The 144,179-nt window shown below is 37.1% G+C and overlaps 3 protein-coding genes across 32 annotated transcripts; 1 reads left to right on the top strand and 2 right to left on the bottom strand.

Annotated features, from left to right (window-relative positions):
* Window positions 1-5,432: 5,432 nt before the first annotated feature.
* LOC108678476 (myosin heavy chain, muscle) lies at window positions 5,433-42,861 on the bottom strand. Of its 29 annotated transcripts, none has more exons than XM_047883385.1 (23): window positions 42,244-42,861; window positions 41,264-41,291; window positions 40,493-40,595; window positions 40,025-40,114; window positions 39,357-39,519; window positions 36,895-36,998; window positions 35,611-35,748; window positions 34,917-35,186; window positions 31,927-32,097; window positions 30,651-30,825; window positions 29,803-29,961; window positions 27,855-27,907; window positions 24,472-24,559; window positions 22,834-22,951; window positions 17,652-17,769; window positions 15,226-15,699; window positions 13,275-14,161; window positions 11,259-11,337; window positions 9,577-10,610; window positions 8,923-9,376; window positions 8,193-8,783; window positions 7,161-7,192; window positions 5,433-6,513 (listed from the first exon to the last, which is right to left on the bottom strand). In XM_047883385.1, exons 1-22 carry the CDS (start codon window positions 42,755-42,757, stop codon window positions 7,184-7,186), a joined length of 5,820 nt encoding a protein of 1,939 aa, XP_047739341.1. In that variant the 5' UTR covers window positions 42,758-42,861; the 3' UTR covers window positions 5,433-6,513; window positions 7,161-7,183. The 29 variants fall into 29 exon arrangements, with proteins under 29 accessions (XP_047739341.1, XP_018022392.1, XP_018022389.1 ...); XM_018166903.2 differs by lacking the exons at window positions 11,259-11,337; window positions 17,652-17,769; window positions 31,927-32,097 and adding exons at window positions 12,069-12,147; window positions 19,140-19,257; window positions 33,137-33,307; XM_018166900.2 differs by lacking the exons at window positions 11,259-11,337; window positions 17,652-17,769; window positions 31,927-32,097 and adding exons at window positions 12,069-12,147; window positions 19,140-19,257; window positions 33,634-33,804.
* A 19,317-nt stretch (window positions 42,862-62,178) lies between these two features.
* On the top strand, window positions 62,179-88,873 carry LOC108678470. The gene is made up of 14 exons (XM_018166894.2): window positions 62,179-62,288; window positions 73,232-73,294; window positions 75,196-76,918; window positions 77,899-78,005; window positions 78,328-78,544; window positions 79,001-79,083; window positions 79,701-79,795; window positions 80,390-80,528; window positions 81,110-81,284; window positions 83,111-83,330; window positions 85,057-85,195; window positions 85,947-86,071; window positions 87,596-87,695; window positions 88,051-88,873. Exons 1-14 carry the CDS (start codon window positions 62,256-62,258, stop codon window positions 88,804-88,806), a joined length of 3,975 nt encoding a protein of 1,324 aa, XP_018022383.2. The 5' UTR covers window positions 62,179-62,255; the 3' UTR covers window positions 88,807-88,873.
* A 1,451-nt stretch (window positions 88,874-90,324) lies between these two features.
* Window positions 90,325-102,845, bottom strand: LOC108678475. Of its 2 annotated transcripts, none has more exons than XM_047883397.1 (12): window positions 102,803-102,845; window positions 101,576-101,733; window positions 100,661-100,805; window positions 99,412-99,542; window positions 98,204-98,357; window positions 96,857-96,993; window positions 96,081-96,300; window positions 95,221-95,570; window positions 94,583-94,757; window positions 93,184-93,324; window positions 91,443-91,822; window positions 90,325-91,143 (listed from the first exon to the last, which is right to left on the bottom strand). In XM_047883397.1, exons 1-12 carry the CDS (start codon window positions 102,831-102,833, stop codon window positions 90,778-90,780), a joined length of 2,388 nt encoding a protein of 795 aa, XP_047739353.1. In that variant the 5' UTR covers window positions 102,834-102,845; the 3' UTR covers window positions 90,325-90,777. The 2 variants fall into 2 exon arrangements, with proteins under 2 accessions (XP_047739353.1, XP_047739352.1); XM_047883396.1 differs by lacking the exon at window positions 102,803-102,845 and adding an exon at window positions 102,725-102,773.
* Window positions 102,846-144,179: the final 41,334 nt, after the last annotated feature.

The following is a 144,179-nucleotide window of genomic DNA, read 5'->3' on the forward strand; positions in this document are numbered from 1 at the left end:
ATTCAGACTGTGATGAGTGTGTTCATCAATGCAACAGGATTCACACAAAGATGCAAAACCAACACAATTACGAGTAGTTTTGCCAATTATGAGTATAGACACACATAATCTTTCAAAGATTTGCCTTATGAATACTAACTTGCTCAATTGAAGACAGTGAATACCAGTAATAAAAAACTCTATTGCGGTAGATGAAGAATGCATTAAGGGAGAAAAAAATTTATTTAAGTAAGAAAATATCTGAAGAGAATCAATACACACAGAAAAATATACATTTAACTGTAATAAATGATTTACCAAATTGTGATTTTGGGAGGTCAAAATAGAAAGAGGATTTTAATTTTACCAATTAAATGTGTGAACTACTTACTCGCTTTAATTGAGATTGATTTCTTTTTCAACTCCAGGATGCTGATTTTCTCCTGCTATTAAAATGCTAATGTTTAATGTTGATTGATGAACATTTGCCACACAGTTTAATAATGGATCGGATTAGCTTCTTTGCCTATAAAAACTTGGGCAATTTTCGTATGATATAAATTTTAATGTTAGATGATCTGAAGTTAATCTTCTGTTCAAGTGGTTGCTTTACTGATGACATTGCAAAATGAATTAATTAATATCATTTCAAATAACGCTTATTAGCTTATTACATTAAAAAAATTAAATCATTACTAATTAAATAGATACTTTGAAAAGTGCTGTGCTCATTCGTTCTGATGTCGATTATTTTGTGAGAATATAATGCGCATGGTTTGACATACAGATTTCAGCACATATTTCTTGGCTTAAAAATGGGAAAGAATGGTTTATGGGATAGAAATATCCTCCAAGCATTGCCGTATTTTTGTTTCTAAATAATTCATTTATAAAATGTTTGATAAGTTTTTCGAAAATTATCATTTCTACTGTTTCGATTATAACCTTTTTACATTTTGATATACAACAGTGCCTACTAGAGAATGTTCTCCGTTTCAAAGTTATTATTTAATTATTAATGCATGAATAAAATTATATCAGGAGCGAATCTATCCTGACTAACTCAAACCATAAAGCTGGGCGTGCATTTTAATCCTTGTAAGACTTCATAATATGACAACGTAATTATCGTGGGTATATACCTTGTGTTGACATAGTTGAACACATGCAGAATTAAATTAGTAAACAAAAAAAATATTTCATTAAGATATTATAACAATATAGGTACTCATAATATAATAAAATAATATAGGTAACACATGACTGCGTAGGAAGCGAGAGACCACCGACCTGAGCAGCGCTGCATGATTGAGTTTCGAAAATAGAAGTAGAACCGTCGTCAGCGTCGAGAAAAAAAGTCAGCCAAATGAGGCTCAAGAAAATTATTATTACCCATTGGAAGGGCGAGGAGGAAGAAAAGTCTATGGGGTAACATGAAAAATATTTCTAGAGAATCTGTACAGACGATGTGAAACTTGAGAGGAATTTATTGAGTAGGTGTGTAATCTGTCATTTGTATAATATGATGAATACGATATAATGACGAAGAAAGTTGCTGAGATATGATTTATTTTGTGTACTAGCAGAAAATTTCAAGAAGTTGATGATCATAGAGTTCATACTCTGAATAATTAAATAGCGTGATTCATGATTTTTTTAACGAACTACGATGATTCAAGCCAAAGCAAGCAACTGCGCGGGCGGCCGAGCTGAGTTTGGCGTGGCGAGGGGGGGCCGCGACACGGTCGGCAGATGACGTCGGCCGGCGCAGCTGCGGCGCTGACTCATGCGGTTGAGGCGGGGAAGACTAGCACAGATGTTTGGCAGGGTCACTTTAGGGTAGAAAAATATGCTAATATGTGGGCAAGTGGGAGTGCGCTCAGCGACAGATAATCTTTGCTTGGATTAGGTAGCGAGCTCGAGTAGATTGCTGTAGGATAGCTTACATGGTGATCGATAATGTTCCGATGACGAAAAAAATGTAATTTTTTATCCGATCAAGAGAGTGAGTGATCGAAGAGAAATCAAGGAGGAGGTTTAACTGAAAAATGAGCTGCTAAGTTTTAATTTCTAATGGAGTATGTTAGACTTAGTAAGAAGTGAAGTCAGAATGAAAGAATGTGTCGTCTTATACGATATTCGTCGCAAAATATGCTTAAAAAATGTCATCCCCTATTTGATCTAACTTTAACGCAAAGAACTATAATTTTAAGCAAAAATTTTACGATAGCTGCAGTGGAGACCTAATAATCCTCTGTAGTATCGGTTAATTTAGATAGGGAGATAGGGAGATTTAATTAGGGGAGATAGGGAGCCATTTAATGGGAGAGTGAAGCCATTTAATGATGTTTAATTGTACTGAGTGAGTATTAAGGAGCTGAAGTAGGATTTAAAATATTGATCGATCATTCTAAGCCAGCCAGTGGTGACTATGCAGCAGGTTAATGAGTTTATTAACTTTTTAAATTTGAGATGCGACTTGCTGAAATTCACTTAAATGCTCTAACGATTACTTAGAAAGTTTTTAAACAGTATTTTTTCTAGTCAGCCTATCTCCCAAAAATTGTAAACTATGGCCAGAAGCCAAAAAAAAGATGAAATCTAACCTAAAACTAAAGGCTTGTGAGTCGGTAAAAAATTTGCGAATGATTAGACTTTGGTCGAACAGAAAGTTTACCGTCTTCTATAACACTTGTTTATTCACCTGATGAAGCAAGTAAACAGAAAAGGTTCGGGGGGAAGGGTCCACCGGACACTTTTTGTTTTACGGTGCAGTATCGAACATTAATTTTTAAAAAGGTTAATTATTATTCATGTAATTGTCATACACCGTGATCGATCCAAAATTTAGTTCCCATCCGATTTTTTCAAAAATGATCAGACATTTTTTCGATCACAAATTTAACCACGTTATAATTCCTAACCCGCGACACCTTTGCTGTTCTGAATTTTTGCACAAACGCCTTACTTTTCTCACATGCCACTCATATAGATAAAATTTAATAATATAGTGACTGCTGCCCTGATATGTTTATTAAAGCAAACATTGTACAAACTTGTTAAAACAAAGACAGCTCGTTATACTCGGCAAGGTCACAAATACAAAAATTTTCAACAGCTTTAAAATCAAGTTTCGTTATAAGTCGTAAAATCCGTCAGCCCCATGCAAATTTTTGAAAACTAAAAGTTTAATGTGGTAATATTGTATGCATTGTATGCATTCATATTCTAGTTAAAATATTGTATTCATTCACTATTGTCAATTCAAATCTGCTTCTGCCAGCATATTCAAATGTTATTTATTTTTTCTTATTTTATTTGCTATCCTGGGGTTACCTATCACTGCCATGAGTAATTTAGAGCAAATAATAGGAGAATGAAATTCATTAACCGAAATTCGATCTAAAACTTATTCATGAAAATTAATGTTGTTTTCTGATCCGTTCACGTTAGACTTTCTTTGAATATTATTTATAATGCATTGTTGAAATTAGATTTATTTTATTTTATGGATATGTCTGCTGAAACTGCACGATACATAAAGATTAGAAATCATCTACAATATTTATTTATTTGAATTTGTCTCTTCGCACCACGTCTGAAGCTTGGGTTGCTCAGAGTTATTACCATCCATATTAGGTAACCTTCAGTCAAAATCTGAACTGGGCTTTTTGAAGTTGAAACACAGAAAAGTTGATTACATTTTTAGTTACCTCTTTGAATAGGAAAACGTGTCGAACCGACTGTTATTTTTGCACATTTTTATTCAAAATCTTGACTCCGTAGGAGTGAGTTTTATTATATGACGTACTTTATCGAAACTCTGACGAAACTCTGATAATACGTTGTTCGTATTTCCAAATGCCTAGGTTTAATAATTTATTAAAATTCCAGAACGCTCTGAAAAAATATTGATCTTTCACGATCAATCTAGAATTAGATGGCAGGATTTGCCTGTGTATGCACGTGCGATTAATGATCAGAAAATTAAATGATTTTAAATTATCAGGGAGTCGAACATTTCTTCAGATGATGCAGTCAAATTTATCAATTAAAAGTAGAAGTAAAAGGAAGACGACGGTAAAGATAATGTAGTTTCTGATAGAAAAAATAGTTCTGCGCCAATATTTTAGTAAAGATAATGCAATAGAGAATGTTCCATTATTCATTTTGCTTTCGATCATGGAAATAGTTTCAAACTATTTTCATTTCAGATAATGCAATTACAAACGTTTCTTCATTTATTTTGATTTTGATCAGGGAAATAATTTCTAATTAATTTTTCATATATATCAAATAATACAAAATATAAATTGGGCTATATTGTATCTGATCGATTGAATTTTTCCTAACTGTAGCCGCTGTTCATTAGATTGTATTATTGAGATTAATTGGACTAGTTTATTGAGATTATATATTTCTAATCATTTCCCTCTGGCAACATCTACTATAGTCACTATTCATGCGCCAGCGGCCAGTGCCGGTGATCCACTCGCTTTACCTGTTGCAGTTACTATGTTGTAGTTAAATGTTTATTTATTTCTATGTTAAATTTTACTATAATCTGTTCATTGCTCTTAGTTCGTTGTTTACTAGCCTGTGCGTTCCAGTGTATTGGTATATTCAATTGATTTATTTTTATTTATTTTCTATAACATTACAGTACGTCTAACGAGGATTCATTTTCTATGTATATTGTGCAAACTTCCTGAATAATAGCAACTTGCTTGAATTTAAATGAAGTGAACAAAGTAACAAACTATTTAACCTCGTCGTTTACTTAATGCTCAGCATTATATATATAAGAGATACCAATGCTGAACCGCTCGCAGCGTAGCGTCTTTCGAGCTAGCCGCTCTAGTAATTATGTTTGAACAAAGATAATACAATTTAGAAGGTTTCTCTGTTTATCTTCAATGTCATTTTATTGATTGTCAGGGTCTCATCCAAGAGCTGGCGATTGATTTTTATTATTTCTTCGGATTTAAGCAGATTAGGCTTGCAAATTCTTAGTGAAAAAAAATTTCATACTCATGTATGGTTTAACATTTTTATGGATTTCGATTGCATTTGATAATATCGAATTTCTTTTGCAATTTCAGCGTAAAATCCGGCAGGTCTAAATGATCGAACTTCCTTTCTTGATTTCGATGTTTCCGTTTATAACATTAAACTATTTCCAAGTCGCAGAAAGTGGTAAATAGTGTGATAAATATAATTGATCCTGTCGTAGTAAAGTTGTATTTTGATTTAAATTCATCGAAACTTGGTAGAAACATTTTTCATGGTGTATGCTTTAGAAGTTCCAGGAATTTTCCGAGTCCGTTCTCAATGAAATGTAATTGAATAGCAAAGCTAAATGCTATTTTCTAAGGTTTTTTCTCTTTCATTTAACTTCAACATTTGAAGCAGGAAAATTCGCCTTTTGAAATGAGGGGCAATAAAAATAAAGGTTCCAGCCTCGTGTTTTCTTTATTGATAACACTTATTCTCATATCAGATGACACTTTCTCAACACAAGAATACAATTGCCGGGCACAAGGATACTTTTACATTTACTAAAACTAATCAATGAATAACATCAAGTTGGTGCGATCATCAACCGAATCAGAAATGCATCATTCTCGTAGAACTACACTTATTCAGAGACAAATTCCGACACATATTTGTTTATAACCCGTGCAGCCTAGTGTCGCGTCCAGCCAAAATGCTTTATCTGTTTGGGGTCCCATTTGATCCGCATGAGGAAATGAGATATAAGGTTTCGGTACTGAAACACAAGCCATTTGAAAACTACCGGCAAAAGGCTGGATTGATAAATATGCATTTATAAAAGAAATAAATTTAAAGCGGATGAAACAAGAGTATTCGTGCATAGGATTCTACAGGTTTTCATTGCACTCGTGGAGTGGATACCATTCACAGCTTTTGTATGGAAGCCCTTGGACTGTTCTTCTTAATAGTTAAGTTTCTGATGGCATAGAAACGGCGCGTGTGTCTGATCTATATTAATAAAGAACATTCGTGACGGCGGTTACAACAGAAGCCGTGAGCTGTGAGTGCCATCCACTTGAAAGGCAAAAATAACCTCCTTGTTTTCCCAGCAATTGGACGTTGTTTAATTTTAGGCATCTACATTGAGCTCCAAAAAGAGCGAGCGGCTATAACATCTCAGCAGGAGAACTTACATTGATGGGAAAAGAGAGCATAGTTAAAAGAATAGTATGTTTGAAGTAGAGATAAGATTCAATAGGGAAGAATCACAGAGAAGTGAATTAGATTCAATGCAAAATAATCCAGCTTTGACTATAGCCTATTGATCTTGCGCTCACATCACCGTGTTGGAGCTCAAAGACGAAATCTACTGATCTTGAGAGCGACTGTAACAAAGACATATTACAGCGACAAGAGTCTCGGATATAACAAATAATCGCTATGGGACTTCCCGACGTAAACTTAAATCTAGTTGATGAGTCGTGCGGTGGTCGGTTACTCTAGCATCTGGCGGCTTAGGTTGAAAGGTCGGCTGACGGGCTGTTGATGGGAGAAAATAATTCCGATTAATTCATGTAGGAATAATAATTATTGGTTATTCCTATTATTTTCCATTTAAAAGCTGAAAGTTTATACTATGGATTAATTTCAGAGAATGCAGTCATAAATTTTAGCCAAAATTCTAATTAATTAAACTCATGATTTTGGACTCCATAATAAATCTTGGATAAACAGATTTATCACGATTATTCATGTCGACTTCAAATCCCTAATCACGCCTGTTTGTAATTTGTGCGATGTTGTGAACGTTGTTGTTAATAGGTAATTCGTGGGAATGTTGGTGCAAGGTGTATATTTGAATTAAATGAATGATTTAACCGAAGAGCAGTATGAATGTAAACGTCTTTGTTGAAGCAAAAGCATTCAGCTATTAGTATATTGTAATATAGTTTCGATGAAATTAAGTTTTTGTTTGAAAACATTGGTTCATATTTAAGTGTGGTGCCCGTTTTTTGGTCAATAAACATTTCAATAGAATTTATCAGTTTAAGCGTCTATAATTTTCACGCACAAAATAACAAGCTACAACACTAAGATGAACAGATTATAAACCTGAATGTTGAAGTATTTGCAGTTTAAAGTCAGGAAATAATTTAAAGTGTCGAAAGGAAATTCAAAATACTTACTTTTCTAAAGTTTGTAGACCAGCTTAAGACCTCTGCATTGAAGAACAGAAACGACAGAGAAAGATTAACACAAGTTACGAAAAGATTGAAGAGAGAATATTACTTGAACATGAAAGAGTATAAGGACTAGAGTGAGATATTCAAAATAGCTAAATGTTTTGACAATACTGAACGCAATAAGAATGGCTACAAGAAATGAAAATTTAATTAAGAGTTTTTGCTACACAGAGCTGCTCTAGAACAAAGGAAAAGTGAAACCAAGAAATTTATGATCAAAATTAAACTATTAAGAGTAAACTTAGCATCTAAAAATTGGAGCTAGCATACAGGAAGGAAAATACCGTGTTAGGAAATAAAGGAAAGTTAGTAATAAAGTATGCTGAGATATTTCTAAATATGTCTTGAAACTTTGAACACTATTATTTGTGTGTATTGAAAAATATCGTTTGCTCGAAATATTTGATATTGGAATATCGAAGAGATGTTTATAAGTTATCCAATTCGTGGATAGTGTTAGGGAATTCTCAAGTGAGTGATGTTGAGCGTATTCATTTACTGTGGAATTGCAGTAAAAATGGCAATGTAACTTTTATTTGTATGGATTTGGTGATATATAATGGATATGCTGGGCACCGGGATGGGTATACATACTTCAGGAAGGTACACCACCACCATTAAGCCCCGTAGAGAAACTAAAGGATAGATTATTGTTTGAATGAGAACCAAAAATTATCAAATTAAATTTTCATAAAAAAATGGAAATGGAAAATTAATATACTTTAAATTAATATCAAAGAAAGAAATGAAAAATTAAAACATGGAATCAAAAATTGATCATTTAAAGCTATGAATAAAGCTGTAATAATGGAATTTGTAAAGAATTGTTCAGCATTACAACTGTCATTATTTGACATATGTGAAGTATAATTTTCGATATTCATTACAAATTACTGCATTAGATATTTGAATTACAATTTTGTCTCATTCCAAGTACTAATTTATTAATTGATCGGGTCTTATTGGTGGTATCACCTGTGGGGACATGCGGGCCAAGCTCTGCGCTCGCCCCTTCACCTTGGCCTTGCTGGCGGACGTCTCGGCATGGTCGGCGCGCTCCTCAGCCTCTTCGAGCTCCTGCTGGGCCTTGCGGAACTTGGCCAAGTTGAGGGCGGCAATCTCCTCAGCCTCCTCGATCTGGCGCTTGTAAGTCTTGATCTTCTGCTGGAGCTTGTCGACGAGGTCCTGCATGCGCTCGTGGTTCTTCTTGTCCTCATCGGACTGGAAGGTGAGCTCCTTGATGCGGCGTTCGCACTTCCTCAGGTTCTTCTGGGCATCAGCGTGGCGGCGGGCTTCGTCGTCAAGAAGGCTTTCGAGTTCGCGGACGCGGCCTTCGAGCTTGGCAATCTGTTTCTTGCTGGCCTTCAGGGCGTTGCCTTCAGCCTCCTCAAGGCGGACCTGGAGCTCCTTAACCTGGACTTCAAGACCCTTGCGCATCTTCTCCTGGGCCTGGGCGTGCTCTTGTTCGGCGCGGAGCTCGTCAGCAAGGCGAGCGGCATCAACCATGGCCTTCTTGGCCTTCTCTTCGGAGTTCTTGGCTTCGTTGAGCATCTCATCAAGATCAGCCTGCGCAAAAGTGAGTGCGAAAAAGATTATTGCGGGGAAAAATGGAATATTAAGTGCATTATGTAACAAATTTAAAGGTATTCAATATAATTTTTTAAAAATGTTATGACCACAGGGAGATATTGCACGATCAACTTACGTGGAGGGTCTGGAGTTCTCCCTCGAGCTTCCTCTTGGCAAGACCCAAGGCATTGTTCTGGGCGGTGAGGTCATTGAGGTGCTCGTTGGCCTCGGCGAGCTCAGCCTCAGCCTGGCGACGGCCGCGGTCGGACTGTTCGAGGAGAGTGCGGGACTCTTCGAGCTCGCCGTGCAGGGCGTTGGCGCGGCGTTCGGCAATGCCGTACTGTTCGCGGTACTCGGAGGCGAGGCGCTGCTCCTCTTCAACACGGGCCTGCATGTCCTTGATCTCACCCTGAAGCTTCTTGATGTGCTTCTGGAGGTCGGCGTTGGCCTTGTTAGAGTGGTCAAGAGCGATCTCAAGCTCGTTGATGTCGGACTCAAGCTTCTTCTTCATGCGAAGAGCCTCAGCCTTGCCCTTAGCTTCAGCCTCAAGGGAAGCCTGCATGGAATCAATGGCGCGCTGGTGGCACTTGCTGGAAATGAAGAAGACAATATGTTGTTAATAGAGATCATGGACGCTATACATTCCAGTAAATGTAAATATTGCAGGGTTTTCATCGAATACTTTCCCGGATTGAATTCTAGGGTTAACTATTCACTCGTTTACATGTATATTTGTTTTTATTGATTTATAAAATATTATGTATGGATTATGGAAAATATAAATACTCACCGAGTGTTGTCGAACTCTTCTTCCTTCTCCTGGATGCGCCTGTCGATCTCCTGCCTGACTTGGCTGAGCTCAAGCTGTCCTCGGAGCACCTTGTTCTCCTCCTGCTCAAGAGCGGCCTCAGCCTCCTCAAGAGCTGCCTGCAGTTCTTCCTTCTCGATCTCGAGACGCTTGCGGTTCTTTTCGGTCTCGTGGAGGGATCGGCCACCCTCACCAATCTGGTCCATGAGGTCCTTGATCTCATCAGCGAGGTTCTTGTTCTCACGGCGCACAGAGTCGAGCTGCTCAAGGTTCTCTTCGTAGGCGGCCTTGACACGGAACAGTTCAGTGGAGTAGTTCCTGCATTCCTTCTGGGAGGCATCGAGTTCAGCGGCGAGGTCGTCAACCTTCATCTTCCATTCGGCAATGATCTTGTCGAAGTTCTTCTGCCTCTTCTCGGCGGCGTTGGCGAGGGTCTGGGCACGCTCGACTTCAATCTGCATGTCCTCGAGCTCAGCGCTGACGCGAGCCTTGGTCTTTTCGAGGTTCATGTTCTTGACGTTGAGCTGCTCGATCTGCTGCTCAGCCTCTTCGAGGCGAGCGGCGAGCTTCAGGCGGGCAGCTTCGAGCTCCTCGGCGCGAGCAACACCCTCAGACTCGTACTTGGCGCGCCACATCTGGGACTCGGCGTTAGCCTTGGACAGCTGGCGCTGAAGGTCGGCCTTAGCCTCGCCTTCCTCGTCGAGCTGCTCACGGAGACCATCGATGTCGTGCTCCAGGTTGCGGAATTTGCCGAGGATGGTAGCGCGTTCGCGGCTCTCATCGTCAGCGAGTTTCCTGGTGTCGTCAAGCTGGTTGGTGAGGGACAGCTTCAGCTTGGACAGCTGACCAACCTGGCTCTCGGCTTCCTCGAGCTGGCGGAGAAGGTCGGCGTTTTCAACGGCAAGCTTCTTCTTGGTGGCGTCGAAGTCGTTGAGGGTGCGGTTGGCTTCGTCAAGCTTGGCCTGAATCTCGTTGATGGTGTTCATGAGCTGCTTGTTCATCTTCTCAGCAGAGGCCTGTTGATTTTACCGTGCAGGATGCCCCAGACAAGAGGAAAAATCAACGATGATGAAAAATTTATTACAACGCACCTCCAATTATTCTATCTTGTAACCACTAAATATAGGTCATTTTTTCATATATATCTCAGGTATTGGGGTATTTTTACACGAATGCATTTCCAAAATGGGATATAACACAGCAATAGTAGGATTTGGAAAAGAGTTTGCCGGAACATAGGACAGGAGCTACGAAAAGAGGAATATCATGAGATTGAAGCATAAAATTCAGTAATCTGAATTTATTCTTCCATTACTAAGATCGGAGCTTCTGGCGTTGAAGTAGTACAACAATAATTTGTACGCAATGGCGCTAAGATACCAAAATTATTTAATATAAAATAAATATTCGAGCGATCGCAACTTTTGTTGAAGCTTCGACAACTTCGAAGTTCAAAAACATTGTCACGCAATGCAAAAATGCTAATTACAATCTATAAATCTCCTAAATTCAAAACAATTTCTATCGAGCACTGCTAAGTATTTCCGAAATTATAACCAGAATGGATTATATTGGTCACTATTTCGGGATAGTATTTCGGGTCCGCAATTATTATTGCGAATTAATTCATCCGCGTTAATTCGTGTATTCAAGAGAAATTTTACCTTATCATTGCTGAGCATATCGGCGGCGGACTTGGCATCGTTCAATTCCGAAGTTATTCCTTGCTTGTCGCGTTCAGCCCTGAGTGTTTTATTGTGGGTATTTCAATAATTTGACGATCATTGAGAAGAAACAGCTTCAGTTGAGTGAAATTGAATATGTATATAGTAAATTAAACGCTGAACGAAAAAAAGACGGCGATTGCTACAGAATTAGTTTGAACGAAAGCAAAATTTAAATATTATGAACTGAAGCGAAGTAATTTGAACAGAAATTGCTTGAAACGAACTGAATCTGTGATCGCATGTTTGTTAAGGAGAAACGGAACTTTCATAAAGCGAAATGAGAGTTTTTAATTGCGAAATTAAGTAAAAATGAGCGAACATAAACGCTGATAGTGACCGAGGTTTTATGCTTTCCTTCTAGAAAATAGCTTAACGCCAGGATAATTTTTTCCACGTTTTTTCTTTCATCTCGGAAAATGTAATTCTTGGAGACCACGGACAATTAGTATAGATTCTATTAATAAATACGGTGGAGGTGAGGATTAAATTAGAGGTTAGACGAGACAAAGGAAGCCCCATTTTCGGCAGCGGTAGGAAACATAAAATTGATACATTTGGTTCAGGTCGTACTAGTCAGGAGCTGGTAGGAAGTCGAAACATTTGTGGAAGGTTTTGATTATAAATGGAACGAGACTTCATTAGGTTTTAAAAAACCTCCAGGACTCGCTGTTAGGTTTTATTCTTATCGGGCTCATAATTGACACATTTTTTACTAATAATTGCGTAATTATTGACGTATTTTTTTACCTTGTCCCGAGCAAGACCGTCGGTGGCAGAACGGGCATCGTCAGAGTCGCGCTTGATGCTCTCCTTGTCCTTCTCAATCCTATGAGTTCAAATTAAACGAGTCCTTAGCGTAGATCCTTAATTTTCATTGTAATCTTTCCTTGTGTTACCCCGTGGAATTGTTAAGAAATAATTGTTCCAATTAAGGATAATTAGATCTCTAAATGAGAGTAACGTGGCCAAATCAATCAAACCCTTGAGATTTTTTTGCGGTAGTGTAATTAATTTTGGAAGCCTTGAAGTTTTTAGTCTGCAATTCGAATTTTCAAAATTGATTTTTAAGGAGTATTAAGAATTAAAATCCATGGCTGTGCAGATTCACGGTCTTATCAGAATTCTGGAAATTTGTAAACTCGATATTTTTGGGAGTTCGAGATACCGAGATAAATGGATTTATCTTGAAATTCTGATGTTAATCAAATAAAAGGATCTTGGAATTCAATCAATAATAAATTTAAGAAAATTATGTATAAATGTGAATTAAACAGAAGGCGCAATTGAATTATAAGGCCGTTAAAAATGACTCGTATTATAAATGACTCGGTAAAATGACTCGTATTAGTATTAGGCCCACTCAATAAAATATTATCCGAAGAAAACTAATAAAATATTGCGTTATATTGGAAGCTAAATAAATAAAGAAGCATAAAATATAGCAAAGGTAAGCATTGATTAAAATAATAAGCATGGACAAGAAAAATGTGAAGATTGATGATACTAAAAATTAACACTCCTATGATATATTTTGAATGGAATTGTATACTACACTGGTCGACTGAGAAGTACAAATATATAGTACAAATATTCAAAATGCCACAATCATATAATAAATTCACGTCAGTTTTATTTGTTCAGAAGCTGATTTATTGCAACCTGAATTCAAAAAATTGTTTTAATTACTGTCCTATTTTGAACTGCATAATTTGTTTCGCTTGGTTATCGCAGAAATAACTTGAACAAAAACTCATTTATAAATTACATACCAACCTACTTCGTAACTACGACCATTAATGCGTAAAGTAAGCCTGAATACTTTCATACCTATTACCATTAATAAAAGTAAAGCAAGCCTGAATACTTTTATAATAACGACCAATAATAAGTAAAGTAAGTCTGGAACTTTCATAACTAAGACCTTTTGTACGGAAATTAAGCCTGACGACCCACCTGGCCTTCATCTTGTTGAGATGGTCGATCTGCTCGGACATCTCAGCGACGGCATCGTTGTGCTTCTTGCGGAGAGAAGCGAGGGCGGCTTCGTGCTGGATGTTGGACTCCTCGAGGTCACGGCGGAGTTTTCCGAGCTCAGCCTCACGCTTCTTGTTGAGCTCAATCTGAGCAGAGGTGGCACCACCAGCCTCATCGAGGCGCTCGCTGAGCTCTTCGAGCTCCTTGGCGAAGTGGGACTTGCCCTTCTCGGCCTTGGCGCGAGCCTGGCGCTCGTGCTCGAGTTCCTCCTCAAGCTCCTCAACGCGGGCCTGGAGCTCCTTGATCTGCTTCTGGAGCTTGGACACAAGACCCTGCTCGTCCTCAAGCTTGGCAGCGAGGGAAGAGACTTCCTTGTCCTTGCGCTGGATGGTGCCCTCGAGCTCCTTCTTGTTGCGCTCGAGATCAGCGACAGCCTCCTGAGTAAGCTTGAGGTCACCCTCAACCTTCCTCTTGGACTTGTCGACCTCAGCGCGCAGCTTCTTCTCGCGCTCAAGAGAGTCCTCGAGCTCATCAAGAGTCTGCTCAAGCTTCACCTTCACCTTGTTGAGGTGGTTGCACTTGTCCTCAACGGCCTGGAGATCTTCAGCAGTCTTCTGGTTGCACTCCTGGAGGTGCTTCTTCTCCTTGTTGATCTTGTTGATGAGTTCATCCTGGTGGGCGATCTCATCGTTGAGGCTGCGGATCTGGTGGTCCTTGGTGGCCTTGTCCTGCTCAGATTTCTGGAGGCTCAGCTCCATGTCCTCAATATCCTTCTTGAAGGTGGCCATCTCCTGATCAGCCTTCTTCTTGCCCTGGAAGAGCTTGTTGCGGGCCTCTTCCTCACTCTGGAGCCTGTCGGTGAGCTCCTACAGGAGGGAAATTCCATTGCGATCACTTTCAATGCTGAGAAAACTTCAGGAATAAACTGATTACTTACACGACTAAAAAAAAAACGGATTTCGTACATCCCAATTTCACCGGCCGATAACGACTGAGAGAGTAACCAAGAATTATAAAAAGGTAAAATATTCACTAATATAAATTTTATTTGATCGTTTTCGTTGAGGAGCTGAAATCTTGATTTTAAGAACTCATAGGGCTTGTTTTCAATCATCGGTGAATAAAAACCAAGAGCCAGGTGAGAGGAAATACAATTTGAATATCATACCTCAATTGTAGCTTCTAAACTAGCAGAAGCCATTGTATCAATTCTCAGAATGAGGAGGAATGCGTTTCAAAAGCTTATAATCCTATTAAAAGTGAAGGCGTATCACTAGAGAGAACTAAGCACTAAGCACAGCCAGCGAGAACGGCCGCAAGGCCCGGTTGAGGCAGTTGAGTGTTGGTAAGCCTGAGCGAGACTGACGAGGGGAACTAGTTTGGCTGGCGGTACGGTAAGCCGCCGAACACCTGGGCACCTTACATCAACATGGGTGGGTAACGCCTGGCTTACTAAATTTAGCCACATACATTTGGATCAATACATAGTGCGTGCCAAATATGTCTAACGAGGAAGAGGCACTCGATGAAATGCGGCTGACACCTGTGATCGGGTCGGCAACTAAATATAACGCATTTGTGGCAGCTTCTAAATTTGACTAACATTAGGGTGCGCTTTTCATTATTGGGGAAAATATCTATCGGGAGGTAATAGCGTCAGCATTATTTTATAAGCACAGGAGAACCCCCACAAAATATATATAACGAATAAGAAGAGTTTAAATCTAAGCATATGTAATATATTGAATGTTCGATTAATCGGAATATAAACTATATTAAGATCGAACAATTAATGAAATAAACACCAATGATAAGCTTCAATTGGTGAATCAAAGCGTTATTTAAGATTAATTCTGCCGATAAATATCATCGAAATTCAACATTAAGAACCAAAAAAATATGTTTTTACATCAATCTAGTGAACACTTACATTGAGCTGGGCTTCGAGGTCGGCCTTCTGGGCAGCAAGCTTGGCCTGCTTGTCCATGAACTCGGAGGCGCTACCCTTGGTGGACTCGAGAACCAGTAAGAGGTCGTTCTTCTCCTGGAGAAGAGTAACATTCTGGCCTTCAAGCTTCTTACGGAGCTCGCTCTCCTTCTCGAGCTCAGCAAGAGCCTTCTCAGCCTTCTCCTCGAGGGCGCGAATCTCATCCTCGACGCGGGTGACGTTGAGGAGAGGCTTGACCTTCTGCCAGAGGCGATACCAGGGCCAGGTGCGGAGCTGGAGGTATTTCCTCAGGTTACGCTGGACCACAATCAAGGCAACACGTTGTTCCTGGAGCTTCTTGTAGTTCTTGCGGGAGATGTAGCCACGGATCCAGGCCTGCAGCCATGAGATGATCTTGGCCAGACGGTCGTCACGGATTTCCTCGAGCTGACCAAGGACACCGGCGCGGAAGAATACCTACGCGGTCGACCAGATAGGGGTACAAGTTAAAGTGAGAAATTGAGGTGACAGAAACGCGGGCGCTAAAGATGATCCAAAGATTTGTGATGGAAGAGTCGGACTGACAGTCTTTGGAACTCTGAGGCCGTTGAAAGATGTAACTAACTACATTGTCAGAGGGACTTTTTACTAAATTTCAACTTCATATTACTATAAATTTAGAGTTAAATTATCTCTTCCCTTCATTGAAGCAGAAAAAAGTCCAGACAGTCAGATTTATTTAATGATTGAATGCTAATTGAACTTGATGAGCAAATCGGGAGATGAATTGAAACAAAATGTATCTCATCTACGAATATATTAATGGTAAAGCTTACCTCTTCTTTGACGATGAGAAGACTTAACAAAAGCGGGCAGGAGATACGTGAATTAGTGGAAATATTATAGCTTTATTCAAGTTATAATTCCTTTTATTTTTTATTTGCGGTTTGTTTTGTTCAGTTAGTTGGAGCAATAAATTATTTAGGGTAGAATTAGTATGAAAATACCTTGGTAACTCCAAATCTGTACTTAGACGCGTCAAGTTTTACTGTATCGAGGATCATTTCGGTAGCTGCTTTCGGTTCTACAGGCTCCTTTCTCTCCATGTGGAGCAGAGAAGTGCTCAGTAGGGCGTATCTGAGAGGCGAAACTCTCTAATATATAAAACGGACAATAACTCTCTGAACCACTGAAATTTTAAATAAAAACACAAACTTTTCTAAATAAAACAAGTGTGATTCAACACGCAGAGGTAGGGTAAATATTCTAAAGGATAAAATAGGTTTTCTAAACAATTCAAACGCATTGGGTGACAGGAACACTAACGGGTAAACGGGGATGCTACTGAGTTGCTGGGAACATAAAGAGGAAGGTATAGGATGAAGGATTTGCAACTGGTCCTGGAATTGTTGCAATCGCCGAAGAGAAGGATCAGGATCTGAAGAAGGATGCCGTTAATGGTGCAAACGGACTCTTTCACGTACGGTACAGTAAGTTAACTAAACAATCACTAGGCACCTCGAAAACTCTGCCGAAATAAAGAAAATAAATATAGAAAATAATTCAAGATTCAAATAAAACAAGATCTTGAACGGGCAACTGAATAAAATGTTTCGATAAAATAATATTTGTGTTAAATAAATAACGAATAGGCAAGTGCCGTCACATGCCTTCGTATGGCCCATTCTGTACTTTTCAGGCTCCAAAGAAATTTTGTCTAGGATGAGTTCGGTGGCCTTTTTCTCGCTCTCAGCAGAGTTAGCTATCTGGGTGGAAAGGATGGAGTATCTGTGGGGGCAAAGAACCACCGGACGAAAGGTCATTTTCCGTTTTGCACTGAAATTGTGGATAGAAATACAAAAGACAATTCTAGCTAATTACACAGAAAAACGGGGCATGCATTTCCGGTCTTGGCTCAAGATTTTCTAACGGACGAGAGCATGAATCCGGTGAGTTGCTTTTCTTCTGTTGAGAGTGGGACTCAGCTGGGGAACATTTCACTCAATGGGGGAACTCATCACTCATTTGGGAAACACTTGGGGAACAGCCCCGCTAATGCTAGTTTGCCATGACACCGATTCTAGGAAACAGTTGTTGATATTCGGTTGATTGTTACGAAGTCGGTCTTGATACGTGATTTATGATCAAAAACCGTTTCTGTGAATCGGTGACAAAAGCTTTTCTGAAGTCAGAGTTCAGATTGACAGAAGAGGGAACAATCGCGTGGTACATGCAGAATCTCATTGCTAAGGGTAGGGTTTAAGAGCAATCACAAAAATCTGTCTTTAAAACCCGCAGAATTCTAATGACTGCAATGAAAAATCGATTCAATAGCATTCTCAGGCACGAAGGACTATAGGGAAAGGTTTCTAGATTGACTAATATTGCTACTGGTGATATAAAAGAAAGCGGGAATTCGAGATACATGCCTTCGTGTGGCCAATTTTGTACTTTTCTGATCCTAGTTCAATTTTCTCAAGAATGACTTCTGCCGCTTTCTTCTCAGTCTCGGTCGCAGCAGCTTCTTTGGATGCTAGAATGCAGTATCTGCATCGAGCCGTCATATTAAACATTTATTTAATTTGGGAACTTGGGAAGCTAAATACTTCAAATAGGGACATAATTTTTCTCGAAATCATTGGGAGCATATTGCGTAAACAAACTTGGTACTACTAGGAGTGCAAAGTTTACCGTGCGCATGAAATTTTTAGGGTAAAGACACATTCCAAAGAACGATGAGAACGTGGACTTATTTGCGGACATTTTCTGTTCTGCAAGAAAATTGGGGCCCGAACAAAATACCCAGGGAAACAATTTTTGGGAAGGAGGGCTTCGAAGTTAGAAAGGAGAACGCTTTCATATACTACAATAGTTCAAGCATATAATTTAAATTCAAGTGGAGTGCTAAGAGGGAGGGAGGGAGTAAGAGAGATGGGGAGGGGCAATCATTGGAGTGCAGCCAACATACCTTTTGGGGGGTGCAGTCAGAGGGGTTGAACAGATCATGGGTCCTTAGCGTAATAAATTACATATGTATGCAAAATAAATATATATAGAGAGAAATAATCAGGAAAGGGAAAATTAATTAAAACTATAATTCAGTGTGCAATGCGACACATGCATGAAAACACTTTGAAATGGGATTTACTGAATCAAGAAACAACAAAATAAGACATAAATAAGGGAATGTAAAACAACAAATTAGTAGCAATCAAGCGAGCGAATATAGAAAGTATAAGAAATATTATGAAGAGGGTGCCTCGTGGCATGTCTTGAATTGAAAACATGCAAGAGCAGTTTTCAGTATCCTGCTTTCAGCAACGAAATTTCGTAAAAGACGATTAAATTCATACACTGGCAAAATCATTGTGCATGAATTCCATTATTCACAGGCAGCCAAATCATGACATCAGGGGAACATTAAACAGTATTCCTAAAAAGTTGTACTGTCATGTCTTTGGTATTGTTCTACAATTTGTTTCAGTAGGCATGGATAATTTCTGAATAGGTTCAGGTAAAAATGCGGGGCAGATCAAGTGCCCTTCCAAACTGGGCTTGAAGGGGTGGGTGGGATAACAAGGGACTGATGTCACCGAGAGATTCTTTCATAGTTCTTTCCTGAAAGTCCTTCAAAGGAAATCGGGGCAGGAGATCCAGAGGGACGTTTTGGTTTTCATGATACAGAACAACTACTAACATAACAGGTTTATAGAAACCCTGTTTTCAACAAAACATCAAGTCTCGGGCAACTGGAGGGTGTTTGAGTTTACGGAATTTTCACAAGATTCAACTGCAAACGGGTTGAGTACATACGTAGATAAGTTTTCAAGTATACTGAAGGGAATATAAGTGTTCTTTGGGGGATAATTCGTAGGGATAAGTGCACGCGGGTCGAAAATTTGTAACGAATATTATACCTTGGTGTTACCAGTACGGAATTTGTCACTCTCGAGACCGACAGACTCGAGGACTTGGGCAGCGGCCTTCTTGTCGTCAGAGACTTCAGCCAAGATCTTGGCTCCGAGGATTTTGTAGCTATTTTAGGTAAGTGGAGCGGCGGTGTATATATATTGTTTAGGTAAGTGGGGTGGCGGTGTATATATATTATTTAGGTAAGTGGAGCGGCGGTGTATATATATTATTTAGGTAAGTGGAGCGGCGGTGTATATATACGGGCCAATCGCGACAGAAATGTGAAACGCAGGGGTTCCGAAGTGATTGGTTTCAGAGCAACATTCTCAAAGTGGTATGTTGTGCAAGGCAGATCAAATATTTGGAAACAGTGTAGCGCCGTAGTATAGTTTAAATTTTGATATAAATCGCATGAAAATTAATCAAACATTGTTTAGTTAGCAATAATTTGTATATAAAAAATACAGTAATGGTTGCAGTATAAAAGTCGACAAACCGATGTTCGAAGGCATATTTGAGTTGCAATGCAAGTAATAAGTGTGAATATTGTGTAATATTTTTTGGTGTAGATGAGCATTGAGAAAGCGAAGCGTTGCAGACGTTAAAGTTGAAGAAGCAGTGAAGACATCGCGCCGAGAAGCAGACAATAAAATAACCAAGTTAGAAATAAATTATAATAAACTAATAAAGAAACCTGAAGTTCCTGTCACGAGAGAACATCGATGAAAATAAGTGTCTAACTATGATGAAGTAGTGGTCTAAAATTTGAACTAAGATGAGAATGAGAGTGTTAGGGCACCCTTGCAGGAATTTTGTTTGATGCCAAACTTATTGACAAAACAAAGGGCTAAGCTTAATAGGAATGGAGAGAAATGGAAGTGTTATTTTAGTTTTTGGGATGGGATGTGGGCATGGCTATGAGAACGGATTGATAGACCAAAGTGAGGCGAGTGCAAAACTAAACGAGTTATTTAGAGCGCAATCATGTATACAACTTAAAAGAGCGTGTTGAAATCGTATGAATCAGTAAGGCTTATATGGCCAACCGAATCTACTTTCGAAGACTGTACGAATGAAGCATTATATACTGTAAAATAACCAAGCTAAAAGGCATCAGAAAATTTAAGTACTCCGACCAGTATCACGCCGGATACGAAAAGACGAACGAAATAAAACGGTATGATAGTAAAATGCAATGCGAATACGGCGTAAGTTAGAAATTGAACTTATACGAGAAGTAACTAGCATGTGAGCTATTAACGCGTCTTATCAATGTTACATAGAAATCGGAAATAAATATAAAATAGCCGTAAGTTAAAAGCTGCAAGTTATTCGAGTAGAATGAAAATACAAAAGAAACAATCAAGTTGGAAAACGATAATATTATAATAGGAGAAAAGTTCATTAAAAATCGAAAATATACCGGAAATTAGATGAAAATGAGCATAAGAAGCCTTATACGAATATAGATCGCTCTCGGTCCGATTAAAATGAAAAGATATTAATGGACGATCTCGCTGCAACATGCCTTGGTGTTGCCAAGTCGGAAGCTTTCAGGGGGCAAGGCGATATGAGTGAGGCAAACGTCGGCCGCCTTTTTGGGATCTTCTTGCGCTTGCATCAATAGAGGGGCAAGGATCATGTAGCTGCAGTGTCGGGGAAACACGAAAACATCCTTGAAATGTTGAAAATGCAAGAAAATCGAATATTGGCTCAAAATGACGCAGTAACTGAAGACATTACGCAGATTTCAATAATGATTTCGGTGAGATACAAATGTATTTTCGTTTATGTATCTTTCGAGGGTGTAGAATAAAATATTTTTGCGGGTATGAAATTTGAAAAGAATGAACTCTAATGCTTGAAAATTTATTCTCGCTTTTGATAAGGTGATAAACTGGGAGGAAAAGGAAATATCATGGAGGGAAAATCTCGCTGTATTGTTCATGCAGTCTACTCACTATTAAGCAAGAATGCCGACTAATTCAGCCAATGTCATGCACAAGGAGGCAAAATTTGTTCCTCCTCATGTCGGCGTAAAAACTTTCTATGCAATAGTATGGAATAGCGCTGAATTGCCAAAAATGTCTCAAGCGATTCCACTCGGAGACTGCAGATGCTGCTGGGTTTAATATGAGGATGCAAACACTAATGCAACAGCCTTTGTCTGAAGTTTAGCTGGTCTCGAGATCTATAATGTATTAATTTAAATTCAGATCACTCTGTCTAAGCACCTTGGTGTTACCAAGACGGTAGCTCTCAGTGGGCAATTGAATAGCTTCAAGACAGACACCAGCTGCTTTCTTCTCAGTATCCTGCTCTTCCATAGCTTTCGTGGCCAGAATTTTGTAGCTAAAAAGGAAGGGAAATATTGCAAAGACTGGCCATTTCAACTGTTTAAGTCCCGGAACGACCGCTTGCAATATTTGCATGCATTGGTTGGAGTTTTTTAGCATTGAAAGTCTCATGGCCAAATTTGATGATGTTGATTTCACTGAACAGTGTAAGAGTTATGCATTTCACGTGACAGTTTTCATGACAGTGACGGAAAAAGGTATATTTTAGAAATGTAATTAAAATATTCGGTAATAATGCGCATTGTAACTGCACTGTGGGGGCGAAACATGCTTATAGAAATACATTTTAGCCTGAAATGTTGAGAAACGTTGGGAAGGGAGACAATCATAAATCGGGAACTCATTGGGAAGACAGTAATACGGGAGGGAAATCCATGAGGGGTCACGTTCAAAAACAATGTGGAATTCAAAATATAAATTCATTGAGGAAAAACTTGGAAAAATTGGAGGGACGACCGCTGGGGTACGATTGGGGATTCACGGTAACGAATGGGGAATAAATAAAGAGGTTTCGGAAGGGTGCTATGAGTTTCTGATACAACGTTGATAATATTGATAATAATGAATACATGAACAAAGTTGATAAACTTTGGATCACATAATTGAAAGTATTTGCAATATATTCCTAATACTGGATGAAAAATTAGAATTTGATTGCAGTTATTTGATTGCCAACAAAAATGTATATAATAAATTTATTCAAATAGGTAGCACTTATCATTCAACGACAAACTCCCATCAGGGTTAGCTAATCTATATTACGATCATTAAAGCTTGATAATCTTGTGGCGATATAATTGGTTCTAAATATTTTAGTTCAATATTACACTAATTTGTCACTGACAATTTATGTAGTGATTAAAAATTATTGAATTTAAATAAATAATGGAATTATTAAATTGAATATTAAAATTCAAATTTGTTGAATTGCATGTTGTAATTAAAATTATTTAATTTAATATTGAAATTAAATTATAGAACAGAATGTTGATATTAAAGTTACTGAATTGATAATTGAAATTCAAATTTATTGAATTGAATACTGAAATTCAAATGATTGAACTGAAAGTTAAAATTCAAATTACTGAATTGATTATTGAAATTCAAATTTATTAAATTGAATATTGAAATTCAAATTACTGAACTGAATTATAAAATTTAATTTATTGAATTGACTATTGAAATTCAAATTATTAAATTGATTATCGAAGTTTAAATTTATTGAATTAAATATTGAAATTAAAATTTATTGAATTCAATATTGAAGTTCAAATTATTAAATTGAATATTGAAGTTTAAATTTATTGAATTGAATATTGGAATTATTGCGCTTCTGACGTACCGGTGCTTGAAGTCGGGGTAGAGCATGCGGTTGGGGAAGCCCTTGCGACAGATGCGGATGCCCTCAAGCACACCGTTACAGGTGAGCTGATGCATGACGAGAGCCGCATCAATGACACCTGAGGGTAGTGGTGACCAGGGGCGGGGTTAGACATAACTAAACAAAGGTTAAAAAATATAACTCAGTACTCACTGCAGTGAGTGACAGAGAGCGCATTTTCTCGTCGACGAAAACTTGAGGTCACGGACAGACGGACAGACAGACGGACATGGGGAGCACAATAGTGCATTTTTTCCATAAATGAGAATGCGCTAATAAGGTTACTAAAGTTACTATATAGAAAGGTTACGATATAAACAAAGGTTACTATATAAACAAAGAAGGGAACGCAACTGCGGATTGCATACCTAATACTACAAAATAATTGTAGAAAATTATTCAAGAATTATCTGTTAAGGAGTACGAAAATATTTTGACTCTACTCGTTGGCTACGGGACAAGAGATAATTGAGTAATGCGTACTAAGCGAATTCATTTGCTCCGAAAATTGTGTGATCATGGAAAACATTTCTAGTTCTAATTTCGTAAACTGCAATAAAAATATACCCATCAATAGATATTCGCAAAGAAAATATATAATAATTTATATTCAAGCACAAAGTTTACATTAAAATTTTCCGTCAGATTAACTAATGACAAACCCACCTTAAAATTGGATGGAACCTAAACATTTACTGCCAAAGAAATCATCATTTCTGAAAAATTTTAATCCAATTTGAACTTTATTATTATTTTGATCTGCGACGAAAAATCAGATGTTCAAGAAAACCTTACCAGCCGCCTTCTCTTCGTTAGGGATGATGCATCGTACAAAGTGAGGTGCGGTAGACCTGAGTACTGTCATCAGGTTGTTAAGCTGTTCCTGAGGAACAAACACACACCATCGAGGTTAATACAAAACTAGGAAGGAATTCCACCGACGGGGAAGGTAAGGCGAGTTTTCACTACATAGGAATTTCTATGGAAAATTTAAGGAAATTCAACGGGAGCCGGACACATTTTCCTCAAATGGTGGCTGGAAAGAAACGAGGCACAGGAAATTTCAATGAAAGCCTGTGCGGGATGCAATTCATAAATCAACGCTGCATTGGAGAGAAGGTATAAGGGTAGAATCGTCACCGTTGTATTGGCGCTTAACATTTTGGAATGTAAAAATCGGGTAGGTAGTAAGGACGACATGGAAGGGTAATAAAGTTAGTTCTATCTAGAATCCCAAAACTATTTGGAGATATTCCAGGTGCTCAAAACCTCTAATTTCAAAGCTGCACCGGTTTTCTACGATAGTAATTACATAACGGAGTGGAGCCTTTGATCGTGATTTAAAGATAAAGCTGAAAAAACTTCACATCCGCCGATCTCGTTCGACGAGTGAAACGGAACAAGAAGATTTCCGTGTCTAAAAACGTACAGAAAACCAGGAATAAGTTAAAAGATCAACAGATTAATCGCAAGGTATAGGAAATATTGAGAACTCGTGATCTAACGAGGGTCGAGCTGTGATTCTGATCACCTTTCAGGGATAAAATTTCAGGTTTTTTATGGTAGGGGCGATGAAACAGGCAAGGTAAATTGCCTTACCAGGCGACTTGGTCTCATTGGGGATAATACAACGGATGAAGTGAGGGGAGGTGCTCATCAAGACAGCCATCAAGTTGTTCAGTTGCTCCTGAGGGCACCGTAATTATTCATTAATTACTGTATTGATTGTCTTTTGTGGGCCAAAGTCATCCATATGGATTGGGGGAGGGGTGTCGAAATCGCGCGATCAATGGGAATGGGGGAAAAAGTGGAAACTGGGGGAGGGCATACACACATTATAGGGAAGTATACAGGGTTTGTCAACAATGTAAACAAGCATGGAGGGGATATAAATAAAGGAAGTTGTGCCTCGCACAATTCTTGGACACCGCCATCACCAGGTGCATCAAGTTCGGAAATAAAGAGGGAACGAGGGAAAGTAAAACTGTGTGGAATGGGTTATCATTATTAAAAAATTAACGTAAATATTCCATTTGGCTAAATGGAATAACATTCCATTCCATTTGGCTAAATGGAGTAACTAATAACGAATGTCAGTTGATGTAAAGAATTATTGACACTATCAACTCCAATGGGTAAATGTTTTCTGAATGAAACAGGTTTTCCAGTGATAAGATTTTTGACAATAAAATATTTATTTTCCAGATTTATTTTCGGTGTAACAAACTGCACGATAAACGAGGCATAAATATAGGCATTCCTCCCTAATATCACTTAGGGAGAGTTGACATTTAAAAATTTCAGAAATAAATCAATAGGGACCAATAAAGGGGAGAGGGGGGACGGCATGCGAGGGTAACATCGTACCTGCGGGCCACGGCGGCCGCTGCATGGAGTTCTCACATATTGGGCAGCTAATTTCTTATATATTATAATATATGTATATATATTATATATTATAGTATATATTATATAACAAATACATATTTATAAGAGATAATTGGGAGATAAGGGAGATCATTTCGTACCAGGAGACTTGGTCTCGTTGGGGACAATACAACGGATGAAGTGGGGGCTGGTCGAGTGCAGGGTCTTCATGAGGTTGTCACATATTGGGCAGCTAATTTCTTATATATTATACCAAAGAAAAATGTGCCCAGATTTGCGATGTGTTATATATAAAAGTGGATCACGTGACGGGCGAGAAAAATTTGAGTAAAAAAAATATTTATTTATAATATATTAATTTGAATATAAAAGAGTCATGAAAACAAAAGTTTCATCACAGAAATGAATGTGGGTTCGGAAAAACGTGGTATTGGAATTTTGATCCAAGTAAGAAGAATTCAATACGAGAAAAATATTAGCATTGAGCATGCGAGTTCATGATTTGAATGAGATTGTTTTAGTGTCCATAATATGTGTATGAAATAATAACATCAAAATGTGTGTTGATGTGATGCAAATATCCAGCGTGCCATCACAGTGATGTGATGGATGCATGGGACATAGGGGAGGGGAGGGTAAGAAGGGGGGAATAAAGTAGCGACTTAGAATTTATCATCTCAAAAATTGTAGAAGAAAAACAACATAAACGGAAATGCATTCAATATATCAGTCTTAAAAATGTGTATAGCATAAGACACAGTTTTTCATATACATAATATCGCAAATATTCATGGTATAAATAATGTTTTAAAATCTAGACACACAGTATTAGGTGAAATAACACACAAGCAAAGCTCCTTAAATAACGTTAACATGCCAGTTAGTATAATTAAACACTGTACAACATACAATGTATGACATTACAGTTGCAGGAACCTACCAGACCGACGTAACAATACATAAATATTTATCATAATTCAACAATACAGGGTACAGCGATAAATTTAATACAGAAACTCGTAGGTTTAAAAGAGTGATCTGAAAGTTTAGAAAAAACTCGTAGCATCTCGTGAAAAATTTCGTAAAAAGTACAATTTACAAATGCAATTTTTCCGATTACAGGGAAGTACAACTTGAGTGTAATACAACATGGGGGTAGTATAACTTGCAGGTAATAAAACTTGAAGGTAATTCAACTTGAGAGTAATGCCAGTTGAGGGTAATGTTTCCTAAAATTGCCGGTATCATTTAGGGGAAAAAATTCCCCTAAATAACGGTTGAGGCGAAAAATTTATATCAATTCCCGAGCTCCTTTGCGGGGATGATTACACATTTCTTTAAGAATATAGTTTAGGTATTTTGATCGAGCTGAGTTCTTAACAATTGGGGATTTATTTAAAAGAAAACGATATAAAGAGGGCACAGTTATCCGTCTACGTTTAAGAGATATGAAAGGTCATGGTTTAAATCCGGTAATATTGGGGGCAGGGGAAATAGAAAGGAATACCAATGGTATGCCAATGGGGGAAATAGAAAGGAATACCCTCTAATACTGGGGGCTTGGGGAACACATCGAGAAGTATCGGGTGCCAAAATACTTTCGGGTGGAATCGGAAAAGTATTTTTGTGCAAGTTATTTTCAACGATCGGGAGAGGGCATAACAAGGGATGGATTGATTTTATACCCTGTATCCCGAAGAGACAGTGGAGAAACCACCAGACTTCTTGCCACGGCCTATGAGGAGAAAAATATCATCAATGATCTTTAAAGTAAGAAGTTTGGGACCGAACAAACCGCCCGACTGCGCATACAGAAAATAATTGGAACGAAAGCTTTTTACTCGGATATATATTTCTAGTGATAATATTTTCATCTGGCAGATTTTTATTCTTTATGTGAATTTCAGGTTAATCGATATGAGTTTGCAGAAACTTTCTCGGTGAAAAGTGTATTTAAATAATGGATGGAGATAAGGTAAAAATCGCAATCGTTTCCAAAGATTTTCTGAAACAGCCAGGGAGTCCCACTACCGAGATGCAGCTTGAGAACGTATTATCGAATGTAGCTGCTTCCATCGCCGCTGAAACAGAAATTCAAATGAAAGGCACGCTCACTTTGCCGTTAAATGGTTAGCAAAGCAATGAACATTTTGATTCTCCCGCTTCGAGTTACGCCGTAATATGAGCTGCGTACAGAACCAGCAACGAGTTCACATAACGGCGCGAAAAGAACAATCAAAGAACCAAAATGTACATCTTTATTTTCTTTCTCTATCTATGACAAGTCATGATTCAGATTAGCTCGTTAATTAATATCTTAACTTTTCTAAACCTCAAAGTCTGCTTCTCTATGAACATGACTTGTCAGAACTCTGAGTCTCAATGAATGCATCCAAGTTTTAATACATAAAATTTTGGAAGTTAAATTTTCTGAAGACACAAGTTGATTTGAATTGGAGTAAACTTCATCCATATTTTATATAGATGATTTATTTTTTATATTCTTATTGAGACCGAGAGTAAACACTTCTCACAACAATTTAGTGAGCGCGTTATGGAAGCGAAAGATGCACTGTGAATTAGCAGATAATTACCCTGTACATGCCGGACACGGTCTGGAAAGCAGAACCCTTGGCACGTTTGCCACCTGTAAGAGGGAACACAAACATACTCCAGCTTTAGCTTGGTTCTTAATACATACAAAAACAGGAGCGTCATCGTTCATTGCCTCAGTATCAGTTATTGCAGGCGAGGTAACGTCAATGGTGTTAACACAAAACGCAGGTGAACTTTGAAGCAAAACTCGTTAATCCCACACATCTCAGCACATCATTGTTACAGAAAAGCTAAACAAGTGAGAACTTTCACAGTAAACTGCAATGTAAATTGGGCAATTTTTTGAGTAATCTGCGTAGCATGACCTCCGCCAAAAGCGAGTTGGAGTCATTTGTAAATGGTTGAAAAAGCTAGAAATACCAGAAGATAGAATTCAGTCAAACTCAAATTCGTCTGCTAATCGATGCAAGCAAATTAAGTTAATTGAGCGGCAGTGTAGATCAACTTAACATATTGTTAAGTCGAGTAGATTAGCTTGGCTATTTTAAAAGCAATGAGTTTGGTTAGAAATCACACAGCTTTTTAATTTATGATAAAAAACGAGCGGCAACGGTCAATAGTTACCCTGTATAGTAGAGATACGGTCTGAAAACCAGACCCTTTGGCTCTTTTGCCGCCTGGGTTGCGTGCCAAGGTTGAAGGGGATTCAGAAATGAAAGGAGAAGGAAAGGAAAAAAGGGAATAATTACTACGGGTAGAATGGTAACGCTATTATTATCCTTTATCAATGCAATTGTTCACCGCCCATGTTGGTGGGTTTCGGTAACTTTTCTAGCGGGAAACAAGCGTTCGGTAGTTTTAGAATCGAACGTGGTAGGGGAAAATTGTGGTAATATAACAGGGTGAACTCGACTTGATCATTGATCGAGTTTTAATCATGATAGAGACTTGCTAAACTCGGTTTGACTAGTAGGGAGAACACACAAGTTCGATGGTTCTGAGATCGAACTGGGCAGAAGTTGTTAGTGGGAGTCGAAGGCATCACTCAATTTGAACGTGTCGGGGTCATCAGTCCTTTGTAAACTACACAAGGGATAAACTATGTTTTTAAGTTCAAGACACAATTTGATAATTTGAGGTCATGAAACAAGAAATGCATTGAAAAATTCCTATGTCTCTTTAAGAATTAAAATTAATCAATTTAATATAAGTATAACAATCGAAAACTGAACGGAAATGATCCGTTCATTTTAATATCATACCTGCTGCTTAATTTCCAAGTTGGGTATTAAGTGGATTAATGTCGACTTAAAATATCAAAATTTATAATTCACCTGAACATTATCACTGACTAGTAGGATGGAGATCTACCAATAATAGGAAAATAGCTGGAAGCAATATTTTCTGGGGTGAAAGGTACTTCTGGTAGATATCTATTGTAAAGTATGTTAATTATACGGATGAAATGAAGCCCATATTTGTCATTTTTGCTACACTTTAGTATGATATTAATTGTATTTCCATTGTAGTGTCAAGTGGTAACGATGTGGTAGTTTTGCCCAGCCAGGAGAAGACACTCTGTGGGAAGAAGAAAAATTCTTAATATTTAAACTATATTTTATCTAATATCTTGAAGAAAATTTAATGGACAAAAAAAAAAACATAATCTCATTCTCAAAAACCGCAAAGAAAATAAATGTTGATGACAGCAGAAGTAAAACTTCATAGTATGAGCTATAATGAAATATTATACGAAGCTTTGCTCATAATGTGATCAATGATTGTTGTTCCATGGAGCGTTATAAGTATTTTATTCTACTTTCTGAATCTGCATTGCATTCAAATGACAATTTTCACACTGACCTAAGGAATGATTTAGAAATGAGTTAATGATTCGGTAGCGTAACCTTTTTTTACAGCACTAACCATCTTTTGATTCTACTTTAAAAGCATATTTCTCGCACATGTTCCCTATTAACTTACCACCCTTGCCACCAGCATCACCGCCACCAGACTGGCCGGGGTGGTCAGCGAAGATGGTCTGGATGAGTTCGCTGGTACCCTTCTTGAACTGGTCGACGACCGTGTCGTTCAGGGGATCCTTGTTCTTCTCGAGCCATCCAGTAAGGTTGTAGGGGACGGTACCTGAAGGATACGGAACTTGTCACAACAGATACATGCAGGTAGCGATGAAATAAAATGTCTTCTTATACATATTTCTACAATTTACCAAATGTGTAGTGTAGAAACCTGTGGGGAGTGAGAATGTGGTAAGGGTACATAGCCTGAAGGACGGCACGCAACTTGTCAAAAGTAACAGATGCAAGTAGCTATGAAATAGAATTTCTTCTCGTTCGTTTTTCAATTTCGTAGAGCCTTTGAGTGAAGTGCATAAAAAGTTTACCCGTTCATATCCTATCGAAGTTTTTTTTTATTTTTTTGCTCGCTATATATATATATACCAAACTAATGATTAACGTGCCCTCGAAGTTCGGTTAAACCAAACGTAACGACAATCGTTTCGTAGAATAGTAATAAAAGTCAATGTAATAATGAATACATTCGTAAATTGAAATTACTCCACTAGGAAGTATTGGTACATTGAAAAAAGAAATGACCGTGTTCAAAGAATTAACACAAAATGTTATTCTCATTTGTTGTCCCAATAATACTCCATTTGATTGATACTTAAAGAGGAAAGGAAATCAGATGTATAATTGTCAAAAATAATGCTAATTTTAAATACCTCTCCAGGTTAAATGGAGAGTTTGTGTCCTACCATGGCCTATATTATGTATTAGAAGTATATTGACAATATTTAAAGTGTATCTCACCGGCGTAATGCACAATGGCGAAGTGAGCCTCAGCTTGGCCGGGCTTGGGGGGCTTGGGCTTGATGAAGTTGGGGGACTTGCCGAGATGGTTAGCGTTCAACTTCTCAGTGAAGGACTTGTCAGTGGCCTTGGGGAACATAGACTCTTCCTCCAGGATGGAGAGAAGACCCAGGGGCTGAGGAAATATACAAGTAGAATCTTGACAACTCATCAAATATTAACAGCGTTCATAATCTATATGACTCAAGAAGTAGGAGACAATATTGTGAACAATATAATTTCATATAATTCATGTAGATCATTTAAAACGAGAATTATTCCTGTCTTATAATATAGGAACTCACCGTGTATTCTAAAGACATTCATTACAGTACACTAGATGCAACACTTCCCGACTAAAACAACTTTGAAAAGCAGCATTTTGACGAGCGTTGATGGTTAATTAGCGAGGAGACAATATCAGGAGTAAAGTAGGAAGGGAAAGGCATGGGTGTCAAAACAACAGAGTTAAGCTCAGTAAAGTGGCTAAAAAATGTGTAGATACTCCATTTAAGCAAATTTATTAGTGAGAAATAAAATTTGAGCAACAAGATTTATTTTTGTACGGCGGAACGATGCGAAAAGCCGTTGTTGGCGTTAAGTTTTAAAAGCTACCTTCTCGATCAACTCTATGCAGGCTTGGAGATCCAAACCAAAATCGATAAAGGTCCATTCAATTCCTTCTCTTTTGTACTCCTCTTGTTCAAGTACAAACATGTGGTGGTTGAAGAATTGCTGCAACTTCTCATTGGTGAAATTGATACACAGCTGTTCGAAACTGTTGAACTGAATCGAGAGAAGAAAAGCCCACATGAGTTTGTGGCTGCGATCAAGATAAAAGTGAACTTCATAGGCGAGAGATATACGAACATAGGTCGGGGAAAGTTCTTTGTCTTAGCAAGAACTTTAAATGGGAAAGACACGCAGACATAGACACACGAAACGAGCGCACCGTTTCCCAATGACGGTTACTCAAAGGTCAGGGACTTTTAAAGATCCTGTGGAGAAGGAAGGACTTATGTGCTCAGTCTGCTTGAACACATGCGACAAAAAGGGTTGTTAGTGGATCATTGTCAGGTTAAGATGAACGGGGAACCGATTCCAATTACGTAATCGATAAAGGAACAAGCGTTCTATATTAAAGCAAATCTAAAATTTTTCCCTCTCAGTCTCAGACGGGAGAGGATTCTTGAAGATTGAATGAGCACTGAAGACTCTCATAGTCTCAGTGTTTTACCTTCTCAATGAGTTCAATACAAGCTTGCAGATCAAGACCAAAGTCAATAAAGACCCAGTCAATGCCCTCTCGCTTATATTCTTCTTGCTCCAGTACAAACATGTGATGGTTGAAGAATTGCTGGAGTTTTTCATTTGTGAAATTGATACACAGCTGTTCGAAGCCATTGAACTGCACGATAACAATGAAAATGGGCCGAATGAATAAATGTTTTCCATTCTTTTTGAAGTTCTTGGAAATTTTAGCCGAGCGGGACAAAAAACTGGGGCAATAAACATTTACGGACCCAAACATCGTTGGTGAACTTTACTGGAACAGAAGTTATTCTAGTGAGGAGAAATATTCCGTTAATTAGGAGGATTGGGAGGGAGTTTACATCTGCTCTGGGAACGTTGGGGGAGGGAATGGAATGAAGCATTGAATTACAATTGGGACTGGAAATAGCCAACGGGGACAGTACAAAATGCTGCTTTGCTTTCGTTGTTTGAAATTCATATATTATTACCAGGCACCAGCTTTGAGATTGGAATTAGTAACAACTCAATCATCTTATAAATAATATTAAGGGCTTCAACGCGGCTACAAGAACATGGAATATAGAATAAGTGTATTATAATGGGAAACATTTTCAAGGGGAATTCCAGCATGCATCTGTTATTCGGGAGGCGATTCGAAAATCGGGAGAATACATAACAACATATTGGAGGGAGAGCGAGGGAGACTGAGTTGGGTGGTGGGACACTGTAGGTTGAAAGGAAATACGTCTAGTAAGAAAAAAGTTTCCAAGTAAATGAGTTCTAGATAAGAAGTATGTGTCTTGAGTTATTCCTTGAGCTCGATGTTGAATGATTTCCCGATCTAGCCTAGTGGGGTCACTAGGCATGAGACTAAAACATGCTACTACGAGGAGGTGAAGTGCTGAAAAAACACTTATGAAAATGCGCTCACTTTGCCAGGGTCCACAAACATTTTGTGCCCAGTTGATGGAGTGCAAAATTCATTCAATATAGGGAAACTCGGATTCTAATTTTTACTATTGTTCTCATCGATGCAGGGGCTACTAATTCTCTAATATGACCTTCAAAGTGCATTTAAGGTAGATTCAATGCAAGAATAATAAATCGATTACGGGGAGCTAACTATGTCGCTAACGATAATTAAATCTTGGGAATGTACATCATAGAGCCTGCTAATTCGGGATTTAAGTTACCTTCTCGAAAAGTTCAATGCAAGCTTGTAGATCCATACCAAAATCAACGAAAGCCCAATCAATTCCCTCCTTCTTGTACTCTTCTTGTTCAAGAACGAACATGTGGTGGTTGAAGAACTGTTGCAACTTCTCGTTACAGAAGTTGATGCAAATTTGTTCGAAACCATTGTACTGTGGAAAATTTTTTGACAAGAATACAAAGAAGTGAGCGATAAGTAGAATAGGGTGAGGAAAATAAGAAGCATGAGGAAATAATTATCCAATACAAACGCCGCGTAAATGTCCACTCGAAACTCTCGGGCGAAGATTATTTAGAAGTCTTCGTTAGGTCTCGAGTAGCAGCAATTTTTTGTGAGCTTGAATGTAAGCATTTAGTTTGGCTTCAACGTGACATTTGTTATAGAATCCAATTCGGTCAAGAGAATTGGAATATTCTTTTTGAGTAAAGCTGTCGGACTCTAGGCATGGAAATATGCTGTCGAAGACATCATTTGTACCTTCTCGAAGAGCTCAATGCAAGCCTGCAGGTCCATACCAAAGTCTACAAAGACCCAATCAATTCCTTCGCGCTTGTACTCCTCTTGTTCAAGAACGAACATGTGGTGGTTGAAGAATTGCTGCAACTTCTCGTTACAGAAGTTGATGCAAATTTGCTCGAAGCCATTGAACTGTTAGATTTAAACAAACACTTTTGAGTCTTGCGTTCGCTAGTTCTTATTCCCTTTAGATGCCCAACGAAAGTTGGGTGATACATTTCCTCTTAGATAAAGTGAAATAAACTGTTGGAATATAAAGTTTTGGGGTTCGTACCGCTGCGCGAGATGGTCGAGCTGGGATTTAAGTATCCGCCTTATTTTGGCTTTTCGCACGTCGGTTAAAAAACTGGGGTGAATATTTTTTGGAGGAGGGACATATCCAAATTTTGGTTCGCACTCATAAAAAGGGACAAGTTGAAGAGCAATGTCAGAGATCTGATACATGGGGGACATGAAAAAACTGAAGAAGTCAGTATAACGAAACCGTAGTCAGTAAATGGAAGCTCCGGAAGATTGTTGAAAAAGGGAGACGCTTGAAATGAAATATAAAAGTGGGGACATACAAAGATACTTGGGGAAAATGGAGGGCTTAGATAAGTTTTCCAGAAAATATTAGACGACCACTTGCTGGTTTCTCGTATAAAAGGGGGGCGGGGGGTAAATATTGGGATTCCGCACGTGATGGAAACTTTGGACACTTATTACCTTCTCAAAAAGCTCAATGCAAGCCTGCAGGTCCATACCAAAGTCTACAAAGACCCAATCAATTCCCTCCTTCTTGTACTCTTCTTGTTCAAGAACGAACATGTGGTGGTTGAAGAATTGCTGCAACTTCTCGTTACAGAAGTTGATGCAAATTTGCTCGAAGCCATTGTACTGTCGACATTTTCAAGCAAAATATCTGAAATTGCATTCTCGGGCCACGCCTCAAATTTCTGTATAATAATTTGTAAGGATTGGATTGATTGGGTACATTTCTGGGGGTACATTTCTTGGAGGGGAGCCTAGAGAAATGGGGTCTGATCGTTCATCGCTGAATAACTTATCTAGGTAACGATAATCATCGCTAGGAATCAAATGGAAAAATAACTTGAACGAAGAATTTGGAAAAAATGAAGTGTAAGATTTAATGAAGACTATAATAATAATAATTATAACGTACATTTATATCAATATATTTCAGTATTTCAATATTTCAGCTATAATTACCGAGTGATATTAATATTCTTTTAGTGGAAACTTACGTCGAAGATCTCGAAGCCAGCAATGTCCAAGACACCGATGAAGTGGACACGCTTGAGGCCAGTCTCAAGAGTAACGTTACACTTCCTCACAAGCCACTTGAAGACGCGGTCAAACATGGCCTTAGCCATGGCACCGACGGAGTAGGATACTTGCTGCACGTTCCTACCCTGGGTCACGAACTCGTTACCGACCTTGATCTTGGGCTTGGTCAAGTTCTTGTACAGATCAGCGCCGTCAACGCCGAGCAGCTTGCCGACGATATCACCGACCTAAGGGAGAGAAAAGTTTCTCGCGTTGACGAAAAATGCTGAATGAAAGAACGGTTTGCAGGTAAATACATTAGGGGTAGGATACTGGTTTTCTACAATCGGAGTAAGAAAGAAATCAGTGAATGAAGATTCGGCTTATCCTGATGATTTAAGATAGTGAACTACCAATGACGGTTGATTGCAGTCGAATTAATTTGCTTTTAGATGCCTATCTTCACAGAATAATATATTCAGCCAATATTCTTCACTCGTTAAAAATATTTGAAATGAATACATATAAAAAGAACGATGATGAATTGCAATCAAACTAACTTGCTTTTCGATGCCTGTCTTCACGAAATAATATCTTCAGCCAGTATTCTTCACTCGTTAAAAATACTTGAAATGCATACATATATGTAAAAAGAACATCCTACTTAATCACCTCAGTGCCGTCGGGTTCAGCCTGCTCCTCTCGACCTCTCTGCTTGAACTTCATCTCACCGAAGTGCATGACGCTGGCAGTCACCTTGTAGCAGTCATCCTTCTCAGTCTGAGTGAAGCCCAACACATCGAAGGCAACCTGTGTGATGCAACGGGGAAATATGAGACGCTCTGCCCGTGAATATACAGAGTTTTTAGTTGCATGTGTTTCATTCAGCATCTATCCAAATAAAGATTATTTAGGTTAGATATTTTCAGATTATTTGGGATTGAAGTTGAAGTATTTAGGAATGTCGTGGTACTTTAGCGAAACATGTGACTGGAAATGCACCGCGAAATATTCCAAATTTCCTAAAAAGTGATTTTTTTTCAATAATTTTTGCTGTGAGAACAGTTTGATGTTGTTTTTTTCAGTGAACTAAAATGTGGTTGTCATAAAAAAAATTGTTTTGCATTACGGCTTCTATCTTCATTAAATTTAATATTTTCATAAGGTTTGAAGCAAAAATTATAATTCGCGTTAAAAATTACTACGAAATAAAAAAACATGCAATTACGTTATTGATAATTTAATTTGAGCATTAAAGTATCCTTAAGCAGCTGAAGAGAAACTATGAAATGAAATGCACAAATACGAACAGCTAAACATTATTCTAAGGAAATATGAACAACGGAACATTTAATCTGAAGAAATCTTAACAGCGGAACATTTACTTCGAGGAAATACGAACAGCGGAACATTTACTTCGAGGCAATACGAACAGCGGAACATTTACTTCGAAGAAATACGAACAGCGGAACATTTACTCCGAGGATATACGAACAGCGGAACATTTACGTCGAGGAAATACGAACAGCGGAACATTTACTCCGAGGATATACGAACAGCGGAACATTTACTCCGAGGATATACGAACATCGGAACATTTACGTCGACGAAATACGAACAGCGGAACATTCAATCCAAGAGGCTGGTATGTCAGCGGATAGTTCCAGAAAATGACTGGTATAGTTTCCAATAACGGAAAATTACAGCTGAATTCCAAACATGAATATAAAGATTTTTAGAAGTAAGTTTAAGAGGAATGAATCTGAGCAATTTATTGCCTTTTGATAAGTGGAAGGTATTTTTTGTTTGAATATATAATACAAGGCAATTAAACTGATGCAATTCAAGTGTTCAGGGTAGGGGACGATTGCTTTACATTTCCGTAATGTAGGTGGAAATTCTGGTTTATACGTCAAAAAGGGGACACGAGGAGGGACCTAATGTTGGTTAACTTACATCAGTGAACTCCATCTCTTCAGCATCATCGATGGATGCGACAGTAATTTTACCCTGGGACACATAGTGATAATCGTAGATGTCGTTGCTGAGGCAGCAGATGGCTGCACGTGCGAAAGGACAAGAAAAAAAATTTAAATTAACCTCCGTCTCTGTGAGGGCTATAACGTCACAATTATTGATTAAAATGCTAGCGCTTCGAAATCATCGTGAAATTTATGAGTTTGTGATGGTGAACTTTGTACAGGACGTGGTGATCAAGATGACAGGACATTAAAAAGCTTGTTGCTGCTACAACAGAAAACAATCAAATGCGAAAAGAAGTCTTAGTGATTACAGTATAGATAATGTTAATAACATGCTGGAAAAAGGCTAAAGTTTATGTTGAGAGGTCAAGTGAAACTCGTAAGTAAAAAGCCACTGAGTAACATCGTTGGTCACGGTGGATCAGAAGTGCAAATAAGGCGTTATTGATGGTAATGATTACTCCTATGGTTGCGACCAAAATTTGTAGGAAAAGGCGCATGCAAATTTTTTACTTTAAGCGATGACACCAAACTAGTTGGCGGATTACGACGCTAGACGATTCAACTGGTGAGGACAGACTTACGTCAGTGTATTCCATCTCCTCAGCGTCGTCAATGGAGGCAACAGTGACTTTGCCTTGGCTTACAAAATGGTAGTCGTAGATATCGTTTGAGAGGAAGCAAATTGCTGTAGGTTGTCGTCCACAACAAAGTGTCAGGGAAAGAGACAAGTAGAAGTCTTATTAATTTAACGCCTTCCAGTTGGAGACCGGGCAATTGGGGAACCATTTTGAAAAAGTAGCATTCAAGGAAAGGGTGACAATACTAAGGACAATAGGGAGTTTTATTGAGTCCATCAAGGGAATACAGGAACTTTCATGTAGCACAGCAGAAGTATTCGTGCCAACCATTATTAAAAGGGAACATTTTTCTCACATTTATTTGGTTGAAGATTATAAAACCACATACGATATAATTTATTTCTCAGAAACATGACTGGGGTTCCATAGACATGTTCATTTGAAAATAAATGCCGTCAGATATTTTGACGGGAATCAAAAGGAAGGGGGAACACAATGCATATTAAAAGTAATTGAAACTTTCTGTTGATAATACAGAAGTTAAGGGGCGGGGGGATTGCTGTCCGACGCTAGACGTCGACGACTTGAAGTTCCTGCACTATCATTGTTGATATTTTGCCAAACTTTTGAGAAAAGAAGTATACAACGCAATCAGCAATGAATTTGCTCATGCAAGTGAATTTTCACTGAAGGTCAACTACAATCAACGATGATAGCGAGCAGATTTCAATCAAATACATGAACGACGAAAGGATTTACTTTTACCAGTACTGAACAAATGTTTATACCTTGATCACCTGTTATTAAAGTAGACAACAGTTGGGTTCAAAAACTGATTGGGGCAGTTATTCGAAGAGTTAAAAGTTAAAAGATATGGGACAAAATTCTTATTTTGGGTGGGTGGGGTTTCCAGAAAAATAATAACTATCATTGACCTATCGACGGCCAATGTTTGGGGTGGACTTTATCTTAATCAAAGGGAATGATATTTTTATGGACGACAAATTAATTAAATTTAATAATTAATTAAATTACCGATAGGGAGGATGCCGATGGATGAAAAAATGAATATCATAATGCAACATGAAAATTCAATGTGGATCATTTCACTTACTGGGAAACATTCTGGGTATACCTCATAACACAGATCCAATAAATTTTACTCAATTGGTGATATCTTAACTTCCGATTATTCTCAAAAATACAAGATATTCTATGTATTCCAAAGGAAAAATAATGAGAATATGATAGTAATGTATAATCAGATTAATTGATGTCAATTTTTTTACGGAAAGGTTGTTCTGAAATAAGTTAAAATTAAAACTGATTTCTGCTTGTAGTTTTAAGCAAGTGTCTCGAAGCTTGACACTATTACTCTTAATCTTTGATACTGTTGTTGGGGATATATTTATATGTGTTTGTGAGGTGGTGAGACAGGAAGTGGTACACGTCGAAGTAGTATTATTATGTGAGTAGGACTAGTAGTAGATGGTGGTATGGCTGGTAATATGTGAGTATTGGCGATGTAAAGTACACATGCCATCATAGCCATTGCAGTAAACTGGAAACTACAAAGATATAGTTTATAGGTTGAATCGTTGATGAAAATTTTTCTGTTGTTGGTGTTGTAAATATGATGGTAAGTATAGTAGTTGCTGCTGGTGTAGCATTCAATAGTTTCAGTAGCCAAGAATTACTGTTGCATAGTTATTGTCATGAAAATGATAGTAATTAGTAGTTGCTGCTGGTGTACTATTTAATTGTTTATGTAGCCAATAATTACTGTTCCATAGTTTGTGTCATGAAAATGATAGTAATTAGTAGTTGCTGCTGGTGTGGTGAAAGGGAAACTTACGCTTGATGGTGGGGACCTTGTCGGACATCATCTGGTAGAAGATATGGTAGGAGCGCTCCAGAGGCTGCTGGGAGATGACACGGGCCTTCTCCAGCAGGTAGGTCTCAATATCAGCGCCCGACAGCTTGCCGGAGGAGCCGAAGTGGATACGGATGAACTTACCCTGGGGACAAACGGGATTTGTTTCTTAACGGGAAATAGAAATTCAAGACGATGTGCGCTGAATATATTCATTAGATATTTATCTATACATGTTAAGTGTTTAGCCGAAGTGGATACGGATGAACTTACCCTGGGGACAAACGGGATTTGTTTCTTAACGGGAAATGGAAATTCAAGACATTATCACAGTGCGCTGGATATATCCATTAGATATTTATCTATGCATGTTAAGGGTTTGGTTTAGGAACGAGTTTCCGAATCAGCGTCTACAGAAATTAGGAATAACATGATTGGATGGAATCAAAACGGAGGAAATTCGATAGAATTTAAGAAAAAGAATTGTTTGAATTGAAAGCTTAATTTTTTGACTGCGAACGTTTTTTTCTACCCTGAATGACCAAAAAATCGGAGTTGACGTTTATAGAATAAAGGTGAATAATTATAAAATTTGTTCGTTCAACGATGTGTTATAAGGTGAATTTGATGAAAGTTAAATTTCCACTTACGAAACGAGAAGAGTTGTCGTTACGGACGGTCTTGGCATTACCGAAGGCTTCCAGTACAGGGTTGGTCTGGACGATCTGGTCCTCCAAGCTCTGTACGCAAGGGTTTAATTGAGTCAGTTGGGTTTAATAATCTAGAACATTGGATTGATATATCAGAAAAATGGACGTTATTACGGACTTTTTAAGCCCTTCCATGATAATTGAAGGAACTATTTAACGAAAATTAGGGTCCTATTGACTTTATCCTTGCCCATTGTTTAGACCCAAAAGTAAATCTTGGAACTTTCAATTTTTACGAATCACCTATATTTTCACGAATCACCTCTATTTTTACGAATCACCTCTAGTTATGCACAAGGCAAGGAGTAAAGTTGGTAGTTATCAAGATTGAATTTGCGCTCATAAGTTCTACTGAAATATGTTCATGTTATATCCTAGAAACATAATCTTTTTATATTTCTTCCTAACCTGCTTCTGCTCGGCATCCTTCTTCTTGGGGTTGACGGCAACGTTGGCGAAGTAGGCAATTACCTTCTTGGTGTTCTCGGTCTTACCAGCGCCAGACTCACCACTGTTGGGCACAGGAACTTTTTGAGTGAATTTTGTATGCAAAATAAGAATAAATACGTACAGAAAATCGAGGAAAAAAAAGTTTATTTCCGAGACTCACCACTGTTGGGCACAGGCATTTTTTGAGTCAATTTTGTATGCAAAATAAGAATAAATACGTACAAAATCGGGAAAAAAGTCTTTTTCCAAGTAAAGCACTTTTTGAGGGAATTTTGTATGCAAAATAAGAATAAGTACGTATAAAAATCGGGAAAAGTCTTTTTCCAAGTAAATCACTTTTTGAGTGAATTTTGTATGCAAACTGAGAATGAATACGTATAAAAATCGGGAAAAAAGTCTTTTTCCAAGTAAAGCACTTTTTGATGAATTTTGTATGCAAACTTAGAATGAATACGTATAAAAATCGAGGAAAAAAGTCTTTTTCCTAATAAAGTTGCTGAATGACGAATGCAAAATTTGATGGTGATATTGAATTGCAAAGTGAAAATTTGATTAAATTCAACATGTACTAATATTTAACGCTGCATGAAAGAAAGGGTGCTTGGTATATATGTCATTCGCTTTTTTTTTCATTATCTACATTTTTGAATTAACAATACCGATGGATTCCATATTTATTGTCATATGTTCACAAAATTAATAACGTTAGTATTAAGAAAAGAAACTTACGTGATAAGCATAGACTGGTTGTCGTGGTCTGTGTAGAAGAGAAGGAGGGAAAATTTATTAGAAAATTATTATCAAGCTTAATTTATTAGAAAAATTATTCCTAGGCAAAAGACGGGAAACCTAACCGTGAAAAACTATGCACGAGTCTAATATTGTAATCTGACGTTTTCAACATAGTGTGAAGGAACTCGCATCGTATGATAATTCCATTTTACCATTTATATGCAAATAAATTTACGGTTTTAACTTCCGAATGTCCGTTCAACCATCATCATTGGTTGAGAATATAAGTATTCAATCTTTACTTGTTGGAGCTTGAATTGAGAATATAAGCATTTTCTTGGAGCTTGAATAAAAATGTTGGAGCTTGAATAAAAATCTCATAGTTAAAAAATGTCAGGTTCTCGCCCCTGTTTACTCATGCTCTGTAGGGTGGAGATTATAAACATAACCAAAATAGACTGGGTGGCTGGTAGGGTCTCTGACGGCCGAGAAGAAGTATTGGACCAGAGCCAAAGTTGAGCCCCAAATTGAAGTTTAGAGGTGAAAATATAAAGACCCGTTGATCAGGTAACTTTTTCAAATGTTGTTTCATGCACTCAGTTTGTATATAAATTTTGATTTGAATCGTATATGTACTGAAAGATAGTTGAAGAAATGAATTTGAACTGAATAAAATAATTTAGCTAGTGGTTTACTCGAAATTGTCCTATCATCGTCAAACAATCGAAGTTCATTAAAATACCGAAGGTAACTTTGATTTTTCGTTTGGTGTTAGAAATTATTTGGAAAGTAATGTGACACCAGTTAACCCAAAAGTGATATGAACGAAAAAATCATCAATCTGATTTCACATGAGGCATGCCGCTTGAGCTTTTTGATGTTTCAACTCATTCATAAAGTTCGTAAAATGCCTGACATGTTGCCAATTGATATGCAAATTTCCAATTCAACTAATTTTATTAAATGAAGCCACTTACTCTGCAACATGTCCATGTAGGCACCATCGGAGATGGCAAAGATGTGGGGAGGCACCTCATTACGGCGCTTGCCAATGTAGATCTTGGTGGTGCGGGCGGTGTAGATGGGGTAGCGCTTGTATGGGTTGATGGCAACGCAGAAAAGCCCAGAATAGGTGTAGATCAGCTTGGTGATGTAACGCTGCTTCAAGTTGTACAAGACGGAAGCGTCGTTGAGGTAAGTCAAGTTGGACATGTCCTCGCACTTCTCGAACTTGGGAGGGTTCACCTGTCCTACCAGGTCCTTCTTGAAGTTCTTGGTCTCGCCACCGGGTACGACAACAGTGACCAAGTCACCCTTAGTACCCTGGATCTCACCCTGGACGAAACCTTCCTTCTCGTCGGGTACCCAGCAAGCCTTCTTGCCATCGTAGGGCTTGCTAGAGTCAATTCTCTTCTGTTCCAGAGAGACGTACAAGTACTCCGTGGGATCGGGATCAGGTCCCGTGCTCTTAAGGCTGATGTGGCCAGGCATGTTGGTGGCACAGAAGCGGTTGGTCGGAAGATTCTTTCAAGTCAGACACACGGTATCGCCAGAACAGCCCTGGGCTTTCCTGTAAACAGTGGAAACGCACACGTTAGTGACAGGTAATTATTGCTGAAATATTATGTAAATGATAATTACACTAAATGTACAAAATTTGGTGGGGGAACTATCGTTGCTTGTTTTAACAGAGGAAGGTGGGTTAATTAACTGTCTACATTTTCGTATTTAAACTTGGCTAAACCTCGCGTTCCGCTTTGTTCCTAAATATAATAAAAAATTAGACGAGATTGGCTCCGCTCACTCGAAGGATAGACCTACAGGGTTATATACGTGTGATCTGCGAATGATTTTAATAATTGCCTTGAAAAATACGAGTTTGAGGCATCAAGAATAAACGTTTTACCTAAGAAGAATCTTAGATCTGCTCCGACTGAGAAGCCAGCGACTCTGTAACTGAGGCACTTGCCTCTTATAGACTAAAGGCGCCTTGGCCTCAAAATAAACCTTAGTCATGCTTCTTGAGCCTCAACGCAGCCACCCTTTGCCAAGAACCTATGGCAGAATATGTTTTTTTTTCGTTTATAAGAGATAAACTACAGAGAAAGTTTTCCTCTACAAGCTAATAATTTAGATTCAAGCATCAGCCCATAAATTTAACAACGTCTAGGTTAGAAATTTCATGACAAAATTTCAGAGTTGAAAATAAAATTTGATGTTATTGTGTTATTGGTGAAAGTCATGAGTTTTAGTATGTAATTAAAATTAGATAAGTTTTTGTTCGTTTATCAAATTCTACGTTCAATTCATTAGGTCCATAATCGTTATTAAACCCCATGGAATTTGAAACAAATTTTACTCTGAGTGGAAATGAAATTGTTTTTACTTTTAATTTAACGTGTAGGCCAATAATAATTCACGATCTAGATCAAGTCGCTGATCTAGAGCACAAACCATCATGACTTAATTAAATGCAAATATCTAATTTGGAAGAACATTGAAATTTACAACTTTTATTGATATAATTAGGAAATTTTGGTCGGAAGATTAACTCTTTAAAGTAAAATGCTTTAAAGTTTAATCAAATGGAATGTTATTTACTTAAGAAGTGGAGGCGACAACTTGAAAGTGTAATTCTATTGTAAGGTTTCAGAAAAAACAATTCTTAAATAAAAAAGTTAGAGCTCTGAAAATAACTGCCGCTCATAAGTATCGCGCAACACCAAATATAAGCTCAGAGCCCCAATAAAATATAGTATAACATAAACATTTAGTGGCTAGGTAATAATTTAAAAGCCAAAATGATGTAAAGTGATTGATATTTGAGCTATTTTATTTAAAGGGGCAAGTCCACGATAACGCGCCTAAATTTAGCGAATACATTTACTATTAAAAAATGTATTAAATACTATTAAATGTATTAAATACTAAAAAATACTATTAAATTTTTTTTCAAAAAGTGAAATGTAATTTTAGCAAAAGGGTGGTTTTAGGATTAAGGAATTAGGCAGGTTTGGTATGAAGTCTAGAGAGGATAAAATTATGATGGAGATGCTTCCAGGAATTCGTTTCCGGTAAAATTTGTTATTCATAAGTTATTTTAAATAGGTTATTGTAACGTATAATTAAAATAAGTTATTTTATAACGACGAACTAGCACGTTTTTAACAGCTTCGAATATAAAAAGACTGATTGAGTGCTGTGAGGCACTTCCATTGAAGCATTTCTTGGTGGATGAATTTATTCTTTATTTATTCTTAATTTGTGAATTTATTCAACGACTATTGATATGATGAAGAGTTATTTGATTATTGATTAAATTATCTTCAATACAGTGAACTAATTATGTAGCTATTGGGTTTGTATAATCATCATGAAGACTATCTTATTTCAGTATTCAAATTAAATATTTTGTCTTAACTCTGAAATAATTAGATCTGCTGGCAATCTTTTTAATTTTTATTCACAACTTTTTTCATTAAATTTTGAAACTATAATATTTAAATGGAAAAGTTCGTATGAACCCAGAAATTGTTTAACTTAATAGATACTCGGACATGAATACTATGAATCACTCGAAAAGAAAACAATTCGATGATCGTGATGTTAATTGAACGGAAGTTAATACACAGAAACCAGGCGCGATATCTTCACGTAGAGGGATGCCAACACTGGATAACCATAGGAAATAATCGAAGGAGACAGCATCCTGTCTCTAGCAACTGGAATATTTCCATATTTAATGAAATTAAGTAATTTATTAAAGAATTAATACTTTCTTGAAGTTTTTATTGCAATAAGTTAAAATGGAATATATTATTATGAAGGTAAAATATAATCGATAAATGAATTAATACTATCTTGAAATTTTAATTGCAATAAGATGAATCGGAATATATTATGAAGGTAAAATAATAAGGTCCACATCACATAGTTGCGTTGCCACTCCTTCGATCATTTCCAGTAATTTTGGAAATGTAATTTCCCTCTACACAAAATCGGCATCACCACAAACAAGCACTCCTCTGCAACTCCGTCTTGTCCACTTACAATCGAAAGCTGTTCTGTCACGGGCTGCGGGCTACCCGCGCTTTTAAACCCCCAATGCAATGTGATCTCCCGAAGTGGAATCTCTTCTCTACGGCCGTTGAAACAAGCCACGTGATTGGTTGTTCGTGAGAGGGTTACGGCTTTAGTACGCTTCTCCGACCAATCAGAAGGTGTCCTGGTCTCGGAGTTCACTTGGATGTAGTTGATGACGTAGCTCGAGCTACCTTTTTAGGGCGGTCGGGTTCTTCACGAGCCAAGATTCCTATCGTCTAAAGCTTTCGGCCGAGGGGTTTTCTTCCTGCGGTATTTATTGGCACCAGAGGCGGTGTGTCATGTAGGTCGCAGCGCTCTGTGTCTCTTCCGACCACCGTCTCGGTCTGTACGGCCGTTATGCACCGTCTGTACGGCCGTTATGCACCGTCTGTACGACCGTTATGCGCCGTCTGTACGGCCGTTATGCACCGTCTGTACGGCCGTTATGCACCGTCTGTACGGCCGTTATGCACCGTCTGTACGGCCGTTATGCACCATCTGTACGGCCGTTATGCACCGTCTGTACGGCTGTTATGCACCGTCTGTACGGCTGTTATGCACCGTCTGTACGGCTGTTATGTACCGTCTGTACGGCCGTTATGCACCGTCTGTACGGCCGTTATGCACCGTATTTAGAGCCGTTCTTAACAGTCTCCACACTACATTATTTTATTACAATCTACACTCTACGCTATATCATATTGAAGGAAACATTTGTAATGAACCCATCAGTGATTAAACAAGCATCTCGTACAGTAGAAGCTATTATAAAAAGGAATATAGAAAGTGAGTTTTTTGAGGGTGTGAAATTGAATCCGTGAATCAGGCCTGATATTAAGAGACTACCTTCCTCTCAAAGTGGGCTTTCAAAGTTGTCTCTAATAGTGGGCTCTCAAAAAGGACTTCGAAGAGAGCTCTATAAGAGAGACGTAAAGAGCTCTAAAAAATGTAAAAAGGGCTCTCAATGAGAGCTTCCAAAGTGGGTTCTCAAAAAAGCTCTCGAAGAGGGTCTCAGAGATGCTGTTTGAAAGGGCTCTCAAATAAAGCTCTCTAAGAGGGCACTCTCAAGACTTGGTGGATGACAGTTACAAATTTTTTGTCGCTCAAGCAAGAAATGAGGCTAATTTCCACCCACGCAGGCCATGAGTCACCCCATCTCATATAATCGTGCCCATTTAATTATAAAACACATTACCATGTTGTTGTTAACCGGCTTAATGCGAACAAGTAAGTTCGATTTTCACGTGGATTCCAATTTATTTATTCTCCTATAGCTAAAATATATGAGAAAGGTTTTTTTTCAGTACAATACGATGGTTTGACCCTAAACTATGAAGTGATATTCAATTGATAAAAATTATGAAATGCCCAAAAAGCTTAAAAAGTTTAAAATCCGTTCAATGAAAACAAATTTTTGGTAGTCCAGTATTATTATATGACAATGTCTAATGTGATTATTAAGTGAGTTGATAATTATTTGAATCAAACGCAACCATCTAGATTTCTACATACGGCAAAAAAAAATTATGAACGGGTTCACGAGTAATGTATTCGAAAACCATGAAGTCAAACTAAAGCATATAATTTCAATGAATTAAAAATAAAAAGTAAGAATATTATTAGGTAATTACGTAATAAAAATAATCTTTAATTAACAAATTTTCGCGTTAATAATTGAAGGGGTCGTTAGGTAAGATTCTATTAAAAAAGGACTTCTGAATTAAACACACCATTGATGAAAATCGGCAGGTTCTACCATTAAACCAAAGAAATTGTTTCATAAATCAAACAGAGCTACAGATTATTCGACCAACATATAATAAATAGCTATGGCCAATTGCCCATGAAGCGAGCTGAAGTCGCTGATTCTAGAGCACACACGGTGGCTTTGATAGGTAAACTTTCTCGCCATTTCTGATGACTTATATCTACTTCAGAAGCAAAGTTTACGTGACAATTCATATATAAACTTGAGTTATGAAGGGCGGGCGAAAGGAGTTTATTAAGATGAAATTTACAGTATTGGTTCACGCTCAAGACATGAAAAGATGAGTACAAACAAATTGATGTTATCAATAGATCGTACACTTCACAATAAATTGATTAATCATAGTGAACTGCGCGCCAATATTATAGCTATGAATCGTGAATGATGTAATTGCAAATAAGAAGGGGAAAATTAACGATTAAAGTATTGAAAATGTTACTCAAATCAATATTCTATATATTGATGTCTGACACAATTTCAGATGGTTTAATTTGCGTGCATCATCCTAAAGCAGCATTTGCATTAAGCAGTAAGTATAAATTAACTTGCTGTTTCTCAAGATTTCAAGCCCCAATAACAGCAACCCATAGTTAGTTGTTTATGGTAAACATCTCTAAGTAATTTTCCATAGGTTATTCTTGTGATACATTTATGTCATTTTACTGGAATTTATTAATACTTTTATACGCGAAATTTTTCTTTCACTTCACCGGCGTTGGTACTGCAAATTTGACATGCCAAAATATTTTTGCAATTTCAGCAATTTTTGTACAACAGAAGCATGTGAAACTTATCATGAAATTTCAAAGCATTCTATAAGCATATGAGATATTTCGGGAATAGAGATATCCAATGAATAGGAATAACCTAATGGTAGGTACACTCCAAGATAAAGTATACCGAAGGATTAGGAATAGCTTAAGAGGAATAATATACAATTAGAAGTTAAATCCTTAGTAATGTCCTACTTAGAACAGAGTATTTCCTAAAGGGAGTGATATCCTAAGGGAAGGTATAACTTGAGAGAAAGGATACACTAGAGAAGAGATATCCTAAGATAACGGTTGCCCTGGCAGAAGGATCCTTAAAGAAAATGGATGCTCTGAAAGAGTCAATACCAAGTCTCAAAATCTCCTCATCATTCCTGAGAATTAGAGTAGTAAGGATACCCCAATTAGTGGCATTAACCGGCAGTGGCGCCTACGAGTGTCTGTGGCTCTATTGTGGCACCAAATTGGCACCTTCAACAACAGCAGAAAATCAGGGAAACCCGGCACGGTCTGGGCATCAGCTACAGCGCGCATTCTTGCGTGCCTGCAACTTGCCAACATCGCCGCCTCACTTCGCTCTTAACCGTATTGTGGGAGAAATGTTCTCGAATATTGGCTGTTATTATTGCTATAATTACTGATCCAGATATCCTTTTGTAAGCTAGAACATCGGCTTTCATAAAACCGTATCTATATTAAAAAGATTCACGTCTTTTAATTAGTTGTTGATGTTACAATTATTGATCCGATCCGAATTTCCTTTTGTAAGATAGAACATCGGCTTTCATAAAACCGTATCTATATTAAAAAGATTCACGTCTTTCAGTTGTTAGTGTTACAATTATTGACCCGACAATATGCCAATCGTAGCCAGAATATTACCCGATTTTTTCCTTTCTAGTTCACTTGGCAGGCGAATATTTCTAAACATGACGTTAAATTCATGGTATCTTTAGATTTTACCGTACAAAATTTACTGTATCAAGGTAGAGCTGCATTCAACGCTTTTTTAATCCATGTTTCGCTTTAAAAAAATTCCATACGTCGTTTAGATTACATGTGAGAGAAGAATTTCTCCCATTGTCATTTCAGGACTATATGTTTTTCCGGCCTATTTTTACATTAATGATGCTTTAAAAATTAGTTTTCTTATACTCAAAATCATGACTCATTATTATTCTGAATTTTTAAGTTATATAACAAGGTTTTGCGGCAAATTTGTATTTTTGAAGTTGTATTTCTTATAATTACAATACTTACAATTACAATATAATTACAAGACTTAAAAAAAAGTAATTTTGTATTGAAGTTGTATAACTTTTAATTTGAGAGAAGTTGCATTAATCTATTACTTATGAGAAATTGTAATACTTATAATACAAAGTCCTACCAATGAGGCGTATCGTGAATGCCTCCATTTTTCATACGGTAAATATATAACTTTTTATGAGCAGATTACACGAAGCTATGTAGGAATATATACTTCGACTATAAGTGCCTCCTACCTCAAAAATTGGTGGATAGTCAACACTACTTAGATTCAACGTCAGTTTTGGATAGACCTGGTCAAGAGGCTATAGAACTTCAAGAATCGGCGACTGGCCAACTAAGCTTATTCCTCAACCTCGGAATTTCTATGTTACGTTATGTTATTCGACTTTTTAATTTTATTCAATTTAATTTAAATTTTACTAGGCTATATAAAAAGCTTCTAATGAGGCTATTTACGCTGTTTTTCAGTTATCAGTGATGACATAGGTCACTTATTAATTTTAGTCGGCACCTCTTTACTAACAATTGATTTCGTAAAATATCTTTCGCCTAATTTTTTCCTATCTTTCACAAATTTTATCCCTTTTTTTCTTATTCGGTGGTGATTTAGACGTGTCATCCTCCTGTTATCGCACGTTTCATCATAATTACATTACGTTTTTTTCTATACTGAACCATGTAACACTTTTTTTTCAATTTCAAAAAGATTTCACGTCTGAAAATATTCAGATTAACCTAACCTAACCTAACCTAACCTTAATGAGATCCTGATAGAGTGTATTGGTGCTATCAGCTCTGCACTCATCTCATAAACGTGATATAACATAATCTCGACGATTTATTGAGCTCTGGAACTATTTTTATTCAAACTCAAACTGACTGATGAACTAAATGATATATTTTTATTACACTAAGTTCCTGGATTTTAAATCCTGTTATTTTTATTGATTTAAGACAATCAGAAGCCAAATATTTTGAATGAGCAGGTTAACGCTGTGTTGTTAGGGAGCATGTGTGTGACAATTCATTGGGTAACTCTATCGTAGGGTAACTCTGTCGTAGGGTAACTGTGTCGTAGGGTAACTAGTAGAGTAACTCTATCGCAGGGTAACTCTGTCGTAGGGTGACTCTGTCGTAGGGTAACTCTGTCGTAAAGTTATTCTGTCGTAGGGTAACTCTGTAGTAGGGTAACTCTGTCGTAGGGTAACTCTTTCGTAGGGTAGCTCTGTCGTAGGGTAACTCTGTCGTAGGTTAACACTGTCGTAGGGTAGCTCTGTCGTAGAGTAACTCTATCGTAGGGTAACTCTGTCGTAAGATAATTATGTCGTCGTAGGGTAACTCTGTCGTAGGGTAACTCTGTCGTAAGGTAACTCTGTTGTAGGGTAACTCTGTCGTAGAGTAACTCTGTCGTAGGATAACTCTGTCGTAGAGTAACTCTGTCGTAGGGTAACTCTGTCGTAAGATAATTATGTCGTCGTAGGGTAACTCTGTCGTAGGGAACTCTGTCGTAGGGTAACTCTGTCGTAGAGTAGCTCTGTCGTAGAGTAACTCTGTCGTAGAGTAACTTTTTCGTAAGGTAACTCTGGGTGGCAGGTAAATGAACAGAAAGTATATTTACGTGGCATGTTTACCAGTCACGTCAGTTACTCCCTAGCATGGCCAATTAACCCCTTGTGGCAAGTTCACCCGTATAGCAGATTTAATAGCTAGCAGGGCCTTTACTATCAAATCAAGTTAAGAGATCATAAGTTCATCAGCCAATCATTGACGGTCTTTCAAGCAAAATCATCCAATCATAGACAAGAAAATAGAGCGTAAGTTCTTACGTTCACTTAGCGAATTTTGAAATTATTTCAAATAAACCGAAAGCTTATCTCGGGAACTAAATTTTTTAGGAGTTATGTTCCGAGACGAACACATGGTGGCATGGAGACCAAGATAATGCTTGACTAATTAAGTTTTGAATTAATATTCAAAAGAGCAGATATAATAATAAAGATTCAGGACACCAATAGAGAATTAATTCAGATATTGAAATAAATACATTTTAGCTTAGTATTTAGTTTATACTTTGAGAGAACAATTGTTGATCCGTATAACTTTATTCAAAAGTAGTTTCGTCAAAAATTAAACCTAAAATTATAATTTCAATGCCTATTTAGATGAATAATTAAAAATTCGGATTCGCTAATTATGTGAGTTATTGGAACGAATGGAACATCTCCGTGCAATAAAATCTAGAAATTGAATTTCCGCCTTCTAGGACCATAATACATACAAACGGCCTGCGGATGCACGTTTGCTATAAAATTTACTTTCCGTATTTTACTATCCGAACAAAACCTGTGCAACGCGATGTGTGTATTAAAAATAAGATAATTAAGTGCCTAGTGACTTTTGTGCAAATATTTTGTGTTTTAATACTGATATTTTAATATTTTTACGAAGCTGGAAAGCGCATTTTCATATATTTGTATGGAGAATAACAAATTGAATATTTTCTAAGTTTAAGTTTCCGGCGACGGTTCTTCAGTGGCTGCAGGTAAGTTCGGTAATAATTAAAGTTATTTCTTACTAATTTGTAAATTTTCAATGTTCATAAATTGTGCTTACAGTGTTTTTGTTTGAATAGGTTTTGTTGTGAAAGCTTGTAGAGAGAAATTGGTATCCGTTTTCCTACAATCTCTATCGAAAATATGGGAGTTATATAACCCCCAGTTTCTATGCTACTAGTCTCCGCTAGTTTAGTTTTCTGAGAGAGGTTATTAACTCAAATACTTACTTCAAGCGAATTTCGAAATTATTATAGAACATGCAATGCATATCATGACAGTTTTTACCTAGTAAAATAAAATAAAACTTGGGCACAGATTACTGAACAATCGAGGTCGGTGAGAATGGTCTCAATTGCCGAACAACGGCCTGCCATTGGCTGCTTGCCAAATCGGCCGACCAATCAGGAGGCTGGGTTCAAACGGCCTTGAGAGAGTTTAATGGATTTTTTTCCAGTATTATTTTAAATGTATATAAATTTTATTTTTGCCCTCAAATTGTTCATTGTTTTATTTATATAATTATTTTTCATTCTATTATTGTTAAAAGGCTTTCATTTTATGGCTCGAAAATCTTGATTTCTCTGTTGGATCATCAGATCAGGGCCTATACTTTCAAAAAAAGTTATGTGATCGTAAGTTCATCAGCCAATCGTTGACGGCCTTTCAAGTAAAATCCACCAATCATAGACAAGAAAATAGGGCGTAAGTACTTACGTTCACTTAGCCAGTTTCTAAAGTATGGCCCCTGATCAGAACATTATAGTTCTACTAGTCGATAAAGGAACGTTTTAGATGTAGCCAGTAATCAGGAAAACTATTCAGACATTCAGAAAAGAAATAAATCCCCCAATTTAAACCCTCAATAGTGTGTACGTTGATAATATTTGACGTGAATTCGCCTCTTTCCTTAAAGTCGTTTAACTGGAAAATACAGGGAAATTTTAAGTTTACCCACTTGTTGATATCTACGTGTTGAAATATAATAAAACATCGTAGATTTTCTGCTTTTTTAACTTTGGACTAGTTTTTGTTATAAGTTATTTGGGCAATTATAGACTTTTCACGTTCCAATGAGTCAAACCAAACACTTCGAATTTTGTTGCTTAATTGCAACAAAATGTAAAATAAAAGAAAAATAAAAGAAAATGACGTATAAATTCTTTAAAAATTTATTTCATAAAAGTTCTAGAAAACTAGTATAAACAGTACACCAAACGTACAAGAAAGGGATTGAGACCTAACTTTCCAAATAAACGGGTCAAGTAACGTATAAACATTTATGTTGATACTTTCCTGTTTGTAACATGTTGAGTCGAAGCATATTAGAGTGTAATTCCAATTTTTTAATTTTAAATCTCGGTGATCACGTGTGAATATCGCTTTTCCTTGCTGAAATGATATAGATTCGAAGGCAACAGTTAAAAAAAACCTTAGAAAATTCAATTCAGAATTAAAAATTTAATTTAACACTATTTCTGTTGCTGCGGTATGCGAACGTCTGAATCCTATCCAATTTACAACGTAATGAACAGAAGATAAAAAAGTTCGTACTCAGACCAGTGAACATCGAAATACAAAATACAAAAGTCTTGAAGCAACCGTAGGATTAGGTAACTTGAATAACTTTGCAACCGAGAAACAGATTGTTGACTTCCAGCTCCTTAGTAATTCTTTAGTGAAGTTTCAACGTTTCTTTAGTCATCAATATTATCATATTATATTTATTGGCCGTTCTGTAATATTTATGCATCGGCTTGCATTTCATTGTAACTGAGTCACCGGTGAGCGAGCTTGGCTTACACGAGATTCTTGCAGCGCTGCCAAGAGGGCCTCCCCGCCGCGGCACGGCAATGTTTTGTGCGGCCTACGCTCTAAAAAATTACTTGTACTATTTGTCTGCTGTCGTTAATTTCCGTTATCAGACTTTTACACGCATACGAATACCATTGGCGAAAATTAATAAAACCATATACTAAGGGTTTACGTTAGTTCACACACAGTAGTTTACGTTAGCAGTTCCCCTTAACAGGGATTTACATACAAATATCCGTGGCAACGGTTAATGCAGCCATATACTAAAGGTTAACACAGTGGTTTCCGTTAGCAGTTCCCCTTACCAGGGATTTGCATACAAATATCCTTGGCAACGGTTAATACAGCCATATACTAAGGGTTAACACAGTGGTTTAAGTTAGCAGTTCCCCTTCACAGCGATTTTCATTCAAATATCCATGGCGACGGTTAATGCATTCATAGACAAAAGGGTTAGCACTGTGATTTCGGTTGGCAACTCTCATTACCAGGAATTTACATACGAATAGCACAGGCGACGGTTAATTCATCCATGGACAAAATGGTTAACACAATGCTTACCGTTCCTCTTACCAGGGATTTGCTTACGAATAGCATAGGCGACAGTTAATGCATCCACAGATAAAGGGTTTTAATCCTTGTGGTTTCAGTTATCAACTTCCCATACCAGGATTTTGCGTACGATTAGCACTTGCGATAGCACATGTATCCGCAATCAAACGCCTAATTTCAAATTAATTCGCTCCGGGTTCAGATTTACGAAGTAATATACCTATATACTTATGTTATGGACTCTATTGAATTAAACAATATACAAATTTTTGCATTATTTTCGGTTGATATTTGAGAACATATATATATTTGTGCCATTACGTAAAGTCAGAGACAAATCAAGGATTGGGCGGTCTCGATAGGTTATTGATTGACCTAATGCTATTTGTATTTTAAGTTATTTATATTTAAAGGCCTTTTATATTTATCTATATGTTGAATTTGTGAGTGTGTGTGAATAACTGATAATGGCTGATGTGTGCACATAATTCGCATGGAAGCCGAAAATAAGTGAACGGTGTGCGCGCGTTGACAGAGTTTATGATGCTGGCTTGTTGACAATCCCCCTTGGTGACAGAGCCCCCTTGGTGACAGAGCCACCCTGCTGACAGAGCCGCCCTGTTGACAGAGGCAACTTAATTGTTGATCCAGCCGCCCTGTTGATTGAGCTCTCTTGTTGACAGCAGAGCCCATTTATTGAAAGAGGCCTCCTGTTGACAGAGGCCCCCATTGACAGAGGCCCCCATTGACAGAGGCCTCCATTGACAGAGGCCTCCATTGACAGAGGCCCCCATTGATAGAGGCCCCCATTGACAGAGGCCCCCATTGACAGAGGCCCCCATTGACAGAGGCCCCCATTGACAGAGGCCCCCATTGATAGAGGCCCCCATTGACAGAGGCCCCTGTTGACAGAGGACCCTTTTGACAGACACCCCCTGTTGACAGAGCCCCCCAGTTGACTGAGGCCTTCAGTTAACACAGGCCCCTAGTTGAAGAGGCCTCTAGTTGAAGAGGCCTCCAGTTGAAGAGGCCTCCAGTTGAAGAGGCCTCCAGTTGAAGAGGCCTCCTGTTGACAGAGGCCTCCTGTTGACAGAGGCCTCCTGTTGTCAGAGGCCTCTGTTGACAGAGGCCCCTGTTGACAAAGACCCCTGTTGACAGAGGCCTTCTGTTGACAGAGGCCTTCTGTTGACAGAGGCCTTCTGTTGACAGAGGCCTTCTGTTGACAGAGGCCCTCTGTTGACAGAGGCGCCCTGTTGACATAGGCCCTCTGTTGACAGAGACGCCCTGTTGACAGAGGCCACCTGTTGACAGTGGCCCCTTGTTGACAGAGGCCCAATGTTGACAGAGGCCTCCTGTTGACAGAGGCCCCTTGTTGACAGAGGCCTCCTGTTGACAGAGGCCCCTGTTGACAGAGGCGCCCTGTTGACAGAGGCCCCCTGTTGACAGAGGCCCCCTGTCTGTCTCTTATACACATCTAGATGTGTATAAGAGACAGCTGCTGCTGCTAGTGCTGCTAGTGCTGCTAGTGCTGCTAGAGCTGTTAGTGCTGCTAGTGCTGCTAGTGCTGCTAGTGCTGCTAGAGCTGCTGGTGCTGCTAGTGCTGCTGGTGCTGCTGCTAGTGCTGCTATGCTGCTAGTGCTGCTAGTGCTGCTAGGGCTGCTATTGATGCTAGTGCTGCTAGTGCTGCTATTGATGTTAGTGCTGCTAGTGCTACTAGTGCTGCTATTGATGCTAGTGCTGCTAGTGCTGCTAGTGCTGCTAGTATTGCTGATGCCACAAAAATTTCGCTGCAGCTACCGAATATACTTTTATTATTGATGTTGTTGTTGCTGTTATTGCTGGCACTGTTGACGTTACTGGTGCCTCTGTTATAGCTGCTAGTGTATGTACCTGTATTTGTTTTCATGTCTGCAAATATCACCCTAATTCACTTCAATATAGACTAAAAAATACCGTGTATCCTGAGCATGTTATTATGTTAGCAGTTGTCGCTCGCTCCAAGCGTAGTCCACGCGATGTATTTTTAAATGGCGCTTCGGCTGCCCAGTCTCTTGCTATGCCAGAGCCGCTGTGCTGCTCTACTTTACGTCTCGCTTCTGACTTAACAAGAAATGCTTCCGGCCGTTGAAGACTTTGAACGTTTTCGACGAATAATAATGTATTATTGACTAATAATAATGAATTATTAACACTTAACAGTGTATTATCGACATTTAATAATATAATATCGAGTAACAATTATGTATTATCGGCAAATTTATGTATTATCGACAAATAATAATGTATTATTGACTAATAATAATGAATTATTAACACTTAACAGTGTATTATCGACATATAATAATATAATATCGAGTAACAACTATGTATTATCGGCAAATTTATGTATTATCGACAAATAATAATGTATTATTGACTAATAATAATGAATTATTAACACATAATAATGTATTATCAACATATAACAACGTATTTTCAACTAACAATAATGTATTACCGACAAATAATAATGTATTATTTACATTTATCAATGTATTTCTCATGAATAATCACGTATTTTTGCTGCTTATCATGTGTTAGACACTTTTTGGATATGAATTATGATTGTGGCAATGGCACCATATTTATGAAAAAATTTTATTTCCTAGACATTTCAAAACACATATGATTTCAAATTTATAAACCTTGACGAATTTTAAAGGCCTCGACAGCTTATGGTGTGATCTATTTAGTTGAAAATTTGACCAACACGTAGATATTTTGTGATAATTTCGTTGATATCAACAAGTGCGTTTGTTAAAGTAACATTTTCGACAAGTCATTTTCGATTAGGACTCTGTGCATATTCGATGCTTATTATAATAAATTAAGATTTATTATGAACAATAATCATTAGCAAACCTTAAGATAAATGCGTCGAAAGAAGCGCGCTTTACAATTGAAAGGTTCAAAGCTTCAAGAAAATAAATCTTGGATAATTTGTATAGGTATTTAAAATTATTTGGGTCTGGCGTTGGCTTTAAATAATGCATATTTTGAGCTTCAAAAAATTTTTTATCCAGATTAGGTGGTTTCCCCAATAGTGACGGAATTTTTTAAAGCACGTCTCGGCAAATAAACTTGTGAAGTGATTTATCGTTGACTTCACAATAAAGTTCAGTAATTGTCCGCTGTATGAATATTTTTTAATTCTACTTTTATGACAGCCATATGAGAAAAAATATTGAAATTGCCTGCTATTAAACTACGAATCATAATTTTTTTTATTTGAACTCTCGAAGTTCAAAGTTTTCTAGAGTTTTCTTTTATTCTAGACCTGAAAGGAATTTTAGAATAGACTTTATTTTGTATTCAAAAGGCTCTTAAGTTTGACTTCTAATAACCCTGTAGACACGAAGAACCTTCTGTCTCTCAAATCCTTATTTATATAATTTTCGAAGGATACTAAGAAACTGTATCATTTAGAAGAAACGATGTCCTAGAGGGCAACAAACGCTACTGAAGTTAGCCATCTAAAATTTATTTTCTACGATGAAGTTGTTAGAAGAATTTTATTTGAACGTAAATAAAAATAAACTGCGTGTTATCAGTTTTACTATCAGAAAGTTCAGACTTCGTTATGAGCTACAGTCCAACATATGACATAAGATCTCATATTGATGAAAAATCAACTATTAAACTGATTTCAAATAATTATTCAAATCACTTTTGCTTGAATGGAACTGATATTTCATTTACCAACATTAATATTGTTCCAGAACATAATCCGTCACTGATATACACTAAACGTCATATACGAGACAAATACATTATTCATCAGCGCTATTCATGTGTTGTATTGTATTATTCATGTGTTCGAATGCGTCATTAACGAGCTTCTTTAATGTTAAAATGACGAATGTGCAAATAACGAATTCGTAACGTCATCGTCATACCAAAATTCGTCATTCACTAGTTCTTTGCGTAATTTATGTTCTCTATTTCACCATTTGAAGGAAATTTTTTATAAGCATTTTGCTTCCTCGACTTGAGGGAATGCGGCATTAGTATGACCGAATACGTCATTCAAGTTTTCGAATACGTAACAATACGTCAATCTCAAGCGCGAATAATTTCACAAACATCAATATGTGCTATCACTAATTCTGAGCTTCGATACTTGATTTTTAAATTCTAATATTTCAATTGTATACGCGCGCTAGTATGACATTTAAGTGCACTAATACGTTATTTAAGTGCCGCAAAAATTTTATTTCCCGAACAAATCGCACGTACAAATTAAGTAGAACAATAAGTTCCGGAAATAACAGCCGCGATTCCGAGTCATCGGTCGACCACCTGCATTCTAATCGAGTTCTTCTAAATGCCAACAAGACTCGCCAGTACCGCCATGCGTTCGGGGCAAAAAACAGAAGAGATCCAAGGAAATCGGGACCAAGGCCACCTGATCCCGTTCGCTAGAGCCTGATGAGTTTACTCCACGAGATTTATGCGTGAAATCCTGAGGCCATACTTTAAAAAAAGTTAAGAGATCGTAAGTTCATCAGCCAATCATTGACTGCCTCTCAAGCAAAATCCACCAATTATAGACAATAAATAGTCCGTAAGTACTTACGTTCACTTAGCGAATTTTGAAAGTATGGTCCCTGGTCACGTTAGATCTACGTCGGGAAATATTGTTTTAAATGATATACCTCGAAATTATTTCAGATGTTCTCCATGTCAAAATTACGTTACGTCAGGTGATCTATACGTCGGAAAATCATCATGGTAGATGATCTACGTCGGGAGATCTACACGTCGGAAATTCAACATGTCAGATGATATACGTCGAAATTATTTCATACGTTCTGTATGTCAAAATTGTATAACATCAGATGAGCTATACGTCGGAAGATCATAATGTCATGTGATATGCGTAGGAAAATCGTTATGTCAGTTGATTTATATACATCAAGAGATCACCGCGTCAGATGATCTACGTCGGGAAATCATTATTTCAGATGTTCTATATGCCAAAATATCGTCACATCTGGTCATCTATTCGTCGGAAGATCATGTCAGATGATATACGCAGGAAAATCATTGTTAGGAAAATCATTCATTAAAAGATCACCACATCAGATGATCTAAAAGCTGAACGATTGTTACGTCAGTTGGTCATTAGAACAATTCTTCTTTAGAGATCACTCTGAAGATCAGTACATATAAATTAATGCACGCAAGAAAATGCGTATATATGGCCCGAATTTAAAAGTAACAGTCAACATATTTAAAAATATTTGTTAAAATAAAATTGTGTGTGCAAATGTCGGTTTTTAGCGCATTTTCTCATTTATGGAAAAAAGTGCTATTGTGCTCGTCATGTCCGTCCGTCTGTCTGTCCGTCTGTCGGTTACCACGTTTTCGTCGACGAGAAAATGCGCTCTCTGTCAGTCACTGCAGTGAGTACTGAGTTATATTTTTTCATCAAGATGCCGATAAATGCGTTAAAGGCTAATTCTAAAACAGAAAGATTGATCTTGGCGTGAATATTATTATCAATAGATGCCTCAGATCTTTCTTTAGTGGCAAGGTTGATGTCTGCATCGATAATTATTGGTCCGGAGACACAATACATTATTATGTGTTAAACTTATTTATATTATTATGTGTTCAACATACCAATGTGAATATCAAAATTTCGTCCTGAGAAGTTCCATATAAATCCTAAAAATCGAAATAAATGTGTAAATGAGAGTTAAGGATCAGAATTGGCCGTTCAAAGTAACGGTACATATGCGGACACAATATCCGAGAAGGGGTAACAGTTTTTATCTTTGGCTGGGAATGTCACAAATGTTTGTAATATCATAGTAACGTGTGAGGTTTGGAGATGTTACAGCAATGTAACGTCCGATTGTTGGAGACGTTACAGTTGTAACAACGACATGATATCCGTGGTTTGGTGATGTTACAGTTGTCGCAAAAGTTGTAACAACGAAGCGTTGCCCGAGTTTGCAGATGCTACAGTTGTTGAAGTTGTTACAGTGAAGTGATGTTCGAGGTTTGGTGACGTTACAGTTGTCGCAAAAGTTGTAACAACGAAGCGTTGCCTGAGTTTGAAGATGCTACAGTTGTTGAAGTTGTTACAGTGAAGTGATATCCGTGGTTTGATGACTTTACAGTTGTCGCAAAAGTTGTAAAAACTAAGCGTTGCCCGAGTTTGAAGATGCTACAGTTGTTGAAGTTGTTACAGTGAAGTGATGTCCGTAGTTTGATAACGTTACAGACTTACAGTTGTCGCAAAAGTTGTAACAACGAAGCGTTGCCCGAGTTTGTAGATGCGACACGCTTCATTGTTACAACTTTTGGCAATTGCGTTGTCCGAGTTTGCAGATGCTACAGTTGTTGAGGTTGTTACAGTGAAGTGATGTCCGAGGTTTGCTGACGTTACAGTTACCGAAAAAGTTGCCATAACGAGGCGATGTCCGAGTTTGGAGATAATGATAAAATCGGAGGCAAGAACGAGCGCCGGTACCCCTACTAATCACGCTGCTAGCTGTCCCCACAACACAGGTTGGACCGTGCGTATTGGCTGCAGATGCGGTCAGGGTATCAATGAACCTAATCGCGACAATCGGGCTACTGTTATGTGGTAGCCAACCTTACGCTAGTTGCTCTTCTCAATGGAGAGTGCATATTTCAAGTGTATTGATGCCGAGTATCAAGCTTTCACTGGCTTTACGAAGAACAATAAGGAAGATTCATTTAAGGAATATTTTATTCATGAGTTATAGTGCTGTGGAACTTGCAACTTTCAATCAAGTGATTGTATGAATTTATTTGCTTTAAAATTTTTCTAACTTTCGAGTTTTAAAATTTTAGGGGGTGTTTTGACTTCATTCATCGCTGCAGTTTTAACAAGCATTGAAAATTTTTTTCAATAGATGCGAAACTCGTACGTAGATTTATCATATGGTTTCAGGAATCCATAGCAATGTCTGCATGCGATACTCTGCAGTACCATGTTTTAGTTTACCATGCGAAACTTGTACACAGATTCGTCACATAGCTTCGGAAATCTAGTGTTTGCAACTAATGCTCCGCAGTACATTATTTTATTTATTTTATCATGCGGAACTGATGCACAAAATTGTTAGCGAAAACAAACCGCGGGATGTCAACCAGACGACATCGCATACAGAAGATATCCGGAGATAACAATTTGGCTTAATATCCCCTGAAAATTATATTTATACATTCAATATGTGTTCTACAACCTGGCGCATATATGTTCTGTATTGACAAAATCGTGTACGATTACCATTTTTTAAGTTGGACTTTCCTCATTGCAATATACATATATCATGTTTAATCACTTTATTGCATTCGTTAATTGGCCCCGTTGTTTATTTATGTTTTTTTAGGTGTGGTTTCCAGGATTATCTGGATTTTCTGTTGTGCTGGAAGAATACCTTGCCTTCTTTACAAATTCTATCCGCATCAACAATTCAATCTCAAATCTCATTCTAGGAATCATTCAAACAGAAACTGCACGTGTTAAATTACGATAATAAACAAAATTTTTATTAATTGAAGTCATTTCATAATCCATGCGCAGCGGACAGTTCAGTGCATTTCCTTAATAAAAAAGTAAGTTTTCAATAAATATGATATTATCCGATATTCCTAGGCAGTTATTAAAGAATAACTATGGCGGCCATCATGCGGCTGTTACAATTACAGGAAAATTTTGTTGAACATTGAAACGTCTAATTTATCTTAAAGCGTTATACGTACAAGCAGTTCATTTTTAAATGGACGAATTCGGTTGCGCGTTGATAACATTTTTCATCAGATATGGTGCCTTTTTATTTTGTTTTAATTCATTAACTTAAATAGATAAATTTCTGAATTCTTCCAAATTAATAATTGATGCAGGTACAACCAAATAATTTCCGCTTGATATCGTCCCGAGCGCCCTCTAGCTTGATGTTATGCATCTTATTCGCTATGAACGGCCGAGTGAGGCGTGTTCGTGCTCCCATATGCTGCTGTGCGCTGGAACAGCAGCAACCGCTGTTCAGTTTACTATGAACTTCTGTTCAGTGCGGTAGGTTGCAGTTCAGTGCCGAATGTGAAAGCGATAATTGATGTTACCATAAAAATAAAATTGTGTTGAAGTGGCGTCGACAATGATGGGCATTACAAACGGAGCCATTATTAATGTAGGTGGAGTGAGTTAAGTTTTATTTTTTTAATGTTGATGAAGGTCGCGATGACATTGAATCATAGGTTATCTGCGTTGTAAAGCTATAATTTTATGTATCTAGTCCAATAAAATGCTCTCAAAATAGTGTGCAGAAATGAATCTGATTTCATGGGAGATAAGATTTCATGAGCGAAATAGAGTTGAATGTTTATCCTTTGGTATAATTTGATATGTGACGTTATTATTTTATATGTGAAATATGAAAAATGTTTTGTGAAATATTAATAAACTCAGTCTGTCTAGAATTCGTAAAATAATAATTTAAAGTTGATTAAACAAATTTTATGAATACCGGTAGGCATATACATCGCACGAACATTAATACGTTGCGACAAAAAGATTTACCACAGAATCTACTTTCGCAATGCCGTTTGACTCTAAACTGGATTTTCCGGGTGCAAGATTTAGAGGGTAAAATATTATGTAACTGCTTGCTAATGAAAATATATTTTTTGTAATTTTATTCTAATTTTCCCGCACCTCCCTGATGAACCCATGATTATTGATGTATATGTGTAAGTTTAATTTCCAGCGTTTACGTTCACTTAAGCGTCAGCGTTCACTTAACTATATGTAATTTTCGATGCAAGCGAAAAATTCAAGGCAATTTTAATTAAAAAAATTATTTGTTGCAACGTATTACTCACAAAATGTGGAGCCATTTTCAATGCGATATAGGCCTACTGCGAATTTATGTGCTTGCACCCGCAAAAAGTTAGTTTCGCGAATATTTTTTAGATTTTTCGTATTTGGAGTTTCTCGGTTTATTTTTTTATCCGAATTCATTGATGAGCAGAAAAATTACTTCCTGACGCTGGTTTAGGCGCCGAAAAAGAAAAAAATCTAAGCTTTTTGTCATGAATAAAATATTGACTTTTTTAATTCTCTGTATGAGGTGCCAAAATGTACTGCAGTTTTATAAATTACGAAAACATAATTTCGCTTTGATAATAATTCTTCCATACTCTCAGCTGTATAATTTTTTATTTCTATTTATTTATGTATATTATTTCCACATTTTATCTAATTTCAACCACAAACTAACAAATCTTAGTTTTTTACTCATTTTTTAAAATTCAATTCAGTTCAAACCAAAAATCTAACCTTAGTACTTAGTTTGAAAATACTCCTGATATAGGTAAGCCAGAAACAGAAATGCCACAACGCTAATATCAGCTTGTTCGCAAATGCCCATTGAGACCACTGCACCAACCATCAGATTGTAATGCAAATGTGTTATTCACTGATCATAATATTTATCAAGTATCTCATCGCTGATAAAGTCGCCAATATTCAGCACACGTTCACAAATGCTTTCTGCCTCATCTTTAATCAACGCATGTGTTGATGCTCAATTCAAAGTGGGCATTACCGTCTTGCTAAACTCGTGTCGTTAAATCCGTGCAAAATTTTAACTTCTCATTATTTATCTATCGGTAACATCCAAATTAGAAATATTTCTATTGATTACCCGTGGTAAATACTTCTAGTATATTCGTATGGAACTAGAGTTACCCTCAACAGATAAAGAATAAAACATATTCACAAATGTCATGCATGGAGAGACACAAATAACAGCATTACACTTGTTATTGTTCTATAGTGCGCAGCCTCCACCCGTTCGTGTATTATTCGTTAAATCTGCGATCTTCATTTTTAAGGTCGCGATTTTTTGCTAGTTTGGCTCCCACTGAAGGCCGCTGTTACAGTACGAGAGGGGCCAGATGTGCTAGTAACTTCACATTACTCAATGCCATGTTGCTGTATGTGTTACCCTGTCAGTTGTATGTTGTTGTTATGCAACCGACGGGGTAATGTTGTTACCCAGTCAGTTGTATGTTGTTGTAATGAAACTGACAGGGTAATGTTGTTAACCTGTCAGTTGTATGTTGTAATACAACTGACAGGGTAATGTTGTTACCCAGTCAGTTGTATGTTGTAATACAACTGACAGGGTAATGTTGTAGCCCTGTCAGTTGTATGTTGTTGTAATACAACTGACAGAGTAATGTTGTTACCTTGTCAGTTGTATGTTGTTGTAATGCAACTGACAGGGTAATGTTGTTACCCTGTCAGTTGTATGTTGTTGTAATACAACTGACAGGGTAATGTTGTTACCCAGTCAGTTGTATGTTGTTATGCAACCGACAGGGAAATGTTGTTACCCAGTCAGTTGCATGTTGTTGTAATGCAACCGACAGGGTAATGTTACCCTGTCAGTTGTGTGTTGTTGTAATACAACTGACAGAGTAATGTTGCTACCCTGTCAGTTGTATGTTGTTGTAATACAACTGACAGAGTAATGTTGTTACCCTGTCAGTTGTATGTCTGTCTCTTATACACATCTAGATGTGTATAAGAGACAGGGGTTACCCTGTCAGTTGTATGTTGTTGTAATACAACTGACAGAGTAATGTTGTTACCCTGTCAGTTGTATGTTGTTGTTATGCAACTGACAGGGTAATGTTGTTACCCTCTCAGTTGCATGTTGTTGTAATACAACCGACGGGGTAATGTTGTTACCCTGTCAGTTGTATGTTGTTGTTATGCAACCGACAGGGTAATGTTGTTACCCTGTCAGTAGTATGTTGTTGTAATACAACTGACAGGGTAATGTTGTTTCCCTGTCAGTTGTATGTTGTTGTAATACAACTGACTGGGTAATGTTGTTACCCTGTCAGTTGTATGTTGTTGTAATGCAACTGACAGAGTAATGTTGTTACCCTGTCAGTTGCATGTTGTTGTAATACAACTGACAGAGTAATGTTGTTACCCTGTCAGATGTATGTTGTTGTAATACAACTGACTGGGTAATGTTGTTACTCTGTCAGTTGTATGTTGTTGTAATACAACTGACAGGGTAATGTTGTTACCCTGTCAGATGTATATTGTTGTAATACAACTGACAGAGTAATGTTGTTACCCTGTCAGTTGTATGTTGTTGTAATACAACTGACAGTAGATGTGTATAAGAGACAGGGGTAATGTTGTTACCCTGTCAGTTGTATGTTGTTGTAATACAACTGACAGAGTAATGTTGTTACCCTGTCAGTTGTATGTTGTTGTAATACAACTGACAGGGTAATGTTGTTACCCTGTCAGTAGTATGTTGTTGTAATACAACTGACGGGGTAATGTTGTTACCCTGTCAGTTGTATGTTGTTGTAGTACTGACAGGGTAATGTTGTTACTCTGTCAGTTGTATGTTGTAGTACAACTGACAGGGTAATGTTGTTACTCTGTCAGTTGTATGTTGTAATACAACTGACAGGGTAATGTTGTTACCCTGTAAGTTGTATGTTGTTGTAATCCAACTGACAGGGTAATGTTGTTACCCTGTCAGTTGTATGTTGTTGTAATACAACTGACAGAGTAATGTTGCTGTCTCTTATACACATCTAGATGTGTATAAGAGACAGGTATNACTGACAGGGTAATGTTGTTACCCTGTCAGTTGTATGTTGTAATACAACTGACAGGGTAATGTTGTTACCCTGTCAGTTGTATGTTGTTATGCAACCGACAGGGTAATGTTGTTACCCTGTCAGTTGTATGTTGCAATACAACTGACAGGGTAATGTTGTTACCCTGTCAAGTGTATGTTATTGTTGTAATTCAACTGACAGAGTAATGTTGTTACCTTAGCAGTTGTATGTTGTTCTAATACAACTGCCTGGGTAATGTTGTAATCCTGTCAGTTGTATGTTATTGTGTAATTGCAACTGACAGGGTAATATTGTTACCCTGTCAGTAGTATGTTATTTTTGTAATACAACTGGCAGGGTAATATTGTTACCCTGTCAGTTGTATGTTATTGTTATAATACAACTGACAGGGAGATGTTGTTACCCTGTCAGTTGTATGCCGTTGTAATACAACTGACAGGGTAATGTTGTTACCCTGTCAGTTGTATGTTGTTATTCAACCGACAGGTTAATGTTGTTACCCTGTCAGTTGTATGTTGTTGTAACACAACTGACAGGGTAATGTTGTTACCCTGTCAGTTGTATGTTGTTGTAACACAACCGACAGGGTAATATTGTTACCCTGTCAGTTGTATGTTGTTGTAACACAACTGACAGGTTAATGTTGTAGCCCTGTCAGTTGTATGTTGTTGTAATACAACCGACAGGGCAATGTTGTTACCCTGTCAGTTGTATGTTGTTATAATACAACTGACAGAGTAATGTTGTTACCCTGTCAGTTGTAAGTTGTATGTTGTTGTTATGCAACCGACGGGGTAATGTTGTTACCCTGTCAGGTGTATGTTGTTGTAATACAACTGACAGGGTAATGTTGTTACCCTGTCAGGTGTATGTTGTTGGGTGTCATGTTATGATGTTTGAATAACTTGTCTCCTGTCAACTGCTTCGCAAACAACACATAAAATTAAATTTTTTTTACTTAGGAGGTCTCATTCGAGAGTAAAATCTTGAAGCTGCGAGAATTGGTGTAGAAATGATTTCTAAAATTCTTTATTATAATAATAGATTGTCTATGCCCATATATTTTTTCTTGAAAATAATAACTTTATAAATGTTTACATAATACATATACTGTAAAATATAATTTAGAAATAAGAAACTAACAAAGTTCCTAAAAAGCTTATAGGGGAATAGGGATCTTTCACAGTCAAACATGAAGCTTCTTCTTAATGCATGATTTGCATAGACGTACACTTCATTTGCATGTCCTTAGAGTATCGGTATCAAGAGAGTATTTATTTATTTATTTATTTCTACAAGAGGTTCTTGTAGAAATATAAAAAAGGTCCCCAAACAGTCGTAACTGTCATGGCTTCCTCAGCAGCGTACAGTGCAGAACAGAAGGCGACTGTTTACTCGTGGTACCTCATTGCCAACCGACCTCATATGAGACAATGTAATCGATAAATAATATTATTTTACTTAATTTATATAATAAATAAAATTGCTGAAATTTCAAATTTAACTACATTGAGGTAGTTTGTTTTTTTCCTAGGATATCAAGCACTTTGATGCGTACTAGAAGTACTTAATATACTACATTTCAAATATTGGTATCAATACATGGCATGATTCGTATCAAGAGATTTTGATTAATTTAAAAAAATAACTTTATTTAACCTACCTTAACTTCAAAATTATTCGCCCTACATAGTTTGCGTCTGATTGCCACGATGCGCAATGCGTATTTTGCGGATAGTTTTACCAACTTATTTAATTTAATTAGTATGGTGTCCAGAAAAAATGTAGAAATTGTCAAAATATGCATCACGATCATCACCTCAATATGTACTCGTATATGTCTCGGATGAATGCCTTGTATAGACATAAACCTACGGTGTCACAACCGATAATATGGAGCTGAGTAGGATGACATGTAGTTGAGTTGATGAATACTTGATAGATGTATCAAGTTAATTGAAAGAAGAACGTGAAGAAATGTTATGAAACAACACACGCAATTAGACCACGATTTTAAGCTTCACGAGTGAAGCGTGATTTTTAGTCTAATATATTTCATGACTTCTTAGCGTGACTAGTAAAACAATAACTTTAGCCTGCTAAGCACATGCCTTTGAAGATTTGCGATTAAAAAGTGACTAATTTCATAACTATAGAGATTCATGCATAAATAATAACCTTCATACTTCACTCATGACTTCGATGAATCAAGAGTAAAGCGCGACTTAAAAAATACTAAGCTCGCAACTTAAAAACAGCAAGGTAATACGTGACCGTTAAAAAATTGAGCTAATAAATTCGAAGCATCAATAATAAAGCGTGACCTTAAATCAACTAATAACATAACTTTGGAGCTTCAGGAACAGAGCGTTTGTTTTAATTACCCAAGCTCACGACTTTAATTGTAGTAACTTGACAAGTGATACAGGATCTTTGAGTTCAAGACCGATTGTTTCGTATGCCGATTGATGTTTGAAGTTTTTAACGGGTTTATATATAAGAAAACTTGACCGTACGTCGTACTTATTTAGTAAATATTTAGCACGAATCAATAACAAAACTTTTATAAATATAGACTTGTAATGGCGTTGTATTGTAGGTGCCAAAATATTGTAGATATTTTTGTTTGTATGGCCATAGAATTGTATATATTGCACCTCGTTACAACGTTCCGAAATGTAGCCGAAATTGTCAGTAGGTGGTGTAATTTCTAAAATAAAAGAATTGCCAGCATAAATTTTGGATTTTCAATTGGTTTAAGAACTTGTCTCGTGTATCATAAGCTCCTTTTAAACATATGTTTCCAATTTGCTCACGATCGCTTGCTAATTACTGAACTTTAACTAATTACTCGAAATACTATAGGCTACAATACAATAATAACTACTAATAAAATAATTGTACGATTTCCATTTTTTAAATTAAAAATTTGTCAATGGTGGATATAGTGAGTTAGTTTTTGATTAAAAACAAACTGTGTTAAAGCATCACGATCGAGTTACCTCGATTAATTGTTGTTAAACTAAGGTAGAGTTTATATTTTTCCTAAAAAACGATACAATAATTTCCGATTTTTCCGATTAACGATACAATAATTTTAAAACAAAAGGGGCTTGTTTCATCTTACCGTGGTGGCGAGTAAACTGACGCACAATAGAAGTAAAAACATGGCATGTGTGTATAACTCTACATTTGTTTAGCCTTCTCTTTTGTTTTGAAATTATCAATTGCTATGGAAGCTTTAGCATTATTTGGGAAAAGTATAAACTCTATCTTAGTAAAACAACAATTTTCCTATACCGAGTATTTAATGGTTAACTAAATAGTTACAAAAAATAGTCAAATGTGGCATTTTATTATCGTTATTTTTGGTGTCTTGTGTTTTTTACGTGGCCTGGAGCGTTTCAAAAATCTTATGAAAGACAATTCTTCTATAGACAATTACAACTTCCAAATATAGACAACCTTCTATAGATAATACACGTGTTGTTGAATTCTATAAGAATTAAGATCAATTTCTTGCAAATAATTTCAAGCATTCTTCGATAAATAATAGCTATTCGTTTTACTCTCCGCCTAAGATATATCGAGTACGATGTTGCAAGTGAATGTTTTCATCAACTAATTGCAGAGCTTAATGACGAGTTGAATCTTAATCTCTCGAGTCCACTCCCACCCCCTCTTCCTCCATCTCTTCCCCATCCCCCATTCAATTTACGAACGCATGTATTTCTTCGTCTTCGATAGTGTGTGCTTCTGTATGTTTCGTTGTTATCCAGTTCTTTGTCTGTTTGTGTATGTTCCGTTGTTATCCAGTTCTTTGGCTGTTTGTGTATGTTCCGTTGTTATCCAGTTCTTTGTCTGTTTGTGTATGTTCCGTTGTTATCCGGTTCTTTGGCTGTTTTGTAGATTGGAGACGTTTAAAGTCACGTATCCAAGCTTCTGTATATATAGCTAAATTACATCTCTCGTAAAAATTATAGTTTTCAGGAGCAAAAGAACAAATTTATATGGTAACTATAAAACATTTTTGCAATAAAATAAGGTATTTATGGTTAAATGGATCAAAAATTTTATAATTCTAAGTTCTACCCGAATGGTTACTTTAAAACTACCGCTACACCCACTAGATTGTAGCGGGCGCTACCGCTACAGTAAAATGTAGCGCCGCTACATTAGCCGTTACAATGGCCAAACATTGAGAGAGTAGATGAATTTCTAGGAGCTGGTGGAAATTTGATCACATGGAATGAAATTGCTCCAACTGATGAACGATGTTCGAAAAGTTTTATAATGAATTTATTCTCAACGCGTCGTTGAAAAGATCGAAGCGATAAAAAAAAACATTTGAACTATGGCTAAGAAATTCATGGTTTTGACGAAACCAGATTTTGCGCTATTATATGTCAGTTTAATATTTTTTCCAAGTAAATTTACTATTTTACAGCTTTTTTATGGCGATATTGACCAACGAAGGCAGCCTAAAAGTTTTGTTTGCACCGGGACTTCTTCATGCCTGGTTCTCGTTGCTGGAAAATGACATCGTCACCTGATAATTCATCGAAGATTTTCTTATTTATGAACAGTTTTGGTAAAATTTTCAGGTTTCAAAATTTGTCAGGTTTCAATGTTCGCGGCTTCGGTAAAGTGCATTTCCATGGCACACTGATTAACGATACAGTGTATTTCCTTGTTTTGCGATTTAGTTCGTGATATGTAAGTTTACGCATATTGTACTTCTCTAGCATCTCTTACATTAAAGAGTTTTTTATTACTAATAGAAAGCCCCATGTTTAGGGTACAAATAAGATTTACGAATAAGACGTTCTTCCTCAGTCTAAAATACTTGAATACTGATTACGATCCTTGCCTGTTTTAGAAGTAGTTTACGATGCTATTATATTGATTCAATGGAGGTTAATTCATGGTTTCGGTTAAGTAGGTTGCGACTGGCCATGCTACCCTAAAATAGAGTTTTTAAAATAAAGACTATCTGTAAAAAGTTATTACAAAATAAGAGAATTATTATTTTTTTATCTTTAGTTAGAAATTAAGAGATCAAATAATCTTCCATCATCATTATGGAGTTGTTTTCAGCCAAAGAATTCGACTAAATATAATCTATTAATTTAAAAAGCTTCATTTTAAACTGATTATTGTGAATGTACAGGGAGAACTAAATTTTTTTAATTAATAAATTCATGATTCTTCCTGTTAAGGTTCGGAGTACAAACATATCGCGGACGAGACAGATGGAGAAATATATATAATCCAAAGCTAATAGATTTCGTGAAATAGCAGTTTTCGCTATTTGCATTGTATACGTCATTCACTTGAGAAAAAACAATATATATGATTATTGTCATAATTATTTATTAAGAAATAATTATTATTACTATTTATTATTATAAATAATTATTATAATACATTATAAATAACTATTGTATTGTATCATAATATTGAATTATAATTTCTTCACATTCCCTTCACTGGCTGGGATTGTAATTGGAGCGTTGCATGGGACCTCAGGTCAGGCCTTTACGTGAGTCAACCAAGCAAGCTTATGGTCTTATTTTTAAAAAATTCTCGCATTACAGATATATAAATTATTTCACTACCCCTCATTCCAACAGTATAACGCCAATTTTTAGGTATTACTTAGGCACATAAGTTTAATGTGCAATTAATGCAGTTTGGTAATATCATGATTTTTTCGCCGTAAAAATGCAATAAGAAAAGCCTCTGTTAAAATTTTGTCAAGCAAATGTTAATTGTGCTTTTATAACTTATAACGCCTGTGCCAATCGGAACATGCCAAAAATATGCCACTAATAAATCAGAACATGCCAAGAATATGTCACTAATAAATCAGAACATGCCTATAATATGCCACTAATAAACCAGAACATGCCAAGAATATGCCACTAATAAATCAGAACGTGCCATGAATGTTCCAAATAATAAATCAGAACATGCCAAAAATTTGCCACTAATAAATCAGAACTTGCCAAGAATATACCAAATAATAAATCAGAACATGCCAAAAATTTGCCACTAATAAATCAGAACTTGCCAAGAATATACCAAATAATAAATCAGAACATGCCAAAGATATACCAAATAATAAACCAGAACATGCCAAGAATATACCAAATAATAAATCACATGCCAAGAATATGTCAACGAATAAGAGGCCTGAGGTTACTTATAGAATTGCACCCGCTACATTATAATCATGCATTGGAACCTTGTTGTGGTGGGGATTACTATGGTCATTATAGTGACGCGATTGCGCGTCATTGTTCAACTACCGCTGAATTTAGTAGCGACGGTCTTCTTATTTGTCTGAGGCCATACTTTCAGAAAGAGTGAAGAGATCGTAAGTTCATTAGCCAATCATTGACGGCCTTTCAAGCAAAATCCACCAATCGTAGACAAGAAAATAGAGCGCAAGTACTTACGTAAACTTAGCGAGTTTTGAAAGCATGGCCCCTGTTTCAAATTTATGTGAATGGGCCATCGAATAGCGGTATGAAGATCGAAAATATTTATATGTGCGCTTTTAAGCATATTTTGGCGCCACTAGCTAATATTGGTCACATCAACTTCTTTAATAACATACGCATTTCTTCCCTCATAGTATAATAGACTTGGCGCGAATAAACAAGCCACGTTTGGCCCATGGCCGATTCTCGTTATTTTTGTGACTTATTCATAGTAGATCTAAAAACTGGCCTTCTGACCCGATCCTCTCAAAACTGATGGTGAAATAAACAGCGATTGGATTTTACCCAGGTCTCCGGAGTGTATGATCAGTTGCTCATGCCTTGTGCTTGCGTTCTATCTCCTCGTAAAACAAGTCACTATAATTTTGTTTTTGTATTCGACACACAAAAATGCAAGTCTATTGATATCTTTCACCAGCACTCTGGATCGTATCAAGTGTTGGGAAGTAGGCTTTGCTTTGACCATTATTTTTTTTCGTTTTTTACGTAAAGCCATAGTCATTAAGGTAGCTTACGTTACATCTATCAGCTGCGCTTTTATAAATAGTTATTTTTTTCGTGTTAGGATCTTAACAACCGAGCTGTCGTTGTTATAATATTTGTTCACAACTCAAATTGGTTATTGCTGATACGAAGAATAAGAAAGTCGGGCCTTTTAGGAATTTACAAGCTGTAGCCACCCCTATGCGTTTTTTTAAACTATACATTTTGCGCATAAAATCCCAGAGAGTTAGACAGGCCAATTGTCCAGTTATTAAATATATAGCCGAGAGGAAGGAATTGGTAAGCGCTTTCCATTCCATTAATTAGAAGACTGAAATTTTCTGGTTACCGACTAAAGTTTTTTTTAATGTTGCCTTTGCTCAACTTCAAAACAATAATATTTGTTATTTTGTTCATGCCTACAGGATGAGGATCATGAAATAAATTGATGCATTATTGTGCAGATGTTGCTGATGACTTGCGTCCTGCGGGCCAGCGATGCCGAGGCCGCCGCTCCCAGCAATGAGGTGCGAAATTATTGTGAAATGAATAAATATTTATTTGAATTATTATATACATGAATATAATAAAGTATTATTTTAGTATAATCGAATGAATCAATCAATTATTTAGTATAATATTCTATAAATCAAATATAAACTCTACTTTGAATCATTCACTTTGAATTAATTATTGTATAAGACACAAGTGATTATAATAAAGTATTATTTTAGTATAATTGAATGAAATAATCAATTATTTAGTATAATATAATAAATCAAATATAAACTGTCCGATATTTTGTGTACTGAAAAAATTAGACGAGTTTGGAAGATACAAAAACTATGTAGACGAAGATAGACCATCACGACAAGCAGTAGCATGAACAACCATCACATGAACAACCATCACATGAACAACCATCACATGAACAACCATCACAAGGAGTAACATGAACAACCATCACAGGGAGTAGCATGAACAACCATCACAAGGAGTAGCATGAACAACCATCACAAGGAGTAGCATGAACAATCATCACAAGGAGTAGCATGAACAACCATCACAAGGAGTAGCATGAGCAACCATCACAAGGAGTAGCATGAACAACCATCACAAGGAGTAGCATGAACATCATTGCATGGAGAAATAGAAAATCTCTGTGATCTCTCAGAGATCTTTAAAATCTCGAAAAGATTTGATGAATTTTTTTTCAAGTGAAGTCGTTGGTTATCAACAAGTTCATATTATGACCTCTAACATTTTATTTAAATTATTCGTTTTTATTATTCGTCAAACAATATTTTTTTGATGTATGGAAAACGTTGGTAATTTAAAATATTTCCTTATATATCTTTTTAATTAAATTGCTTAACATGGTTGATAATATATTCGCTACCTTCTAAGAACGTAAGCAAGCCTGGACTTCCTTTGCTCTTTGCTGTTTTAGGGAAACTTTCATTAAATTTTGAAAATACTATCTATGCATTCTTTAAGTAATCTAAATTTACATTATTTTCACTGAAATTCCTTCAATGCCTTACGAACGATATTCTAACATTGTCGTTGTTAATATGGTTTCATGTTTTTCATAATTTTATATATTTTTTATTATTATATAATCTATTTTATAATGTAGTTATGATATTGTAATTTTATTATAGGATATAATGGACGTTAGTCATGTTGAAACTTACATAATACATATTTACTCCCGTAAATATATAATAAATATGTATTTACATTTCCACTGGAGCTTAAACCTACTAATTAATAATGACGTTCATGCAGTAGAAAATTCAAGCACAGGCATTCGAAGTCTCCAATTCACCGTCTAACTGGCCACTATGAGGTTACTACTGTCACCTGCAGTGCAATGAAATTTATTGCATTGTCAAATCTTAAGGGCGCATTTTTTTATGATATTGTATACATAAACATTATATTTTTCAATACATATGTCGATACCCTTTATTAATGAATCGATGAATTTCAGAGTTTAAAAACGTATGTTTTGTACATGAATTGCTCAGAGCGTGATGTCTTAAAGGCTTCTCGAATTATCTCTGCAGGTTTTGAACGAGAGATTACTTAGATGTGTATAAAAAAGATTGTTTAGATGTGTATCAGGTTTATGTTGAACGCAGGTAGTTTTCGTTCCGTTTACCTAATTTTAAAGTATCTGCATCAAATAATGCATTTCGGCTTCATACCTCATTTCATCCTAATTTTGGTTGTTTTGACATTGTATCGACTCAGATGTATAGAAGCGAAACTTGCGCCTGCAGTTCTTTTTTGAAAACTCTCACTTATTTTAAAATGTTATCTCATGATTTAGTTCATAATTGTGCTCTTTTGTTAATATATTATAGCTTTTCATGAATAATTTAAAAAATGTACTATGGATATCTATATTTTCTTTCTACAGGTGCAGCCGGGAGTTGTGCAAAATCCACAGAGTGAGACGACACATTTTCCACAGAAAACAAGCAAACAGTTTCAGGATCAATATTCCTCTACAAAGACTAGCCAAAACCCAGCTCCTGTTCCGAATTCCAAATCTCCTAGACACAGGAAAAAGAGTTCACCTTACACTTCTCCGCATTTGTTACCGTTGGCGCCTTCTAAACACCCAAAGAAGGCAATTCAACCTGATAAATATGACGCCAAAAAATTCGAAACGTCTTTATTGCGATACCTGAAGCAACTGCACACGGAACAATCAAAATTCGTTGAAGTAAATGATAAATTTAATAATGAAAATCACAGTGATTCTTCACATAAGACGATTTTTGTGAAGAATTCCGATAATATTTATTCGAACTCTAATTTGATAAATGATGAATTTAAGAAAGAAAAGGTTACTGTTTTTAATAAAAGTGAGGTTTCAATTAACGTGCCGGGACCATTCAGTTCTTTTCAGTCCTCAGGTATAATTTTTAATCCTGGTAAGGAAAATACATTAACTGATTACGACAACGCCAACATTTCAGTGTTATATAAAAATGAACGTTCGAATAATTTATTGAATGCAAAAGTGCTAATTGCAAACAATGATGTAGAGGCAAACTCAAAACCACCCATACCAATTCCCACAAAATCCGAGAAGATTTCATCCACATATGTGGAAAACACTCGAAAAAACTTTTCTGAAATACAATTTATTTCTAAATTAAATACGGACAATCGAATTTCCAAAAACCATGACACACGCATGACAATATTTCACGTCAAACCCAATACCAAAGCGTCCATTCGATCCAAGAACGCATCTGCAGTCAGTATCTTGAATGATGAGTTACCTTATCAAAAAGTGTCCTCTAGAATTGCTGCACCGAAATTTTTAGAAAATGATCCAAAAGATGGAAGAACTAAGATAGATGGTAATTTAATACCTAGTCAAAGGCCCTCTGGTTCTAAACAAGGAAAAATTCAGTATTTGTCCTCAACTCCTGAAAAAAATTTCCCGGCTCAATCAATCATTTGGAAAGATGAACCGGAAGTGACAGGATTTCAAGGACATGATTCACTAAAAGGTAAAACCTCACCAGATTCCAAGGAGGCTACCCTCGATGATATCCGGAATGATATAGTTTCGAATCCACGTAGTGATAGTAAACCAGTATTAGGTAATTATAATTACTCTCTATCGAGTGCGCTTGATGATTACGAATCGGTTATGCGATCACGCAGTGATTTTAATTTTGAATCCATCAATGCCCGCATGACTTCTAAATTTGAAGTTAATCAACCCGAAAATGGCTACTCGTCATCGTTTATTTCAAATTTAACTCGACCTGCGTCGCAGAAAGCAAGCGAAATTCAAGAGCTCACAGCTATTCAAAGTTACGTCATCAACGAAGATCTTGACAATTCGGGTTCGACTCCGTCCGGCAACGACGAAAATTACGACATTCTACCCGATATCTTAGGTGACATTCCGGAGATTGAGAATGAGTACGAAGACGAGTCTTTGGAGATTGACGACGATGGCTCAGTGCCGCATGGAGACCTCACGGACTCGGTGGTGGTGAAGGAAGTTGTGTACGAGAACGCGGTGGCCGCCCAGCGGGAGCGGCTGTTGGCGCTCATGGCTCTCCACAAGGCCCAGTGCGAGGAGGCGGCCAAGACAGACCAGCCTCACTGGCGAGGTATGGTGGTTTGTTGCTGCGTCATTTTGTGTTTTTTACTTATCTGTTAATTTGTACTGGCGAGCTATGGTGACCATGGTTTGTTACTGCATCATTTTCTATTATTTACTTATTTATTTATCTTTTTGTTTGGCCCTTACCCAATACAAAGGTTCAATTCATTGTATACATTTATGCTAGTTAGCTGTTTTTCATTTATCGATGTATGGTGACCATGGTTTGTTACTGCACGATTTTCTATTATTTATTTATTTATCTATTTGTTTGGTCTTTACCCAAAAAAAGGTTCAATTCATTGTATACATTTATGCTAGTTAGCTGTTTTCATTTATCGAGGTATGGTGGTTTGTTGCTGCATTATATTGTGCGTTTTTTATTTATTTGTTAATTTTCTTGGTCGTTACCCCAAAACTAAGTTTCAATATATTATATATTTTTATGCTAGCTAGCTGTTTTTCATTTATTGCGAAATTTCTTGTTCTCATATTGATGTCTCTAACGTTCGTCTTCCATCAAAGGGTTTTGACTTTGGGGAGGCTATTTACATTAGTGAAATTTATTTAAAATTTCATGTTAACGTTGTTTCGCGTTTTTTTAGTCATGTTCAGACTCAAACTGGAAGTATAAATAAATGAAAGATTGTTTTACTGTCAAAAAATTCAGCTGGGACTTGTGTTGCAGGTTGCAAACTCAAATTGAAAGTATAAATAATTCAGACTCAAATTGGAAGTATAAATAATTCAGACTCAAATTGGAAGTATAAATAATTCAGACTCAAATTGGAAGTATAAATAAATGAAAGGTTTTACTGTCAAGGAATTCAACTGGGACTTGTGTTGCAGGTTGCAAGCTCAAATTGGAAGTATAAAAATAATTCAGACTCAAATTGGAAGTATAAATAATTCAGACCGAAATTGGAAGTATGAATAAATGAAAGATTGTTTTACTGTCAAAAAATTCAACTGGAATTTGTGTTGCAGGTTGCAAGCGCGCCTGGGACCAGGTGCTGTGCTGGCCCCCCGCACCCCCCCACTCTCAGTCCTCCCTCCCCTGCCCCCCTCACGTCCCCGGCATGGACAGCCATGAGGTGCGAAATAATCATATCAATTTATATTTTATTCCTTATTAAAATTAAATCATATACAACTTCTTTGCTATGAGCTCATTTATTATTTCGTTACTTTGTATGCGCTAACCATTGCTTCCGAATAATCTTCCTAATCTCAAGAATCAAATTCGATTCATAATCATTGTGTTAAATGATCGTTAGAAATTACAATGGTAATGATAGATGAAAATGTTCAAACTAAAATGTTCAGATGACAATGTTTCAATTACAATTCATAGAAAATTTAAAAATTTTTACATTTAAATTAATTTTTAAATTTAAAATTGAAATTTTTCCCCAGGGTCACGCTACCAGATGGTGCGATGCTCATGGTCAGTGGGAGAAAAATCCACACGTCGAGGAACCTGAAACTTCGACTCAACAACCTGAAGAAATCGATTTGTCAACTCAAGAAGTTGAAGTTGATTTAACCAACTCAATTTTACAGCCAACTGATGTACCAGAATATAACGAAAGCGAGAGCAGCCTTTCTTTGGGAACTCCAGCTCCCACATACAGTAATTATTTTCTCTTGAGTCTAAGTATGGGCTTATATGCATGAATTGTATAAATCTCATCCATTGCATCAATCGTTTAATATTGCAAAAGGATCTCACTTTCGTCCTTCGCATCATTATTCGCATTATAATTTTCATTTGAATATGACACCGTCTCCAACGAATCACTTTTCATCTCCAAAATATATCTTTGCTGCACTCATAATTTTTGTTAATGCTAATGAATTTATCAGACCGCTTGCTAGTTTCTTAAATATATAATATAGATGTTTTTATTCACTAGAAATATTAAAATAGCCTTTCTCTTCCATTATCACCTCATTTTAAATTAGTCTGTCATCAAATTTCCCCACCGTTAAGGAATTTTTCACTGTTGTTGACGATCCACTAACAACAGGAATAAAAATTGGGATTCAAAAGTCATTTATAATTAAATTTCTGTACGAACGTCCGCAGGTTTTGACAGTGGATGGAGCAACTACACTTACTGTCTGGCAAAGAGACGGAAACATCATAAAAGAGTTTCGCCTCTGATTGCGGTAAGTGACTTCAAAAATCCTTCCTAAGATTTATACGAGATGTTCAGGGCAACTCTCGTGAGGCTAGAATTGCTAACAAGGGGAATTTTAAGACTCAATTTGGTTCGAATGGATGTTATGAACTATATCGAATATTGAATACATATTTTGCAAGAAACGCATTTCGACGCTTCCCGCAGGGAGACGCTTTTTCTTTGAAGACGAAATTTTGTTTTGGTATATTCGTAAGACATTAGGTGTTGAAGACGAAATTTTGTTTTGGGATTTTCATAGGACATTCGGTGACGAATTAATTCGGTAGTGGTCGAGAGGGAATATAATTTTTTACCTTGTCGCATGCATGGAACATACGATTTATTTATATTAAATGAGGAAAATCTTCATGTGAGAGCTCAAAAATGAACTGATTCAGAGTTGAAATAAATACAGTGCAAAATTTCAAAGAAATTTCAATTTTTACTGTAAACAAAAGGCTTTCTTCATATTCGCGCACAGTTGTATGAATTTTATTTGAATGTTTTGTAAAATACACTATTGTAAAAATTTCGAAATTCATTGAGCCTTAATAGTTTATTTTAACAAACATTTTATAATTTATTATGTTTGATATGCCGCAGAAATGGTTGCCGATCATCAGCACGATATCGATGATCGGATACAGCATTTCCCTGTCAGCACTACTGATCTCTTCAATCGTCCTCCTTTCAGTCAAGTCAGTAACTAATTTAATGAGCATATAAATATTGAAGAAAAATGCAAGTAAACTATTGTGATGATATTTATGTAGTTCTCGGTGCAATATGCAATATACAAACAGTAGTTTAATTGCAAAACCATAATTATAATGAATTATTTGCAATTCATCGTTTTAGAATATCGCTAAAAACTGAACAAGTTGTTGACAATATTGGGAACTGCTTATCTCCAGTTTGAGCATAATTTTAATATCGTTTACTTTACCATCACAACTGTATTTTAGGATATTTTTTAAAACCTCCTATAATCTTTCTTTACTGCATGATAGCGTCATTTGGCAATTAAAAGTTAACCTACACGACATATATATTGAAAGGCTCATTAATGCTACAAATGGGATTTTTAAAGTACAACAAATAATGTTTTTACTTATTATGTTAACTGCTTCTACCAATAATATTCCTCTTACTATAGGCAAGGTTGAGCATAATTATTATTGGTTAAGTCACCCTTATAAGTGTGGAGTAAGATGAGTTTACAACCACTAATTTTATTTTTTGACGTACAGCGTCAAACTGTATCCACCAATCCTATCCTTCACTAACTACAGGCGCCTGAGATGTGCCAGAAACCGTCTCCACCTGCACCTGTTCGCCTCGTTTAAGCTGCGGGCTGTCGCCGTGCTGCTTAAAACGCCACTCATAACGCCTTCAGTGGTGGCATCCATAGCAGCGTTCGAGGAACACGGGGTAATGAATGAATACTATGAATATTACTAGGAGAACTGTCGATTCAGAATAGAATAAGATGAATAATATCGAACTGTGATGTAGTCATTTAATCATGTGTCAAGGATTTCCAACAAAACCCAACAGCTTCCATAACTATAGTAGCTCAGCGGGAGTCTGGTAGTGTTTGGACAAATTTTCGCTTTCACAACCTGCGTGCAATAGACATGTTTAACGCTGAAATTTACTAGTTTTGAAATTAATTAGTGCAACAGAATATAAGCAGCTTAATATCAGAATGAAGAAAGATATGATTGTTTTATTATCATTTCTACCCATTGAAACGTCAATGACGATATAAGGAGAGGAAGATATAACTAAAATAATAGAATGAGATTTGTCCTTAGTAATTTTTTGCAAAAGTTAACTTTTCATCCGTATTTCAGAATGCGCACTTGATTTTCATGTTATTTTTTAAACTTTGTTTAAGAACGATAGTAATCAATATAATATTTCGTCTAATTTATTGATATTTTATTACAGTGGTATTTATATCAGGTTTCGGATACCCCAGAATTTGATGAAACAATTCTTTGCAAAAGACGATCGGGGTGCGAGGCTGGGTGTGCCGGATTATGGTCGCCGTATGGGAGTATTTCATCCTTGCCAACTACTCATGGCTGCTGATGGAGGGCATGTACCTCCACAACCTGATCTTCAGAGCGCTCTTCACCGGCTCCTCGGCCACCATCATGCCTTATGTTATACTCGGCTGGGGTGCGGATTTGTTTAAATTAAACATTTTGGCTTCAATAGATCAAAAAATGCCCTATATCGACTATTTTATTTATTTTTAATCATGACCTGATCATCAGAGCGCTCTTCGCAGGCTCCTCGGCCACCATCATGCCTTATGTTATACTCGGCTGGGGTGCGGATTTGTTTAAATTAAACATTTTGGCTTCAATAGATCAAAAAATGCCCTATATCGACTATTTTAATTTCTTTTTAATGATGATAATCCAATTTATTGTCATGTAAAACAGTTTTTATTCCTATATGCACTATTTTATTCCTTTTTAATGATGATAATCCAATTTATTGTCATCTGAAATAATTATTATTCCTATATAAACCATTTTATTTATTTTTAATTATGATAATCTAATTTATTGTCATGTGAAATAACTATTATGTAGATTTCAGTCACTAGCGGAAGTTTTCAACAGAATTTTGTGTCAATTTCGCTCGTGTGTCGCTTTGTTTTGTTAGTGAATGTTTGTTATATTAGTGAATATATTATTGAGAAATTAGAGTAGAGCTCAAGTTTGATGTCTGCGAGCTTCTCACTACAATATAGTGTCATTTGAAATAACCCAAGTTTAAAATTATCGCACGATTCTTATGATTTCATTTTTGTGACCTGAAATAATTCGTCCTTTTTAACTAATGCTTCTTAAATAAAATGTAGTTATTGAAGAATTGGACAAACAAATTTCATATGATTAATAAATGGATAATTTTTTCAAAGAGAATTGATATATATTTGTAAAATAATTTTCCCACACGATTCTAATCCAGTTACTAGTAAGTCAAATAGCCCCAATTACAGCTGTCCTTGGGAGACTATAATGCCAGCAGCATCCTTGCTGATTACATTTATTTTATAATCGTACTTTACTTGGGGTTCCGTGTAATACGCATTTGACTTAACGGTTCATTCAAGTTTACTAAGTATTATTGTTGTTTGGTAGAAGTTGTTTCTTCAAATAAAGATGAAAAAATAACAATGATAAATACTAAAATGTATAAATGTTATAAATGTTACAAATGCTACTAGAAGAATAATAGGACAATTTTTTGTTTCTCTGGACTTCAACCGAAATTTTACAAAGATTCTGCGTATAAATATATCTGCCCCAACTCAGAAAGACAAAAACAATATATTTCTACCGAAACAATATATTCCTAATACTTCCTTATATCATTAGTCAGCTTAAATCGTTAGTTCACCAAAAATTTAAAAGAAGAGAAAACTAATGACACGTAAATACAAAATATCTTCAATGAAAACGTTTTGGAGAGCAGTTCCATCATCAGTTTTTGAGCTAATGGTGGAACTGGTTTAAGTAACGGTTTCGTTGAAGACATTGTGAATTTATTTGATTCTAATACTTACTGGCACCAAATTTATTTATTTGATCCATGAATTTGAATTTCAAATGAATTAGAATTTATTTGATCTTTCTGAATCTTAAATATATTTCTACGTATTTGTAATCTTTTGTTGATTTTAAGTTCTTAATATAACTTAGATTTGAATTTGAAATAAATTTTAATTTATTTGATCCTTTCGAATCTTGAATATATTTTTACGTATTTTGAACTTTTTGTTAATTTTAAATTCTTAATATGACTTGAATTGGAATTTCAAATAAATTTGAATTTATTTGATCCATGTGAATCCTAAATATATATTTACGTATTTTGATTTTTTTGTTGATTTTAAGTTCTTAATGTATTTCTCTGCGCACTCATATGTCTTTTTTTTAGTTTTTTTAAATTGCTTTTGAATTCTTAATGTTTTTATATGCGCACTCCAGGCTCTCCCATGCTGGTGATAGTGAGCTGGTCCATCGCCCGGGCGCTGGTGGACAACAACCACTGCTGGCTGGTGCATTCAAATCCTTGGCCTCACTGGATAGGCCTGAGGCTGCCCGTTGCCGCCTCAGTGTTCCTCAATGTGATATTCTTCTTGAACATCATACGCACCGTGGCGCTCAAGTTACGGTCATCCGTTAGCAGAGAAAAGAGCAAATGCAAGTCAGTCTTGAGCGCACAGTTTTTTTAACAAAGCACATTTATATTATACGAGTTTCATACAATATAATATGTCATATAATACATAATCTCGCTGCAATAGGACCGTCCAGCAATCACACGCTCTCATGGAGCCTGTGATTATTGGGTAATAAACTAGTAAGACAGTTAAAGCAATTGTTATAATTTTGGAGGCTCAATACCACGGTTTAATTAGAATTATTTTTAAAATTGATTAATTATTTATTCAATTTAAAATTGATTAATTATTTAATCAATTTAAAATTGATTTAATTATTTTTAAAATTTAAAATTTGTCAAAGTTTGTGTGTGATTTGAGCCTGGCACTGTAAATATAAAGGAGTTCGTACGCTCGTCAAAAATCGAGTCGGGATGTGGCCTGTGAATCAAAGGTTCATTTATTATTTTCATGCTGAGTTTACGCTTGAACTTGTCTCCCGTAATATTTTTATTCATGTATTTGATTATCGTAGAGGTTTCATAATTATTATGATGGAGATCATGATGACGGAATTTGTTATAATGTGATTCTAAAATTTGAGTGATTGAACTCATAAATAATTCAATATGACTAAACATCTATTGATGTAATACGGTAAACTTATATTACGAATATAACTAAAAAGAATTTGATGTAACTTATATTACGAATATAACTAAAAAGAATTTGATGCATGCACTGTAAGTTCAGAAATATGGAAAGTTTCGATAGAAAATCACAATCATTTGGGTTTATTTAAACTTTTATTTTCACGGCCTCTTAATTCTTAAACTTTGGTGGTAGTTAATTTAAAACATTTGACAATATCCAAGTTTTTAAATCTATGAACTATATGTCTGTAATGTTTACATCACGAAATGCTATCATCATGAAATAAATTGAAGTTGACGCTATTCTACAAACAGCTGATAGAGCCTGTCAACGCTTGTGCCGCTTTTCTCATGAAATTATGTAAAGTTGACTTTATTCAACGCTGGTGTCGCTTTTCTCATGAAATTATCTAAGATTGACGTTATTATGTAGACAGCTGAGCCGGTCAACGCTAGTGTCGTTTTTCTCATGAAATTATCCAAAGTTGACTTTATTCAACACTGGTGCCTCTTTTCTCATGAAATTATCTAAAGTTGACCATATTCAACGCTGGTGTTGCTTTTCTCATGAAATTGTTAAAAGTTGGCGCTATTGTGCAGACAGCCTTTAGCCGGTCAACGCTGGTGCTGGTGTCATATTTCTCATGAAATTATCTAAGGTTGACACTATTCTGCAGACAGCTGAGCCTGTCAACGCTGGTGTCTCTTTTCTCATGAAATTGTCTAAGATTGATGTTATTATGTAGACAGCTGAGCCTGTCAACGCTAGTGTCGTTTTCTCACGAAATTATCTAAGACTGACGTTATTGTGCAGACAGCTGAGCCGATTAACTCAAGTGTTGCTTCTCTCGTTAAATTATCTAAATTTGACGCTATTCTGCTGACAGCTGAGCACGTCAACTCAAGTGCCGCTTTTCTCATGAAATTATGTAAAGTTGACTTTATTCAACGCTGGTGTCGCTTTTCTCATGAAATTCTAAGATTGACGTTATTATGTAGACAGCTGAGCCGGTCAACGCTAGTGTCGCTTTTCTCATGAAATTATGTAAAGTTGACTTTATTCAACGCTGGTGTCGCTTTTCTCATGAAATAGTTAAAGATTGACGTTATTGTGCAGACAGCTGAGCCGGTCGACGCTGGTGCTGGTGCCGCTGTTCGGGGTGCACTACTGTCTGCTGTGGGGACTATCGCTGTCTTCACATCCTCCCGTCGAGCTCACGTGGCTATTGCTGGACCAGGTCTGCTCTTCCTTCCAGGTAACTGGTCTGCTGAATTCAACATTGAATTATGCTTGCTGTCTATTAAAATTAAAAGATCTATAGAAACCAGGCTGCTCAATTCAACATTGATTTATGTTTGATATCCCTTAAAATTAAAAGATCTATAGAAACCAGGCTGCTGAATTCACATTGAATGATGTTTGTTGTCCATTGAAACTAAAAGATCTATAGAATTTTGATATTTCAATATGCTGTTTGCTATTATTTTAACTTAATTTTAAAAATAGTAAAAATGAAGAGGCCTAGGGGGTTTCATTCAACAAACTTAGCTAAAATACTTTTTGAGATATTTGTTCAGGGTCAGAGTGTCTGATTTTATTATTTTTCATTTGTGATAACAATATTTTGACTAAGTAGAGGCAGCATTTCTTACTTTATTAAAATCTATTAGATAAAATGTTGATTGCCTCTATAATGGAAATTTTGTTCAAAAAGTTTTGATGAACTTTTCCGTCCATTCATTTAATCATGAAATAATATTTATTAATCAAAATAATTTTTTTTTCGGAGAAATTTCATGAATTTCATTGTTTTAGCAATTTTTTATCACCATTCTCAGCATTATCCTTCATAAGCTTCCAACTTCAATGATTTTTCTTGAATATATCTTGAACATTAAAAAATGTTTGTATTCCATTGGAATCTAAAGTTTTCTTAACATATTTCAATATTATTTTTTATCTGCTTATCTCTGCTTTAAAAATGGTAATAATCACTCGCTTCGAAGGGCCTGATCGTAGCGTTCCTTTACTGCTTCGTTAATGGCGAGGTTCGACTGGAGCTTCGCAAGCTATACTACCGAGTGACTTCAGATGATGAATTCAACCCCAGCATATACAGCACCGCGTTGAGGTGAGAGACATGACTTCAACCCCAGCATATACAGCACCGCGTTGAGGTGAGAGCCATGACTACAACCCCAGCATATACAGCACCCCGTTGAGGTGAGAGGCATGCTTGAAGGATCACTTTTCGTGGCAGGGCTGAGGCTGTTTAACATCCTAAAAAACGATCCAAGAGAGGGGGAGTTCACCCTGGAGACCTTCAAGAGACGACTAGACGTGTTCCTGGGCACAATCCCAGATCGACCTCCCCTGCAACACTACCAGCGGCGAGAATCAAGCAACAGCATCGTGCATCAGGTGGCCCAAATGAGGGTGGATGCGCGATAGTCAGAGGCGACGATCCATCGTGGCCTGGGACTGCTACGTCCCAAACAAATACTATGGATACTAAGGCATGACTTCAACCCTATCATCTCATGGAAGTCTGATCCTAGCACCTAATTCTTAATCGATATTTTCAGTCCCTTTGAGGTATTTTGGCATAAATTCCTCCACCAACCGACCATCAACCTACCATCTTTGTGCAAAGTGCGAGTGTCTTTCAGTCTTACGTTCCCTGGCACATTTCCTTCGCAGCACTGCTGTAAATTCACAAAATTCTTCGGCTCTGAATGCCGAAAACCGAAAACGTTGGTGGTCTTTAAATTTTGGCAATATTCTGGTCCAAACTTCATGTTTTCCATCATCCTCTATCCTGAAAGCTACACTGTAGACTTTGTTTTTTTTCTTCATGCCTCTATGTGCTTCAGAAACGAGGTTTATTCATGAATGATTCAAAGTTTGGTCCTTGCAATGCACGCAAGCCTTGGTTATTTGCAACTAGGACATCACAATCCTTTAGCTTGCCCAGTGATACCATTATTTTGGCCTTGGACTGTGCGGATCAATGCGTATTACAAGAAATTTTATATTTCTAACTGATGAAAGCCGCTGCTTGTTCCTCAACTGCTCGTCTGTCTGATTTGAGCAGCACAAGGTTCATGGGAGCATCTCTGCTAAACCTTTGCTGCTTCTACTACCTTCACTTCTTTACTGCATTTGTTAAATTCGATGATTCTGAGTGTTTAAGTCACTAATTACTTTTACTTCAAGTTAATTCTTTCCTGCTAAAAGTTCGATCATTTTGTTTGCTGTTTATCTAGTTCAGCCGATGCAAAAGGTTGTGCAAAAGCGGAAGACGTATCAAACGTGAATGAGCACATAGCTCAATGTATGCGAACCTCGATGAATGCATTCCAACTCCTGGTTTCAATCCTAGCATGTACAGAGCGTGTCAGATTACAGTTTGAAATAGACATGATTGGAGCATATAAGGTAACTTTAATTTCGTAATTTTGATGTTGTGAATTCAATCTGAATTTAGATTGAAAATAGAAAATAAACTCGAATCCCTTTCTTATAACTTTGTGTGGTGTTAAAAAATTAACTACCAAGTTGCCCTTGACAATTTGTGATTATATTTTGAGTTAATAATATGTTGACGGTGAGCAAATTGATGATTGATTTCACTGGATTACATCATTTTTTTCAGTCGTGCTCGGGCTTCGTTTGCGTCGATCTATGGCACTGATCGCGAGTCGGTCGCTGCTACCTCTGCCACTCCCGCGGCTACGCCACCGAGGCTGACCAAGGTTAGAGAACCGGCAATTTTAATCTTGGGATGGTTAATATATGTAATTTGTAATTTAATTGCCAGGTAGTTGAAAATGAATTGTTTTTATACACGGTGAAGAAGTGCAGAATTGCACAATTAGTAACTTTATATGCCACGTATTAGCAATTGAATTATTTTTGTTCATAGCATAGAATTGTGTCATTTTATCAATTCACGTGTCTTGGATTAACACCATGATTATGGGGAATGCAAGTCTTGAATTTTCAGCAGAACATTTTGGTAAGAAACTATTGACATATTTTGATCGAAAATGAATAATTTACTTTAATAAGTACATGCTAGGTTTCAGAAACCTGAATTTTTAATTTCAGAAAGGTTCTTCAGGCTTAATCAGCCTTCAAAGCATACCCGAAGAAAATTTCGAAATGCGGACGTATACTGCGAGCGATGCCGTCTCGTGCAGCTCCAGAGATTCCAGGTCAATTTTCAGCAAGAAAACTTCAGATTTAATGACCGAATTTTCAACAAATGTGCCCTCCACGGCTGCTGACGAAAGTTATTATTTGGAATCCAACACAACAGATAAAGATTCTGATAATATTTATGATGATTCGACCAAGTGTGCGAATAACCAATTAGAAAGTTCTCAAAAAAATTTCGATTATGATAAGAGTTTACCGCCAAAGTCTGACGCAGGCTCAGCAGGAAAAGAAGTAAAAAAACAAAAGGCGCCTTTGATAAAGAAACTTTCCTTTCAAGAGCCCGTAGAAGAACTAATATACGAAGAAGACGATTATAGCTCGTCAGATGAAGACTTCGCTTGGGGTTTCAACACAAAGACTTTACCGATCTTGAAAGAAATTCGCTTGGTAAGCGAGGATCGGTCTTGCAAAACTACACTGCTCCCTCAATCTAGTAGCGCTAATAAGGAAGAAATTTCTACGCCTCTTTATTCTATTTTGCGTCAAGAGCCGAAAAATGGAACAGTATTTCCTTCATTGAAATGCAGCATCGCATCGTTAAAGAAGTGTGATGTACCAAGTAAGCGTATTTACTCCTTCAGTGACTCCAGTACAAATATTAATACTCGTAATTTAGCCGCTCCTATTGAAATAGCGAGCGATTAGATTAAAACTTACGGAGGCTATTTATTAGATTAAAATTTGCGTAAAATTTGATTAGATTAAAATTTACGGAGGCTATTTATTAGATTAAAATTTACGTAAAATTTGATTAGATTAAAATTTACGGAGGCGTAGTCGAAACTGATTCTGGTCATGTTAGCTCATTTTAGTTATAGGTTATTCTGTTGATTCATTAAGTAAGTCAAATAATTAGAATTTTGAGTCAACCCGGATAAATTTTGTAGACTTCAAAATCAAAGATATTTCACAGTCTAATAGTTTTTTAACCATCTTTTGAGGCATAAAAATGTCATTCAATTACAATATTCGGTGAGTAATTAGTTTCTTGAAAAAGTTTCAGTGTTTTTTAATCAAGAAACTTTTTTCTTGTTAATTCGAATTGGTTGAAAAGCTGGAGTATCGGACTGTAAGAGTAATCTTAATGCTGTTTTCAATATCCGTAGAGTTTTTACATCTTGCATGACTACTAAGCTGTATACAAATGATGAAAACGGGTTTTCATACAAGAATGAACAAGCAGATATTTTTTAACTCGTTTAATTAGTTTTTTAGTGTACAAAACATCAATGATCCAGGGTGAGTACTGCAGAAGATGATGAGAAATACGACGATGACTAAAATAAATTATAAATGATTTAATATTTATATAATGATTTTATTGTATAATAATATTTAATAGAATGATTTTCATGACGTTGATTCGGTGTGAGGATTGCACGAACGAATTACATCTTTAAGTTATAAATTCGGGCATTTTTAGACAACAAGTATATCGATGAACTACAAGTTTACAAACTAGAAATGTGTAAATTTTATTAATAAACCAATGAGTATTTTCATACAAATTTAAATAGAAGTAATTTGACAATTAATTACACTTTCATTATTAAACCAATGAGAATTTCCATGCAAATTAAATTTATACCAATAATTTTAACGTTAAAATGTTCGAAATAGAATAGACAAGATAAAATGTTTGTAGAAATATATTGTAAAAAAATGATATATTGAAAAAAATATATATTTAAAATTAAATGGTTGAAAAACTTCAAATTTCATTTTTTACAATATGTCTGAGCGCGTACCTACATACCAGTTCGTACTACTTGGTTTGTTTACAACTCATTGTCTAGACAACTACCTAAAACTTTTTCAACTTCCCACCATGAGCAAAAAATTCGTGAATTTCGTGAGCAGTATTAACAAGTCGCGCATGGTGTCTTTAAATTAATATTTAAAAATATTGATAGAAAATTTTAAAATAATATTCAACTTGATTAGGGGAAATGATAATAAACTGTTTTCATTTGAGAAATACTTTTGAGAAAATGTATTTCACCTAGAAAATGCGTTTAAGAAATTATAAGCACAGTTGCAATCTATATGAAATTTGGACCTGGGGCCATACTTTCAAAACTAGCTAAGTGAACGTAAGTACTTACGCTCTATTTCCTTGTCTGTGATTGGTGGATTTTGCTTGAAAGGCCGTCAATGATTGGCTGATGAACTTACTATCTCTTAACTTTTTTGAAAGTATAGGCCCTGGCAACTAAATCTAGACAAATTCATGTCTATCATGATTTTTTTTGTTATCCTTGATTATCACGATAATCAATGGTTAATCATCATGGTTATGATTCTGTATTTTAGCGTTATTCTGATTAATGCATTTGATTGATACATTTAGTAGCATTTAATTGTGATTAATGCATTTGGTAGCATTAGTATCATTAGATAGATGTGTTCGCTAATCCATTGATGTTTACTTCGTATCACTAATCAGAATTATATACGTCTCTCATTGCAGCTAATACATTTGCTACTCTACACGTAGATTTCTTGATACGATATGCTCTGTTATGCTAACTATGGTAATGATATAGCAATATCAAAAATATCTGGAAGAAATTACCCAAATAGAGTAGTAAAGAAGAGGCTGTTAGTACCTCCACATCATAAGAAACTTTCTCGCTCTTGTGCTACTTGCGTTAACTGCTGACTGCGAACGTAGTGAGCTCTATGGTCTGGATTGCGGGAGCGAGCAACGCGTCCTGGAATCCCAACTCCTCTTTGACGTTCCAGGTCTCTGAGACTGTCGCTAGCTTCCCCTTCGTTAAGGGCAGCTGTTGGCGAAACAAGACCAGGGGAACTGTAGCCTGTCGAGGAGTATTCGCATAAGGATTCTCTCCTTGGAAGATAGTGAGTTTGCTTTCCAGTTTGATCGACCAAATTTTCAGCTCTTGGGATACGACCGCAGCTTTCTGAACCATCCGGCATTTTTCTTAGGGTTGAACTGTTGCTCATATTCACAGGAGATACCTGAATAGAATAGATATGATATAGATTATTGTTCAACCATTGTAACTCTTACGGATAATATATTATATAGCATAGAGAATGTGTTTTACTGTACGGTATCCGTACAATTTATGTGATCAGGACAGGCAATTAACTGTGTTTCATCATTTTTTTCGAATAAAGAATGATCGATTATTAGTGAACAATGATTTTTATGTCCCTGCAGTTATATTTCACTCTGATTCTTAACGCTATTAAAAAAAATAATTGAATCACAAATTTTTTGATTTGGCTCTAAATCCATCATTATAAAAAGTTACTGGAGTTAGTCCCGAGTAGAGCGAAGACGACGCCTGATAGCAGTGATCTGCAACGAGGAAGACATCATCGCCCTCGAGACCTGCAGACGCTCCTGAAGGGGTTTTACGTTCTTCTCCGAGCAGATCTGGAGCGTCTTCCGCAATCTGGTGTACCAAAGGTACGACACTTTGACTGGGACCTTCCCCGGGAGGAATTAACGTGCTAGGAGATTCTTGATCGAGTGTCACTGTAGATTGTAGGAACTGGGCTCTTGCCGCCGTGGCGTGACGATTGCGTCGCGTTATCAAGACAACCGAGAGCGCCAGGACTAGGAGTAGAGCTGTGGCTGTCAGAACGCTCCCCAGCACGACTGCTGCAGCGTCACTAACAACGTCTTCTCCTGTTATAACGAATGATGTTATTATTTCTTATGCATTCATTTCCGTTAAAAGGTAATAGACTACTACTTATATTACTACTACTATATTACTTATGAAAGTACTACAAACTTATACTTCTATTTTCGCATATTTTTATTCTAGCAGTTGAATAACCACATTGATCATCAACTTCCGTTGGGTAATGCATCTATTGAAGGGGATTTTTTCGAGCGATCCTCAAGTTACGGGAACTGTCATTAATGGTGGAGACAAGCAACGTATCATCGTCTCAAAGGCAAAAATATTGAGGTTTGTTCTCAATTAATGTTTTGCCACTCGACTGAAAAGCATTATCCATATGCAAAATCGCCTTTGCACCAGTTCTTAGTTGCATAAAAATCCATCAATAAAATAATCAGTGGAACGGTAGCTTTGTTGATACTAACAGCTCAGCTTAGTTGGACCCGTTACATTATTAGTCATCAATAAACGTAACTGCTAATTATTACTGAATATGCTAATCGTATTGTATTTATTCTATCCGCACCTAGTTATGGTAATTGGCTTACTCGCATTAAATTTTAAAGAAACAAAACAATGAAAGGATCAAGGCAGTGAGAAACTTGATAGAAGCGTTGCGGCAAAGTCATCGAGCTCACATCCAAAATTAGCATCGCACCTAACACCCCAGACTTCAACATCCGTCGGCAATAAGCAGGTTCCCGAAGGTTAGTCTAAAAAGACACGCTGCTACCTTCGGGCTGCAAGCTGCAAAAAATACATGCTGCAACCCAGCGAGACACGCTGGTTCTAATTCGGAACTCAATCTGGGTTTGAATAATTAATTGGGGGGGGGGGGTTCTCTGAACTCCGGCCAGCTACATTCCTCTTCCTAAAGACAAAGCACCTGTTCGTTATCCTGCTTATCAACAAATGACTGAGTTAGAGACCCATGACAAATTACTAACCCTTAAACTTTGACTACAATACACATATAAGAAATGATTATGTGACAGCCCAGAAAACTACTATGTGACTGCCTCATAACAAACGACTATGTGACTGCCTCACGACAAACGACTATATGACTGCCTCACAACAAACGACTATGTGACTGCCTCACAACAAACGACTATGTGACTGCCTCACAACAAACGACTATATGACTGCCTCACAACAAACAACAATGTCAACAAAATACTCTCACAAATGAGTCTCTATGTCAACAAACGACTATGTGACTGCCTCACAACAAACAACACTGTCAACAAAAGACTCTCACAAACGATTCTTCATGTCAACAAACGACTATATGACTGCCTCACAACAACTATGCCGTTGTTGCAACAACTCTGCCTATGCTAACGACTATGTGACTCACTCATTCTGTTCTCAGCCGTACGCAGCGTGAAGGTCTCAAGAGTGAGCGGGGCGGATCGCCCTCTTCTATTCACCCGCCACACTCTGATGACGTAGTCCGCTCCGGGGGTCAGGCCGGTCAGGTTGAAAACTCCTCGGGCACCTGTGAAATTAAAGCAGTTTCTATAACTTATAATTAAATGCATGTAAAACTCCACCAGATGTTTGTATTATTTAAAAATGAGCAAACGTACAACTTTATACCATCATCATGGGTCATAATGTTCACCCGAAAAGAAATTCATATTTTGAAGCTAATTCATGCAATTGGTCATTCATAAAATTTCTATTGAAAACAACTTAAATCACCGTAACCTAACCCTAACCCCACTGTAACCTAACACTAAACACCTAAAATGACCAAACTTATCTAAATTTAATCAAAAAATTAACTGGTGTGCAGAAAATAATTTTCGCATGACAATCCGATATCGAATTCAAAATAGAATAAAAGAACTCAAAGTTTACTCAAATAGAAAACTTCGAAAAGTTTTGAAAAATCACTGAATTTTTTAAAAATTAAAGGTTAAATTAATTAACATTAAATTAATTTATTCGTCTATTCACGTATATTGATGGAATAATGACATTTATGATTTCATAAAACGAATTCAATGTGCCGGAAATGCAGGTAATGGCCCGTGACGCTTTCAAAGGCAGAAGATTATAGAACACCATCACGAATGCTTAGTAATACGCAAATTTGGCCGATACTGTCAATTGTCTGTTATTTAAGTTCTAAATGCATTGAATTTGATAAAGCTTGAATTTTTTGGACAAGTATGATTTGTTTTAATGTTGATTAAAAAACTATTGTAGGAAACGCACTGATTCATAACATTTCCATGCTGTTGGTCATAAATTTTTATGCTAAATAAGCGACTTAGAGCCTGTTTTAAAATATTATAGGTCAGTATAGACATGGTGAACATTGCATTATAGGTCTGTATTGACATAGTATGCAGTGCATTATAGGTCTGTATTGACATAGTATGCAGTGCATTATAGGTCTGTATTGACATAGTATACAGTGCATTATAGGTCTGTATTGACATAGTATACAGTGCATTATAGGTCTGTATTGACATAGTATGCAGTGCATTATAGGTCTGTATTGACATAGTATGCAGTGCATTATAGGTCTGTATAGACGTAGTGAACCGTGCATTGTGCACTGGCATACGGCAACGGTTCGTTGTCGCACAATCACACCTGTGCGGTTATGCATCGTTGGTGTTACACTCCAGAACGGTAGAGAGTTACAGTCCACCGTCACAGTCTCACCTGTAGTGTTATGCATGAGGGTGTTGGTGTTACACTCCAGCACGGTAGAGAGTTACAGTTCACCGTCACAGTCTCACCTGTAGTGTTATGCATGAGGGTGTTGGTGTTTCGCTCCCGCACGGTCAGCAGATATTCGGTGTCGTCGGGCGCGTCAGCGTCTAATATTTTTGCGTCGCCGGCTCCAGTTTGTGGTTGATTTTGTTGCTGTAATTCGTCGGCTCTGAGTTCCGCACTTTGGTCGTGGTCTTCCACCTGCGCGCAGAATATAATTGTAAGCATAGAAAATTCAAAGTAAATATAGTTATAATTAGAACGATATTATTTATCTAGAAGCAAGTCTCACTAGTAAAAAATCCCAGACTCGAGAATGCGATCATATATACCTAGTCGTACCCTTCAAAGAAGAATTAGCTGTATATTATACTTGTATATATGGTAATTAATTTTAATCTATAATTTAGATTACAGTTCATCTATAGTTTCAATAATTATTGTATCCATTAAATTCAAAATTTCCATTAAGGTAAGATTCTTTCTGTAATTCTGGTAAATCTGTTTATGATGAATATCTGTTCACTCAAATACACACTTGAATTGTAGTTCAAAACTTGCTCAAGTTGATGAGGAGAAAACAAATAAAGTTTTATTGAACTAGCAAATCCTTATTATAAATTGTACCACTTTCAACTGAATTCAAAACAGAATCAATACTGACCAATCTCAGTTCCTTGCCGTTCCAGGCCTTGACTCCTAAGGCATCTTTTTCCAGAGTGGTCCACTTATGATCAGCGTGCTTGGATGGCACTTTGTTTTGTATGCTGTTCTCAGCGCTGCCGGCCACGTTCTTCATCTGGATGTGATCCAAAAGCTTTTTACTTCCAACTGTATTCTCATCTGCATTTGCAGCCATATTCCAATTTGCATTCGCTGCCGTATTCACAGCAGCATCGTCAGTGACGTTCTCGGAGTCGTCATTGGTGTATGACGATGATAGAGCACAAGCGATCTCGACACTCGCCCATGTTTGCTTCGTCACTTTGCATCCGAAGTTGGAGGAAGGAATGCCTGACAACACAAGCAAAATATCCTGATGAGGATAGTTACATAGTTTTAAATGTTACAGGACAAAATTTATGAATAAAATAAATAAAACTTAGCGTGCTATCACTTCTGTAGAATTTGAAACAAATACAGGCAGTCTCATTACTTAAATTGATTTATTTGGCCCATTAATCGAATTGGAAGAGACATACCATGCATGAAAAGTATTGTTGAACATCAAACATACCAAAGCTAGACCTACACTTGTGTATCTACTGAATTATATACTGAATCGTTTTGGGAGGTACAAAGCGGCAGAAAATTAAGCAACTCGTTTCTCAATCCTAATTAAAGCTTCAGTTAATTAGTTGATGTAAAAGTAAAGTTTACAATAAAACAAACCCAAATTGTATAAGTAATTACTAAAAAATTTTATGCGTAATTACCAGACAGTAATCATTGTATACGTAATTACCAGACAATAATCAAAAGAATTGTAAACAATGCCTGAAGTTCCAACACATATACACTCACCTGGAGGTCTAACTGTGAAGACACAAGGTATGGCTTGAGATCCAACACTATTGGTGGCCCGGCATTCAACGGACCCATAATCTTGTACGCGCTGTAGCTGATACTTGAGACGGCCTTCTAAACCGTGCACTGACCGCACCCCGCCCGTGATGCCCGGTGGGGGCAGAGAGGTCGTCATCAGGGAGCTGCTTGATAAACCGTAGCCAGGAGACGGTAGCGTCTGTAAAAAAATGTTCAATTTAGAAGTTAACGACAAAAACTAGCTTGATATATAATGAGACTTAATTAATGAGACTTAATTAATTACAAAAATTTTAAATATTACTTTTGAACGACAAAAAGTAGCTTGATATATTCGGGAGTGTTTGAATTAGACTCAAGTAATTACAAAAATTTAAATATTACTTGCGAACGACAAAAACTAGCTTGATTTATTCGGGAATGTCTGAATACGACTTAAGTAATTACAAAAATTTAGATATATTGTGAATTCTATTGCAGTGTAGCGTCTGCACCAGATAATCAAAGTTATAATGTATTCGGAAACTTGAGGACTGTTGAGTTATGAATCACATTAAATTAATAATTTGTTATAAACTCGCTTGCATTGAACATTTCTGTTGTACCTGAGAGACCGCGTTAGTGTTGCAGTGTAGCGTCTGCAAGAGGTAATCAAAGTTGTAATATATTCGGAAATATAAGGATGATTGAGTTCGGAATCACATCAAGTTAATAATTTCTTATAAACTCGCTTGCATTGAACATTTCTTACGTACCTGGGAGACCGCGTTAGTGAAGGCCCACTGGAAAGTGACGTTGGTTGGATTAGCCAGCACAGCGCACAGCAACGTGACATGTTGGCCGAGGGCTGCTCTGTACAGCACAGGTCTAGTCCGCCCACACACTGGTGAATCTGGAGCAAGGTTTATTATTATTTATTATTATAAATCTGTTATTATTATTATTGTATAATCTAGAGCAAGGTTTATTAGTTTTTATTATAATAACCCTATAATTATTATTGTTGTATTAGTTAGGATTATTGTTTCTAATGCCGAAATTTTGATATTACTTTCGATAGAAATTATCGTTGCATATGCTGACCATAAACGTTATTTGCTTTATGATTACCAACACCAATTTGACGATCTCCTTGGAGTTCAATACACTGGCGATCTCCAATGAGTAGGGCGCACTCACACTGAATAGCGATCTCCAATGAGTGAGTCGCACTCACATTGAATGGCGATCTCCAATGTGTAGGTCACACTCACATTGAATAGCGATCTCCAATGAGTGAGTCCCACTCACATTGAATGGCGATCTCCAATGAGCAGGTCCCACTCACATTGAATGGCGATCTCCAATGAGTAGGTCGCACTCACATTGAATGGCGATATCCAATGAGTGGGTCACACTCACATTGAATGGCGATCTCCAATGAGTAGGTCGCACTCACATTGGATGGCGATCTCCAATGAGTGAGTTACACTCACATTGAATGACGATCTCCAATGAGTAGATCGCACTCACATTGAATGGCGATCTCCAAGGAGCAGGTCGCACTCACATTGAATGGCGATCTCCAATGAGTAGGTCACACTCACATTGAATGGCGATCTCCAATGAGTAGGTCGCACTCACATTGAACGGCGATCTCCAAGGAGCAGGTCCCACTCACATTGAATGGCGATCTCCAATGAGCAGGTTGAACTCACATTGAATGGCGATCTCCAATGAGTGGGTTGCACTCACATTGAATGGCGATCTCCAATGAGAAGGTTGCACTCACATTGAATGGCGATCTCCAATGAGTGGGTTGCACTCACATTGAATGGCGATCTCCAATGAGAAGGTTGCACTCACATTGAATGGCGATCTAAATGAGTGGGTTGCACTCACATTGAATGGCGATCTCCAATGAGTAGGTTGCACTCACATTGAATGATGATCTCAATGAGTAGGTCGCACTCACATTGAATGGCGATCTCCAATGAGTGGGTTGCACTCACATTGAATGGCGATCTCCAATGAGAAGGTTGCACTCACATTGAATGGCGATCTCCAATGAGTGGGTTGCACTCACATTGAATGGCGATCTCCAATGAGAAGGTTGCACTCACATTGGATTGCGATCTCCAAGGAGTTGGACATGGCTTCCCCCATGGGATTGGAGGCGGAGCACGCGAAGTTTCCGCTCCACTTGCGATGAACTTTCTGGAGCACGAGATGGTCTCCAGACACCAGGACGCGGTCGTCAGCATGGACCTCTTGACCCTGCAGAGCATAACATCCCTAATAAATGATGATATTGATATAATATATAAATATATAAATATAATTTATATTCTGTTTAATAATTTCTATTATACAGAATATTCTATATTCTATATTATATAAAAAATAACATCTCCAAGGTGTTCGTAAATATTGATAATGGGTACGTAAATAAAGTAAAAGTAGATACTTTTTTTATATTGATTCAAAATAGAGCGCGCAGATTTTATAACACAAGGCTGTATAATGATCGTCCCCAAGTGTTCGTAAATATTGATAATTGGTAAATAAAGTAAAAGTTGATAGTTTTTTATTTTGATTCAAAATAGAGCGCACAGATTTTATAACACAAGATGGAAGAATTATCGAGACGTAAACTTTTATAGCAATGCTGCACGATATTGGCTGGAAATATCGGCGACAAGGCGCTGAAATTCACCCAGTATTCTTACAGCATAGCGCACTTTCTTGCGCAATATAAACGTGGGAAGTATTTCTTGAGGTATATTATGCATGGAAAAATAAGAAAATGTGCCTGCTTGAAGATTCACGCAAATTTGAGAGAAAAGTTTCAATATGGTGTTCGGCGCAAAAGCTTAATTGTTATTTCAAAACCAATAAGGCATGTAGTCTAAATATTTAATTGACATGAACTTTATTCGTTGAAAATTGTAAAATTTTATGAAAGAGGACATAACTAAGCCGATAGTTTACATTTGAAGATGAAATATATTCTGTTATTATTCACCGCTTCAATTTTAGCGTAATAAAAAAAGCATTGATAAAAGGAGACGAAGAAGAAAACATGAATTAATTCATTACAGTATTCGCCTCTCAGGATGTATTACTGAATTTACATGTAAGAATGTCATAAGCCGAAGAAACATGCATTGACCAATTAAAATATCCGGTTTCCATGAAGTTTCATTGAATTTATTCTTCAAACGAATTTTTCAGCTTGTATTTATTCTTTGTTTATTCTTTTCTTTATGTGTTCTTATCTATTTCCTGCATTCTTCACTGCAAGAACTAGCAATAAATAAATATCCCTGACATTGTGGAACCAAGCGATGCGGTTGGGTGGAGGGTTGCTGTGGATGTCACATCTGAAGTAAACGTCGCTCCCTTCTTTGATGTGTTCAGGGGAGAGCATCGCGCCGAGAGATAACCGTACCCTCGGTGCAACTGTAAAAACAAAAACATTTAATTACAAATACGAATAAAGAAATGGAAAATTAAAAATAACTAATGAATTATAAATAAAAATTAAATATAAAACTATTCAGTGTTTTCAAGCTACAAGAAACTTATGTACGATGAAACAAGTCATTTTTGACATTTAAAATAAAACATTTGATACTGGGACAAGCTAATATTTTTATAGTTACAAAAGACTGATGCAGGACGAAGCAGGTAAATTCTTGAGTAAAATAAGAATTGTGTGTCATTTTTTAAGTTCCGAGACAATTATGTGGCACAAAAGAAATTATTGTTCTAAACCTTAGATATACAAAGATGTAACTGAAATTATTTAAAAAATTTAAATAAATATAACTGAATGATATTGAAGGCAACAAGTGAATATATGGAATCTTTACAGCAACATTCTAAACCGAAATTTTATAATATTATCAAGTAAAAATATTTGTTATACAGGAAGAAACATATAAATATTTTTAATGTATCACGCTATTATTGAGGAGCGTCAAAGTTTATTAAAGTGAAAATTTTTGATACCACCAAGCTTAAGTGACGCTCTGAAGAGGCGAATGGGAGCGCTTATACTAGTATAAGCGCTCCCATTGGCGTATAAAAGTGTATATAATGGGCGTATAAAAGCGCTTATACTAGTATATTAAACGAAATACGCTGTACAATAATAACCTGTACTAGGAAGAGCAATCCGATACGCAATTAATATAATAATAATATAATTATATAATATAATAATAATTTATACTATATAATAATCATATAATAAATAATAATGTAGAATGAATGAATATGAATGATGAGTTATCAAATAATATATATATTATATAATAATAATATAATGTATAATAAATAATGTAGAATGAATGGATATAAATGAAGAGCAATACACTACGCAATTAATAACGTGTAGAATGTACGCAGTTGATAACGTCTAGCATGTGTGAATATGAATGAAGAACAAGCCGCTACGCAAATAATATAATAATATTATAATTATAAAATTTAATAATAATAAATATATTATATAATAATATAATATATAATAGATAATGTAGAATGAATGCGTATGAATGAAGTACAATACATACAAGTGACGCTGAGAACGGAGGAGTTGGAGACTCTGACAGCAGGCAGCGCAGGACTGTAGGCCGTACAGGTCAGAGAGGCGCCGTGGTCCTGCCACTCAACCTGCACGTCCTGCCACGACCTCGACACGTTCCTCTCCCGCAGCTCCTGCGTGTATAGTATAGGTTAATATACATTAAAACTATATATACATATATACTAAGCTATACTTTACGATGCATTTATACTTTATAGTATTAGTAATAGTATAAAACCTCGAGACGTTCCTCTCCCGCAGCTACTGTGAGTATAGTATAGTTTAATATACATTTCAAATATATATACTATATTATAGTACTAAGCTATACTTTACGATACATTTATAGTATTAGTAATAGTATAAAACCTTGACACGTTCCTCTCCCGCAGCTCCTGCCAGTATAGAATAGGTTAATATACATTTGTTGTATATAACTATAGATGATATGGTATTATATTATATTTTACTATATATAACATAGTATACTATATTATATAATATATATACTATATAGTATACATACTAAAATATAGTATAGTATATTATACTATATTTTACTATAAATAATATACAGTGCATTTGGGTTTGTAATAACCTGCAAAACATTAGGGACAGAACAGGCTCCATGCACGCACCACGAACCACGCACGCACCACGCACCATGCACCATGCACCACGCACGCACCACGCACGCACCACGCGCGCACCAACGCACCATGCACGCACCACGCATCACGCACCACGCACGCACCACGCATCACGCACCACGCACCACGCATCACGCACCACGCATCGCGCACCATGCACGCACCACGCACCACGCACCACGCACTACGCACCTGCTGGGCCAGCAGCCTCGCAGGCACCATGCACGCACCACGCACCACGCACCACGCACCTGCTGGGCCAGTACCCTCACAGGTTTGCCCTTCCTTGCGATGGCCCAAACGAGGACGGGGGAGGGGCGGGCGTGGGGGGCGGAGCACCAAACCCTCAACTTGTCCCCCGCGGTGATGGTGGGGGGTACCCCGCTGATGTCAACCCATGATGGAGGGGCTATAAAATAAGTACACTATTTAGATATGAATTGTATAAAAATACAAATAAAAAAATTAGAAAAATGAATGATAAATAAAAATAACAAATCAAAACTAAACAACGAACCGCTGATGTCAACCCATGACGGAGGGGCTATAAAATAAGTACACTATTTAGATAAAAAATGTATAAAAAATATAAATGAAAAAATTACAAAATAAAATAAAACAATAGAAATAAAAAATTAAAACTAAACAACGAATTACAAATAAAATCATATAAATATTATTAAAAATTACGTTTTTAGCGCATTTTCTCATTTATGAAGAAAACGCCCTATTGTGCTCGTCATGCCCGTCCGTCCGTCTGTCTGTCCGTCCGTCCGTGACTTCACGTTTTCGTTGACGAGAAAATGCACTCTCTGTCAATCACTGCAGTGAGTACTGAGTTATATATATTTTTTAATTTATAGCAAAAAAACAATCGTGAATATCAGTAAGAGAAGAGACAACTGCGATAACGATGAGACAGCTGATCATTGGTGGAACGCTGCAATGGTGGAGGAAAGGTCTATTTTCTTAATTCAATTGGAAAATTCGTGTAAGTATTTTCTTCTTCCTGACAAAAGTAATCAAGCAAGTAATGATTATCTAGAGTTACAATAGAATAGTGATGCTTTAAATTATTAATGGAAATTTGTACTCAGTACAAATCTGCTACTCCGTATGAAAAAAATCTAAATGGTTGCACCATCGATGTGATAGAAGTGAAGGCAATCAAAAATAATGTAAAGCAGGTGGCACTAATTAAATTTTAACATCACTGCGGAGTAATAATAATCTTGGTTACCCACTGTTAACCAGAAGTTTTGTTGAGGCCTGCACGGAAACGGCCGTAAGATTAGCATTGAATAATAATCTGTGATACTCACTGTTAACGAGAAGCTTGGTTGATGCCTCCATGGACACTGCCGTAAGATTAGCATTGAATAATAATCTGTGATACTCACTGTTAACCAGAAGCTTAGTTGATGCCTCCATGGAAACTGCTGTAAGATTAGCATTGAATAATAATCTGTGATACTCACTGTTAACGAGAAGCTTGGTTGATGCCTCCATGGAAACTGCCGTAAGATTAACATTGAATAATAATCTGTGATACTCACTGTTAACGAGAAGCTTTGTTGATGCCTCCATGGAAACTGCCGTAAGATTAGCATTGGAGGCATGACAGGTGAGGGTAAGGCCGTGGTGTTCCCTCAGAACCTCGGGTATGACGAGGGGAGCCAACACTACGTTGTCAGCGTTCCCCTCTACAGTGTGCACGTGACCGTAATGTTCGTGCGTAAACGAGTCGTTGGAAAACTGGTTTTGCTGCGAATAATCGTTTTGCATGTCATTAAAGAGGGAGCTGTCGTAATCGAATGCAAATGCATTATTTCTTACAGGCTTTAATAAGGGTTTTTTCATCAACGTAGATTGTGTGCTGGAGGTTTCGGAAAAATGTCGACGATTTTTCTTGCGTTTGAAATTCATTTCATGAATATCTGTAGATGTTGCGTTCATTTTAACGTTTTTACTTTTGGGATTTTTACTGAAAATAATATTTTCTTTTAGCATCAATGGCAACGGGATACCCAATCCATCTAATGCTGGTTCAGAATAATCTATTCTTTCAGAAAATGTATTTTTCTTCCATTTAGACGAGTTGTCACTGCCTCTTTCTATTAATTTTCCGACAGGAGTTTGGTTTGAATAATCCTTTTGTATAATATTCGACGGCGTATGTACGCCATGTAACAATGAACGATTTTTCTCGTACACAAAACTGTACGTCATCTCGGTAGGGTAATTTAATTTATTTGGAATCAAAGTCGTGAATTCCATACGATCGATTTTCTCGTCCTCCGGTAACAAAGGATCGAAGTTGATGTCTTCGCGTGGCTCAGGATTATAACTTTCCACATTAAAGCCTCTTGTGAAAGTTGCTCGCGGGCTGACTTCCTCCCGTGGAGGTTGAACAGCACGCCTCCTTTTATGGAGGCTGGTCTTTATTCCTATAGAGGATGCAGGATCTCCCCCGGAGGATGGGGAAGTTTCTCCAGACATTGTTTGGGGAAGGATGTGGTCCCCCAGCGTCCACCACACTCTTGGCGTCGGCACGCCTATGGGGAAAGGAAAGAGCTAAAGAGCTGCCAAGTTATACGTCAACTATGTCGATTAGTGTGTGTTAATGCAGAACGCAGTAGCTTCGTCTCAACAAGACACTTCTCATTTAAACCGTCCGTCTATTATGTTGCATTCAAAACATTGCCCTTCCTGAACATCGGCTTCTTAAAATATTTTTTAATAACCACAGGTTTCTAAGTTACTTAAAACGCTGACATCTCTTACTTTATAGCCAATCCTCTTAAAGGTATGGGCATAAAAGTCTCTGATAGTAAACTGTATTGGATTTTTTATCGGTATATAGGATCGGTAGGGCGCCTATCGATACAGAAGCAGAGTTGCTGGAAAGCTAGTAGGGTCAATAGGTAAGTCACCCATCGAGACGGAAGAATAGTTGATTATTAGCTAGTAGGATCAATAGGTAAGTCGTCCATCGAGGTGGAAGATTAGTTGCTTATTAGCTAGTAGGGGTTAATAGGTAAGTCACCCATCGAGACAGAAGAATAGTAATTGATTATTAGATAGTAGGATTAATAGGTAAGTCGCCCATTCAGACGGATGAAAAGTTACTTATCAGCTAGATGGCATAATAGGTAAGTCACCCATCGAGACATAAGCATAGTTGATTATTAGTTAATAGAGTTAATAGGTAACAGCTTATCGAGACTGAAGCCGTCAAACCTGACATGTGATGGACATATCTAACCCAGCTACATTTTCGGATTAGAAGCCAGCAACTTATAATAATACCGACCAAGATAATACCGACCGACCCTCATTTTACTACCCCTTTTAAAATAATTGCTAAGAATTGTCCTAAAAATGTGCGCGTTCATATTTTCACAACTCTGCTTTAGTCCCGTTCCCTCTATATATGGTCTGTCAAATGTGCTTCCTATAGATGGTCGGTCAAATAAATATGGTCTGAAGACCACACAAATATCATTAGCACCGTTACATAAGTAATCATCACTCTCGTGACCTCTCATCACCTTGACCTGAGGGCGCTGAAAACTTTTATACGTTATATTATTTGTTATAATTAATTTATTGGCTATAACTTAGAACTAATCCGTGCACAAGTTAATAAATATTAGTGTTTGAAATTAACAATTAAAATTATCTTAAACAATTAATTTATTAGCTATAATTTAGAACTAATCCGTGCACAAGTTAACAAATATTAGTGTTTGAAATAATTAATTAAAATTACCCTAAAATATTAATTTATTACCTATAACTTAGAACTAATTCGTGTACAAGTAGGGAAATATTAGTATTTGAAATTTAAATTAAAATTATTAACTTATTTAATTAAAATTAACTTAAACTATTAATGAATTAATCAAACTTTTACGAAATGCAACATCTTCATGTTATTCAAGAGAATTTTACAGTAATTTATTGAAAAAAAATATATTTTTATTTTTTTATATTTATAAAAAATCGAAAATAGCTCTCACCCCCGACAACTTTACAGATCATACGCAAGGCTTCGCCTGCGTTAGTTTCCAGCAGCTGAGGCGCGAGGCGGCCGTCTGTCGTCTGCAGCTGTAGCGACTCTGGCAGCTCCAGCACACTCAGCTGCAATGGATAGGAATATTATTACTTATTTACAAAAAAATTTTTATCTAGTAAACATTTGATTTGGAAAATCGAAAAAGAAAATTGTGAAGAATATTATTACTTATTTACAGAATTTTTTTATCTAGTAAACATTTGATTTGGAAAATCGAAAAAAGAAAATTGTGAAGAATATTATTACTTATTTACAGAAAAATTTAATTGTTAATCCGGTAAACAAAAGATTTGAAAAAATCGAATAAGGAAATCGTGAAAATTTTGTACCAGAACACATAGCAGCAACAAATTATTTCAGATATCATTATGACATTTGCTTAGTTTTATTGCGCTGCAAATATTTTCATAAGTATGTCTTCTACGCAATTTGTTGATATGGGAGCTCAGTGAATGTTTTCAGCGCCTTAACAACTGATTTCGACGAAGCTCCGTTGCTTCATATAAACGTATTATTTGAAATAAAATAAATAATTTAGCATCAAGAATCCCGAATAATATAAAAGAAAGGCTAATTGAATTATGACTGGTAGTTTCACAATACGAAGCATAAGTTTACTGAAATACAACATGGTATCCAGAATAACATGGTAGCCAGAATAACATGGAACCAGAATAACATGGTAGCCAGAATAACATGGAACCAGAATAACATGGTATCCAGAATAACATGGTATCCAGAATAAAACAATTCCTTTGCTATGGAAACGAGACGTGAAGAAAACGCTTCAGGCCAAGATTGTTAAACCCGTGACATGAAGATCCGAAGAATAATGGTCGCTTTACTGTTCTTGTGATTGAGTTTTACGACAAGAATAAAATTCATTTCCAGAAGATAGGCTAAAAATGGCGGAATGTTTGCATGTGTTCTCGAAATGACCTGCTTATCATCGCTGCCATCGACCACATGCCACATGATGAGATCAATTAGAATGATGGACATCGAGAACACAATTGAAATCTAGAATAATAACGGTATAGAACGGTCGATTCATCTACAAACCACCGTAACGGGCATTTATCGTTAGTCAGATTTAGCAACTTCCATAACATATGCTAGAATAAATCTTAGTTTTACATATACAACAATTATTCAATGAACATCATAGTTTTCTGTATATTGCAAAAATATCCTTAGCGATTCGTTTGACTCAAATTTGTGCTGTTTTCGCTCAAATAATTTTGGGTGAAACAATCTCATGCATTTCAGGATCACATTTGCAACTTATTGTTTACTTATTATTGGAATTGAACTTCGTGGTTTAATTTGTACGATTTAGTTTATATTTCGCCGGCATTTCTTTTAAATTAACTTTCTCAACCTAAAGATTCACGTCTATTTGAAATGTTTTGCTTCTGTTCGACTTATAAATTTGTTTATATCACTCAATAAATTGCCAAAATATACTCCTTTTACTATCACTTGAGTGCCACCATCACTTATGTTTCAATCACTGAACGCATTATAATCCACATGACTTGCGTGGTGCGTGCATCAACACTGACTCTGGTGGTGGCGGAGGGTGCGTGTACTGACCCTGACTCTGCTGGTGGCGGAGGGTGCGTGCACTGACCCTGACTCTGGTGGTGGCGGAGGGTGCGTTTACTGACCCTGACTCTGGTGGTGGCGGAGGGTGCGTATACTGACCCTGACTCTGGTGGTGGCGGAGGGTGCATGTACTGACCCTGACTCTGGTGGAGAGGGTGCATGCACTGACCCTGACTCTGGTGGTGGCGGAGGGTGCGTGCAGGTAGTCCACGCGACACTCGTACTCCCCAGCAAGTTTGGTGGTGGCGCGCGGCAGGACGAGCCGAGCGGGAGGATCTGAGTGGAACGAAGCTCGCAGGCCCGGGGCGCGGGAAGAGTGTTGATGAGGCCCGGGGGATCGAGCATCGTATCTGTGGACGTTGAAATATTAGTAAAATAAAAGACAAGTCAAATAATATGTTTAATCAAATGAACCCTAAATAACGACGGCATTTAATGGATAAATACGTTAGAATAAACACATGGGAACGAGAAGCAACCTCTCTTTTTCAGATCAGTCAGACCTTATTTTCGTTCCTGTTGTCAGGGGAGAAAAATTAGAACCACCCTGATTTAAAATCTACGATTCACCTGTAGACTGGTATTGTAGACTAGTGGTATAGATATGAAAAAGCTGGTATAGATATATATGAACAGGCGACAGCTCTTCCTTAATAAAGCGCCTAATCTTTCTGTCTATAGGCAGGCTGCTCACGAGCTATGAAGGTCTTTCGTTATCACGATGCTGTCTAAGAAGTCAGGATGAATACCGCCCGGTATAATGCAAACAAACCCATCGTCTACAACGCAGGGATCATTACTAACTAAGATGATCTTTAATAAACAGTTTGTGGTCTTTATCTATTTAAAAAGGCATGATGAATATCCACATGATGAATATCCAATTTCCTATGCATTAAATATGTGCATGACATTTTCAAGTTAGAGTACTGCAACTAATAATTGAAAAACCAAAATTATAATTCCTGGAAGCCTCCAGTGCTGCATACAAGATATTGCAGCTCGAAGTCTTCGATCCATCTAGGAAATTCGACGGCCTATCAGCTGCCATAGCAAAGCAGCCCTAATCTGCAGTGCCATCAATTGCCACGACCGTGGCAAATGGCGTTTTGACGACACCTCCATGGAACAAATTACGTCTCCAAACAGTGACGACGCTGAGCCATTTACGTTCCTAAGCCAGTTACGTCCCTAAGAAATGGATGGGCAGTGGGCACTATCTCGTTTCTCACGTGTATGTCTAATAGAATGATTTACCAGAAGTACAGTTTAAATAATTGTGATTTCATAATGGTTTCGTGCATTTACTATACTTATACTGTATGCTTGTGTTATTATTACTGTAACGGAAAAAAATATAACTCAGTACTCACTGCAGTGAGTGACAGAGAGCGGCGAAATTCTCGTCGGCGAAAACCATTTTCTCGTCGGCGAAAACTTGAAGTCACGGGCGGACGGGCGGAAGGACGGACGGACATGACGAGCACAATAGCGCCTTTTTTTCCATGAATGAGAAAATGGATTTTCGCATTTAAAAAGGATTTTCGCATTTAAAAAGGATTTTCGTATATAAAAAGTATTTTCACATCATTCTTATTCTCGGCGCGAACTCTGTGCGGTGGCATTGACGGCGTCGTTGACGGCAGCGGTATTATGAGTACAAAATTAGTCCTATTATTTTGAGCTGAATTTAACGGCATCATTTTAACAAGTAACATGAAAATATTTCAATAATTTCCAGACATTTAATCGTCAAGTTGACGGCCGATAATTCAAGTTTTGAGTAAATTTAATCTTAGGCCTATACAATTCAAATTCCGAGTAGCTTAAATTACGGCTTTTACAAACCAAGTTCTAAGTAATTTTAATTCAGACGTTTAAAAATCAAGTTCTGAGTAAATTAAATCTCAGGCTTTTGTAATCCAAATTAGACTAACTTAAATCTTAGCTCTACTGAATCCGATTTTCGAGTAAATTAAATCATATAGGCGTTTAAAAACGAAGTTCTGAGTAACTTAAATCTTGCAAACTAGAAATAAAGTAAAAATTTGCCAAGCATCGCAATGTGTCCGTCAAGCTCGCCGTATTTCAGGGGCACATGCCGGACAAAGTGATGCAAAATTATTCTCGTGATGAATAAAGGCGAACCGAATTTTTCAATCTGTGTTACGGCAGGCAAAGCGTGAAATTCAGGTCTAACAGTGGAAAGAGATTATATTTTTGACAGGAACTGAATAATTTGGTCCACGCATAGTGAGCAAAAGGAAAAAATTTTAGTATGAATTGATGAAATTGATTTTAGAAGCCCTTCAAAACCAAAGTATTATAAAACTGCATTTAAATTAAGAAATAAGTATTAAATGAACAAAAATTTTGAAATAATGAAGCTCTACTTACAGTTAGCAAGAAGAATCTAATTAATTAATAGTCATCTATTTTCATTGGAGAGGTACATACCATATTTATTATATTCTAACATGATAAAGGCAAACAGAGATAATGCATTAAATTAGCTGAAATATTACAAGAATGATAAACATTGGGAATCTTCCTTCGAGAATAAATATTACAAGAAAATATTAAAAACAATGTCTACAACTGAGGCGTGGCAAACACTCTACCATCCACTGATCTAATGAAGCCATCTTCAGATATGTACTCACTATACGGACACACTTCTACTATAGTTTCGAACACTGAAAGGATGAGAATACTGAATAATTTTCGACTGCCTGTTCCTTGACGTGAAAGATGACCTCGAAAACCAAATTTTGAAGAGTCAGGAGTTACATCCTGCAGCTATAAGGTCATTCTTTTCCGGAAATAGTAATATGTAGTTATAAATGAAGAAATTAATTTTTCCGGAAGATTTTCCTCCATCAGGTTTCATGGATATTTCAACATTATTTCTAGAAAAATTGACATTACTACCCTGAGTGACCTTAGTAACCATGGATAGTTCAAAATATGGTTTTCGGGGTATTTTTCAGATCCACAGATGGGCAGCCAAAAAAATTTTTTTCGGTACCTGGTAAGCTGCAAAACCGCCGTAAACCCTGTACCAGCTCGACTTACTTTATTGTGCCTAATTACTTGCTAAAATTATGTATTAATACTATAAATTGTTACGTCAATTGTTGCCTATAATTGATATATGAGGATCATTGACGTAGTTTTCAGTACCAGCAAAAATGCAGAACCATCGTAAACCCTATAACAGCTCGACTTGCTTTATTGTGACAGTTATATGCTAAAATTATTTATTTTATTATGAATAACTGCTTCAATATTTTGCCTATAAATACCATAGTGTGAATCAATAATATATATATATATATATAATATATATATATATATATACCAATATAATGATACAATATAATACAATAATATATATCACTATAATGATACAATATAATACAATAATATATATCAATATAATGATATAATATAATACAATATTATATATCAATACAATGATCCTTAATGTAGATCAATATAATGTATCACTGACGTGTAGAGGGCGTCGGGATGATTTATGATATAATATAATACAATAATATATATAAATATAATGATTCTTAATGTAGATCAATATAATGTATCACTGACGTGTAGAGAGCGTCGGGATGATCAATGATATAATATAATACAATAATATATATCAATATAATGAACCTTAATGTGATCAATATAATATATCACTGACGTGTAGAGGGCGTCGGGATGCTGGTCGCGGTACCACAGGATCACAGCCACGCGGTCGCCCTGAGGCGGTGCGATGCGGCACGGCAGCGACACGCTCTCCCCCACTACGCCCTCGACCTCCAAGAACTGCTCCTCGTCTGTAGAATAGAATAAAGTTATAGTTCAAGAACTGCTCCTCGTCTAGAGAATAAAATAAAATTATTTTGCAAGAACAGCTTGTCTGTACACAGAATTAAATTATTTTTTCAAAAAGAGCTCTTCGTTTGTAGAATAGAATAAAATATTTTTAAAGAACTGCTCCTCGTCTGTAGAATAGAATGAAATATTTTTAAAGAACTGCTCCTCGACTGTAGAATAGAATAAAATTATAGTTTCAAGAACTGCTCCTCGTCTGTAGAATAGAATAAAATTATTTTTTCAAGAACTGCTCCTCGTCTGTAGAATAGAATAAAATTATTGTTCAAGAACAGATTGTCTGTACACAGAATAAAATAATTTTTCCAAGAACAGCTTGTCTGTACACAGAATAAGATAATATTTTCAGGAACAGCTTGTCTGTACACAGAATAGAATTATTTTTTCAAGAAAAGCTTGTCTGTACACTTAATAAAATTATTTTTTTTTTCAATAACTGCTTTTCGTCTGTACACTTAGTAAAATTATTTTCTTGTCTGTACACAAAATAAAATTATTTTTTCAAGAACTGCTCCTCGTCTGCACACAGAATAAAAATATTTTGCAGGAACAGATTTCCATTTGAGCACAATAGAATGATTTTCATCGGTATTGCTTTTATGGGAAGCAAGTGGTTGAGATATTAAATATCTATTATACGTCGAAATTCATTGTAATTTTACTTTTGGACTGTTAGACATTTTTATATGCAAAAAATTCTAAATTTCCACGTAGAAATGCGTGCGTTTTACGATTATTGATGATAAATAGCGTATTTCTATTGAAATATTGTGGGTAGACTTCTATAACGAACGATATAATGCATCAGTGATTACTAGGGTGGCAGAGTGTAGTCAAAACCATTCATATATCAACGAGTAGTTTCTCCATGAGTGTGGTTGTGAGTTCCATCCGAAGTAAATTGCATTTACCATCTGAAGTATATTTTATCTGTACCTACTGCAAGGTGCAGTATATATTGCACCTACCCTCTAATATGTACATCAAGTATCCTAGTATGACTTGTTCCAATCTAACATTGTTCCGTTCCAGCAATTTAAGGACTCGCTATATTGTAAATAATTCCAAATATCATTTTAATCTTTAACATACATACAACCCCTGGCAAAAAGTATGGAATCACCGGCCTCGGAGGATGTTCATTCAGTTGTTTAACTTAGTAGAAAAAAAGCAGATCACAGACATGACACAAAACTAAAGTAATTTCATATGGCAACTTTCCGGCTTAAAGAAACACTATAAGAAATCAAGAAAAAAATTGTGCAGTCAGTAACGGTAGTTTTTTTTAGACCAAGCAGAGGGGAAAAATATGGAATCACTCAATTCTGAGGAAAAAGTTATGGAATCACCCTGTAAATTTTCATCCCCAAAACTAACACCTGCATCAAATTAGATCTGCTCGTTAGTCTGCATCTATACAAAGGAGTGATTACACCTTGAAGAGCTGCTGCAGCAAGTGGACTGACATGAATCATGGTTCCAAAACGAGAGATGTCAATTGAAACAAACAGAGGATTATCAAACTCTTAAAAGAGGATAAATCATCACGCAATGCTGCAAAAGATGTTGGTTGTTCACAGTCAGCTGTGTCTAAAATCTGGACCAAATACAAACAATATGGGAAGGTTGTTTAAGGCAAACATACTGGTAGACCAATTAAGGAAGACATCAGAGCGTCAAGACAGAAAACTTAAAGCAATATATCTCAAAAACAGAAATGCACAACAAAACAAATGAGGAACGAATGGGAGGAAACTGGAGTTAACGTCTGTGACCGAACTGTAAGAAACCGCAAAATGAAATGGGATTTACATACAGAAAAGCTGAACGAAAGCCATCATTAACACCAAAACAGAAAAAACAAGGTTACAATGGGCTAAGGTAAAGCAATCGTGGACTGTGGATGGCTGGATGAAAGTCGTATTCAGTGATGAATCCCGAATCTGCATTGGGCAAGGTGATGATGCTGGAACTTTTGTTTGGTGCTGTTCCAATGAGATTTATAAAGATGACTGCCTTAAGAGAAGATGCAAATTTCGACAGTCTTTGATGATATGGGGCTGCATGTCAGGTAAAGGCACTGGGGAGATGGCTGTCATTACATCTTCAATAAATGCACAAGTTTACGTCGATATTTTGGACACTTTTCTTATCCCATCAATTGAAAAGATGTTTGGGGATGATGAAATCGTTTTTTAATATGATAATGCATCTTGCCATAGAGCTAAAACTGCGAAAAAATTCCTTGAAAAAATACACATAAGGTCAATGTCATGGCCTGCAAATAGTCCGGATCTCAATCCAATTGAAAATCTTTGGTGGAAGTTGAAGAAAATGGTCCATGAGTTGAAGGCTCCAACCTGCAAAGCTGATATTGCAACATCAATCAGAGAAGGTTGGAGGCAGATTGATAAAGAGTACTGTTTGTCACTCATTAAGTCCATGCCTCAGAGACTGCAAGCTGTTATAAAAGCCAGAGGTGGTGCAACAAAATACTAGTGATGTGTTGGAGCGTTCTTTTGTTTTTCATGATTCCCTAATTTTTTCCTCAGAATTGAGTGATTCCATATTTTTTTCCCTCTGCTTGGTCTAAAAAAAATAACCGTTACTGACTACACAATTTTTTTCTTGATTTCTTATAGTGTACCTTAAAGCCAGAAAGTTGCCATTTGAAATTACTTTAGTTTTGTGTCATGTCTGTGATCTGCTTTTTTTCTACTAAGTTAAACAACTGAATGAACATCCTCCGAGGCCGATGATTCCATAATTTTTGCCAGGGGTTGTATAAATCGTTTAAAAAGATATTATATCGAAATGTTAGGCATCATGCATAAGTGACCATAAGTTGACAAAACGGGTTAAGGATCCATTTATGGGATACGAGATAGTATGAAACCTCATGTGGATGATGTAATATTTACTTGAAACCTCGATCGAGGAATATTATCAATCTGATTCGTTTTCTGTTCTTAGATAATCTTCTCAAACGCAAACTTAAGCCATAGGTAATCTCGTGCCTTTTTAGTAGTTAGTCGATGCAAATCCTAATGTTAGTGGTAGCGAGGCATGTGACATTCACCGCACCGCATAAATTATCCAGAGAAGCAGCGAGCGCGAATTTTAAGTCCCTGCCCCAAAAGCTTCCCAGTTAATCCGTCGGGAATCCTGTACACGCAACTAGAAAAATTATGGCACTCGCCGCATGACAGGCGGCAACGTCAGGAATTCTGTCCCTGAAGCGCGCCAGAAACTTTAATGCGGCGCTGAAAAGTGCGTTTGTGGAGCGGGATGTGGTAATACGGGGCTGTGACGGAGAGAAATACAGCGCTGTGACGGAGAGAAATACGGTGCGGCGACGGAGAGAAATACGGCGCTGTGACGGAGAGAAATACGGCGCTGTGACGGAGAGAAATGCGGCGCTGTGACGGAGAGAAATGCGGCGGTGTGACGGAGAGAAATGCGGCGCTGTGACGGAGAGAAATACGGTGCGGCAGCGGAGAGAAATACGTCGCTGTGACGGAGAGAAATACGGTGCTGTGACGGAGAGAAATACGGCGCTGTGACGGAGAGAAATACGGTGCGGCGACGGAAAGAAATACGGTGTTGTGACGGAGAGAAATACGGTGCTGTGACGGAGAGAAATACGGCGCGGTGACGGAGAGAAATACAGCACTGTGACGGAGAGAAATACGGCGCTGTGTGGGAGAGAAATACAGCGCTGTGTCGGACAGAAATACGGCGCTGTGAACGAGAGAAATACGGCGCTGTGACAGAGAAAAATACGGCACTGTGACGGAGAGAAATACGGCGCTGTGACGGAGAGAAATACGGCGCGGTGACGGAGAGAAATACTGCGCTGCGACGAAGAGAAATAGGTCGCTATGTGACGCAGAGAAATACGACGCTATGAGACAGAAATACGGCGCCGGGACTGAGAGAAATACGAAGCTGTGATGACGAGAGAAATACGGTGAACTGGATGATATACAGAGAAGTCTTAAAAGTTGAAGGTAGATAGAATACTCTAAATATCGTTGTTCTGATTAATACAAGTGCAACGACTTACTTACCAGGTTAAACAGTAAAAATATTCTGATCAAGGCAACTGTTGGGTCTTTTTATTCATCGATGATGTCTCCAGCTATGTGCAAAATTAATACAAAAGAACTGTGTGCTTGAAATAGGTAAGTGATTAAGTGATGTATTTGTCTTAATATTGTGTCGTCGTTGCACTTTTGTAATTTCGTAGTGCAGTGTTAAGACACGCCGTAAGTGACATTTGTTGTTTGTTATTAGAATTGGGCCACAGAAAAAAGCAAATCTTCGCATTTGCCAAATCTGTCTTGGATGCCTTCAGCTTCTTTTAAGCTTCTAATCAGGACTTAGAAGGAACAAATGTCGTTTCAACAAAAGTGACCTAATTAAAAATTATCATCCATAGATAATAGTGAAGAATTTTAGGATATAAGGCTCAACAACACACATACTTTAAAATAAAAATAAACTACCGAAACAAAAAATGACATTGGTAACGAAGAGAATTTATCACTGAAAACAAGACCTTGTCTTGCTTTGAACCGAAATCTCATTTCCGCGACGCGAAACAGAGCCCCGGAATTAACGCTTGTCTTCCAGAGCCCAAAGAGTTCAGTTTTTCAGCTAAAATAAAGAAAGGCCCGAGATTTGGGCCGCGTTTCCTGTGCTGGAAAAGAGTGCGCATGTAGAGACGTGGAGCGCCTGTAATCGCATTAGCCGCAGACTGAAGGGATCGCTGGAGTTACTAACGCATTGTACACTATGTACATTTACAGCATTGTAGAGTACCTTTACTGCATTGTAGAGTACCTTTACCGCATAGTAAAGTACCTGTCCTGCATTGTTTACATGTAATGAGGTCTTCACAAGGACGAGTCTTAGCCTCACATGCGTGTGTATAAGGAGAGGAATTGATCGTCAAGGTTTATACATGGAACTGATATATAGGTCATTAAATATTCATTTGTCGTGGTCTGTTGAATTTGTGCACGCGAAATTCTAAGTTTTAATTTTAAATACTAAAGTCTCACGCATAGAAAATCTCATTTTTTGTTTCCTATTATATTCTAAAAAAGCATCACGGTATAATAAACAAGACAAAGTTATCATGCCAGCACCGGACCAGAGCTTCACATCCATGTCAATATTTGCCCTGCATATCCCACAAACAATGAGCAGAAATTTTATCTGAAGACGACATCCCATTCAGCAAGTCAGAATGCCTGCTCGGCGCAGTCCCAATAACCATAATTGCATTTCGAAGCAATTTGCATAGTTTGCTGTGTTCGCCTTGCACCAACTTACCAAGCGCACCGCAAACTTGGTCAAGTAGAAACTTTTTGTCGACGCCGGTCGACAGTTTCACTGGGATGAAGTGTACGGATTTACGTTTTGCTAAGTGTTTGCGTTATTAAGATATTTGTGAATAACTGTTTTAGCCCAGATAAAAAATTTTTCGTCGCTAAATAAAACTGTTTTCGATTACTGTAGATGAAGCTTTTTAAATTACTGTGAATTATATTTCGAAAGCAATATTTATAGGGACAATTTTGAGATAAACCAAAAGTTGACGAGTTTTTATGGTGTTGGCTGAAATCACAATTAGGTACGAATTCTCTGCACATATAATATTTGGATTATGGACGAAACTGGAACGATGTTTTTTTTTATCAACTAAATATATTTTCCCTAGTCAAGGATACATTTTTTCAGGTCAAGGACGAATTTTTTATCGCAAGGATATATTTTTTAAGTCAAGGATATATATTTTTATGTCAATGAAAAATTTTCTTCACGTCAGTAATAGAGTTTTTTGAGCCAAGAGTATATTTTTTCGAGTTAAGGATATGATTTGTTGAGTTGTTAATAAATGAATGAATGTCATATTTTTCATTACATTTTTCTTATTTTCAACTGTAAAGTGTCGTTTTACAATTTTTAAACGAAAAATATGCAATTGTGGTAAAGGGACCAAGAGTGGGCGCCTTGCCCCAAGCCCATGGGCCCATTGCCCCAGGGGTTGGGCAATGGGGCCCATTTTGACACTTTTTACAAAATAGTGTTTCATTAAAAAATGAATAATTCTATGGGCGTCTAATTCACATCATACATTCCTCATCAGTTGTACCTTTAAACAAAACAAAGAACCATCTCGTATCAATTGAAACTTCGTCAAAAATTTAGTTGAAAAAAGGGGAGGCGCGTTGCCCCAGGTTGCCCTATAATAATATCAATAAGGACCTTCGTGAATGGAGGCATATTGCTCAAATGATTTGAATATCGACCTGATATGGTGAAAAATCTTTACCAACCATTCAAACAACTAATAACAAAAACTGTTAGGATTATTTATATAATATTCTAGCATTTAGGAGAAACTTCTATTTACTCCTGCACCGAAGGGCTATACATTTCAACTAAACGTTAGTGTATCAAAGATGAAATTCAGTGCAGGAGTGCTTGCCGATTAAAGCATTAGCGCGGGCATACAGAAGATACGGACACTCCGTCCAAATATCAGCAGATTCATATTGTAACCTTGCAGCTCTGGAAACATTTGATGAACGGCAGGAATAGCATTTACTGTACATAGACTTATATAATACCTGCTCCCTCGTTGCGTCTGTACTATCATGTCCGGCGCTGTCGCCGCTAAATTTAAGCCCTGCTTCAAATTTCAATTGGGCGATGGAGGCACGCAAGACTCAAGCACAGAGAGCAGAGATAAATGGTTGCGCACACGTGAATCCTAATATTATATATATGATGAAAATTGTAGTAAAAACAAATTGAAAAATTAGGTTTAGTATTCAGAATAAATGAAACTTAGACTAAGCATTTGACAAGGAAAAGCGTGAGAGATAGCATTACTAAGCACATATTTTTATTTATAGTTATTTATAGTTATTTATTTAATATGAGTAATACAGTTAGAAAATAACGATGAATTTCAATTGAGAAAAAAAATTATCACAGATAAATTTCTATCGAGTGAGATTAAATAATAATAATTTTAACTAACTGTTGAAATAGCGCCTTGCACCCAATTTTAGACAATAAGCAACTTATTGCCGTGGGCAGCTGGATCCCAGAAGATAACCCATTTTGTGTCCCTTTCTCCGCCGCCACTTCAAGGCACGTCAAATGTTCGACTCAGAGCGACATTTTCACGATAAAGACGACAGAGTTTGGAAGATTCGCGGCCCAATTGAATGTTTTGGAAGTGAAGCGACGCGGCTTGTGTAAATAAATTTGTTATTCTGCTGCACTTCTCAAAAATATCGTTCGTGAATTACGTAAAGTGAAAACCCTCTTCCTTCTGCAAGTCTATCAAAACATGCTTGAGCTGAAGGTTCATATTTTCTTTGGATGCAAAATTGCACGGACATCTTCAGGAGTTGATAATGAAAGAAGTTTCATTTGAAAAGTAAATATTTCAGGACAAGAATTATATGTGACCCTCTGAGAAGTAGTTCAAGATTTGGAACCAAATTGTATCACCGTAATTATAAAAGTTTATTACTAAAATATAAAAGAATAACTGCGCCCTCTGACACGTGAATGAATACTGCACAATGACATCAGAAAATTTATCACTGGCTACGTAATTTTATTGATTTCAAAAATTGGTAAGCGTCGATAGTTCTCAACAGATGTTTGCCAAGTAACATGGAACAAGTATAATGAAATTGTGTGTTATAAATACGATATCATGTTTAATTATTATAAAAAACATACCAGTAAATCGTCCTTTAAAGCTTACACAGTCAAATGAACAGGAAAAAATCCAGCTGTAATTCCACCGCACATGAAAATTCCACGGATTTAATTTGAAAATCGTGTAGACATCAATAAAAAGAGTATCAGAATGGCAGAGTTTGCTAAAACTTTCTATGAAACATGATCAGTTTATCAAAGTTAGGCTACCACAACACAAGTTATCTGTCGTTAGTTTATCTAATTTCCTCTCTAAATAACCCAATAAATGTTCAAGGAAGTTCCTTCTTATAGTCTTTTGTTTCTCGAATCTAAGTTGGTAACGATACACAATTACATGATATTTATGAGATGATATAACTTCTCGAGCCAGGAGAGGAAATATGCCGCGTATTAGATGATAAAATATGAGTTTAGAGGCCATAACTTGCTAAGTTGTTTATGTTGTTCGGCTATCATTACTGAATATGAACTGGGATATATCAATAAGTGTTTTCGCAGCGCAACCGAGATTTTGTCAGTATGGCTATTTATATAAGATGCTTTTTACAACAAATTGTAAAGCTTAAAATAAATATAATCATCAGATTGCTATTTTATCGTTATGATTGTAACACACAAGCAGATCAGCTTAGCTTTCATTTAGATAGGCAATGCGCAAAACAGTAAACTGTGCGTCGTTTCATTAATATTTTTAAGATTAAACTTCAATACCAAACCCCAAGTCTTGCTTAGTACGCTTCTCGTTGGAGGGAGCGAGGCCCATTACCGGAAACTCATTGTAGTTATTTCTCAAGTTAGACGTCGTCGTGCGTGGCGCCCTCAAGACCGAGCGATGCTCACCAGAATAACTTGACGAGGAGGCTCTGCCACCAAAAATCTTGAGTAATTGACACAAAAATCTTTTGGAAAACATCCTCGCGTCGAAGATAATTCTTGTCCACAGGGAAGAAAATACTTGAAATGTAGCGTAGACGAGCTCTGAGTGCCACTTGGAGACGACACTTGACGCTTTTGCTCCCTTACAAAATATTGTGTTTGATTCCGGCGGGTTGTTATACGGCAGCGGGAATGGGAGTAGTTTACGGAGCTTTGATCCTTGTGTATGTTTTCCATCTGGACTTGTGCACTGTAAATATCTTGGATATCATGTAGGTAAATACGCTGTTATGCTAGTTATATTTTACTACTAACTGGCAAAATAAGATTTCTTAATCTTCCTTTGTCTCACCTGCAATTATTTTTTGTGAAGTTTCTTCATCGGAATGGATTTCCGAAATTCAAAGAAATGTTTCTTTGCCCAAAGAAAATTTCCTGTTACTAACTCGGTACTCGGTACTTCTTAAACTCGGTAATATTTGGAATGTCTTATGCCATTAATTAAAGTTGATAGTTCACATTTCTCCCCTTTGAGCGGAAAAACATACTTTTTTACATGTTGAAAATAGAGCCCAAGACAATCAATGGCTGCGTCTGTATTATAGTTGCGTTAATCAACATCGACAAGAATTACGTTAATCACAAATTTCACGAACGTTAATCCACAAGAAATATTGGCTGTACTTGTTCGTGAATAACGCAATTTTTTGGGGAGGTTATGTAGAAATGTAATAAGCGCCCGTAATTTACCAACCTGTTCTTATGATCCGACCTTCTTGAACGACAAACTTATTCTACGTTGTAACGTACCTTTTGAATAAATTCACTCTGAATCTGTCCACTGCCCAGTGAGCACCTGGTATCATTTCCTTCCTAAGTCATGAGGTCGCAGTCGCCCCAGCACGCTTAAACTAGCATTCCATTAGGTTATTCCTGCTCACTTCCTATGCTGCTGACCTCAGATAAACCGGCCAATTACATATCGTTTATTCTTATTCCTTCTATGTAGATTCGTGAGGAACATCAGCGATGTTGTAATAACTACTCGACCCGTGAATATCTATAATGAACTAAAACCTGTCATGACCTGAGATGTGTCAAAGCACACCGTGGACTATTACGGTGTCGGGGTCTTCCATGGTTTGTGACATTATACCTCAGACATAAATCAATTTAGTACGGAAAAAATGTTTGAATAAAAGTGGATGAATCCCGGCTATATCATAAGAAACAAACTTTTCTCTTAGTCGAAATTTATTTCCAATAAAACGTGCACGTTCATTGTGATTTTCAGATTCCTAGAACCAAATTCTTATATTCCAGCAATCATTTTCATTTCTGAATTTCAGAGCTTCTCGAAAACTGCACAACATCACAATTTTAAACGAGATTTCAAATAAGTCTATCAGAAGAAAGAGACACAAAATCATAATAAACTTTTAAAAGAACTAACGTAACTAAAATTTTTCAAATACTGCAAATAAGATATATGACACTAATATGAATAAAACAAAATAAATAAGGCTAATGCAATCACGTGCCTCAAAAACCGCCGCGTATTCAAGAATCACCATTCATAATAAGTATGAATGCCTGCGCGAGGTCACGTTAACGATGACATAAAACCTAAATATGGATAGAACCTATAAAAAACGAGCAATGAACCCACAAATTGTGCCGTTGCGTTCCCTAACAATAATATATATTCATTTATCCTGTTGCTAACCTTGTTGAGATTCTATAATAAAGTAATGAAAAATTGTCCTGAAATTTATGACACAACAAGAGGTTATAGGGCATCACAGGTGATCAAAAAAACGAGCGACATGCATGTATCCAAATTCTATAAATTTCAGCATAATTTTTTTATTTGCTAGCGTTTGCACCTGCAATCTAGGAAATGAAATAAACATATGAAATAAAGAAATCTTCTATCAACATAATATTGTTTAATAATTACTTGTCTGATGTGGCTCGAAAAGCTCAACCGAATATTGCTGTATATTACTACTACATATTATTTATGTCGGAATAGCGGATAAAATCAATCATATCGATCCATCAATCTAAGTTAATGACATCGTTAATTGATAACCAACTATATCAAAAGAAACATGATCTCTTTGGTCTATGTCAGCAACAGTTGACGTTGATTAAACTAAAGTACCATATTATTTTTCTATATTTACTCAATAATTATTATGACATTGGGCTTTAATTGTTAAGTCAAGCTGCATATATACATCATATATAAATCATTTATGCAAATGTATATAATGATGTAAATTACATACTTTTGCATAATATATTTATCATCACAATTGGCCGTTCATCAAGCCGTACGCAATTTCATCATCATCATGCATCATCAAGCATCATCAACGTGCGGCCGTTCATCAAACCGTACGCAATTTCATCATCATCATGCATCATCATAAACGTACGGCTGTTCATCAAGCCGTAAGCAATTTCATCATCATCATGCATCATCAAGCATCATAAACGTACGGCTGTTCATCAAGCCGTAAGCAATTTCATCATCATCATGCATCATCAAGCATCATAAACGTGCGGCCGCTCATCAAGCCGTACGCAATTTCATCATCATCAAGCATCATCAAGCACCATAAACGTGCGGCCGTTCATCAAGCCGTACGCAATTTCATCATCATCATGGATCATCAAGCATCATAAACGTGTGGCCGTTCATCAAGCCGTACGTTAGAGGTAAAATATTTCCGCTGAAATGATAACAAAATATTCTTATTGTTTATGAGGAGCGGGATCACTTTTCTCACATCGTCTTCCTCAATGTGAGAGCTGCGCGGTGATTGAAGGGGATGGCCGTGCATCGCATGCATGAAAATGCATGGGGAATTTCTGATGAATTATTTGGCTTGCACCATGGCGGTAAAGAAAATCATACAACACGTTGAAAACTTTACCGTACGCATTACTGATCGGCACGAAAACATTGTACATTGAAAACATTGAAAACATTGTTTCAGCACTTTGTTTTCAGTACTGCGACCATGAATGAAAAAAAATGTCATATAAATAACGAATAATCATTTATACACAGAAAGATTCACACCATACCGATGATAATCGAAAAATCTTCACTTTCGAACTTTACTTTTATTTCGAAATCGGTCTTCAATAAGGATTAAGTTGGAAATACGATATCAGAAAATTATGGTAAAAAATTAAATGTAATTCTGATGTAAGTAAAGCCCAAGCAATTCTCGTAGCTGCGCAGAAATACAAACGATTATTAAAGGCAGGTAAACAGGTAGCGCTTCGAGATTGAGTCATTTTGAAGCAAAAAACTTGCCACACTGTAATCTGGTTGAGTAGCGACCTAACTTGAGAATTTAATTTTATAAGAGGTAAACTTGCAACAAAATGAACAGCAATCGCGAAGACCGCAGCTTGCTGGATGCTATGCGTTTTAATCTTTCAGTCTGACGGGCTTCTAAAGAACTGAATCTTCAAACACACTGAGATTGCACAATCTGTAATACATGCAATGTGATTCATATTCTGTGATTCATAATAAAATATTGTATGAAAACGCTTTAGGTTTCATTAGTAAACGATGTGATCACTAGGAATACTCGGATGAATGTTTAATTGCAAACCTTCATAATTTTTCTGGGCGGAAGATTGAGGAGAATTATGCAGTAATTTGAAAGTAATTTGATACGAGAGATTATAAACTGTACATTTTTTGCGAAAAGTTTGAGCTCGAGTTCCACGATCTTTGCAAGTGTGAGACGCGAGAATATCAAGCACGGAGGCCTTGACTATTTAAAAAAAATATAACTCAGTACTCACTGCAGTGAGTGACAGAGAGCGCATTTTCTCGTCGACGAATACGTGAAGTCACGGACGGACAGACAGACGGACGGACGGACATGACGAGCACAATAGCGCCTTTTTTCCATAAATGAGAAAATGCGCTAAAAAGCGTTTTTCCTTTAGAGATAGAATAAAATAGAATAGAAGTGTCGGCTTTGGAGAAATAGGCCCATGGCTTGTTGCCGATTCTTGAACTTTTCGTGACTTGATTCACAAGGGATCCGGCCTTTGGAACCCGATCTTTCCATAACTGACGATTGATTGAGATAGCTGCTGGACTTATTGCCTGGTCCGTAAGGTGCTAGGCATTTTAAGACTGAACATATGCTCCTGCATATTAGTAAGTTTGTTGTAAAATAGTGAAACTTGGTGCATTTCACTCCTCTTTCTCGTGTCTAAACATATTACGTCATAGCAGGCGCTCAGGATAACAATATTTGTTGCACGACTTCACTGACTAGAATGTGCATTTGATGCGCTCATTGTTGTCTGAACATACTACGTCATAGCAGGCGCTCAAGATAACAATATTTGTTGCACGACTTCACTGACTAGAATGTGCATTTGATGCGCTCATTGTTGTCTAAACATATTACGTCATAGCAGGCGCTCAGGATAACAATATTTGTTGCACGACTTCACTGACTAGAAGGTGCATTTGATGTGCTCATTGTTTTTCCTTTGAAGGCAAACTGAACTAAATTGCCTTGTCGCAGGCAGCGCGCAGCGAGGCGCCCAGAATAATCTGCACATCTTACCAGGTCCATTTATGTTCAAAGTGAAACAAAAAATATTTATTTCTGAAAATGCATCTACCAGAAACCTATTTGATAATAAGAATAATTTTTTAAAAATATGTAGCCGCAGAATCAGGCACGGAATATACAGACATCAAAAATTATTGTGAATAAAAAGTGTTCCATTTGCCCAAAATTTTACCAAATTCAAGTAAAAATTAACCAAGTTATTCCATACGCGGACAGTTTATTCACGAGATTATAATACGGCCATACTNCTCTGGAACTGAAATTAAACTTGATTGTTTATTTATAGTTAGAAAGTCTTGCTATTCGTTGGCACACGTGAAAAAGCGCAAGCTCTTGCAGATAACCTTTAAATGACATTTTATGCGCGCTTGACTTCGAGAAAATTATTTATGCCTTTACTATTGAAAAAAATTTTTAGGATTTTTAAGGCTGAGACAAGGGGCAATTGCAAGGCGCTTTTCTTGGAACAACTCAAAGAGGCCATAAGTGAAAAAAATAAAATCAGAAAAGTCACAACAACGCAACCTGTTCTTTAAAACAAAATATAATCAGCAAACAACAAGCAACGACCTGATGCGAACACTGTTGTAGCATTGGCACCAAATCAAAGGAAATGAGGATCTTCGACCACGCTTCCTGATACCGCATGCCATCTCCTACACACGTTATAAGAACCTACGCGAGTTCTTAGTGATGTCAAAACTCAGTAAACCAATCACAAAAACGAAGATCTGGATATCATAGTTAACCTCATATAAGAATTTACAAAAATAAAAAAATATACCTCAGTACTCGATCACTGCAGCGAGTGACAGAGAACGCATTTTCTCGTCGATGGAATCGTGAAGTCACGGACGGGCAGGCCGACGGACGGACAGACGGACGGACAGACGTACATGGCGCGAACAATAGTGCATTTTTTCATAAGTGAGAAAATGCGCTAAAAAGTAAAAAAATTACATGGGCCTGATGAGCAATGAAATGGCGCCATCGTCTATAAAGATCTAAATACTGTAAAAAACATCTATAACATGAAAAGGAGCTGTTATGATGTTACTCAAGAACCGACACAAAACTACCATGCAAAATCAAACAATGACTTGTGATGCAAAATGACAATGAATGTGAATAAAATGCATCGGAGTAACAAACAATAATAATATAAATAATCCACATATCAGTATGCACAATAACAATCCAGCTTCGTTAGGCATGGGATTTTCTGAAAACAACAAACGGGACGAAAATAAATTGGTCTCTTGGGTGTCTCATCCTTTACAAGCTCGTCTGAGCCGTAGAACATCTATTTGAAAATTTTAAAAGAAATTCCAACCTTGACGGCATCACTAATGATATATTTTGTCTAAAATTTCCATCCAAAATGGCGTTAACATCGAAAATATTCTTCTTTCCCGAAGCTCATCATCTAGATTCTAGACCATGAAGATATAAATATAACTCAGTACTCACTGCAGTGAGTGACAGAGAGCGCATTTTCTCGTCGACGAAAACTTGAGGTCACGGACGGACGGACAGACGGACAGACAGACGGACGGACATGGCGAGCACAATAGTGCATTTTTCCATAAATGAGAAAATGCGCTAGAAAGGGGCAGGAATATTCAAGATGCAAAAATGATAAAAATATTTCACGTTACTTTATATTGCTCAGTCGCGCGTTGCATTTGCCTCTCGTATCACCAAGCGAGGTCTGCGTATCAACAACAAAATGATTTGAATTTACACCCCGAAAGCAAGACCATTGAGGTCCCCACTCCGTTTTGTCTCGACAAACTCAGTTGTCGTGGTCAGCTGAACCCCAATGGAGCTTTGGAATAGCATTGGATACACGCAACGCTATTGAGGCCTTGGCGTCTCAGTGTAAAGGTCCCTGCTATTAATGAACAGGGGAGTGAGCGCGGTCGGCGTCGTGATTTGTTCAAAAAATACGCGTGCTTCAAAACCAGGATTTGGGCAGCAGGGTTTATGTCTATTGAGTTTTTTCCCTCATGCATGTATATTTTACGAATTCAGTCTGATTACCAACTTAAACTTCACATTCAGAAAATTTGAGTTTACCTTATTTTAAAATAACATCATTAAATTGATTTCCGCGGCGGGTCTGAATTTCCATACGAGATCGTATTATTTGTCATTGTACTTTGAGAGAAATTCGATTCCGTCAGACATTTCGAAAATGATGTGGGATTCTTGTGTCCTGCAGCCATTTTGGCTCGTGGCAAGCAAATGGTACGTTTTGTAACGCTCACTAAAAAAGATTAGGTGAACTACTGAAGAGTAATAAGATAAATATAATCAAGGACCTATTATAAGCGTAGATTAGTCGAGAAGCGAACCAAATTTCGACATCAGAATTTCCACGCCAGTCTCGCGCATGCTATGACACCGCGACAATACCTGATAGCCGGCAGCATTTTTGCGCTGGTGGAGGTAATGCAGAGTTTTCAATTGATGCTGCGTTTCAATTGATGGCATTAATGGCAACAGCTTATAAAAAATAATAAAAATTTAAAGTGTACCAATCAGTGAAAAATCTCAAAAAATGGAGAATTTTTCTAAAGCCGTCTTTCGGAAAACTATTGTCCACGGAGCTTAGGCAAATAACTGCCTGGATAACAACAGATAGAATAGTATAAGTAGAGGTCAGAGATTTTTGATCACTAACCCTCCGTAATCGCATTTTAAGCATCAAAATATATTTCAAAGTGGGACTATATATTTCTGCTAGTTTCTTGGATTGCGAAAATGACATGTCAGCACTCAAAGTAATGACCAATTATTTGTTGAGTTTTCGAAGATATACACTATCTCAAGATACTGATATGGCAATCTTACAGGCTCGAATTTCTGCTATTTTCAGTTGCTGATATTTTTTAATTACTTTGTATAATTATTTTTCAGTATTCATAATTTCTTGCAAGTTCTCGATGAATATTTTTAATTGCATCGAACAATAAAGAAGGAAGTCACGTGGGATTTTGCCTTAAATTTTCCTGCCGAAAGCAAAACAACAAAAATGGACGACAAAGCGATGCATGAAGGATGTATATTTTATCGACAGTTTTAAAATACAAGAGAACAAAAATATTCTTTAATGAACACATCGGGAAAATAAGCCACATCACAATTTTTCCCTGTTGAAAACGGCAGGGAATAAATGGCCTTTGATGATAGCTCTCGAAGAAAATTTTTGTATACCGTTACAAAAATGCTCGTTTTTTCTTCCATCTTTCTTGCAGTATTGGGCTAATTTATTATTTTATTTCAACCACGATCTACCGATAACTCATTTCCCGCTCTCTCAATTCTGTTATCCAAGCGCCACTTTTTTCAGCGTGCCTCTCACTTTCCAGAAAAATGCATGCTCATCTATTAAATGTTTAAGGAATTGTCTTGCACCAAAAAGGGGTTAAATAGCTCGGCAGTTTGGAGAGGCATAATTGATGACTTTACATCTATCAATACTGGGTTATTTATGAAATGTTAAAGTATCAATATCGGCAACTTGTGATTTGATAAATCAAGATGAAGTGCACCAAATCACTGTGTTTGGCCAATGATATGCGAACAATCATATCCACGTTATAATATCTGGAGCATTACTGCCCAGAATGCAAGCATGCATAATGTATATACTCCAGCGCTGACTTCATTGCCACAAAACAGAATTCCTGACGGCGTCCGCCTCATTCAAGTTATGAAGGCGAGCAGAGCTACAGGAACGCCTGAATGCACGCGATAAACAATCCATTATACGAAGCTAAAAAACTGCTACAGCGACTGCCGTGTGTCAGGTCTGAATGTAGAAGAATGCCTGCTCGGCGCAGTCCCAATAACCATAATTGCATTTCGAAGCAATTTGCATAGTTTGCTGTGTTCGCCTTGCACCAACTTACCAAGCGTACCGCAAACTTGGTCAAGTAGAAACTTTTTGTCGGTGCCAATTTAGATGTTGTTAAGGCTGGGAACTGCGCGCAAGATTTCTTGCATTTCTTCCAGACGAACAAAGAATGCTTGTCGTGGAAAAAGGTTGAGAAATATTTCAAAGTTTCCTATAAATGAACTGTGTAAGGATTGTTGTCAGCATAATGAAATTAAATGTCATGAAAAAATTCACGATTTCAAGGGAATTGACCGTGTGAAAATTTTGTCGCACGAAGGCAAATGGGGTTCTGAACTTCATTATGAATTTTGGATTTCGACAGGTTTCTTTAATGTTGAAAATGAATGATATTTTTTCGGAGGTTCTATTATTTAAAAAGTTAGATATACGTAAAATAGTTCTTCATTGCTTTCACTCGCCAGGTGACCTCGTACATGAGTCGAACGATCGCGTGTAGCGTCCGTAAGCATTGATATAGACTTTATAGAGTTAAGGAAAGTGTCCATTAAAACAGTTTAAACATAAACTCACATAAAGTCTAAAACCTCGACTAAAGACAGAGACAAAGACCTGGACAACTTGAAAATGTGAAATAAATAACTATTGATGAGAACTAAACAGATGGGAACAAATTTAAGAATTTTAACATTGACCTTACATGGAGAAAATATATGCTAAAACAATTAAGAAAACATAAGATCATAGAGTAGTGACCAAACATTCTTTAATTTTGAACTTATTTATATTTGATGCCGCATTAAAGACCTACACATTACTGGTAAATGTTCACTTTTTTCTCGATTATAATTCTTAGCAAAAGACCGTGTCGATTAAGGTCGGTTCCACGACAGAACGACAAAAACGACAGAAATAGTTTAATACACACCGATCAAAATACACAAAACAATACTTGAGTACTTATACATGTACATTGAATAAATCACAAAACGGAAAATGCACTAACAAAGTATGTATAGACCTCAATAACTTCACTCAAACTTACACACCTGGCCAGATTGGATTATCGAATAGTATAATGGACAATTTTAAAATTTAACCTCCGTATTTAACATACAGATTTCTCTGTATTAAAATCATGAATGCAAAATAAGGCCGTTAATTACAAAAGGTTGCTTAGCACTGCACTCCCCTCCTCAAGTGCAATTAGTCTTGAACTTTGCTAAAAAAGGACAAAAGACGGCACACTAGATAAATATTTTACAAAATACTTCAGTTCCTACAGAAATCACGTTGAAATTTATTAACTACAGAGGCGTTACACAGAAAGGACATAAAAAATACGTAAACGTTTTTTTAAATTCTTAGTAACAAGAAACGACACTCTGATTGATAAAATATTCACACGATCCCAGTTAATTTACCTAGCAAAAAATCTATTTTTACGATATTGTACACGTTCTATTTAATTTCCTATTTTTCTCGTTCACACACACTCGTCCTGTAATGGTGCGATTTACAGGGTAATTTTTATACATTATATACTATATAGTGTATGTATTTTAGCATTAAATATTGTACATATTATAGGGCATGATGCATTTGTCCCAGTACTGCTCCCCGCTGCATTCATAAGCCACCGGTGAGTCGGACTTGTAAAAACTTGGCGTAATTTGTATTCCTTACTTAATGTGAAAGAGATTTTTGCAAACGGGTGTTAAGATTACTATTTCTTATCTTATTAAATAGAACTCAGTAAGCAAAGGAAAATTCAAATGGTTACATCGAATAAGCAGAAATGTTTGATAAATTTAAAATGAATTATGAATCGATCGGTTCTAAAGTTTTAAAAAATGCCTAAAGAACATTTGACTCAAAAATTTATTTTTTTTTTTTGAAAATGATGAACTCTAAATGAAATTTCCCAGTTGAATCAACCATCACTCCTAAGAGGAAATAGCGGAAATATTAAAATCACACTTATTTTTCACTTCCTTAGAAATAGCGCCTTGCCCCCAATAATATGTGAGAACTGAGCCACCTAATACCATGCAGAACTGGAACTCTGAAGCAAAACTACTCGGTGTCTCTGACGCCACTTCAAGACACGTCAAATGTTCGACTCGAAGCAACTTTTTTATAATAAAGACGACAGAGTTTCGAATATTCGGAGCTCAATTGAATGTTTTTGAAGCGTGGCAACATGACCTGTGTAAATAAATATGTTATTCCACTGCATTCCTCAAAAATATCGTTCGCGAATTTCTTAATGGAAAACCTTCTTCTTCTGCAAGCCGGCGAAAACATGCTCTTGCAGAATATCTTCGTTGCACGCCAAATTGCACACACACCTTCAGAAATTTACAAGAAAATAACAAGTCGAAATATTTCAGAATCATAATTGCATGAACCCTTTTCAGAGAAAAAAATTATTTTCTTACTAAATTGTATGTCTATAATCTCTATGAGCTTGTTAGCTGGAACATAAATGACTTTTAGCAACCACTGACAAATGAATGAATTTTCCGCACAGAGATGCAATTAAACAAGTAAATATATTACTAACTTCATATTTTGCTGGGTTTAAAAAGTATTCGAGCGACGATAATCAAACTGCTTGTCAAATTAACCTAATGAGATTCCAGAGACTCAAATTACCGCGTTGTAAGAAAATGGGAAAAAATATACGTCTTCATTCCTGAAATATTTTTTGCCTGCAGTCGTGACACTTGCTCCCGTCCTGTTTTTTGTGTAAAATTTTCGATCCAGTTCTCTTAGACTGAGCAGATCTTGAAACTCAAAAACCTTTGTTACCAATTTAACATTGCGAACAAACGGAGTATTATACAGGAACACAACTATAAAATATTAATTTAGAGTATTAAATCCTGGATAGCTCAGATTCTTGTGGATGAATAGCGTTCACGAGAGTTCAATTTTTATGATATTTCTTTCACTACCTCCATCTTGTATTTTTGTGTGTATTTTGATTGACGGTTGTTTATATACTTGTGTTTATTTTCATTTCCAACAGTTGTTTGTAACGTAGGTTCTATTTGATTCAATTTAGCATTTGATGCACTAAACAATTTCGTTCAGCAATATTTTTCTTGGCCTTTCGGCACATGAATGTTTTTTTTCAAATTTCATTCAACATTCTATAACAGTTCACTGATCTCGTATTAGAGTGTCATGATTATGATAGTAATAATTTTAAACATCCGCAGGAATTTCTATAATTGAAAGATTTTAGCCATGCTCATCCAGCACCGAAACAAAAAATGACACATTTTGAAAAATCAAAGAAATCGAAAAAGTTCCAGAATTTAGCAGAAGATCTATTGTATAGTTAATATAAATACAGAAATTGCATGTTATAAATAAATTCATTTGAAATAATTTACGTTGCCTTAGCAACAAATTATCTCACGAGCATGCACATAACAGCGCAAATCCTGCCGCACTCAAAACTTCCATGTATTTTAGATTAAAAATAATACATTCATAGTTGAAGAAGATTGCATCAAAATGGCAGAGCTTTTAAAACTTTTTATGAAACAGAATCAGTTTCTCAAGGCTCTCACAGAATTATTCAGGCTTCAGTTAAACTATTAATTCCTTTGTTTGTTTTCTCGATCCCTGAAGTAATGATGAACAATAACGTAATATTTTAGCGAGATAAATTCTTGAGACGTACATAGAAAAAATTAACATGCAATAAATCATAAATGATGAGAGTTTAAATTGTTTTATATGAAGAACAATATAAAGTTGATTTTTTTGTTCAGTCATTATTACCGGATATGCACTAGGATATTGCGATAAGTGGTTTTTACAGCGCATCTGAAATTATGTAATAATTAAAGTTTTAAATTTTTTAAAGGCCATGTCTAAAAAAAATATGTTTTTACTGAATCCAGTGCTGCTCAAAATAGAAATTGTCTTCAGATTGCAATATTATCGTCACGATTGTGATACGTAAATAAGATCAGCCTGGCTTTCATGCTGATAAATAATAAACTACACAGGAAACTCATTGTAGTTTCATTAATACTTTTAATATTAAACTTCAATACCAAACCCTAAGTCTTGCTTAGTACGCTTCTCGTTGGAGAGAGCGAGGCCCATTACCGGAAACTCATTGTAGTTTCATTAATACTTTTAAGATTAAACTTCAATACCAAAGCTCACCAGAATAACTTGACGAGGAGGCTCTGCCACCAAAAATCTTGAGTAATTGACACAAAAATCTTTTGGAAAACATCCTCGCGTCGAAGATATTCTTGTCCACAGGGAAGAAAATACTTGAAATGTAGCGTAGACGAGCTCTGAGTGCCACTTGGAGGCGACACTTGACGCTTTTGCTCCCGTACAAAATATTGTGTTTGATTCCGGCGGGTTGTTACGGCAGCAAGAATGGGAATAGTTTACGGAGTTTTGATCCTTGTGTATGTAAATTCGCTGTTATGATGGTTATTTTTTTACTGCAATTACCAATAGAAAGAGGCTCCCAAGCTGCTTAAAAATTTGAGCGTCTGCTAGTGTTGGAACAAGCAAAGTAAGTAGGAATGTAAATGTCTAGGAAAGTAAATAAACTAGGAAAGTAAATGAACTATTCTGTCTTGGAAAGTAAATAAACAATCAGAATTTGGCATAAAGAACGGACGACTCGAATGAACATAATAATATTTAACTGTCATGCCGCTTGACCTGGCTCTAAAAGCTCACGAAGATTTATAAAAGCGTTGTCTAGTTTTAGTAGCATTTTTCGATAATCGATATTTTTTTTCGATATCATCAGGTCGATAATAACAGTTTACAATGAAATTATAACAACTATAAGATGAATGCATGACCTTAAGGTCAAACTCAGCCACAGGTGACAAGATGTGAACTTGAGTACAAGTTTATGAAAGTATTTAGGCAACGATATTTATCTGATGTCTGGGTTAATTATTTTCGGTACTTCGAACATGAATGGAGGAAATGTCTAACAAATAACGAATATTAATTTTTATCCAGGAAAATTTACACCTTTGCAATGATAATCGAAAAAACTTATGGGGTTATAGAATGCGTAATTTCACTTTTATTTAAAAAACGGTGCTTAATTCAATAAAAGTTATATCAAAACGTTCATATGAGCAAGTTAAATTTTTGAGCTGATTAATTTTTGCTGCTGTAAATAAAGCCCAAGTAATTCTATGAAGCTGCACAGAAATACAGGCGATTACTCCAGGCAGGTTAACAGGAAGCCTTTCAAGATAAATTTGTTTTAAAGTTAAAACTTGCCACGCTATAATCTGCTCAAGTAGCGACCTAAGTTAACGCGTTGACTACGAAGTGGTACATATGCGTACCACGAAATGTATTTCTCCAGGACGTAGTGGTACATAATTCAGGTTGCCTATAATTGGCCAAATCCGAGAACAAAAAAAGCAAAAAAAGGCCGATAACTCAAAATATACTAGATTATTTGTAGGTTCCACTATAAAAATTCCATTCACTTTCTTTTTGCAGTATTTAAAATTTAATTCGGAAGTACCTCTGTCATAAATTTTCGCCGACCAACGCAATTGAGAAAAACTAAATCACGGAATTTGTCCGGAAAAAATGACCGTCTGGCTATCCTGTTTTTAAAAACAGTACAAAAAATGAAATAATAGTACAAAATGAAGCAATCGTAGTCAACGTGTTAAGAATTTAAACTCATAAGAGGTGAACTTGCAGCGAAATGAACAGAATATCACAATGACGACAGCTTGTTGAACTGCTAGGCGCTTGAATCTTGCAGTCCGTTGGATTTCAAAAAGAAAAATCTTCGAGCAAACTGAGATTGCATAATTTGTATTGCATGCAATATGATCCAAGCTCTAAATAATAAAATATTGCTTGAAAACGATTTAAGCATTCTAATGAAAGATGAGATTACTGAAGACCTTACACTCGGATGAAAGTTTAATCACAAACCTTCATAAATTTTCTGGGCAGAAGATTGAGGAGAATTATGCAGTAATTTGGAAGTAATTGATACGGGAGATTATAAACTGTGCATTTTTTGCGAAAAGTTTGAGCTCGAGTTCCACGATCTATTGCTGGTATGAGACGAGAGAATATCAAGCAAGGAGACCTTGACTATTAAAAAAATATAACTCAGTACTCACTGCAGTGAGTGACAGAGAGCGCATTTTCTTGTCAACGAAAACGTGAAGTCACGGACGGACAGAGAGACGGACGGACGGACATGACGAGCACAATAGCGCCTTTTTTCCATAAATGAGAAAATGCGCTAAATAGGAGTTTATCCTAGAGAGATATTAGTAAATTTGTTGTAACATAGTGAAACTTGATGCAATTCACTCCTCCTTCTCGTGTCTAAACATATTACGTCCTAGCAGGCGCTCAGGATAACAATATTTGTTGCACGACTTCACTGACTAGAAGGTGCATTTGATGCGCTCATTGTTGTCTAAACATATTACGTCATAGCAGGCGCTCAGGATAACAATATTTGTTGCACGACTTCACTGACGCTAGAAGGTGCATTTGATGCGCTCATTGTTGTCTAAACATATTACGTCATAGCAGGCGCTCAGGATAACAATATTTGTTGCACGACTTCACTGACGAGAAGGTGCATTTGATGCGCTCATTGTTTGTCCTTTGAAGGCAAACTGAACTAAATTGCCTTGTCGCAGGCAGCGCGCAGCGAGGCGCCCAGAATAATCTGCACATCTTACCAGGTCCATTTATGTTCTAAGTGAAAATATGAAATATTCATTTTTGAGAATACATCTACTGAAACTTATTTGATAATAAGAATAGCTGTGAAAAAATATATGGTCGCAGAATCAGATACGGAAAATACAGACATTAAAAATTATTGAGAATAAAAAGTGTTCTATTTACCCAAAATTTTGCTGAATTTAGGTAAAAGTTAACCAAATTATTCCATACGCGGGCAATTTATCCAAAAAATTATAATACGCCTATAATTTTGTATTCTGAATTGTTTATAACGTTTTAATATTTTCAGAAGAAATTCGTTTAAAATACATTCTAAAACTTCTTAATTGGAATGAATAAAGTGAAAAACAATGGTCTCATATTATTTGCATAAAACCATGAACACAATAAGCGAGTTTATCTTCAAATTAAAATGAAACAGACAGCTCTGCACAATCCAATAATGATATTGCGAGCACAATGATCGAGCTCGAAGTGCGGCAACTTTTCAGCAGATTTCAGCAGATTCAGTCAAAGACTAATACCGTGAAGGCATAAATAACGTCTATCGTGCAGCTGCAATGCTGCATGCCATAGGAATTCAGATTTAGTTTTATATGTACAAGGATCCAGAAAGACGCACGACTCGTTATCTGAATTGACCAGGAAGCAACCTCTCTGCAACACACACGACTCGTTATCTCAGTTGGCGGTGCGGTGGTCGTGATCTTGTCAAGAAGTAACCTCTCTGCAACACACACGACTTGTTATCTCAGTTGGCGGGTGCGGTGGTCGGGATCTTGTCAAGAAGTAACCTCTCTGCAACACAGCCTGGGGAGAACCTGCACTTCAGGGAGTCGCTCTAATCTAACTTTGCGTCTCACAAAGTCACGCGTTCTCCGCTTCGTTGGAAACGTAAACTTTAGTTTAACTGTGGAACTTAAGTTTAACTTGATAGTTCATTTTAAAGTTATAAAGTCAAGCACTTCGTTGACACACGCGTACTAACGCAGGCACCTGCAGGTTGCTTTTAAAGCTAGACTGTGCGCTAGACTCACGAAATTTTTTTCATACCTTCGCCATTAAAAAAACCGCGGTCACATATAAAATAATAAAAAATAACGTTAATATGAAAAAATTCTTCTTATCAAGCTAATCTTCTAAAAAGAGAGATGAATAGAGTAAGGTTTATACACGAATGTACAAACGACGAAAATATTTCACGTTACTTTATTTTCTTGTTTTAAAACGCGTTGTTTTCGCCGTTTGAATTAGACTTTGAAATGCGTTTGAATTTAGACCCGCAGGCATGACCATTGAAGTCCCCACAGGCAAGACCATCGAAGTCCCCGTATGCAAGACCCTTGAAGTCCCCGCAGGCAAGACCATTGATCGAAGTCTTTGTTGGCAAGACCATCGAAGTCCCCGCTAGCAAGAACATCAAAGTTCCCGCTGGCAAGACCATTGAAGTCCCCGCTGGCAAGACCATTGAAGTCCCAGCTGGCAAGACCATTGAAGTCCCCGCTGGCAAGACCATTGAAGTCCCCGCAGGCAAGACAATTGATCGAAGTCCCCGCGGGCAAGACCATCGAAGTTTCCGCTCGCAAGACCATTGATCTAAGTCTTTGTTGGCAAGACCATCGAAGTCCCCGTATGCAAGACAATTGATCGAAGTCCCTGCGGACAAGACCATCGAAGTCCCCTTTAGCAAGAACATCGAAGTCCCCGCAAGCAAGACCATTGAAGTCCCCGCAAGCAAGACCATTGAAGTCCCCGCAGGCAAGACCATCGAAGTCCCCGCTGGCAAGAACATCGAAGTCCCCGCAGGCAAGACCATTGAAGTCCCCGCTGGTAAGACCATTGAAGTCCCATTTATTTTCATTTGCGTATACAATTTTTTCCGAATACTATCTGATTCACCGGCCACTGCTGTCAACAATTCATGTTACGATCGATTATAAAACTTCACATTAATTTTTTTAATTTCTGTTTTATTAGAATAATACTATTAATATGATTTCTGGAACCGCTTTGGATTTTCACATGAAGTCGCATTATACGTCAATACCTTTTAAGTGTAACGCATTTCCGTTAATATTTCATAAATGATTTTTGACTCGTGGGGTCAGCAGCAATTATCACTCATGGCAAGTGAGTTCTATGTTATGCAAGGTTTACTAGAATTATTCAGTGACCTGAAACATTTTTATAAGATGGCAAGATAATAAAAAATTAATTATTAGCACGGATTAGCCAGGAAGCTGACCAAGTCTCGCGAACTGTTTATTTTCACGCCACTAGCACGAATGATATGTACATCTTCGCAACCTTTCCGCTGTAAAAAAGTCCGATCGCTAACATCATTCCTGGTAAGGTATAGTAATGGCACTTGACAGTATGGCATTACTGACAACAGCCCATTACAAGTTTAATTAATTATTATTTTTAAATAAAGCTTAAAATCTCAAAAATGGGGAATTTACCTTGAGCCGTATTTCGGAAACCCATTGTGCATGGTGTTACAGCAAATTACTTCAAGAATGACTAGATACGGAATATTTTACTGTCAAAATAAGTGATATTTTATCAGTAAATTTCAATAAAAATTGCATTTTAGGCATCGAAATATATTTTAAAGAGGGACCAAATAAATTTCTCTACCTATTTAGACTACGAAAATTTCAAACACAGCAAGCACCTTATTCAGAGATATACACAATCTCGAGTTACTAACATCACCCTCACATTACTGATATTTTGAGTTACAGATATTTTTCCATTATTTCTTGAAATTATTTTTACAATATTGAATAAACTCTTCAGCCGCTGAATATTACTCAATATTCAATATTACAAAAGTATTATTGAATAATAAATACAATAGGGGAGGCTGCCTCTTGGCTCACCGTGGAATTGTGCATAACATTTTCCTGTCGAAAGCAAAACAACAAACATGTTTTGGGTTGACCGCGGAGCATGAAGAGATGTATATTTTATCGAAAATTTCAAAAATAAACTGGTATAAAAATCTTCTTTGTTGGACGCACCAGGAAAAGAGCTTCCGTCATATTTTTACCCTTGCTGAAAATAACAGAGAAAAAGGAACGCTTTGATATAGCTTTCAACCAAGATTCACCTGTAGCTCATTTGTTTCTTTCTATCTCATTTCTATTAACCACTGTTTGCTATTTTTCAACTTGCTCCTCACTTTCCAGTCAAATGCATGGACTATTGAATATTTTAATGATGGCTCTGGACCAATAATGGGTTTAGATCGCTGGACAGTTTGGCGACGCATCATTGATGACCTTCCATCAGCCAATGCCAGATCATATCTATAATTTTAAAGTACCATTATCGGTGCGAGCAATTATGTCAAAATTACAATATCTGGAGCATTACTGCCCATAATGCAACCATGCATAATGTATATACTCCAGCGCTGACTTCATTGCCACAAAACAGAATTGCTGACGGCGTCCGCCTCATTCAAGTTCTGAAGGCGAGCAGGTCTACAGGAACGCCTGAATGCACGCGATAAACAATCCATTATAAGGAACTGTCACCTACCGCGGGAAGGGGGGAACTGTCCCCTACCGCGGGAAGAAAGAAACTGTCCCCTACCGCGGGAAGGGGAACTGTCCCCTACCGCGGGAAGTGAGGTACTGTCCCCTACCGCGGGAAAGGAGGAACTGTCACCTACCGCGGGAAGGGGGAACTGTCCCCTTCCGCGGGAAGGAGGAACTGCCCCTATTGCGGGAAAGGAGGACGTGTCACCTACCGCGGGAAGGGGGGGAACTGTCCCCTACCGCGGGAAGGAGGGAACTGCTCCCTACCGGGGGAAGGGGGAAACTGTCCCCTACCGCGGGAAGGGAGGAACTGTCACCTACCGCGGGAAGGGAGGAACTGTCCCCTACCGCGGGAAGGGGGAACTGTCCCCTACCGCAGGAAGTGGGGAACTGTCACCTACCGCGGGAATGGGGGGAACTGTCCCCTACCGCGGGAAGGAGGGAACATACCCCTACCGCGGGAAGGGAGAAACTGTCCCCTACCGCGGGAAGGGAGGAACTGTCACCTACCGCGGGAAGGGGGGAACTGTCCACTACCGCGGGAAGGGGGGACTGTTCCCCACCGCGGGAAGGAGGAAACTGTCCCCTATCGCGGTAAGGGGGGAATTTTCTCCTACAAGTTTTCCAACCAGAAACTCGGCTAAGGTTGTTGAGTCCACATGTGGCCTAGCGTGGAGCTTACAGTGTTGAAATAACAGTATTGAAGTTCTGGGTGCACACTTTTTGATAACTATATGGCACCTGAGCTGGATTATCATGTAAGTTACGCTTTATCAGCGAGGTATGGGAGGCCAGTGAACTTGTATTGCATTATCAAAAACAAGTTAAGTTCATCCAGAAATATACTAGGCCTACAGCGAGCCAAATTAAGACTGATTAATCGGAAGTGAAATATTGTTGGCTGAAGAATTGGTAAAAGAATGGTAACTTATTTATCATATTTCGTCTAATAATATTGAAAATTCCAGCCTGTATGTCTCTGACCAATAATCAGATGAGACGTGCAAAGTTAGATATGAGTCTTTTTATGTAGATACTATGAAGAAGTTGTTACAGTGTAGAGCAGGAAGGTGTTGACATGGCTTACTGGGGGGTTACCCTGTACGAACTGTCAATAGAAATCTGAAAATCAATAATAAATTCATGTTCAATGATAGCAATCAAACAAATTATATTTAAGTTATTCCTCCCCGTTAACTATTAATATGGAAATAAGGCTCACAATTAAGGCACGACACAGGCTCGTGCATTTATAACGCCTCAATAAATCACTGGAAGATAGACATGTCTCTCTTGAGGGCAAATGTAGCCTTAAAATGTACTGCACTTCAGGGAGCACGTAACGCCTACGTTTATTGCTAGGAAATCCAAGTGTTCGTCGTTTATTTCAAATCCTTTGTGAACTTTGGGGGCCGGGCATTTCCATATTAATGGGATAACTTATTGTACCTTCTGTTTCATCAATGAACGTACTGACATCGTTGATATAGTAAATAATGCACAAATCATGGTATTTACTGCACGATATATAAAATATCAAGCAAAAAATACTGAATTATAGCTACATGCCCTTCCAGATAAATCTCCCTAAAATATGATGAATAGAGTGCATACAATCTATTAAATACATAACCATTCCTTGCATAAACAGGGCCAGATATTTATAACGTTCTTCACCTAAAATATTATTTTAATTCAGTTGATTCATCGACCTTTTGGTTGTAGCCAAGCTCTCTCACGGGTACACTCATTTACCTTCCATGATATTAACGACCTAGGAAAGTTGCTTCATACATCAATGAATAAATCTCAAAGTTTGTAAGCTTAAAGTTAACCTCATAAAGTTTATCTGCACACAAAAAGTTTGCTATAAACAAGTTGGTTGTTTTTACTGGCAGCGCTGCGGACTCAAGTGTAGCAAATCAGGCAGTGAGATCCACCGCCAATAATGGTGCTGAAACTTTTACATCTCCTGCTTTGTGATGAAATAATGGTGCTGGAACTTTTACATATCCTGCTTTGTGGTGAAATAATGGTGCTGGAACTTTTACATCTCCTGCTTTGTGGTGAAATAATGGTGCTGGAACTTTTACATCTCATGCTTTGTGATGAAATAATGGTGCTGGAACATCAATGGGAATCACAGTAAGATAGTCAAGTACCACTTCATTGCTACCTGTCTCTGATCATCCAATTATTTGTGTTGGGAAATGGCTTCAACATACATATGGCTTCAACTTACATATGGGAAGTTGAAGGAAATCATAAGGCTTCAACTTACATATGGCTGTAAGTTGAAGCTGTAACGATTTTACTTCCTCTAATCTTACGGCAAATAAATTAAGGATAACATCCATTACGTTTCTAAATTGCTAAAGAGAAAATGTAATAAATCTTGCAATACTTTTGCAAGATTCTTGCAATATTATCATTATTGTTTATTTATAATCATTTGTACGAAAATAAGAAAATAATTAACATAACTTTAAACTCATATCAAATCCTACCAGCAAAACTCATATTTTAGGAGTCACCGCATCTTTTGCAAATTACAAGCGACAACGCATCGGAACAGTAAAGTCGGTCGAAGATTGTTATTTTTAACGCGACATATTGTTGACAATCTGATCAATTCAGAATTTAAATAAAACGGCGATTCAGGAAAAAAACTTGTAATTTAACTTTTGATAACAATATGAACTTCTTTTATTGATATTTGTTGCCTTTAACACAATTTTCAGCCTCATCACAAGTTCGCCAATTTAAACACATTATCCTTCTAATATACATGCTTACGGGACAAGTTGTTAAGAGGCAAATGTCCTCAGGAAGCTCTTACCACACGACCCTATAATGGCTGCCGCTGAGCCCCTGATTGCAGGGTTAAGCCCTCTGAGCCCCTGATTTCAGGGTTAAGCCCTCTGCGCCCCTGATTGCAGGGTTAAGCCCTCTAAGCCCCTGATTGAAGGGTTAAGCCCTCTGAGCTCCTGATTGCAGGGTTAAGACCTCTGAGCCCCTGATTGAAGGGTTAAGCCCTCTGAGCCCCTGATTGCAGGGTTAAGCCCTCTAAGCCCCTGATTGAAGGGTTAAGCCCTCTGAACCCCTGATTGCAGGGTTAAGCCCTCTGAGCCCCTGATTACAGGGTTAAGCCCTCTGAGCCCCCTGATTGCAGGGTCAAGCCCCTCTGAGCCCCTGATTGAAGGGTTAAGCCCTCTGAGCCCCTGATGGCAGGGTTAAGCCCTCTAAGCCCCTGATTGAAGGGTTAAGCCCTCTGAACCCCTGATTGCAGGGTTAAGCCCTCTGAGCCCCTGATTGCAGGGTTAAGCCCTCTGAGCCCCCTGATTGCAGGGTTAAGCCCCTCTGAGCCCTTGATTGCAGGGTTGAGCCCTCTGAGCCCCTGATTGCAGGGTTAAGCCCCTCTGAGCCCCTGATTGAAGGGTTAAGCCCTCTGAGCCCTGATTGCAAGGTTAAGCCCGCTGAGCCCCTGATTGCAGGGTTAAGCCCCTCTGAGCCCCTGATTGAAGGGTTAAGCCCTCTGAGCCCCTGATTGCAGGGTTAAGCCCGCTGAGCCCCTGATTGCAGGGTTAAGCCCGCTGAGCTCCTGATTGCAGGGTTAAGCCCTCTGAGCCCCTGATTGCACGGTTAAGCCCTCTGAGCCCCTAGCGCCTCTAATACCAGATCATTACAACTAATAAGCCCCACAAGCCAGAGGCTCATTTGAATGCATCCAAACATGAGGCGAGTAGCTCTGTATAATTATAAGCAAGATGTGCAGTAGCTCTGTATAATTATAAGCAAGATGTGCAGTAGCTCTGTATAATTATAAGCAAGATGTGCAGTAGCTCTGTATAATTATAAGCAAGATGTGCAGTAGCTCTGTAATAAGCAAGATGTGAATTGATGTGAGGTAGAAGCGGTTTTACCAGATGATAAACGTTTCCTATTTCTTGATCATCAATAAATTCACTTAATCCGATGGTATAACTTAATTTTTGACAAGTTCATTAATTGACATAGCTAAGTCATTCGAGCGTTTATTATTGAGAATAGTTTTAATGTTACTCTGAAAATGTAATTTTGCAAAAAAATTGGCTACGATCTGAAGTTAAATTGAAGATTAGTTCACGACACATATATAATATTAAAATATAATATTCACGCTCATAAATTATAATAATATTAAAATATTCATTATAACAGTATTATTACTATAATGTATATAATAATAATAAATTATTAATATATATCATAATATATAATATTATATATAATATTCACGCTCATTTACAAGACAATTTTTTAAACATCCTCGCTAAAAATGTAGCTCGTTTAACAATGATCCTATGTAGAGTTTATTCAAAGTTATCCTTAAACGTTTAGCAGTGAACTCTCAATGTCTTTTCTCAGCATGAGCTCGTTACATGGGATAAAACACAATAAAATGCTGATCATGTTTTGGCATGCTGCCGTAACCCGGTGAGTGCTTGCTTATGGGCAAATGAAAAAGTATGAGTTTTTAGCGTATTTTCTCATTTATGGAGAAAAATGCACTATTGTGCTCGCCATGTCCGTCTGCCTGTCTGTCTGTCTGTCCGTCTGTCCGTCCGTCTGTCCGTGACATCAAGTTTTCGTCTACGAGAACTTGCGCTCTCTGTCACTCTCTGCAGTGAGTACTGAGTTATATTTTTTTAGAATAAACGACGAGTGTAGTGAACAACAGCAGTATTACCAGCGAGGCAACATGCATTATGTTGCCTCGCTGGTAATACTGCTATTGTTTACTATGTTCATTTCACTCGTATACTTATCGTTTATTCTAAAAAAATCATACTTTTTCATTTGCCCATAAGCAAGCACTCCCCGGTTCCTCGCCTGAGGAGGCAGCAAATAATAACAAAAACAAGGCCGCATCTGCCGAAGGCCCCAAGTGAGTCGATCGAGGGCGAACTCTCTAAAAGATTATGGCCGGCAGATCGATGGCCGTTACATCGGTGGCCACAGGATGGCCGTTACATCGGTGGCTACAGGATGGCCGTTACATCGGTGGCCACAGGATGGCCGTTACATCGGTGGCCACAGGATGGCCGTTACATCGGTGGCCACAAGGTGGCCGTTACATCGGTGGCCACAGGATGGCCGTTACATCGGTGACACAGAAAGGCCGTTACATCGGTTGCCACAGGATGGCTGTTACATCGGTGGCCACAGTATGGCCGTTACATCGGGGGCCACAGGATGGCCGTTACATCGGTGGCCACAGGATGGCCGGTACATCGGTGGCCACAGGAAGGCCGTTACATCGGTGGCCACAGGATGGCCGTTACATCGGTGGCCACAGGATGGCCGTTACATCGGTTACCACAGGATGGCCGTTACATCGGTGGCCACAGGATGGCCGTTACATCGGTGGCCACAGGATGGCCGTACGTAAGCTACGGATGACCACCTGATAACAGAGTGTTATAGAGGTGCCCTGAGGGCCGTAGACCACCGGTCGATGAGGTGAGTTATCTGCCAGGAGGAGCTTGCTTTATTGACTTAGACGATGATGCTAAGCTACGAATTACGAGGCCGGGTCAGGGAGGAGCCGTGACTAGAAAGAAGATATAAGAAGAATAGTCGAGTTTATAAGATCAGTATTAAATTTCAGCCGAATAGTTCGAAATATTGCTGCGACACTAGCTTCACCAACTAACACTGGATACGGCCAGCAGTTGCCAGGAACTGGGCCAATACTTTCTAAACTCGCTAAGTTAACGTAAGTGCTTACGCTTATTTTCTTGTCTATGATTGGTGGATTTTGCTTGAAAAACCGTCAACGATTGGCTGATGAACTTACGATCTCTTAAA

Source organism: Hyalella azteca, unplaced genomic scaffold (assembly GCF_000764305.2).
Source record: "Hyalella azteca isolate HAZT.00-mixed unplaced genomic scaffold, Hazt_2.0.2 contig12792, whole genome shotgun sequence".
In the NCBI taxonomy this organism is placed as follows: Eukaryota; Metazoa; Arthropoda; class Malacostraca; order Amphipoda; family Hyalellidae; genus Hyalella; species Hyalella azteca.

What these genes read in the sequence shown, in the direction of transcription:
- LOC108678470 (XM_018166894.2), top strand. Translation starts at nt 62,256, where the DNA reads ATGATGGGCATTACAAACGGAGCCATTATTAAT. An exon ending in CCGGCATGGACAGCCATGAG is followed by an intron (nt 78,006 to 78,327) that starts GTGCGAAATAAT and finishes ATTTTTCCCCAG; the next exon opens with GGTCACGCTACCAGATGGTG. An exon ending in AGAGAAAAGAGCAAATGCAA is followed by an intron (nt 83,331 to 85,056) that starts GTCAGTCTTGAG and finishes GTTATTGTGCAG; the next exon opens with ACAGCTGAGCCGGTCGACGC.
- LOC108678476 (XM_047883385.1), bottom strand. Translation starts at nt 42,757, where the DNA reads ATGCCTGGCCACATCAGCCTTAAGAGCACGGGACCTGATCCCGATCCC. An exon ending in CTGGCTTCGAGATCTTCGAC is followed by an intron (nt 32,098 to 34,916) that starts GTAAGTTTCCAC and finishes GTTATCGTGCAG; the next exon opens with TTCAATGGCTTCGAACAGCT. An exon ending in ATATGCTCAGCAATGATAAG is followed by an intron (nt 10,611 to 11,258) that starts GTAAAATTTCTC and finishes TAAAATCAACAG; the next exon opens with GCCTCTGCTGAGAAGATGAA.
- LOC108678475 (XM_047883397.1), bottom strand. Translation starts at nt 102,833, where the DNA reads ATGGAGGCATCAACCAAGCTTCTCGTTAACA. An exon ending in TGAGGGTACTGGCCCAGCAG is followed by an intron (nt 100,806 to 101,575) that starts GTGCGTGGTGCG and finishes CTATACACGCAG; the next exon opens with GAGCTGCGGGAGAGGAACGT. An exon ending in TACGGCTGAGAACAGAATGA is followed by an intron (nt 91,823 to 93,183) that starts GTGAGTCACATA and finishes TCGTTATAACAG; the next exon opens with GAGAAGACGTTGTTAGTGAC.